The 129,538-nt window shown below is 47.7% G+C and overlaps 30 protein-coding genes; 17 read left to right on the top strand and 13 right to left on the bottom strand.

Annotated features, from left to right (window-relative positions):
• The first annotated feature begins 19,954 nt into the window (after nucleotides 1–19,954).
• On the top strand, nucleotides 19,955–21,373 carry GSTUM_00008777001 (uncharacterized protein). XM_002840273.2 has 6 exons: nucleotides 19,955–20,093; nucleotides 20,155–20,174; nucleotides 20,335–20,385; nucleotides 20,464–20,813; nucleotides 20,879–21,028; nucleotides 21,101–21,373. The coding sequence occupies exons 1-6, from the start codon at nucleotides 20,050–20,052 to the stop codon at nucleotides 21,254–21,256; spliced, it is 771 nt and encodes a 256-aa protein (XP_002840319.1). The 5' UTR covers nucleotides 19,955–20,049; the 3' UTR covers nucleotides 21,257–21,373.
• Nucleotides 21,374–22,545: 1,172 nt separating this feature from the next.
• Nucleotides 22,546–23,564, bottom strand: GSTUM_00008776001 (uncharacterized protein; the record flags this gene model as incomplete). The annotated part of the gene is made up of 3 exons (XM_002840272.1): nucleotides 22,546–22,950; nucleotides 23,004–23,495; nucleotides 23,550–23,564. 3 exons carry the CDS (start codon nucleotides 23,562–23,564, stop codon nucleotides 22,546–22,548), a joined length of 912 nt encoding a protein of 303 aa, XP_002840318.1.
• A 4,661-nt stretch (nucleotides 23,565–28,225) lies between these two features.
• Nucleotides 28,226–30,912, top strand: GSTUM_00008775001 (uncharacterized protein; the record flags this gene model as incomplete). The annotated part of the gene is made up of 4 exons (XM_002840271.1): nucleotides 28,226–28,371; nucleotides 28,442–28,731; nucleotides 28,788–29,212; nucleotides 29,269–30,912. The coding sequence occupies 4 exons, from the start codon at nucleotides 28,226–28,228 to the stop codon at nucleotides 30,910–30,912; spliced, it is 2,505 nt and encodes an 834-aa protein (XP_002840317.1).
• Nucleotides 30,913–31,342: 430 nt separating this feature from the next.
• On the bottom strand, nucleotides 31,343–31,739 carry GSTUM_00008774001 (uncharacterized protein; the record flags this gene model as incomplete). XM_002840270.2 has 1 exon in its annotated part: nucleotides 31,343–31,739. The coding sequence occupies exon 1, from the start codon at nucleotides 31,475–31,477 to the stop codon at nucleotides 31,343–31,345; it is 135 nt and encodes a 44-aa protein (XP_002840316.1). The 5' UTR covers nucleotides 31,478–31,739.
• Nucleotides 31,740–32,156: 417 nt separating this feature from the next.
• Nucleotides 32,157–33,777, top strand: GSTUM_00008773001 (uncharacterized protein; the record flags this gene model as incomplete). XM_002840269.2 has 2 exons in its annotated part: nucleotides 32,157–32,190; nucleotides 32,285–33,777. The coding sequence occupies 2 exons, from the start codon at nucleotides 32,157–32,159 to the stop codon at nucleotides 32,464–32,466; spliced, it is 216 nt and encodes a 71-aa protein (XP_002840315.1). The 3' UTR covers nucleotides 32,467–33,777.
• Nucleotides 33,778–34,390: 613 nt separating this feature from the next.
• GSTUM_00008772001 (uncharacterized protein) lies at nucleotides 34,391–37,070 on the bottom strand. XM_002840268.2 has 5 exons: nucleotides 36,722–37,070; nucleotides 36,196–36,658; nucleotides 36,057–36,147; nucleotides 35,505–36,006; nucleotides 34,391–35,447 (listed from the first exon to the last, which is right to left on the bottom strand). The coding sequence occupies exons 1-5, from the start codon at nucleotides 36,968–36,970 to the stop codon at nucleotides 34,539–34,541; spliced, it is 2,214 nt and encodes a 737-aa protein (XP_002840314.1). The 5' UTR covers nucleotides 36,971–37,070; the 3' UTR covers nucleotides 34,391–34,538.
• A 78-nt stretch (nucleotides 37,071–37,148) lies between these two features.
• On the top strand, nucleotides 37,149–39,430 carry GSTUM_00008771001 (uncharacterized protein; the record flags this gene model as incomplete). XM_002840267.2 has 6 exons in its annotated part: nucleotides 37,149–37,285; nucleotides 37,366–38,077; nucleotides 38,140–38,344; nucleotides 38,399–38,686; nucleotides 38,804–38,811; nucleotides 38,944–39,430. The coding sequence occupies exons 1-6, from the start codon at nucleotides 37,228–37,230 to the stop codon at nucleotides 39,428–39,430; spliced, it is 1,758 nt and encodes a 585-aa protein (XP_002840313.1). The 5' UTR covers nucleotides 37,149–37,227.
• A 519-nt stretch (nucleotides 39,431–39,949) lies between these two features.
• On the top strand, nucleotides 39,950–42,961 carry GSTUM_00008770001 (uncharacterized protein). XM_002840266.2 has 3 exons: nucleotides 39,950–41,326; nucleotides 41,473–42,274; nucleotides 42,339–42,961. Exons 1-3 carry the CDS (start codon nucleotides 40,321–40,323, stop codon nucleotides 42,619–42,621), a joined length of 2,091 nt encoding a protein of 696 aa, XP_002840312.1. The 5' UTR covers nucleotides 39,950–40,320; the 3' UTR covers nucleotides 42,622–42,961.
• Nucleotides 42,962–43,206: 245 nt separating this feature from the next.
• On the top strand, nucleotides 43,207–43,794 carry GSTUM_00008769001 (uncharacterized protein; the record flags this gene model as incomplete). The annotated part of the gene is made up of 1 exon (XM_002840265.1): nucleotides 43,207–43,794. The coding sequence occupies one exon, from the start codon at nucleotides 43,207–43,209 to the stop codon at nucleotides 43,792–43,794; it is 588 nt and encodes a 195-aa protein (XP_002840311.1).
• Nucleotides 43,795–44,382: 588 nt separating this feature from the next.
• Nucleotides 44,383–47,206, bottom strand: GSTUM_00008768001 (uncharacterized protein; the record flags this gene model as incomplete). XM_002840264.2 has 8 exons in its annotated part: nucleotides 44,383–44,785; nucleotides 44,853–45,100; nucleotides 45,150–45,947; nucleotides 45,996–46,409; nucleotides 46,463–46,697; nucleotides 46,749–46,822; nucleotides 46,876–47,088; nucleotides 47,147–47,206. The coding sequence occupies 8 exons, from the start codon at nucleotides 47,204–47,206 to the stop codon at nucleotides 44,680–44,682; spliced, it is 2,148 nt and encodes a 715-aa protein (XP_002840310.1). The 3' UTR covers nucleotides 44,383–44,679.
• Nucleotides 47,207–47,549: 343 nt separating this feature from the next.
• GSTUM_00008767001 (uncharacterized protein) lies at nucleotides 47,550–48,676 on the top strand. XM_002840263.2 has 4 exons: nucleotides 47,550–47,652; nucleotides 47,703–47,886; nucleotides 47,959–48,346; nucleotides 48,413–48,676. The coding sequence occupies exons 1-4, from the start codon at nucleotides 47,626–47,628 to the stop codon at nucleotides 48,645–48,647; spliced, it is 834 nt and encodes a 277-aa protein (XP_002840309.1). The 5' UTR covers nucleotides 47,550–47,625; the 3' UTR covers nucleotides 48,648–48,676.
• A 491-nt stretch (nucleotides 48,677–49,167) lies between these two features.
• On the top strand, nucleotides 49,168–50,775 carry GSTUM_00008766001 (uncharacterized protein; the record flags this gene model as incomplete). XM_002840262.2 has 3 exons in its annotated part: nucleotides 49,168–49,506; nucleotides 49,577–49,712; nucleotides 49,772–50,775. Exons 1-3 carry the CDS (start codon nucleotides 49,270–49,272, stop codon nucleotides 50,773–50,775), a joined length of 1,377 nt encoding a protein of 458 aa, XP_002840308.1. The 5' UTR covers nucleotides 49,168–49,269.
• An 84-nt stretch (nucleotides 50,776–50,859) lies between these two features.
• Nucleotides 50,860–52,464, bottom strand: GSTUM_00008765001 (uncharacterized protein). XM_002840261.2 has 1 exon: nucleotides 50,860–52,464. The coding sequence occupies exon 1, from the start codon at nucleotides 52,424–52,426 to the stop codon at nucleotides 51,272–51,274; it is 1,155 nt and encodes a 384-aa protein (XP_002840307.1). The 5' UTR covers nucleotides 52,427–52,464; the 3' UTR covers nucleotides 50,860–51,271.
• A 235-nt stretch (nucleotides 52,465–52,699) lies between these two features.
• Nucleotides 52,700–53,540, bottom strand: GSTUM_00008764001 (uncharacterized protein; the record flags this gene model as incomplete). Its single annotated transcript, XM_002840260.1, has 3 exons — nucleotides 52,700–53,085; nucleotides 53,165–53,456; nucleotides 53,526–53,540. The coding sequence occupies 3 exons, from the start codon at nucleotides 53,538–53,540 to the stop codon at nucleotides 52,700–52,702; spliced, it is 693 nt and encodes a 230-aa protein (XP_002840306.1).
• A 337-nt stretch (nucleotides 53,541–53,877) lies between these two features.
• GSTUM_00008763001 (uncharacterized protein) lies at nucleotides 53,878–56,408 on the bottom strand (the record flags this gene model as incomplete). XM_002840259.2 has 10 exons in its annotated part: nucleotides 53,878–54,332; nucleotides 54,395–54,459; nucleotides 54,519–55,085; nucleotides 55,142–55,500; nucleotides 55,582–55,634; nucleotides 55,688–55,703; nucleotides 55,835–55,910; nucleotides 56,059–56,148; nucleotides 56,214–56,239; nucleotides 56,264–56,408. 10 exons carry the CDS (start codon nucleotides 56,406–56,408, stop codon nucleotides 54,311–54,313), a joined length of 1,419 nt encoding a protein of 472 aa, XP_002840305.1. The 3' UTR covers nucleotides 53,878–54,310.
• A 6,652-nt stretch (nucleotides 56,409–63,060) lies between these two features.
• GSTUM_00008761001 (uncharacterized protein) lies at nucleotides 63,061–65,523 on the top strand (the record flags this gene model as incomplete). XM_002840258.2 has 2 exons in its annotated part: nucleotides 63,061–65,043; nucleotides 65,100–65,523. One exon carries the CDS (start codon nucleotides 63,061–63,063, stop codon nucleotides 64,987–64,989), a length of 1,929 nt encoding a protein of 642 aa, XP_002840304.1. The 3' UTR covers nucleotides 64,990–65,043; nucleotides 65,100–65,523.
• A 214-nt stretch (nucleotides 65,524–65,737) lies between these two features.
• GSTUM_00008760001 (uncharacterized protein) lies at nucleotides 65,738–66,910 on the bottom strand (the record flags this gene model as incomplete). XM_002840257.2 has 5 exons in its annotated part: nucleotides 65,738–66,222; nucleotides 66,284–66,427; nucleotides 66,525–66,692; nucleotides 66,774–66,795; nucleotides 66,872–66,910. The coding sequence occupies 5 exons, from the start codon at nucleotides 66,908–66,910 to the stop codon at nucleotides 66,134–66,136; spliced, it is 462 nt and encodes a 153-aa protein (XP_002840303.1). The 3' UTR covers nucleotides 65,738–66,133.
• A 2,522-nt stretch (nucleotides 66,911–69,432) lies between these two features.
• Nucleotides 69,433–71,521, top strand: GSTUM_00008759001 (uncharacterized protein). XM_002840256.2 has 7 exons: nucleotides 69,433–69,791; nucleotides 69,964–70,015; nucleotides 70,078–70,105; nucleotides 70,176–70,355; nucleotides 70,429–70,585; nucleotides 70,642–71,027; nucleotides 71,099–71,521. The coding sequence occupies exons 1-7, from the start codon at nucleotides 69,785–69,787 to the stop codon at nucleotides 71,474–71,476; spliced, it is 1,188 nt and encodes a 395-aa protein (XP_002840302.1). The 5' UTR covers nucleotides 69,433–69,784; the 3' UTR covers nucleotides 71,477–71,521.
• Nucleotides 71,522–75,302: 3,781 nt separating this feature from the next.
• Nucleotides 75,303–77,037, top strand: GSTUM_00008757001 (uncharacterized protein; the record flags this gene model as incomplete). Its single annotated transcript, XM_002840255.1, has 5 exons — nucleotides 75,303–75,642; nucleotides 75,700–76,190; nucleotides 76,245–76,558; nucleotides 76,626–76,741; nucleotides 76,835–77,037. The coding sequence occupies 5 exons, from the start codon at nucleotides 75,303–75,305 to the stop codon at nucleotides 77,035–77,037; spliced, it is 1,464 nt and encodes a 487-aa protein (XP_002840301.1).
• Nucleotides 77,038–77,686: 649 nt separating this feature from the next.
• Nucleotides 77,687–78,398, bottom strand: GSTUM_00008756001 (uncharacterized protein). XM_002840254.2 has 1 exon: nucleotides 77,687–78,398. The coding sequence occupies exon 1, from the start codon at nucleotides 78,373–78,375 to the stop codon at nucleotides 77,926–77,928; it is 450 nt and encodes a 149-aa protein (XP_002840300.1). The 5' UTR covers nucleotides 78,376–78,398; the 3' UTR covers nucleotides 77,687–77,925.
• Nucleotides 78,399–80,972: 2,574 nt separating this feature from the next.
• Nucleotides 80,973–82,167, top strand: GSTUM_00008755001 (uncharacterized protein). XM_002840253.2 has 4 exons: nucleotides 80,973–81,076; nucleotides 81,182–81,289; nucleotides 81,409–81,688; nucleotides 81,775–82,167. Exons 1-4 carry the CDS (start codon nucleotides 81,022–81,024, stop codon nucleotides 82,106–82,108), a joined length of 777 nt encoding a protein of 258 aa, XP_002840299.1. The 5' UTR covers nucleotides 80,973–81,021; the 3' UTR covers nucleotides 82,109–82,167.
• Nucleotides 82,168–83,031: 864 nt separating this feature from the next.
• On the top strand, nucleotides 83,032–83,825 carry GSTUM_00008754001 (uncharacterized protein; the record flags this gene model as incomplete). XM_002840252.2 has 2 exons in its annotated part: nucleotides 83,032–83,187; nucleotides 83,245–83,825. Exon 2 carries the CDS (start codon nucleotides 83,436–83,438, stop codon nucleotides 83,823–83,825), a length of 390 nt encoding a protein of 129 aa, XP_002840298.1. The 5' UTR covers nucleotides 83,032–83,187; nucleotides 83,245–83,435.
• A 23,038-nt stretch (nucleotides 83,826–106,863) lies between these two features.
• GSTUM_00008751001 (uncharacterized protein) lies at nucleotides 106,864–107,808 on the bottom strand (the record flags this gene model as incomplete). XM_002840251.2 has 1 exon in its annotated part: nucleotides 106,864–107,808. The coding sequence occupies one exon, from the start codon at nucleotides 107,806–107,808 to the stop codon at nucleotides 107,539–107,541; it is 270 nt and encodes an 89-aa protein (XP_002840297.1). The 3' UTR covers nucleotides 106,864–107,538.
• A 4,056-nt stretch (nucleotides 107,809–111,864) lies between these two features.
• On the top strand, nucleotides 111,865–114,362 carry GSTUM_00008750001 (uncharacterized protein; the record flags this gene model as incomplete). XM_002840250.2 has 2 exons in its annotated part: nucleotides 111,865–112,906; nucleotides 113,003–114,362. 2 exons carry the CDS (start codon nucleotides 111,865–111,867, stop codon nucleotides 113,095–113,097), a joined length of 1,137 nt encoding a protein of 378 aa, XP_002840296.1. The 3' UTR covers nucleotides 113,098–114,362.
• A 1,002-nt stretch (nucleotides 114,363–115,364) lies between these two features.
• Nucleotides 115,365–116,938, top strand: GSTUM_00008749001 (uncharacterized protein; the record flags this gene model as incomplete). XM_002840249.2 has 4 exons in its annotated part: nucleotides 115,365–115,683; nucleotides 115,859–116,139; nucleotides 116,195–116,312; nucleotides 116,380–116,938. The coding sequence occupies exons 1-4, from the start codon at nucleotides 115,634–115,636 to the stop codon at nucleotides 116,936–116,938; spliced, it is 1,008 nt and encodes a 335-aa protein (XP_002840295.1). The 5' UTR covers nucleotides 115,365–115,633.
• Nucleotides 116,939–119,963: 3,025 nt separating this feature from the next.
• GSTUM_00008747001 (uncharacterized protein) lies at nucleotides 119,964–125,159 on the bottom strand. XM_002840248.2 has 7 exons: nucleotides 122,712–125,159; nucleotides 122,562–122,660; nucleotides 122,185–122,378; nucleotides 121,820–122,140; nucleotides 121,498–121,755; nucleotides 120,992–121,374; nucleotides 119,964–120,934 (listed from the first exon to the last, which is right to left on the bottom strand). The coding sequence occupies exons 1-7, from the start codon at nucleotides 124,699–124,701 to the stop codon at nucleotides 120,715–120,717; spliced, it is 3,465 nt and encodes a 1,154-aa protein (XP_002840294.1). The 5' UTR covers nucleotides 124,702–125,159; the 3' UTR covers nucleotides 119,964–120,714.
• Nucleotides 125,160–125,427: 268 nt separating this feature from the next.
• GSTUM_00008746001 (uncharacterized protein) lies at nucleotides 125,428–125,869 on the top strand (the record flags this gene model as incomplete). The annotated part of the gene is made up of 3 exons (XM_002840247.1): nucleotides 125,428–125,546; nucleotides 125,610–125,701; nucleotides 125,748–125,869. The coding sequence occupies 3 exons, from the start codon at nucleotides 125,428–125,430 to the stop codon at nucleotides 125,867–125,869; spliced, it is 333 nt and encodes a 110-aa protein (XP_002840293.1).
• A 484-nt stretch (nucleotides 125,870–126,353) lies between these two features.
• Nucleotides 126,354–128,399, top strand: GSTUM_00008745001 (carboxylesterase-mitochondrial 37S ribosomal protein YmS2). XM_002840246.2 has 4 exons: nucleotides 126,354–126,878; nucleotides 126,975–127,535; nucleotides 127,599–127,950; nucleotides 128,045–128,399. Exons 1-4 carry the CDS (start codon nucleotides 126,646–126,648, stop codon nucleotides 128,117–128,119), a joined length of 1,221 nt encoding a protein of 406 aa, XP_002840292.1. The 5' UTR covers nucleotides 126,354–126,645; the 3' UTR covers nucleotides 128,120–128,399.
• Nucleotides 128,400–128,412: 13 nt separating this feature from the next.
• Nucleotides 128,413–128,688, bottom strand: GSTUM_00008744001 (uncharacterized protein; the record flags this gene model as incomplete). Its single annotated transcript, XM_002840245.1, has 1 exon — nucleotides 128,413–128,688. One exon carries the CDS (start codon nucleotides 128,686–128,688, stop codon nucleotides 128,413–128,415), a length of 276 nt encoding a protein of 91 aa, XP_002840291.1.
• Nucleotides 128,689–128,781: 93 nt separating this feature from the next.
• GSTUM_00008743001 (uncharacterized protein) overlaps nucleotides 128,782–129,538 on the bottom strand; it is a 780-nt gene continuing 23 nt past the window's right edge. The window contains exons 1-3 of the mRNA XM_002840244.2: nucleotides 129,454–129,538; nucleotides 129,288–129,385; nucleotides 128,782–129,232 (exon numbers count right to left, since the gene is read on the bottom strand). The exon at nucleotides 129,454–129,538 is cut by the window's right edge and continues 23 nt beyond it. Of these exons, the coding sequence (XP_002840290.1) occupies nucleotides 128,990–129,232; nucleotides 129,288–129,385; nucleotides 129,454–129,487 (375 nt within the window). The 5' untranslated portion in view covers nucleotides 129,488–129,538 and the 3' untranslated portion in view covers nucleotides 128,782–128,989.

Genomic DNA, 129,538 nt, shown 5'->3' with positions numbered 1-129,538 from the left:
CTGGTCCAAAAACTTTCTTGTGACGGATCTGGTCAAGGATATCTCTTACCTTGAGATAGAAAACATATGTAACTAGGTGTGATCGGTCAGCTGCTATCTGGTAAGGTAGCAACTTGTATGTAATCTCTTCCCACTGAGGGTTGTAACCAGTATGGGTACTCAGCTAATAGTTTTATTTTATGTTTTGTTTTAAGTATCACTTTGATACTTAGTTTTGTTTTATGTTTTGTTTTAAGTATTATTTGATACTTAGTTTTATTTTATATTTTGTTTTAAGTATTTCTTTGATACTGGGTTTGTTTGAATTATCGTTTGAAACTTAGTTTTGTTTTATGTTTTGTTTTAAATATCGTTTCAATACATAAGTTGTTTTATCAAAGTATATCATTTGATATCTTTGAATAGTTTCCTTCATGCTAGATATGAAAGATTTCTATATTCAAAGACCTCCTGATTCCACAATGGAAACAGCAGGCTTTGACAAACAGTATTTCAATATACTTGGTTGAATGGTTAGCTCTTTGTTTCTTACTACACTCTCACAGACTTTTTTAGTTCTCAGCTCTTCCCTCCTCTCTGGTAGAGCAGGCCACCTGCCAACTATCATACCTATTACCGATAATGTGGATAGCACCTTGTAAAAACATTATTATTTTTAACCGCAGCAAGTGGTTAAGAACCTGTCACCAGATTTAGGCTTAATCAACATATTGACATGCACCTCAGAATGCTAGCGGAGAGAAGTGGCAGAATCACAGTCTATTCGGCTTCATCTTAACACCAATATAGAGTCATTAACAACTAGAAGTGGGAAGCAAATTCTACGAAAAGATCTTGCAGGAAAGAAAGATCCTTAACACTCTGCTAAAGATTCTGATAAGCAGGCGAATACAGAAGCCCACAACCTCCAGGAGAGTACCCCCCTATACCAGTAAAGAAACCTACCTTTGATCTCCCAAATGACTTCAAGTCTAGTAGTGAATCAGATAGAGCTAGTATAGGAGGAGAACCTTCAGGAGGTAGAAAATCAACAGCAAGACTAGAAGAAGAAGAATATTTTGAAATACCCACCATGTCAGGACTCTTATTCCACCTACTGTCCTAATTTACAGAAGAAGGGAAAGATCTTAAACCAGAAGCATTTGATCCATGGGTAATAACACTTTCTTTCTTACAACTTCCTCTTGAAGAAAGTAGATGTGGAAAAACCTGTATCTGGACTTTACTTAGTACTATTTTGCGAAGGAAAGACAACAGACACCTACCACCAGTGCTACAAGAAATATGGTAGAAACCCAAAGTTAAGAGCAATAATAGTACTCGAATACTTCAAAGACTGTTTCCAATTCTCCATCACAAACGACCTGTTATACAGGAAATTCAAGAAACTTCAGTAAGTTAATGGAATAGATGTCAAAAGAATTATGGAAGTAGTCACAGACCTCTTAATGTATAGAGACCGGATGAAGAAAGACAGCATCTCTAGTTATATCCTAAAGCGACGATTCTACAACACCATGCACCCTACCCTCTGAAGAGATGTAGAACCACTAGAAGAAGAAGGCGATGACATAGGAACAATAATTAAAAAGGCTGAAAAAAAGGATCCTATACTCCACAAAACTAAGGCATACAAAACCCAGTCATTCTCTAACAGTAATAGAAAACCATGACATAAAACTACCAACAACCTTCAAGAAGAAACACCTTGAGTTTGGAAGAAGAGAAAATCCACCAACGAATCAAGATGCCAGAAGGGTGAATGCTTTGAATGTGGAAGAACTAGACATATGGCAAACAACTACCCCACCAATAAAGGAAAAATAAAAGCTATCAAACAAGAGGTATTGGCTAACTACATCGAAAGCTATAGTAATGATGCCCAATCTAGTGAATATGAGGAAATTCACATTGGATATATCGATATAGAATGTAACAGTGTCCAACCACCTGCTACCTGCAAAACCCACACTACCCTTGGAGGTACTATCCTAACTAATATACAAAAAGAATGTGTTTTGTTCGATACTAGCGCAATTGGAAGAGACATGATCAGCAATGCTTTTGTCTCTTTCCATGGACTCCCAATCAGAGATCTTAGCCAACTCATACCACTCAATGTGGCAGGAAATGGATCACGATCCTCAAGCCATAAGACTTGCAGTGCTACTATCTGACTTAGTTCCACTACCCTACTCCTTCAAGAGATGCTGGTAGGAAACCTAGCCAAATCTGATACCCTGATTGGGATGTCATTCCTAAATCACTACAAGGCTTTAATCAGATATAGAGAATCTACTATCAATTTCCCTGATGAAAAGGTTAAAGTCTCATGCAAACCAATAAATGGAGAATACCATCTGTAGTCAGTGAGACAACTACCTAGTACTGATTGGATGAATACTTTAATATTTTCCCTGATCAGATCCCAGAAGAACTACCACCTCTGAGAGAAGTGAACCACCATATCCTCCTACAGGACCTTTCTTATCTCAAGAATCAACCAACATACTGTATCCCCAATGTATATAGAAACCAGATACAGGATGGGATAAACCAAAACTAAAGAAGAGGAATCATCTACTGAGTGGACACACCAGGTGCCGCATTAATATTTGTCTAACTCAAAGTAGACGGCAAAAGAATCTGCCTCCTGGTCAATGTGAAACAATGGAATAATAATACGGTTATGAACAGTTCCACTATCCTAGACTAGACTCAGATCCTGAATGTAGTAGGACAGGCTAGATTCCAAAGTAAGATTGACTTAAGCAATGCCTATTTCCAGACAACAATAGATCCAAAAAGATAATACTGTAACAGTTTCAAAACACCATTCAGAAGTTTTATTAGCCGAGTCATGTTACAAGGTAAGATGAATGCGCCCACCACCTTCATGCGAATTATAAAGAACCGGCTAAGCAAATATCTCTACCATTTTGCATAGGTATACATCGATGATATCATGATTTTCTCAAGCTCCAAAGCAGAACATGCATATCATAAAGGTTTAGTATGTACCAAGCTAAGGGAAGCTAAATTCTATGCTAACTGAAACAAATCAATTCTGTTTGCCAACAGGCTCGATATTATAGGATATGTACAGTACCTGGTCAGAAGTGTTCGTGATCTGAGACATGTTTAATTGCGGCTGTGCCATGGAACAGTGGGGTGGGTTTGACAACGACGCTCATACTCATATACGTGCAAGTATACGATCAACCCTCAACTACCACCTCTCAACAATCAATGGTTAATGATCAATGATCTGCTATGTATATTTTAGAGTAAAATAATAATAAATAAGGCTGACTAATAGTTTGTATAATCTCTGCTTGCTTTCAATACTGCAGCTACTCTACTAGGCATTGATTTCCACAACTTTTCAAAAAACTTCTCAAGAATTGTCTCCCAAACCAAAGGTAATACTTGTGCAAGCCTCTTCTCAACAGCTTCTTTTCCTCCTGGAATATCTCCAATCCTTGGATACTGCTGGTGTAATCGCTTTTTAAGCTCAGCCCATACATGCTCAATAGGATTTAAATTAGGGGAGTAAGCGGGGTATTCCACTAATTCAATAGAATTCCTTTCAAACCATTCCATAATTCGACAAGCCTTGTGAACAGAAGCATTGTCTTGCTGAAAAAGAATATCTTCAAGTTGCATACCAAAGGAAATCATTTGATGAATTACAGGAAAAAGATGTCTTCTTAAGAGTCTAACATACCTGGTCTTGCTGATATTTTGGGTAATAAAAACCAAGGACCTTTTCTCTTACCCCAAAAGCACCCCCATTCCATAAGCAAAATACCCTTATCCTTTTCCTTTGGGTGAATACAGTCTGCAAGCCACTGCTCTCCAGATTCTCTGAAAACCCACTGCTACCTTGGATCCCTCGATTTCTCCACACTGCACTCATCTGTGTGCAGATGACTCTCTCAAAATTCTCAGCTGTCTAATTTCTAGGAGCTATAGCCTATCTTAGTCTCTTAGCTATATGGACAGCTTTGAGCTTGGGTTTTAACTTGGCTAGCCATTTCTTGATATTGGCATCTCTGAGTACTCTATCCACTATAAATTTGTTAGAGAATCATGTTCTATCACTCAGGCTCAGATGGGTACCAACCAGTAGAAAGAGAAACACCTAGCGCATATTTATCCTTGAAATCTGATCTGGTCATTTTCCGGTTGGATTTGGCAGCCTGGATGATTGTGCGATGCTATTACTGGTTGAGAACGTGTATACGACAGGGACGAGGAATATTATCTAAGGATAGATGCTCACATGTACAAGTAAGGAAGCTTTTAATAGTTGACTATGGTTGGCCAGTAATTTAAGCAACCAGAGCAATATTCCGGAAGTAGTGGAAAAATCCGATAATTATGCCTTTTTCCTCATTGGTCATTTCAGTTCAAGTGGTCTTTGGGTTTCATTTTTTTGGCTTTGATTTATATCTAGATCAGTTAATAATTGGAAATTCAGAGGAAATTAAAATTAAAGAATTATTTGAATAGAGGATCATGGTATCATGTTGTATATATTGTATGGGGCAGGTATCATATAGTCACTATATGGACAACTTCGCAGTTACTGTTACCTCCAACTCCTACAGGAGGAATGTCCAACGCCTCCAACATCTAGTCAAGATGTTGACTCAAAGGGGTAGGCATCTTGGGGTCTTTTTCTCTGTACCCAAAACTGAACTCATGTACTGGAGGACGCTCAGACAAAGAGACCTCACTTCCGCTCTCCCAATCGTTTTTGATGAACTCCTGTTCTGCCCCTCCAGGCTGGTCCGTTTCCTCGACCACTGGTTTGAGCCGGCCTCTTATTCTCTCCGGTGGGCTACCAGCACTCACTTCTCGAAACGTTTGGCACTTGCCCAGGGTACCTTCTCCACGCTTAAGAGGCTATCGGGTCCTGGGAAGGGGCTCACACCCTTCCTCTGCCACATGCTAGCGTCCTCCCTCCTCGCACCCATACTCCTCTTTGGAGCAGATCTTTTCTCACCTTCTGCAACAATGACCGACCAGCTTGCTGTCTTTTGGAGACAGGTTCAGCGTTGGATCACTAACAGCTTCTCCGAAACCCCTACCGGCATCCCCCCCTGCGAGTCGGCCCTTCCACCGATACAATGTCTTATTGAACACCGTCAACGCCTTGCGGCGCTGAGGATGGTGTGACTCCCCCCAAAAAGAAATCCAGTAACTGCACGACTGCACTGCTCCTTCCCTACAACCTCTTGCTACCGCTCCCCAGAGGACCACCGTGCCTTGACGGTGAGGCTTACGCCAGGCTACAGGCTCCTGAATTGTAGAACCCCCGAACCATCCCTTCTGGTAAGGAGGCACCTTCCACTTGACGCAATAGCCCACCGTGTGGGTATGCTGGTTGGTCATCTTTCTCAGGTCCCGCCAGCATCGCCTGCCCTCCTCCCTGAGCCCTTGCCCCCTGCGGCCCCTGGCAACCATCCATTTCCAGCCCTCAAGAAAGGCTGTCATCAGTTCCTCCTAAACACTTGGTCCAAACAATACCCACCTCCACCTCGATACGTCTACTCCTCCACTCTGTCGCCTCACCCCTTCATGGGCTTGGGGAAATTCATAGCAGGCAGGATCCCTCCAATGAGGCCAGGAAAGAGCTACCTGGCCGGCCACTGCTTGTAACCGGTACGGGTACTTGGTTATTGGTTTTGTTTTATGTTTTGTTTTAAGTATCGCTTTGATACTTGGTTAGTTTTAAGTATCGTTTGATACTTGGTTTTGTTTTATGTTTTGTTTTAAGTATCGCTTTGATACTTAAGGAGTTTTACCAAGGTGTATCGATTGATACCTTCGATTAGTTTCGTTCATGTTAAGACATGAACAGATTTGTGTATTTAAAGACCACCTGTTTCTATGATAGAAAGGGCAGACTTCGACAGACAGTATTTCAATATACTTGGTTGAACGGTTACTTCTTTGTTTCTCAGTACACTCTCGAAGCCTCCTTTAGTTCTCAGCTCTCGCCTCCTCTCCGGAAGAGTAGGCCACCTGCCAACTATCGTATTCCTTACCGATAACATGATTAGCACCTTGCGAACACGTTACACTGCTCATGGAGAGACCCGGATGTCCCCGACATGTGCCCTTACTGCGAAGAGGTGCCTGAGTCCTTCCACCACGCCATTCTTGAATGCCCCTCGCATAAAAGAGCCAGAGACACTCACCTCCCGGGAGTTGAGTGTCTTGACGAAGGGGAACCCATCTAGACATCGCCACAAATACTCCACGGCCTATCCACCTACAAAGCCACCACCTCGGTTAGCTTCCCCCCAGAAATGCCTGCACTTAGTTCTCCCCCCTCCCGGGCTCCATGCCAGTCGAGTACCCTACTTCCTTACTCAGTTCCTCGCCATCGGCCTAGGCCATTGGTGAGAGCATGCTCCTTTGGTTTCCTTGCTTGTAGACTTCCTTTATATTTAGTTTGAATGTTTCCCTTTATAATTAGCTGTTTATGCGCTTTGCGATATGGGTTTTTCGCACTTATTGGAGGCAATAGTTTGGTTTCCTTTGTTTTGTTTGTTTTGGGATTAAGGTTTTGTTTACGCCATAGCTACCACTGCATGCGAGTTCTTGTACCTAAACAATAAATACATGATTATAAAACAAAAAAAGTATCATATAGTCACGTGATCACCAAAGTGGCATTTCGCGAGGTGGTATTTTTGGTGAGGTTGCTTAGTAAGATGATCACAAACACTTCTGACGAGGCACTGTAATATTTAATGAAAGAATACATGCTGTCAAGGGGAAGATATCCTACTAAACAGAATAGACAACTTTATGAAACCAAAAAAAACTTATGCGATTCCTAGCACTTGTCAACTACATCTCCCAATTCCTACCACACTATGTCACTGTAACTGTGCTCCTCGCGGACTTTACCAGCAATCCAGAATTTGTTTGGAGCTACACTCATAACCAAGCCTTTACCAACATTAAAGAATTCATCAAGAACGCCAATGTTATATAGCCTATCAACTACAACAATCCAGAATCAATCTGATTAATTACTAATGTATCAGATGTGAGAGTTGGCACTTGGGTTGGTCAAGGACCTTTGCATAAAATGGCAAGACCAGCAGTATTGCACAGCAGAAAGTTTACTAATTGATAGATGAACCATAGAACTACAGAAAAATAAGCACTTGCAGTAATTGATACCCTTGCCGCTTTCAACCACAACTTGATGGGCAACATCTTCATTATTGTCACCAACTACCAACCCCTTACTAATCTGAAAACAGACAAGATCTCTGGCTGGAGAAGAACACGATAGATAGGAGATATCAGTAAATACAATGCAAAAATCATCTATACCCCTGGAATAACAAACTATTTACCTGACGCTCTTTTCCGTATTTATGAAAACTAAGTACTCTCGGACCCCCCTCTTGTTCATGACTATACAAGACAAAGTGAAGATAGCCTCAATGACACCTCCTATGAACAAGAACCAATATTGGCTACTGCTAATGCTGTCTCTCTCTCTGCTCCTTTCTCTTATACTAAGTGTAGAGTAACTAGAACAGAACTTGGAAAAGAAATCATTGATGAATGGAAAGACAATTGCATCCACCACAGTACACCTCGTCATGAGCTTGAACAAAGCACATTCCACTGGTCCTACTGTTATCTCTATACCTGTCCCTTTCATTAGACTGAAATTAAATTAAGCAATAAATACCAGCGATCATACTATACTTCTGCTGAGGACTCCAAAGAAACCAGGTATAGTACTGTTGAAGAGAAAGAAGAAGAACAAATAATGTACGATACTGATGATGGGTTGATCCAATTACTCCTCACCCTGAATCCTGCTCCAAGACAAAAATAAGGTTTTAAGCAACTCAAAGCAGCAGCATCCTACCTGGAAGCAGTATCCTACATGCACCTTATACAACCAGAGTCTGTATCACCACCTCCCATAATAGATTAACAACCAATATTCAGCAGACCCTTGCAAGAATACAATAACGAAACTATCATCTATGTCATGCTATCCATGATTTCTGAATATTGCTGATGACTCTATGAAATCTTTGAAGAAGAAGACCCTATCGAATAGACAAGAAAATCCTACATTGAAAATGAATGAGATATTAGATCAACTACAGAGAAATTGACTTCATCCTTCTGAAGCCAGATGATAGCAGGATACCACCATGACCCAATCAATTTTAAAGCTATAAACAGCTCCAGACATGGAGATCTCGCCCTCTACAATATATTTAACAGAATTGTCTATACCTGCACTCACTATGGTGAACATTGTTTATACATCTCAAAGGGCCATATGTTTAATGGAATAGCTATTAGAGAATAAGTCATTACTGAAATCCACAACAGAAGCACACTACAGTGCCAACTACAACCTCCAATATACTTCAGAATATGTTTACTAGCCTGAAATGTGAAAGGATTTCCACGACTTCGTCAAACAATATAATCTCTGCCAGGCAAATAAGAAATAAGTACAACTACTCGAAGGGAAAGCCCAGACCTTTCAGTTGCCTTGCGAAATATTCATATTCTTTGATGTTGATTTCACAGGACTATTTAACAAGTCTGTCAGTTATGACACTATCTTGGTAACTGTCAATCAATTTCCCAGATACACATGGCATATAACAATAAAAGTTACCGACTTCTCTAAAGATATCTGGAATGATCTCCAGCTATACCTATTTACTCCTCATAGATACCCACTGTCCATTGTTAGTAATGCTAATTCCCATTTCACAACCAGATTCTGGAAATAAACCTTAACTTCTCTTAGAAGCAACCGCACTATGGCTGCTCCTACACATCACGAAACTAATAGCCTAACTGAACGAAATATTCGTGAAGTTAAGACTAAAATTCAGAATATGATCAATTAACAACTGACCAACTGGAAACTAGCCCTCACCGAGCTTGCTGCATATCTCAATGCAGGATATTTGGACCCTCTAGGAATGACTCCATGCAAGGCAATCTTCAGCCGCCAATATTCTCTCCTACTAACAATCCTATTCAAGAGCTCTTCTATTCCCAGCTCTGATGACCACTTAAACTGCCATCACGCTATCTACAATGATGGTTTCCAAGCTGTCAAAGCCACACAATTCTGGAGTACCACTACTGCTGTCACGAATATGGCTTGGCGAGGAAAAGGTTTTCATGTGACATATGGTTATAAGTTACAGGTATGTTATTGTTTCACACATATGACTCATTTGAGTTATATGATTTGTTATGTGTGGGATTTGTAATGCTTTTGCATATGGCTCAAAATATGACTCATAGGACATGTGCCTAACAAGTATGCCTTGCAAGTGTGCCTTGCGGGTAGGCCTTGCACATATGATTCACGTTTCGCACATGACCTCATTATAAGGTCATGGGTTTCACACATATGACTCAGTCGAGTCATATGACTTGTTTATTGTGTTATGATTGGTTTATGAGTTTTTGCACATGACCTCACTATGAGGTCATGGGTTTTGAGCATGTGACCACTTTGGTCACATGACTGGTTTGTTATGATTTGTTTTCGCACATGTGACCACTTTGTGTCACATGACTACAGGCGGGAAGAACACTATATAAGGAGGCTGATGTAGCTGAGGAGGATAGGTTCTTCACGCTTTGTTCTAAGTACTTTTTCTCGTCCTTGCCGTCGCTTCGCCCCGAGCGATTCTTTCATATCCACGATGAGACTTGATGCCTTGGATTCTGGGGGAGATATCTGAGTTCACTCAGTTGTTCCTGGGGCCTTTGGTGTTGAGGTCTGTTAGGCATTACGTGGCAGATTGCTTGTTTGCTTCTCATTTCGTCGCCTACTGGTTATTCCACGAAGCTGGTACTTTGAGCTATTCATCACTGTCTCTTACGAGCCCCTTTCAGTAAAATGTCTTCGGCTTCCTGTCTATCATCTACTCGCAGGTTTCGCGTTCAATTGGGGGGGATTCAACATTGTATTTGGGGAGATCACCTGTGTCGTTCTCTGGGCCAGCTCATGTTTCTTGTTGGGTTTTAAAAGGTCCTTAGTTCTCGCGATACAAAATGCCCTTGGGTTAGACTGATGACCTTTTCGAGTATCAACTCATCATACTAGCCACATCATTCCTCCGGTGGCAGGGCGGTACCCACCCAGCCCCTCCTCGTTACATTATGTTTCTACAGTCGGAATCCTCTAATGTTGTTTATCGCCATTCCGCTGGCATTTTTATTCTTGTGGCATTTACAGTGATTCAGTCAGGTGTCTCCCCCCTGTCTTGGTAGGGATGGCTTTGACCTTGAAAAATCTTACCCCCTGGTGTGGTATTCTGTTACTGCCTGGGGTAGTGTGGGATGATTAGTTACCAGGTACTCGCATTGTCTTTGTGGTTAGGTGGTTCGGTTGTGGATTGTAGTTGGCGGCTTCATCCATTGCAAGTGGGACCTACCTTCTGTTTGTTTGCTTCTGTTTGTTTGCCCTCTTCCTTCTTGACATGTCAGTTGGGGATGCCTCTTACCCGTCGTTCAGTCCATGCATATTGCCGGACCTGTGGGGTTGGCTTTAGCTAGCTCTGCTTACTCTTTCCCGACTCAGTCGGACTTCGGTTCAGCTGAATTGATAGTGTGGCTGGTGCCGGTGCCTTCGGGTATACGTACTACCTTCTTTATGGCTCCAGGCTGTGGCTGGTTGGCTCCCCTCTGCTATACGATGTTGAGGATTGGGGCTCCATTGGTGTGGCTAAGACCAGTGGCTGCCTGATGGGGCTAGGTATAGGCTGGCCTGTGGCAATCAGATGGCTGAGCTATCTGAGGGGCTGGAGGGGCTGGATGGGCTCTATGACGTCTGGTGTGTGGGGCTTGGGGGGGGCTAATTGGGGGGGAAGAGGCACCTGCGAGCACCGATCGGGCCTGCATTAGGTTGGGTAGGTCTAATTAAGTGTTTCCAGTCTGGCTTGGGCTCTTGGGTGAAGATGCTGAGTGCTGTAAGGCTCCCCGACGGACTGGTTGGCTGATGGCCACCTGTGCAGATAGTGGATTACGACTGTCTGGTTGGACTTGTTTGGGTCTTACGCATTGGATTTTGTGGAGTTTGTTTGGTTTCTTTGGTTTGGCAACGGGTTGGGCAGGAGGGGGCATGGCACCATGGGTGGGAGATAGGCCCCACTAACCTTTTTGATCTATCACCACCTCTATGTATTTCTTACAGTAAAGGTCTCATCTCCTATTAATGTTTGCAAAAATCCTCTCAAATGTCACGGTACCCTCAAATACCACAGGAATATATTTTGTAAGTTCTACTATGTAAATAAAATACAAATTAGGTTTCTGATTATAAATTATTTACTTAGTCTTGGCAGTTGTAATAGGGAATTGGCAGAATATGAGAAGAAATATTTTCTACTTCACCATTTTTTTTTCTCCCACTCAACTTAGTTTTTCCCTACAAACTTCCTCCCCTTCCGCTACTTCATCTTTTCAGCCAATCTACATCCGCCCTTATTCCCCACTCTTGCTCCTACTGCCACATCTCTCTCTCTGCTCCATCTGGTTTTTTTGCTGCTCAGTCTTCACTCCACCCTTGGCTTTCAGCTTTTTCTGGTCTTTTAGTATTCAGTTTTGCTGGCTTTGGGTGCTGTGCTCTTCCTGGCCTTGGACGCCGTACTCTGCCCTCTGCTCTGCGCTCTTGAGTCTCCTCTTGTCACTCTCGTTCCTTTGCTCTCCTCTTCTTGCTGTCCAGTCTTTATTCGTCAGTCTTCCCTCTTTGCTCCTTACTCTCCCACCTCCAGTATTCGCTCACAGATACTTCCTCTCTGGAGGTTTTCCTCCGTTCTCAGCTCGACAATCTTCACTTCTTTCGCTTTTCCTTTAGCTCTTTTCCGGTTGTTCTGGCATTTTGCTCTTTCTTCTTCCTCTCCTGAGACTCTTTGCTCTTCCTGGTCTTTGTCCTGTACTCCGTCCGTTCCTCTTCAGGCTTCACTCTCTGCTCATCGCTCGCCTCTCTTTGCTCACCTCTCTTTGCTCGCCTCTCTTTGCCCGTCTCTCTCTGCTCCTAGCTCTTCCCTTCTGGCTCTAGCTTTCCCACCTTGAGTTTTTGCTTTGCTCTCTTCACTCACTAGTCTTCTCTCTCTCTGGTCTTTGTTCTCCGGCCTTTGGTATTCCCTCTCAGAGCTTCCCTCTCTGGACATCTCCTTCAGCTATCTGCTCTGTGTCCTTCCCTCTTTTTGAGTCTCTCTTGGCTTTTCCTAGCTTGTTCAGGCATTTTGTTCTTCGCTCTTCCTGTCCTTGGGCTCTCTGCTCTTTCTAGCCTTTGGCTCTCTGCTTCGTTCTCTCTACATCTATTGGCTCTCCAGCTCTTCACTCTCCGGCTCCTCACACTCCAGCTCTTAGCTCTCCGACTCCTCAAGCTCCGGCTCCTAGCTCTCCAACTCCTCGTGCTCCAGCTCCTCTCTCTCTGGCTCCTTGCTCTCTGGCTCCTTGCTCTCTGGCTCCTTGCTCTCTGGCGCTACACTCTTTGACTCCTCACTCTTTGGTGCCTTGCTCTCTGGCTCCTCGCTCTCTAGCTCCTTGCTCTCTAACTTCTGGCTTTCTGGCTTCTGGCTCTCTGGCTTCTCGGTCTCCACTCTTATTGGCTGGTCTTTCTTTAATTCTATTTCTGAGACTAGAATCTTATCTATTATGTCTGCATTCTCTCAACTCCCTGGTGCACTGGCACTGGGACAACCTTTTTCCAACTTTACCAAAGTATGAGAAGCCATTGAGGATTGGTCTGTTAAAGAAAAGTTCAGCTTTAGAGTTCTTGATCGTGATAGTACAAGAGCTATCTATGTTTGTACTACTGAAGGCTGCCAGTGGTGAGTGAGAGCACACTATACAAACTAAGAGGATGTTAAAATTGGCGTTCTAGTGACTGAGCATACATGTCTTCCAGGCAATCGTGAAAAAAGAACTTGTGTATCTGGTACCCAAGCCTGACTGCAACGCCATATACCTAGATATATAAATGTTACACAAGCCACTAAGTCTAGGGAAATTATCAAATATTTGCATATCCAGTTTTGAGAGACCTTGTTATACAAAGCAGCGTCCAGATTAAAGAGTCATCTACTAGATGATACACTCGAAGGTTAATGAGAGGGATTCCGTCAGCTTTCTCAATATGTTAACTCTGTCTTACAAGTAAATCCAAATACATATATCCGCCTATCATCAGAGGATACCACTCATCGATTTCGGAGAATCTTTATATGTCTTTTCCAGTCTCAGAACTCTTATCGCTTATGCCGTTGCTTTATTGTTATAGATGGAACCTTCTTAAAAACGAAGTTTGTGCAAACTCTCCTACTTGCCGTAACAGTTGATACAAATGGAAAAACATTACTGCTTGCTTGGTCAATTGTAGAAAGTGAGAATACTTCCTCTTAGGAGTATTTTCTGTCAAATCTCCTACCGGCAATTCCAGAAATGAGTAGTGAGGAAGTGACACTCATGAGTGACCGTGATAAAGGTTTGGTGAGGGCCTCCAAGAACCTGCCAGCTACCATTATCCGAGCTTATTGCTGCCAGCACCTCAAGGAGAACCTTGTAACTGCCTATGGAAGAGGCTTATCCAACCTCTTTTGGGTGGTTGCAAGGGCACCAAGTATTGAATTATTTGAAGCAGCAATGGTGAAGGTCTAGGAAGTCAAGCCGACGGCTGAGCAGTACTTACGCAATGCTAATCCAACACTTTGGGCAAAGGCTTTCTTTCCATGGAAGCGGTATGGCCACGATACTTCCAATATTATCGAGTCAATTAACAGTACTCTGAAGCTTGATCGTGAGCTATCTATTGTAGAGTTACTAAATGCAATTTGGCATAAGCTTATGGGTCAACGCTTTGAACGATATAGAGAGACCACTGCGACTAGTTCTACCATATTGTATACTAAATTTTATACTCAACTGGTAGGTCAAAGCAGGGTGTGGGCAAGACAAAATATTGCTCTGATGGCAGATGAATGTCACAGACATGTTACCCAGCCAAATGGAGCTGTGAAACTTGTGGACCTTAACCATGGGACTTGCTCTTGTTCTAACTATCAGGAGAATGGCATTTCATGTGGACATGCTTTAACTTGTATCTTGACTATCGACCAGGTTTGTCTTGTACTTTCATACTTTATCTTGTTATCACTGACATCATGGTAGCCTGTCCAAAACTACCTTCCTAATAGCTTTTCCATCGCTACCTGGAAATTGATTTACGAGGACAACTTCCTTCCTGTCGATATTACGAATAATGAAGGAAATGGAATACCAGCTGTACCCCACGAGGGAATCATTCCTATTGCTCCACATATGGAGCCACCTATTACTCAGAAGCCCTGTGGAAGACCCAGAAAAGAGCGCATTTGAGTTGGTGAAGTTCAGTAAAGACAACTGATTGCCAATCAATTAGGTATTTTACCGGATGAGCCTGTACGTCCTAGACAAAAATGCTCAACATGTGAGAGAATTGGACACAATTCAGTTACTTGTTGCCGCTCACATGGCTAGTAAATTTCTTCTTGCTAATTTAATTCTCAATTCTGTACTTACATTTTTTGTTCTCTGAATTATATACAATATAAAAATTTTCTTTACATTAAAATTTTAAAAATTAATTAACCATTAAAAAAATTTACATAATATATTCCCATGGCATTTGAGGGTACTGTCGTATTTGAGGGGATTTTTGCAAACATTAATGGGAGATGAGACCTTTACCGTTTTTTTTGTTATATAAAGGAGTTTATCTCTCTCTACTCTGCTTTCCTTACACAACCTGGTATTTTCCAACCTACATGTGTACTTATGAACTACAATACTCTTTTGTCTTGACCTCACCCGAACCTCTGAAATAACTTACAAACACATCTTGTTTGTGCACCTGTACTTGTCCCTTACCTAGTCTCCTGTGGTGTACTTTGGACTATCTGCATTCCAACCCAGCACCAATCTTCCCTGTTACAGGTATCAAGCGATACACTTTGATAAAACAACTTAAGTATCAAAACAATACTTCAAATAAAACACAAAACAAAACTAAGTATCAAATGATGCTTAAAACAAACCAAGTATCACAGCGATGCTTAAAACATAAAACAAAATCCTTAAACAAGTACCCGTACTGGTTACATCCACTAGGTTGGGGAGTCCATTCTGGTTGGAGGGGAATCACCCTTCCACAGAGGGCAGGCCAGGCGAAGGTGGGCTGTGTGAGGATGAGGCGGTGTACGATACGAGGGGGTAAATTCGAGTATCATACCGCTTGCTGTCAATTCCATAATACATTATAGGAGTGCCATGAATGAGTTTTTTGATAGGAGACCTGAAATTACGATTACTGTTTTTTTTGTCCAGTCAACCCATGCGACGAGACACTAAGCCTGTGGATCGAAACCAGCCCCTTGTGGGGCGTAGGGTCCCCTGACTCTTCAGATCCCCCCTAACCTATCTCTTTCATCCCGCCAAGGATCTCCTTCATCTCTCCCCTGTCTTGCTTCTAAATCATCGAAAGTAACCTTCCAAACCCCTTCTCCCTATCTCCTTTTTTTCTTTGTGTCGTGGTAGAAAATCTTGGCGCAGAACTATAAAAATTTTAATACAAAGAGGTTGAGGAAAGGATTTCTCTGTGGCATGCTGAGAAAACAACGGCGCCCATTACGAACAGGAGCCGTATTTTTTTGCCTCCATCCTAGCTCGCTTTATTTCGTTCTTCTGCTCTTTCCTAGCTACCTCCGTTTTGTGATTCATCTCTTTTCTGGTTTCTTTAATCTCTACACTCAACTCCTGAATCCCACTTAGTAGGTCAGTTTGTCCTTTGCCCATGACGTGCTTGTAGATGCCCTCTAGAACACCAATACGCTGGTTATGGATTAGTTTAGCTTTATTCACATTATGGTTGAGGATAAAGGTAACCTGCTTTATGTTATCATTATAGGAAAGTGCGCGGAGAAATAATATTAAGGTTTGAGAAAGTTGTGAGAGAAGAAATGGTGGTTAAATGTTTTGCTAGGAAACTAATTGGGGTTAGCAGACTTCCTTATCTGGCTCGTAACTGCTGTCAATGGCGAGTTAAAAGGGTTCCATTGCTAGAGCATAGTTTGGCTGGGGTTAGGGAGCCGCTCAACTTTCATTACCTGCTAAATCTCCCTATTCCTGACTTCCCGGACGTTCCCTCGCCTGCAGAAGTCTCCAAATGTCATCATGAGGAGGTGTAGGATTTCCTACACCGAGCCACAAAGTGGAATAGAGCCACAAAGTGACATTGGACTGCCATGTTACATTGGGCTTTTCAGGTGCTCAGTGAACTATCAGTGCTCACGTTTGCAAGCAAGCGAGGATTCAGGAGTTGTGACGTCCAGTCGCAACCTTGACACGTGCACCGTTTGTGTTCTTGTGGTGTTGTTGATGGAGAGAGTGGTGGAGGACGAAGCACGGAGGCACTCCCCCACTTAGACTCGCGGCGGGGACTATGTCGGTTGGGGATTATGTCGGGGACGCAGATACCCAGGGGAAGTAATTTATACTTCAGTACCCGGTACAGACTCGAATATAGGGTGCAAAGGGTCTAAATGCGGGTCCTCCCAGTGATCCCAAGCGGCCAGTCCGTCCGGCTTTGGGTACGGCCGGACTGACCCACCACCTTTTAATGGATGGCCTGACCGGACTGTGGGAAAGCGGCTTTCCAGAAAAAAAACCTGGCCTGGCTTGGGCATTTGACGGTTTTATCTGGGCATCTGGCGGCTTTACCTGGGCATCTAGCGGCTTTGCCTAGACATTTGACAGCTTTACCTAGGCATTTGATGGCATTGCCTGGGCATCTGGCGACTTTACCTGGGCATTTGACGGCTTTGCCTGGGCATCTGGCGGCTTTACCTGGGCATTTGACGGCTTTGCCTGGGCATCTGGCGGCTTTACCTAGGCATTTGATGGCATTGCCTGGGCATTTGACGGCTTTACCTAGGCATTTGACGGCTTTGCCTGGGCATCTGGCGGCTTTACCTGGGCATTTGACGGCTTTACCTGGGCATCTAGCGGCTTTACCTGGGCATCTGGCAGCTTTGACCCCTACTGCCAAGCCCCACATCCGGGCGGTTGTCTGGGTGCCTGCAGGTTTTGGCGGCCGGACAAAATTCAAGCCGGACTGACCCAGGCTCTTCGAAATCTTGGCCGGACTGGCCGGACTGTCGACCTGCAGGCCAAACCGTAGGTCGGCCTAGCCGCTCGGGATCACCGGGTCCTCCGATGGAACAAGAATTCCGTTGCAAACGGATCTAAATTGTGGATGACACTACAAACTGGGAGCAAAAATACCATTGTATACCGGTACTGTACGAGTTATATCTTATGATACATAATTTTGTCTCCCCTACCCACCCTCCACAGTTTCTTTCAGCATGGCTCTTAGTGGATTGCGAGCGCGCGGAGCATCCGGGAGTTGTGGCTACTAGCCACAACCCTGGCACAACTGGTCTCTTTTGTCGCTAATATCGCACTATTAAGTGGGAGTCCTTCATGCACAGTGGATAGGACCGGAGGCTAAGTAAGCCACTAGAATGTGTTGTGCCATCATTACCTAGTATCATAGTTATATGTATCATATCATAGATTCAATAATGGATTGTACTGAATGTGGGAGACTTCGGGGGAGAGAGACCTAAGAACTTGATTGTCAATGGGAGGGAGGGGGTCAAGCGGACTCACTACTTGACGCAGTGAAATAGCAACATACTATAGCAATAGAAAAAGAGCTCAAGACACAGTGCGGAAGACAGGAGAAGACTGAAGTGAGAACAGCATTGCATATTTTATCAGTGCATCGAAAAATGACAAGTTGAACGGGTTAATTAGGCTCTGACAGTTGTAAACCGTGATGAAAGAAAACACATAGAAGAAAGTATTATTTCGGCACAATGGTATGTTATGGTGGGGTTTCCTTCGTGAACTTTTGTCAACTGAGCACTTAGTGTGATCCTTCAAGATTTGCTGGATATATTGAAACTCCTTAGTCAACCATTCAGAGATTCGATCGTGTCGTCCGTGGATGGCCTGGATTACTACATTAGGCCGTGGCTTTCTTATCCCTATTTCCCAAACCACAAAACTTGCCCACCAGCACTGTGCCAAGTTACCGGATGAACTTGATAGGAGAACGCTGTCTGAGAGTGTCAGGTTTTTATACTGTGGTGGTGGTACTATAAAACATACAGTAGTAAGATGAGACAGGGCGTGACTCGAGTAACTGGAAAGGTTTCGGAGTCCTGAGACACAAGCCTCTCACTACTCAATCCAGTACCGTTCGTTCATGAACTTTCAAGGAAGCAAGAAGGCTCCTGATACCCTGACTGTGAGCTGAGGAGAAAAATGATTTCCGCATTATTGAAGGCTTGGGTCGTTGTGATTATTTTTTGCTATCATAGCGGACAGCCCAGGACTTTCTTGAGGGCAAAAGAGCCTCAATAAATCTAATTTTTCAAGTTGCTGTTCAGAACGGCGAAACTCCTATTTGATGGATATACGATTGTGTCTCTCAGCTTGCCAGTGGAGCAAGCGTAATTCAGATCTTAGCCCAAGAAATTCCATAGGATATTTGGTTTCTATGGCGAGAGACAATTCCCTTTATTATTAAATGCTATTGGCACGTACCTGACTCCCAGGTGAGGTCAATTGGGGCATGAGGTCCTGCCATCCCAGTCCTTTAGCTGATCCAATTCAAACTTGAAAAGAAGCTCAAGGCAGTTTGGTGTTTTTCAAAATACCTCTCTGAACCTCTCTGAAAGTTTGTTTATAAGTTGGTGGTTGTCCGTCTTCTTGTCCCAATTGCCACAACTATTTGCTACAACTCCAACTAAGACTAAAGCCATGGATTCAGCGTACACACTATCTCAAATGAAAACCGTTTCGGACCACTCTTCCCTTAGCGCTATGGTGGGTAGGAATCAGGAGAGCTATAATGTCTGGACAACTAACAAATTCGAAATATGCTGGGCTGTTTGCAGAAATAATTTGGGGGGACTATTCGACGACGCATTGATGCTTCTCAAGAAACAGTCTTCTCTGGGATGGGAACCCCTAGGTCCAGCATTCGGAGCCGATGTTCTCGGGATTATGGACGGAGGCACTGAGATTGGAGTCCCCGAAATGAACCAACTGTACCGGAACCGGGACTTGGTCGACCTCTGGCGCAGAGAATTTGTCGGGAACTGTCTGGAGTACAAAGAGCGCTATGGTCGTGATTTGGCCATCAATTTTTCTTCCTATCAATTGGACGGGGATGAACTCTTCCGGATCGATCGAGCGTTTTATAGATACTCCGTTCTGGTACTCGCTTATACGGAGGGGGTCGATTTGGGCACTTGTCCGTATGGAAAGTTTCAAGGGTTGGGGGATGAGCTGGAGGAGATTTTTCAGGTGTGCAAGTTTACGAGGAGTGAGGAAGGGTCGGGAGTACTTCTGGCGGAGGGGGTCGCAGCATTTTTAAAGACCGTTGCGGCCGAGATGGGGATTCCGTTGGGGTGGTATGATTCTTTATAGGACCCTAGATGAGATGGGGGATTGTTCAGGAAAGGGATTTTGGATATAAAGTAATTTTGGGATATTCTCTAAAGCTGCAACAAGCTCATCTTGCGGAATTTGGGGGGAGTGAAGAATGTTTGAAGCCGGGAAAAGCTGCGGGACTGATGCTAGAGCAATGGGTTTTGGATGATAATAATTATCGGGGGAGTTTTGAAGTTCATAATTTATAGGGAAGCACCTGGTAGGGGACCCCGTTGCGCTATCTATGCTATGATATCTTAATGGATGACAAAAAGTCAGAAAGTCGAGTGATAACCGATGTTTGACAGGGTAACCTCTTCGTGGGGTAATTTATTGACCCTACTCAGTACACCTCTTAAGCTACCCCCAACTTCACAAAAGCTCCATAATCACCTCCATCCATACTCATCTCTTCTGATTTCATCCTTCTTGGCTTGTACTTGATACACCCGATATACATTAATTATGGCCGATAGATATTCGTTCTCCCTAACTACATTCTCCCCTAGGTACGGGGCCCCACTATACTTCCAGGCGCTGAGTTCTTTGCTAACAGGTGAATGCGCGTAGCGGAAAACTCGTTCAGATTGGTAAGCCTCTATAAAACCCCTTTGGGTTGGACTACGGTTCGATGGAGTCGGGAGATTGACGGTGGATTTTGGAGATGGCGAGGAGATTTTGAGATGGATGTGGGGTAGAAAATGGTAGTGTGGGTCAATTTCGGGGGCTAATTCGGCGAGGTTTATCTAGAATATGCACTCAACGCAGTTAACCAAGGAGTAACCAGTCTCGGAATCAAAGGTACACACAATGCTACTTCCAGCGCCCTTTGGCTTTTGTTTAGTGATTCTTGTCTAATCAGCTATTCCTATCAAACAGCTACCAATGGTGTCGTTCTTGCAACCGAAAAGAAGTCTTCAACGCCTCTTATGAATTCATCCTCCCTTGAGAAGATATCGTGTATAACACCCAACATTGGGATGATTTACTCGGGTATGGGACCGGACTATAGAGTCCTGACGGACAAGGCTAGAAAGGTCTCTCATAGTGACTACAAGAGAATCTACAACGAATATCCCCCCACAAGGATACTGGTTCAGGACGTTGCCAAGGTTATGCAGGAGGCTACCCAGAGTGGCGGTGTGAGGCCCTTCGGTGTTAGTTTGCTCGTGGCCGGGTGGGACGATAAGCCAGCGGGTACTGGAAAGGGTGGCCCAGCGCTATACCAGGTATGATATAATTAATCATTCAAGCTTGCCCAGAGAGAAGCTAAGATGGGACACCTTCTCGCTAGGTTGATCCATCTGGCTCTTATTTCCCATGGAAGGCGACTGCCATTGGGAAGAGTGCTACTTCTGCGAAAACCTTCCTTGAGAAGCGATATGCCGAGGGATTAGAGTTGGAAGATGCTATCCACATTGCCCTGTTGACCTTAAAAGAGACTGTGAGTTTCCCTGCTGCCTGCTATATGATGCCTTTTGTGAGCAGCCATCTGATATAGATCGGGTGGGTATAGATCGAGGGTGAGATGTCTGGAGACACTGTCGAGATCGGGATTGTGGGGCCCCCAGCAGATCATCTGCTGGGCTACGAAGGAGTTGCCCATGCTCAGGGCCCTAGATTCAGGAAACTGAGCCCCCAAGAAATCGAGGACTACTTGACAAATTTGTAAAGATGGCTGTCCAGTTGTGGTTGAATTAATGCGCATCTTATATATCATGTCTGCTGCGGCGCCTGTGGGCAAGTTCTGCAAATTGGATAGAACAGTAGAGAACAACTATTCTTGCTGCTGCTGTGCCTCTCTGTAGGTTGTGAGTTGCCGGTGACTTGGGATTTTTCTATGCTCTTGAAAGATGACCAGGAGTCCCAGTTTTTTCCATTTCTAGCGGTAGTAGAAAAATCCCAATCTAGCCCACCCCCCCACCGTCCTGGCCTCGCTGAAATCGTAGGAGATTTCCCCCCATGGCCACCAAACCATAGGAATCATAGGATGTCTAGAAACATGTGTTGGAGCGTATTTCGGCAATCACCCCAACGGAGTAGTGGTTATGTCACAGGGTGGGCTCTTTGCTTCCCGAGTGGTGGGAAAGAAAGGAAATGAAAAGCAGCAAACAGATAACATCCTATACGCTCCAAGTTAGACTATGATATGATTCCTTATTTTTCACCATCCTCCTCCTTTCCCTTTCCTTCCTACTATCATAAGTCTTGCTAGCTGTGCCCTCCTCTCGGTGTAAAGTTTCCGCACCGCCCGACGTATAGCCCTTCCCCGAGGCTACTGTTCACAGGGCTAGGCTAGGCCAAATCAAGCCTTTCAATCACAGCCCCCCCCGTTGAATCCGAGATCTGTGCACTAACCAGCGCAGTAGCCCAGCAACGTACGATACGTTGTGGTCGGATCATCATTTTGGCGGACCGCAGCCGGGGGGGAGGGTTCCTAGCATCAGCACTTCAGAGAGCTTTCGAGATTACGGATTGGTGGGGGAGAGAAAGCGTTTTTTTTTTCTTATTCTTATTCTTATTCAGATCGTTGGGATTTGTTTGGATTTTTGCGGAATTCAAGGTGTTTTTTAGTTGAGTTTGCTATCATACCTAGCTTAGAGATACATGAATGTGCTATACCCCCATCTTAGTAGCGCAAGTAATTGCGCGGAATGCCAGCCTCCACATCCCTCTCGAAATCCACAATAGTGAGTGAGTAGGAAGCTCAGAGTGCGCTCTCGTACGTTAACTCACAGGATTATTTCTCAACAGGATTGGTTATAAAGGGAGGAGTTTTGGGCGAGTGAGAATTTGTGATGAGTTCTTACTTTGCTTGACTCGGGCTGCCGGTATTGCTCGTATATTGGTTGTATAGTCGCGATGGGGGGAAGTGGGAGTGAGAATTGAAGTGAATTATCTCTTGAAAACTGGACATTACAAATTCTACATTATAATCCTCCCTGTCGTGGATCCATCCTCCTAGCAGTGAGCCTTCTCCGGAAAATTACAGCTGTCCCAGAAGGGATTCCCGCAAGAAGCTCCATTCCACCCCTGCAACCTGTTCGCCAAGTCAGAGACATAAGAACCCGTAGCACCCTTAGGATCGGATAGGTCTGCGAAATTTATTTGCCCAGAGTTGTACCCTCGCGCAGCCTGGTAAACGTTGCCCTCGGTGTCGCCCGCGTACTCGGTCTGGATGTTCTGGCTGATCCACTGCACGTAGCCGGGCCCTTGTGCCGTCCCCTGGGTGCCGTCACGGACCATCTGCAGAATGGAGGCGACCATGTTGTTCGGGTCGTAGGAGACCGAGCCTGTGAAGGCTTGCATAAGACCGCAATTTTCGATACCGTTGTTTGTGCACGGAACACGGACATTGCCGGAGGACTGCGGGCGGCTGTTAGCGCTGCGCAGTGGAAACGGGGAGAAGGGGAGGGCACCTCTTGCATTATGACAGCGAGGATGAGTCTAGCATCGACTTTAGCCTCCTGCGAGACCTGGACGATGGCATCATAGATAGCGCCTTGCTCCGGACCGGTATCGAAGTGCACCAGGGTTGTATTTTGGTTCAAATTGAACATGTCGTGGAAGTTCATCCAGTTAACGATGGGCGGGAAGTTCTCCTTGATGCCGCTGAAGCAGAAGTAGAATGATGGGTCCTCGTAACCTCTGTTCCCCGCGGTGAAGGACGGGTTGTACCATGCTAACCCTTTCCCGGTGACTTCGGAACCAATCCCGCTAATGGGTGCGAAGAACCTTCCTACCCCGGGTCCGGAGAGGAGGGCATGGGCGCCTTGGTTGGGCTTTGTGCCTTCGGTGGTTATGATGTAGTTGTTGTTCTCGGGGAAGGTGGGTGGGGAGGGAAGTGATGTTTCTTGGAGAATTGGTATTTGGGTGCCGACTGCGAGAGCCAACAAGGGGGCTATTACGAACTAGGTAAATAGTTAGTGCTCTGTGAAGAAGCTGTGTTTTATGGAGAGACATACAGCCCTGGTCAACATATCAGGTCGTAGGGGATTGCCCGATGGATAGATATAGGGACTCTTAAAGGTTGTAGGTATGTCTAAAGCCTGAAGGGATGTATAAAAACAGCGCCAGATCGATGAAGGAAGGAATCCATGGACTATCGTTGTCCCTTATATACGCATTCAACCTCCATTTACACTTCTCCTATTTCCGCGGGTAATAGTGTGCGAGAGGTATGATATCAATATATCGTTATCAGTGAACCACACCGTGGCCGGCTCACCAATCAAGATATTCTTCACCAAGGGCATTCACATTTCTTGCTGGAGACTTGTAGCCCAGTGTCAGCCGCCCCGCACGACGTAACCACTACTCCGATGATTGGTGTTCACACGGGGTTAGCAGTCTATCCTCGGATGACCTGAAGCTGCCACTGAGAGTAAGATTCATAGTCCTGGTATACGCCCTATTTCGCTCAATCGGGTTGTCAAATTTCTCAAATTGGAATCACAACTTCACAACTAGGTTTGGATAGGGTGAGTAGTAGAGGAGGGAAGATAGTGCAAAATCCTGAAGTTGGAGGTATATTTCTGGCGGCAGTCCTAAGTGCTATAGAGCTTTCCGATATCTCACGGGCCGGGTCTTGCAGTATTACACTGCAGCATTCAACGCCTATCCTAGGAACCACCCATCTAGAAACTCAAATGACAAATTTACCTGTACGAACTCCGCGAATGGGGTTGGTACTTGCTTGTTCTTTCCACTACCCATTTTGGACAACCTTTCTTGCGCTCGGGGTGGCGGTCAGGGGGGGGGGTGAGTCCAATCATTCTTTCGTTTGAGTAATGGTGGAAATCCACGAGTGCTAGATAATTTGGGGGAATTAAGATATTCTCCTTCGAGCCGTCGCAGCCTAATACTCGGCGATATCCTACTAGGAAACCCTTTATTCCTTGTGGGACAATAGAGACGCTTAATGTAACACCGGCAGTGAGGGTGCAATAATAATATTATAATATCCCAGAGGGGCATAATCCAAACCAACTAATCGTGTAATAGGGAATCGTTTTTGTCCTGTGCTTGCAGCTGAAACCAATCATGTTTTTACCCACGTGGGTGTGGCTATCGGTTTCGGGGTGGGGAAGTGGAGACCTTCTGCAGGTTACCGGGTGTCGAAGTTGTTTAGTAATGAGTCCAGCCGTGGTGACTGTGGTTGCTGGTAATTGCGGGGGAGGTATTGTAAGCAATGTTTCATTTCAAGAGGGATTCGGGCAAAGTTCATGCTTTGTGTTTCTAGAGATCGTATATGTTTTAGTGGGTGTGTAGAGGCGGGTATTTGTGAATACCACTATAGGTTGTGTTGCATGGTATGATGTCACTAGGGTTGGAAATGATTACTAGCGAGGAAAGAGAACCACGATGAGTTCATTAATATGTAGGAATTGGTGGACTATGTACCTATACCGGTATGTCGAACGGGTCCTGGATAACACCCTACGAGTAAGGCATTTCGATATTGCATACTAATAACATTGAATAAATATCTAGGGCTAAGGCTTGGTGGTGCAGTCGGATACTATGATACTAATATGATACTAGACACTAGCAGATCGTGGGAGTTCTGCTCGATTATGATTCCACGGAGAGGACCCCATGATTGAATGATGAATGAAGTTAGCAGACCCTCATCAAGTGATCGATCATGGTCACTGCTCGAGCATGGTCAAGTATAATCGATTACCGGTATCATCGATTTTTCTCGTGCGTAATTGCTTTTCGCATGTCAAAAAGTCAGTGCCCAGGCTAATACATGATATCACAGCCGTGTCCATGACTGTTGGACACCATACCAATACAAGCTATTACCCCACAGTATAAGTATGACTGATTCAAGGTCAGCTGATGGTTACAGGTTCAAAAGTTAGGGACAAATACCCGTACAGCTGATGCTGACAGAAGCGCAAATTTTTTAGAACGGGACATACAACGACAGTTAACCGTACCAACTGGTCTGGGTGGTAGAGTATTTTCCTCAGTACTGTATTATACTTGGCACCCTGGCATGGAAGATGTTTCGGGTCCCACCGTTGGTAATTCGTCTCTTCGTTATGACTCGATCTCTCGGACATGCTCCTAAAGGACATGGGAGCATATGGTGGCTCAGAAGCACGATCGACCCCTTCTCAATTGAACAGTTTCCTTCAGTCGCTAGAGAGAGTGTGTGTGGAGCGGAATAACTCCACAACCCGAGAGCCTAATCTGAAAGCGCAAGTTACAAGTAAGTTGTATGATAAAAGAGCAAGGATTGAGGTCCTCTGGTGAGGGAAGGAAAGGCTTGGGTAAGAAAAGGTAAATTTTAGCAGGATACGATAGCGATATTGCTAGGACGCTGGTCTTAGCATCCACATAGTCCCAAACAACCAGAAAGCTTGAACGTGATCAGCGCTCGTATGCTGCTCGTATGATACTGCCAACTTTTGAGGAGATTACTGTGTTTATTTTCTGCAGGTTTAGCTACTGTACTGTGCATTGCGCCGCTGTTGTAATTACCCCCCCCCCCCCCCGGTGAGAAGCGCTTAGTGATCTATACTTATATAGACTATCTCCGTTCAAGTAATCACCAAGGCAGCGCCAGTAATTAATGAAAAAAGTGGAACCTGGGATGCCCTGGGGACCCTCAAGCCGCACCGAACGTTGGAGTTGCCTTTTCGAGGTATTAATAGTAAATGTTCGAGCTAACATTTTTCTGGACTTGATTCTATCCCTTCTTCTGTACCCTATTTTTTTGCTTTCTAGTTCCATCCAGTACTCGTAGAATATTTCGAGATTACAGTATCATACTCGAGTAGGAACGGTTCGAGTGTGGCAATCTCGTAAATGCTTTGTACTGGTGAGGTCACAGCAGGAGCTGCCCGACCATAGGCTACTTATCGTACTACCTTTGGTAAAGATACACACAGATTAGGGGATGATGATTAACTTGAACTGCTAGTTAGTAACTATGATAGTCTAAGTTAAATCTTGGCTGTACGGTACAGTAAAGTACAGTACTCGGTACCGAGGCTACAAACTATTTAACGTCTTGATCTACCCACCAAAGTGCGACCGCTCGGATTGGGGGATCAGTCACAGCAGATGATGGATCCTCAAGGCCACCCAAGTTACTACTACCTGTCACCTTTGTCTCTCTTCTGGCTTTAGGAACGATGAGGGGTAAAAACTTCTGCTGGCGCAGTACCGTTGGAGGGCACTACTAATGCCTAAAGAGGCTGAGATTCCCTCTCAGGGGAACCTTCCGGTATTCCCCCTAATATGTCCCAAGGGGTTTGTTAGGGGAAAAAGCGAAGAATAGTATCCCCCATTCGTCCCCAAGAAGAGGGGAGATTAAGTCTCTAGGATCAAACAGCTCTCTATTGTCCTTCACAGATGATACAGTATCTACCCGATAAGCTGATCAGATGGGACCGCCACGAAGGCGCAGTCAGCTTTAGCATCAAGAACCCCTCCTGGCGCAATACCGGTACTGGATAACAGGCATTGAATCGGAACCCTCGCCTAGAGCCGCGTTATCCACTGTGGCTGAGGAAGGCTGGTAGTTACAAGTATGGGTGATCTAAAAGCCAACTGTATGATACTGTACGAGTAGTTGCCGAAGTTTTCTCTTCAAGGGGGCAATCTTGTCACCGTCATGTCAGCAGCGGGGCTGCGACACAACACCCTTTACATATCATTGGTAATAGTTGTTATGCGCCAGGTGAACTGTTCGAATATATTGGCCCTACGGAGTCAGATGCTCTTTTGGAGCATCTTAATATCAGAGTCCTATCGGAGTGCCGGTATGTAGACCTTGATTTTGTACTGTACTACGCTGCTGGCCATTCATATCATTCAAAACTTCCCGAGAGGAGTCCCCTACCGGCAACAGTCTCCCCATCGGCACCGCATACCATTCGTCTAGAGGGTAAGATAAGCTTGTGGCCGGATCAACTCGGGATTACTGATGGAGCAGTTATTGCCTCATAGACTACCGTACTACAGTACGAGATTTCGCAGGTTATACTTGGATTGGTACGGTACTGTACCGGTACTCAGCATGGACTCATGAACATAGCTTTTGCCTGCCAGCCTCGGGTCGAGTAACGGATCATACTCATAGAAGGGGTGTTCAACGGAAGAATGTCGACGGGTATTGTACCTTAACCGGATTGGCGGGTCACCCCCCGCGAGTTTAGATTAATTGGGAGCCTTCACGGATTGCTCGCCTTGAACACGGCTCAGCTATGCATGATAGTGAATTCCAGGAGTGGTGAAAACAAGCAACATCCCCCCCGCTCTTTGCTTACACACAGCAAACATGGATTATGCCTCAGCACACCCGCTCACCCAGAGAGATGACTACGGGCGCCTAGAGAATACCTTATTGGCTCTACTAATCAGACGGCTACCAGGGGGTGGTGGAAATCGTCCTGTCGCAAGTCACGGTTGGGCTGGAGCACAACGTTGAATGGTGAGCACGGGGACAGGAGCGTTATGAACGCTTTATTGGTAGAACCATGCAGACATTGAATCGCTCTAAGACTTGAAAAAAATTCTCTATTTCATCTCGCCGTTTCGGTCACTATGAAATGCCCCACTTGCGGTTCTTGACTGCAGTGATTCTATCTCTTGTTTTCTCTCTTTCCACCATTCACTCATTATGAGAGGTCTTTTCTCCTTGGCCGCGATCTTGGGAACTGTTGCTGCACAGTACCTTGAACCTGCACCCACTTCAGCTGTTAAGCCTATCTTGAATGGAACGGCAGAGTTCGAGAATTTGTTCAATTATGCCCCTAAAGAACCCTCGTAAGTTCCACCTTACATTCCAATCGTAAATCCATTGCCGGGCTGTTGTTGAGCGAACATCTGTTCACAGAGTTGTCCCATATCCCGGGAACACAAACACGACTGAGAAGAACCCTCCTATCCCAGCCCCTGACACGAACATTACCGTGGGTGATGCGGCCAACCAGTTTTTCATCCAAGCTGCCTGTACCCTCACACCCAACAACCCAACAAAGTTTTGGCGAGAGACAGTAAACCTCAATGGCGCATCGCCGTTCAATTCGGACCCCACATATCAGGTCTACAGAAATGTGAGGATTTATGGAGCAAAGGGTGATGGAGTCACTGATGACTCTGGCGCATTTCAATTCGCCATTGATGGTAAATCTCTGAGCTCCCGTGAAATCGGGATCAATGAAAGCTCACATCTACGATAGCATGGAGCCGGTCCAGCAATTTCCAGCAGACAGCTGCGCCAGCTCTCATCTACGTTCCGAGTGGGACCTACAAGATCTCAAACAGCATCAGGATGCTTGTCGGCACTATGATGATTGGAGACCCGCTTAATAAACCGGTGCTCAAGGCAGATGCGAACCTTGGCTCCAACCCGATTATAAATGGTTTCGACTCAAGCAGATTCCTTGTTTCTACTACAAATTTCTTCATAGGAATTAAGAACATCAAACTCGATACCACTGCCATCGGTGTCAATACTCCTGCTCTTGCACTGAACTGGCCCGTTTCGCAGGCTACCCAATTATACAATGTGGACTTCAGTATGCCGAACTTCTCCCAACATGTTGGTATCACTATGGATGGTGGGAGCACGGGCGGTGGATCTGGGACCATTTTGAGTGATTTAGTACGTTCTCCTCTATTTGGTGTGGGAATGTGGTTGATCACTGACCGCTTGACCAGTCTTTCACCGGTGGCGCAATCGGCATTAGACTCAACAATCAACAATACATGTTCAAGAGTCTGAAATTCAATGGTTGTAATACCGCTATTGCTATTTCCCATGTCTTCTTCCTTACTGTGCAAGATGCCTCTTTCACGAACTGCGGTACCGGTATCGACATGGGTGGGAACGGAGTTGCAGGTTCCGTCTCTCTCATTGACTCCTCAGCGAGCTCAGTCGGCGTCGTGGTGAACGCATTCAAGACGGGCAACGGCGCAGGATCATTGGTGGTTGAAAATTTCGTAAGCACCAACTCCGGTGCCACTGTCGCTCAGAGTAATGGCGGTCAGACTCTGGTTTCTGGTAGTGTATCAAACACCTGGGTCATGGGAAATGCCAACCCCGGAGATTACCAAGGTGGAACTTACTACACTACTCCACGTTCGCCATCCCTCTTAGCTCCGAACGGAAAGTACTTCCTCATGCCCCAACCTCAATATCAGCAATACGGAAATGACCAGTTTGTGAACGTTAAGGATCAAGGCGCCAAGGGAGACGGTGTGACCGATGACACTGCTACTATTAACGCAATCCTGCTCGCCAACGCTGGATGCAAGATCGTCTACTTCCCTCAGGGAACCTATCTCGTCCACGACACAATCTACATTCCCCCGGGAACAAGGATTGTGGGCGATGTCTGGTCGACGATCAGTGCCGTTGGTAGCAAGTTCTGGGACGCGAACAATCCCCACGTTGTGGTACGAGTTGGAAACGCAGGCGAAGTTGGTGTAGCTCAAATCACAGACATGATCATCACAACAGCCGATGTCCTCAATGGCGCAATCCTCATGGAGGTCAACATGGCCGGAAACTCCCCCGGTGACGTCGGTTTCTGGAACACGCATTTCCGTATCGGAGGAACCGTGGATACAAAGGTCAACACTAACTGTGCCGGCCCTGATGCAAGTGCTTGTAAAGCCACCTTCCTCATGCTGCACATTACTACCACCGGCTCTCCTTACATTGAGAACATGTGGGGCTGGACAGCCGATCACTCTCTCGACGGCGGTCCACCACAGGTCATTTCTACTGGCCGTGGAGCCCTAATCAGAAGTACGAAAGCAACCTGGATGATCGGCACAGCCTTCGAGCACAACACCCTCTACCAATACAACATTGTGGACGCCCAGAATCTCCTCATTAGTTTCCAGCAAACCGAAACCGCATACTGGCAAGGCCCCGGTGCGCCCATATCCGCCCCAACTCCATGGGCCGTCAACAGCGCATACTCAGACCCCAACTTTTCCGGTTGCGGTGGCGGCGATGCACAATGCAGAATGGGGTGGGCACAGCGCATTAGCGGTGGCTCAAACATCTACATATATGGCTCCGGCTTTTGGGTCTTCTTCAATGGGCTCACATTTGCTGATGGACATGGGTACGGCGGCAGTGGTGGATGTGAGGCGAGCTGTTGCCAGAGCAGTGTTTGTCAGGCGAATGCCGCGGAGGTTGTCAGCGGGACGAAGAGCCTTTATTGGTATAACGTCAACACGCATTTGTTCACGAATCTGATCGTTGATGGTGGAAACATCGTTAAGCAGTTCAACAACCCTGGGAGTTGGGGTGGCGTTGCCGCAGCCTTCTTGGCTCATGCGGGTGCTTAGATGCCGGGGGATAGCGGGAAGGTCGTTAGGTTGGGTGCGGGATGTATGGTAAATAGATGAAAGATGGATAAAATCGAGCCAAATAATGAGAAATTTAATACCCAAAGAGCAAGAAGAAACAGACATTCCAGCACAAAAAGGACATACTGACAGCACTGCACTTAATTTTCCTCGTGATGATACGCATATTTGTTCCGGAATTCGAACCATTTCGGTGCTGGGGGGTGCTTGAAGGTGATGCTTGCACGAGTGTTGAAGAGTGGAGTTGAGAGCATAGGGCCTAACTTATGGAGATGGTAGTAGAAGATACTGCGGCATGGTAATGACATCAGTGGGAAAGCTCTGGAGAGCGGGAGTCTTGATTTGATCTTTTTTTTCTGTTATCGAGGATTTCGGAGAATGTCCTCTCCCCTTATTGTGTGTTAAAACGCTATGGGAAATCAGAGGGTCCTATGGAGAACAAGAGGTGGTTTGGGAATTTCTTATGCTTCGATATAATTACTTCTGTCTTTCCTGATATACAGAGGGAGAATAAAACGAGGCTACAAGCAACCATGATTATCATTATTCTCTCATTTGAACAAAGTTATTTCATTTAGATCACCTTCGTCCACTGCGCACACTCGAGAACACTGACGTTCAGGACAAAGTGTCCCTAAAACACTGCTCCTATCATACACGCCTGCTCAAAAAATTCCGTCGGAAAACATCTCAGAACCCCCCACTTGCCCTCTAATCCACCCAGCCTACCATGGCACCCTTATCCACCTCCCTATCTAATATCACTCTCTTCCACCTTCCCCCGAGTCGAGACAATCGCCGATCCCTGGCTCGATGAGTTGTTGTAGCGAGTAAGTGAACAGGATCAACCATGGTCATGGGACGAGCCTCTGGCTCGCTGAGTGTTGTAGGAAGTAGACTAAATGGTTGACCAGCTTTACTTAGTCTACCTGCTACAACACCCAGAGAGCCAGAGGTCAGCAAGTGCACCATCCCATGACTGTGGTTGATCCTGTTCACTTACTCGCTATAACACTCATCAAGCCGGAGGTTGGCAAGTGTCTCGTTCCACAACTGTGGCCGATCCCGTTCACTTTGTGACAACACCTCCCCGCCACTCCGGCACCAACCCGACCGTTGCCAAGCCATTCGCCACTCCGAAATTTTTCAACTACGAGTACTGAACTAAACCTTTCTAAACCCAAACCAACCACCCGATCTTCCCCCTCCCACTACCACCCGCAATGCATCCACACTTGAACAGAACCGACAGCGAGGGTCCTTCCCCTATCCCTTTTACTCGCGTTCGAAGGGACAACTGTTGGCTAACTTGGGAAAAAAGGCAATTGCGCCGAGGTGACGAGAATACTAGAGGAATGCCACGCCCGCGGATTCATGTGGAAGGCCATTGGGATGTGCAATGGGGCAAAACATAATTTGAATATGTGTTTGCGGGCTGAGAGGCTTGAGCGGACCAAGAAGAATAGGGAGGCGGCAAAGGATAAGAAGAAAGAGATTGTGCAGAAGTGGGCTGAGATTGAGGCGAATTCATGATGGTGGGGGGCATTACAGTGGGAAGGGAGTTGAGTTGGAGTTGGAGTTTTTTTCCATGCGAGAATGTAGCTGCATCGCATACTATCGCAAACGGCAATGGGGGGTATCTGTTCTCCCTCCTCATTATATATCGGTATGAACTTATATTTCCTCTTCATCCTATAGAAAAAGACAATACCGAAAGAAAAAAGAACTCTCTCTAAATCCGCCTGTGTAATCCCCTCCTCTCCCTCATCCACCCCTCGCCCGATCCTCTTCTAGATCCTCTCAGGAGGAGCCTCACCAACTCTATCAAACAACACCAAATACCCCAACCCCCGGTCGAGCAACAGCCTCCCGCATACCTCCCCAACGAGCGCCTCCGCATAGCTGTTCTACCTTCGTCTAAGCACAACTAATACTTCCCCTCCTAGTCGGCCCGTCCCAGATAACATCTAGCGACGGGCCGATCCTAATAGCATAAGCCCCCACATCCCCACGGGAAGCCATCACGCGAATCCTCTCAACACAGCACCCAACCCCAAGCTCATTCGCGTGCGCCTCTATGTGAGAATCCCGGAATATCCCCGCAAGAACTTCCAGCCACCTTTCATTCCGGGGGAAAACCACCTACCTACGTGATTTCGTGTCCAGCAGGTAATATCCCTTCCGCCCCTCCCTCGCTCGGTCGGACAAGGTATCTTCCGTAATGGCCGATCCGTAAATCGTCTTAAAAGACCCATCATTCCTTCTCGAGGCTAGCCCCCTCACGAGTGGTTGTGAGCCACACATCCCCGCCAAAGAACCCCCATCCTTAGTCGCGTTGGATTTTGTCAGGCGTCCCCAGGATGCGGGGCCCCGCAGTCATGTGTGGATCCTTGATATCGCAGGGTGGAGAATATTTTTATGGAGCGCCGGGTGGGGACCTTGTCACCGCGAGGCAGAACATGCTTGCGGTGGCATCGTTAATGGATGAGATCCTCGCTGGTACTGCCCGGAATGGGCGATTGGGGGGAGGGGGGGGGGTGGGTGAGTTGTAGAGGGGGTAGATTCCTAGACTAACGGGAGCATGAACAGAGTTTCAAGTAGGAGGGTAAAAGTATGATACGCACTAGCATGCTACTGTGATTTTACCATTATAAGACACATCTTCTATGGTATAAGATAGATCTATGCCCTGGAGAAAGTACTAAACTCTACCGAAGGGACTTCCTCGTATTTATGATTTTAAACCCCCCCCTACGAGATCCCCATACAACTACCCAACCACAACAGTATTCACAAATCCCCTCCCAGAAATAAGCACAAAAATTCATACATAAGTCCCACCCACCCAGCCACTCCAAAAGAGCGAGCCCACTCCCCATCAACATACAAACAAACCGCCCCCCCCCCCATGATATATACTCGCGAACGAACTGAAAATCCCCACTATCCGTCCTTGCCCCACGACAAAGAATCCACATTTCACACGCCATCACTCGATCTCAGTAGCTGGCAGTGGGCACTGTACCCTGCGGCGATACAAATATCATAAATTTTAAGTCCCTTTTGTGAGAAAATTGATTGGCGTCTTGCTCCCGTGTGGGCACCGTTGTCGCTAACTAGTTTGTTGACTCCAGAATGATAAAAGGCAAGAATAGATATGTAGCTCTGATGGCCAAGTTGGTAAGGCGCGTCACTAGTAATGACGAGATCAACGGTTCAAATCCGTTTCAGAGCATCGATAAAGCTTGAATTTTCTTTTTCTTTTTTCTCTTGTTTGTTTTGTATGGGGGTTGAGTTGGGCTGGGCTTGGGTTTTTACCAGTACAACCCCGTGCGGAAGGTGGGGGTTTGGCCGCGGGGAGGGCTTAAGCGTTCGTTCATACTTGTAGCTACGGTAGCGAAATTACGGCGTAATTTTATCAAAACGGGACTGAGCGTAAACTGGCTACTGAGATATGTTAGGCACTATTAGTATAGATATCTACTATGGTAGGGAGAACAACAACGAACAAAGGGGACGACGAACAACAGACCAAAGCTTTGATGGCAAACGCCAAATTTGGTTTAGTCTACTATTCGTTGTCCCCCTCCCACTATGTTACAAACTCAAGCATCACTGTCATTGGAGTCGTCTGCACCCTCATCTTCGTCTTCTACATCCTCCATATCCTCATCTTCAGACTGCTCCTCCTCAACCGAAAGATGCCCCTCCTCATCCCCACTCTCACTGTCACCATCCCCACCTCTCCTCCTCGCCCTCTCCTGCCTAAGACTCTCCTCAACAATCTTCCTCTTCTCCTCCCTCACCTTCCTCTGCGAGAGTACGTACGCCCCAAACGGGGTCTTCTCCCACGCAACATCGTCAAGAAATTTATCTACCATGTCAGTCTTGTTGGGCGCGAACTCGACCTTATTCCTCCTCTCCTGCACCCACTTTGAATTCGCCTCTAGTTTCCCGGCGAGCACGCTGAGCGCGTTGTTTAGGCTGACTACGGAGGACTTTTTAATCCAGCGCTTGGCATGGACAATGGCTGGTATGGCCAGCTCGGGGAAAGCGATGGATTTGGCGTGCAGGACAAAGAACTCCGAGAGGAGTTCTACGACTTGCTCGCCAACGCCATCTTGGTAGGTTTTTGTTGGCAGGTAGGATTTTGGCGCGCGGATGGTTGTGCTGAAGTCTAGGGGGCGGAGGGTCGATGGCTTAGGCTTCCTCTTGAAGATGGTTGAGGAGAGGACCTCAAAGAGGAGGGAGGCTAGGGGGATGTAGACTCCTGTTGCTCTTGAGAGACGGAGGAGGGAGCGAAGGAGGTAGAAGCGCAGGGGGAAGTATTGAGCCGTTGGGATGAGTTTGATGGCGCCGAGGGTTACCTGGATCAATGGGTAGATCAACGGCCGCAAGGGGGACTCTCTGCCCGCTTCAGCTTCTTTGAATCCGTCGCAGTGAGCTGAAAGGGCACGGGACCAAAAGTCGAGGGAGTGGACGTATTGCCAGTTGTAGACAGTCTTGTAAGAGTCCTGGGTTTTGTGGGTCAGCAGATGGTAATGTGTGGTTAGTAAGTTACCGTTACAAACCTTTGAGTTATTGGTAATACTGTTTCTCAGATGTATCGCCAATTGTCTGATATATCCAAACCCAGCAGAATACCCGACTTTGTCCATACTATTCAGTCCAAGAACTTCACGGGCAGAGTTCTTCATCAAGTTAATTCCCTGCATAGTATATCCACTTGTTTGTCTGCTAGCACGAACAAATCCGGCGTAAAGCGCCTTAAGACACATCTCCTTCAACCCGTCATCTCCAATCACAGTAGCTCTGCGGACAACCAAGAACGCTGTGATTCTTGTAGATTCATCTGAGCTGTTTGCAGCCCAGATATCAACGACAGCCTTGATGTACGCCTTGAGGAATTTTCGGAAGGATAGGAAATATGGGACTAAAGGAACTGTAGAGTTTAGGAGTAGCTTTTGAGTCGGAGCGTCGGTAAGGGTAGGAAGGAGGTGAAGCAAGGATGCCGAGTGAGACTTGAGTAGTGGGCTCATTGAGCGGTATTTTTTGGTGTCGCTGGCAATACGACTGTAGCACGATCAGCCACGCTCATCTCAAAACACAAAATATGTGCTTACATCTTCCCCGATGCGCTCTCCTTCACTGGTAGATGATGGTTGAGTACATCAGGAACATGTTTTAGCGCCAAAACCAAGAGTTCATGATAAACTGTCCTAATTAGCATCACAAAGACCAAACTAAATAATGACAACATACTATTGGCATCAGTAATGGTGTACTTGCACCCACTATCATTGTCACCAACGTCGCTAACATGCACCGCAGCCCTAAATGCCAAAACCACCTTCTTGAGACTACGTAGACTCTTTTCCTCCACAAGTGCCCTCTTCCAAGTTTCCACATCTCTCAATGTAACTTCGATACTCGAACCTGCAATGTCGTTCTGAGCTAGCTCTTTACCTTCACTCTTCTTAGGCTTCTTTTTCTTTTTCTTCTTGGGCGCTTCGTCTTCGCTCTCGCCTTCAGACATAATGTCAATGCCAGAACGACCATCCTGTTCTGCCGCCGTGAAGTCCAGCAATTCGGAATCGTTCTCCTGAAGATATTTGAAAAACTCTGGGTCTTTTTCCGCAAGCGCAGATAAATCTGCCCTGTGAGTTTCCAACTCATCATTACTCTCCCCCTTCTCTTCCACCTCACCATTATCCTTCTCCTCTGCCTCGCCCCTCTTCCTCTTCAATTCCTTCCTCTTCCTCTTCTTTTCCTTCTCAGTCTCGGGAACTTCGAATCCACCCTGGAAGAATTGCTCGACGCTCATATCCTCGAATAGCTCCACATCGTCATCTTTTCTCTTAGACTTCTTTATTTCCTTCTCCTCCGCATCTTTGTCGGCGTTTCCGTCCACTCGCTTCTTGCGCTTCTCAGCGAGTTGGTGTCGTTGTTTTACCTTTACGTGAGCCTTTCTATCTTCGAGTGTTTTTTTCAGATGCTTCGCTTCGAACTTGCGAGTTGATTTCTTTATGCGGCCCATTGTTGCAGGTTATCAAAGAATTGACGTTGGTAAGGGTGTTGTAATAGCGGAATGTAATTTCGGGGAAGGGAAAAAAATATTTTATGACACGGAATCGGAGTGCGATGTGAAATGCTTGGCATGGTTGCAGGTCTTCAGGTGCCGGCAACAGATAGGAAAAAAAAAAAACCTTCCTCATCACAACTTAAATTGAAGGTCTCCCCACAATAACATTCCCTGCAAGTCCGATTATCGCCAATTGATTTTTTCAAACTTAGATGGCTAAAGACAAACATCGGAAGAAGTTCTCTGATGAGCCAAAAGTTCCTGTGACAAGTTTGTTCCCTCCTAGTTCTCTCTCAACCTCAAGAGTGGGTCTTTTTTAGAGTTGAATTCCATAACTAAACTATCAATAGCCGACGAGCGATTCATCTCAGTCCATAATGACCCCCGCTTCGCCCTCCCCCGCCGCAAAGATGCAAAACTCAAGATCGACAAGCGCTTCGAGCGCATGTACAAGGATAGGTCGTTTGCGGAGAAAGCAAGCGTAGACAGATATGGTCGCAATATTGGAAAAGACGCAGGGAAGGAGGAAATCAAACGGTACTACCACATCTCCGACGAGGAAGATGAGGATGAAGAGCAAGCACGAGTATACGACCCAGCAAGAGGCGAAGGTGTAATTTCCACTTCGGAAGAATCTAGTGATGAGGAAGACGAAGAAGTCGGAGAGGCGGAAGAGGAAGCGGCAAGAGCTCAGGTGGAATGTCAGAGGGAGATCCCCATGGGAGAGGTTAGCAAGAGGTTTGCGGCCGTGAATTTAGACTGGGATAATGTTCAGGCAGTGGATCTTTTAAAGACCTTCTCGAGCTTTGTTACCGGGGGTGGAAGGATTGTTAGTGTTACAGTTTATCCAAGTGAGTTTGGTAAAGAGCGAATGGAAAGAGAGGAGATGGAGGGGCCACCTACAGAGATTTTCAAACCAAAGGGTAAAGCCAGGGTTATTAGTAGTGATGATGAGGACAGCAATTTAGACGAGGAGGTCGACGAGAAAACCATTATTAAAGAGGATAAGGGAGAGGAGTTCGATAGCAGCAAGTTGAGGAATTACCAGTTGGAGAGATTAAGGTTTGTTTTAATGATATCGTCTAAATTGTGGAAGTTATGAATAAGCTAATTGGGTGTAATAGGTATTTCTATGCAGTAGTAGAATGCGATTCCCTGGAGACTGCGAGATACATTTATGAGCAGTGCGATGGCGCAGAATATGAAGCTACTGCAAATTTCTTTGACCTCCGATTTATCCCAGATGAAACATCTTTTGAAGACGATAAGCCCCAAGACAGGTGTGTCGAAGTTCCGGCAAACTACAAGCCTGTTGATTTTTCCACAGACGTACGTCTTCGACATCATGATATCATGCATAGCCACTAATGCCTATATTTCCAGGCACTCCAACATTCTAAAGTCAAACTAACCTGGGATGAAGACGATCAACAGCGAAAACTTGCTACCAAGCGTGCTTTCTCCCAGAGGGATTTAGAAGACATGGACCTAAAGGACTATCTAGCCTCCAGCGACAGCGAATCTGAGTCTGGAGCTCGTGAGGCAGCAAAGGATAAATACCGAGCCCTGCTATCCGCGACTGGTTTCGGAAAAAAGGACAAAGCCGAACTAGTAGGCGACATGGAAGTGACGTTTACATCAGGGCTAAGCGAAAAGGCCAAAGACCGAAAAGTCATTGAGGAAGATGAAGAAGAGGAAACCACAATAACCAAATACGCCCGAAAAGAGAAAGAACGAAGGCGACGCCGGAAGGAAGGGCTGAAAGCCACGCGGGAAGGGGATGGCAAGGGCGACAAGTTCGAAAACAAAAATGCAGAGGATATAATAGAAAAGAAAGAAGCTGGAGATATAATCACAAACCTAGGCTTCGATGACCCCTTCTTCGACGACGCCCCGGCTTCAAAATCTGCTGAGAAAAAGGAAAAGAGGCGCAAGGACCGAGAAGCAAAATCTGCTGAAGCTGCCAAAAACGCATCCAAACGCGCGGAACTAGAGCTTCTAATGACGGGCGAAGACGTGGACACCGATGGCAAGAAGCTCTACCACTTCGACATGAAGCAGATTGTCAAAGCTGAGAAAAAGAAGGGCAAGAAGGGCAGGCGTAGAAAGGCAGAGTTCGAGCCCGAGGGAATACAAGACGGGTTCGAAATCGATGTTAAGGATCCCAGATTCGCGGCTGTTTATGAGAAGCATGAGTTTGCAATTGATCCAACAAATCCAAGGTTTGTGAAGACAAAGGCTATGAGTAAACTTTTAGAGGAGAGGAGGAATAGGACGCAGAAGAGGAATGATGACAGGGAGGAGGGTGAGGGTGAGAGGAAGAGGCGGAAGGTGGACAAGGCGGATAAGGGCGGAAAGGGTGAGGATGAGCTCAAGAGGCTGGTGCATTCTTTGAAAAGCAGGGCTAAAAAATAATGGATGTTAGAGACGTATAGTAGTTCTTAGGTGTAGATGTCACAGTTGTAGACGGCTGTATAATAGCCAAAAGTTTTCTATCTGATACCCTACCTCTACTCTCGTGCTATATTCCTAAGAGTACTATATGTACGTGCAAGAAAAAAAACATCTGCGACAGCAGAGTACCGTATTGTGCAAGCGGTCTCACTCACCGGGGTTGCGTGGTTGCTCCAAGCACAAAATACCACTCATGAACCAATAGAGGTCAGCTTCTCAACTTTCGTTGCTGATATCTCAAAAAGTGATACAGTCTATGAAGAAGAAAATTGCAGAACATCGAATTACAAGCACTCGAGTATGATACTCGTATCGTAGATGTTGGAGTGGGTCAAGAAGTGAGTCCGGACCCGTATTGTGGGTTGCGGGGCGGACCGGCGAGGAACCGTGTTGCTGCCAAGCAAATGGACAGGCTTGCAGGCGTAACTAGCTTATGGTAGGGCTGCTTGCTTCCACCTTCCATCCTTCTACAAGTATGACACTGTATCCATCTTCCTCATCTATGCAACCCTCCCCTCCTTCACCCACTAAACCATCTTTACCTTGGTCTCCACAACGCCTTCGACATTCTATGGTGAGATACGGCCGAAAATAGAAATCTTTGAGGGGCTTTTATTTACTTGCCCTTTCTTCCCACGAAAACCCCCATTGGCTCTCTTTTTCAGCCGCCCCCTTCCTTCAGCTGGCTCCCGCATTCCTCCTTAACTCTCCCCCACCAACACCCACACCGACACCAACACCTGAAAATTTCTACACCTTGCTACCTCACGACTCTCTTTCCCTCAAGCATTTTTAGTAACTTTCAACTTCGCTTCTACCTTTCCTCCAATTCCACTCTCATCTCGGCTACAATGCCTCTAACTCGCAAATCCACCGGAATCAAGCCATCAACCACCTCCACGTACTCCGCTGGAGGTGAAAAAAGTCTCAAACGCCCGAGGATCACCAAGCCTATCTTTATGGAAGTTGGTCCGAAGTTCGGCGGAGGAAGGGGTAAACGTCAAACTTACATGATACCTGGCGACGAGGATGGGGAGGGTGGCACCCCGGCCGGAATTCGTGCAAACTCTCAGTTTTCCAGCGCCTACGCCATTAGATCGCCACCTCATTCACCACTCCATGTTACCTCCGTTAACACTGGCACGGTAATAAGTACGGAATCCCCTCAATCTGATGATCCATTGTCGAATTTAAATGCGCCAACTATTGCCGAAACACGATCTGCGAGACGCACCTTAACCAGAAAATCCGTTTCAGTTCTCTCCACAAATACTAATGAGAATGGTTCTGTAGCCCCACGCTTCTTTGTTCCCTACGGCCCTGGCGATGAGCATAAGAAGAAGAGACGTCTCGACTACACACAAACCGCAGACTCATTGGATTACCATGATAGCGCTCAGGGCATGTTGGCCGAGAGGCTCTCTAGGAGTAGATCGAGGTCTCTTGGAAGGGATCTTGAACCCCCTAATAATAGTGTTGTCGGCGAAGAAAAGACCTCTATTTCTCTCTCGGGGGACACCATATCGTCCTCATCGTCTCCGCTGTCGCCTTTGCCGTCGTCGAGCAGGTCTTCCCCTATTTTGATCGATGGCGATTCTCCCCAGAAAGCCGATCCTTCAAACGATAATGGATCCAACACGCCGTCGCTAGTTAACACTGACCCCACTAACGGCGATGATAGCCTTTGCGGGCCTACCGGAGGGAAGGCTAAGGCACCCCCCGTCCCCAGTTGGAAGACTGGAGAAGAAAAGAGAGGAGGAAAGCGCCCGGTAACTTTCAAGAAGGCAACTTATGGTACAAACGGAAAGGGTGGATATAGCACTATCCCGTATGCTAAAGAGCTTATGAAATCTCATCGTATGCCTTTCCCCAAAGCCCCCAGAAGAATCATTCTAACTGAAATGTAGCCCCGTTCAAGTTAAAGCCAAGGTTGTCGCAGAGGGAGTGTAATATAGATATGCCCTCCCTTTATTGTTTGGATAATTATTGACGAGATATCGCAGCCTTCGCACGTGCGTTGTCCCGGGCCGAGAAACGCCAACAGGAACTTCAAGAGGAGTCAGAAACGGTGACTACGCCTACAGCTGCCCCGCGTGTGGGAAAACGTAAGGATAAGACTTCAAAGAGATCTAGCCGCCTACTCCTTGCAACACATAAGCGTGATGGCGACCTATCTCTAGAGGGGGACGAAGAGGCTGTGGCGGAATCCTCATTCATCAATCCCCGTGAGAAGTTTGGTAAGAAATCGTGTTTTACATCCGCCTTGAGATTTGCTATTGACTTGGGCATAGGTTTCGGTGTTATGAGGGAAGTCAGTCTTAAGAGACTTTCGGATGATGATCTTGATGGAGATGATGATCTTTCGAGCAAGTCACCGGGACCGGCAATTGAGGGACGCAATCTTGCGCAATCGCCCCCGCCGGGTGCTGAGAAGGGTGTATGCCAGGGATGTAACGAACCTCTACCTACCGGTTTCCTCGATACCTGGAAAAACGGGAATTTCAGCGAAGGCCATATACCGATGCTCGAGTGGATGGACATTTGTACTGAGCATAAAGCGGTGTCTTTGAGAGAGGAATGGATGGAAAGGGGTTACCCTGAAATCGATTGGAAGGGAATGAAAAAGAGGATCGAAACCCACTACAAGCCTATCAAAGCCATTGTACACGGAGAAACTGAATCCCCATTCATGGCCATCTTCAAGCAGCAAGAGAAGGATGTCAGAGGCAATCCCATTCTCCTCATTCAAAAAGATCATCGCTTGCAATATCCTGGATACTACGGCCCTCGCGGGGCCAACATCATGTAAGCTTTGTCGGAACTATTCTTTGGCATATATCTTGGATATATTTGCTAACAAGCTAAATAGGCTACACTGGTTGCTTCGCCGTTTTGGCAATGAAATCACCACGCGCAATAATGAAACATCTAACCTGGCTCATAGTAGCGCTGCGGCATTCGTTCAGGCTGTTCTCGTCCCTGAGATGGCCGTCCGCCTTATCATGGAGGACATGAAAATCACTGAAAAAAGGGCCCGCGAAGTTCTCGAGGAGAGTCGCAGCATCGGCGAAATCCTGAATCTCCAGGATTACCAGGAAGATATCTACGGTACCGGTGGAAATTGGGTTGACGTGAATAATATCAAAAATTAAACCACATCTGCTATGCCATTCAAAAGGGGGATGAGTAACTCTCGTTCCCATATCCAAAGCAGCATGGTCGGTCTTGTTTGCTTTGTTTCACATTCCTAGCCTCAGGCTCTCATGAGGTTTGGTGAATTTTCCTTGTTTAGCGGCGGCGGACTCATTGTTTTATACATGTCTTATGTTTGGGCGGTAATTATGCTTTCTCTTTAAATCTGTTATTACTAGAAGCCTTCAAATGTGTTATAGCCCACCTCATGTATCTTGTACTTTAAGTCTATGTACCGCCTATTCACGACTGCAATGCCAGTCATAGTACTTTTAACAAAATAAAAAAAAGTTGAGAAAACTGGGCTTTTAACGTCATTGAATACTTTGAATCTGCCACCTTATCGATAAGCATATTCCACGTGGGTTATGCACGCCAAGATCCGCCAAACTTTATCTCAACCTCGGGACAGGGTCTGGTATCATCTGATAGTGTAAATTTAGTTCGCTATCTTTATTCATTTCTCCTTCCATCCCCACCTCACCCGTTCTAGCAAGCAAGCAGTCGGGCGGCGCGACACCACCACCGGCAACCACAAGAAAAAAATGTCATTAAACACCCTCCTCTCATCCGCCTACTCCCCAGCCATCACCTCAGAAGTCCACTCTTCGATAACTTACAAACCCCTGCATCTCCACCCAAATACCCTCCCTCCCCCTCCTCCCGCGCCGCCATCAAAACCCCTAACAGCAACCCAAAAACGCGCTCAAAAAATCCACCAAATTCCCAAATCCGTCCCACCCACTACGCTCCGCGCTCTCCACGCCCTCTGGAGCGACTACGCCACCGATCTCCTCCGCTCCACCTCCTCCTCAGCTGCGGCGGCGCAGCTCATGGCTAGCGCGGAATTCGTTGGCGCGAGGGTCGAGGTTGTCCGGAGTGCTTGTCCAAGCCTTGTGGGTATTGTGGGGGTTTGTGTGATTGAGAGGAGGGGGGTTGTGTATATTGCTTGTGAAGAGAGCGGGAGGGTTAGGGGGGCTGGGAAGGGGGTTTGCGTGTTCCGGATCGAGGTTGGGGGAGGGAAAGAGGGACAGGGAAGGAGGGTGTTCGAGGTGCACGGGAGGAGGTTTTTGGTTAGGCCCGGGGAGAGGGGTGGGAAGAAGTTCAAGGGGAGGGGAATGTTGGAGTTATAGATTGTGTATGGGCAGCATAATGGTTCTCCGGGGGGCTGTATCATCTGGCTTTATACACATCCTCACAAACCTTCCCATATTCTTTTTTTACCATAAGCCCGCCAGTCAGACCGGTGACTCCCTCACCTCTATATATCATATCTATTAGCGAACAACCCGAATCACACGCCGGTCCACCCCACACCAGATACACTCCCACAGCTATCCCAAATATAAACAGAAAATTACCACAGCAAGCCAGGTACGATACTATCCATTCAACCCCGCACCCCCGAAGAAGAAAAAAAGAAGAAAAAGAAGCTGTATACCGTAGCAACCCATGATGCCGGTATTCCCAAGTAGTTGGGCAGTAAAGTTAGGCCCGGGATCCGCTGTAAGGGGCGGCGACTCATTGTGCTGGTGCCTCTTTTGCATAACCTATGCTCGGGGCTACTGTACTACTGTAGAAAGGAAGGAAGGAAGCGTGATTGATGGCGTAGGCGGAATTAGCAGTTAGTGCTGTGCAATAACATCTTGATTCGCCGGGAGAGGATAAAGCGCTGGTACATGTTCACCACATAATAATAATAATAATAATAATAATATAATTGATTCAACACTCAACCATATATGTAGGCGAGCACAATAACCTCCCGAGATTCTACTACCGGTATTGCCGTGTCGTGACACTACTGGCACCAGCCCAATTTCAGTACACAAAATTCAACTTAAGAATTGATAAAGGCATCCCAATCTATCCAACCATCCAGAATAACAAATGGGTAATTTTAATCCGAGAATGAGAAAAGTGGAGAGTGGAAAATGGAAACCGAAAAGATGAGCGAATGAAAATAAATGAAAAAGGAAAGTCAGAGCACAGAAACATAATTAAGGGAAAGAGTAAGGTCAAATTCCCTTCCAAGCCAACTTCGCGATGTGATCCGTCTTCTTCTTCGTATGCTTCACAAAGCCCAAGAAGCGCATTTCCGCGAGTGATCTGTAGAACAGTGCCCTTCATGCCAACGTTAGTTACCAGACCTAAAGCGGAGCAGAAGCAGAAGCAGAATTGGGGGGAATACTGAGCAGTCGGAACGTCAAATTCCTCTTCTTCGCCGGCAATAACGGAGTAAAAAGCGCTCCAGAGATCGTATATGTTGATCAGCGCGCCGGACTCCAGGTATAATCGGTATATGATGCTGGCGGGGGGTTGAGTTCCCCTGATACCGACTTCATCCCCGTCGGCGGAGGTGCAACACGAACAAGCGAGGTAGTCCTGCGGTTGGGACAACCCGCGCTCAATCGTGGAGCGGGGTTTTGGTGCAAAGACCTGCCTACTGTCAGCATCTATCTATAAACATAGGTGAAGGAGGGCTAACAGCACTATGCGGAGACCTCAAGTCGTAAAAGAAGACCTCGTGCAGGAGTACATTTTGCAAGCCGTGTTGACTAGAGTTGAAATTAGTCGTGAGGTATGATTCGGCGATGGTATAGACCTGCTGGACTAATGCCGAATACTCAGTATCCTGCTTGGTCAACGAAGACTTTTGCTCGCCGAGTCGGACTTTCTTCGAGACGGCAGTCCCTCGTAAGGTATTATTCGTGATGTCAAACTCGCTAATTAAGTTCTTTTTTCCTCCAGAGGCTTCTGCTTCCTCGACTAGCTTTTTTATCTTCTCCTGCAAAGGTCTTAGAGGCTCAGTGATAGCTGGTGTTTGGATCTCCTGCATGACCTTTTCAAGGAGATTGAGTAAAGTGGTGGAATTCATTCGCTTCAAAGACATTAGAAATTCCCTGACGGAAGGACTGGTTTGAAGCTCTCCGGAAAGAGCTTTCGAATACAGTTCATAACGTGGGGCATTGTTCTGGATTAATGTACAGCTGCGCCCAATCTCCAAGAATGTCAATGCCTGGCCTAGCTCGATACCGTAATTTCGCGACTCCGGAATTCTTTCGGCAATGGCGCGACGAACATAATTGTCATCGGTAAGTAGCTTGCGGACCTCACCGACTTCCTTTGCGGCCATCTTGCCTTCTACATATCTCCTAAAAGACGGAACGTTTCTGATTGCCTCCACATGCTCAGTAGATAATACCTCTCCAAGACCATCGGTGTTATCAATAAATCCAAGAATAATGCTTAGAGGATTGGCGTAGAAGTGTGACATGTAGGCATACTTTTAACTGTTAACAAGTTTCTATTGTGCATTCCAGAGGAGAATTACCTTCAATGCCGCCACAAAGGCTTGTATGCTCTGAGTGTGATCCCTGTACCGTTCAAGGAGGAAATCACAGACAGACGCCCCAAGCCTGAGAACAGCTTCATCGCTTGTCATAGAGTCGTTAAATATCTGGGCAAGGCACTCCTCAGCCCGTTCGACATCAAACTTATTTCCCCTCATGAGACGAATCGTCGATTTCGGAAGCTTATCGTGAAATATCTCCACTGAGGTCGCAATACCAATCAGAAGTACAAATGGTATGCGATCCAAATATGAAATAAAAAGCGATATTAAATCAGAAAGAATACCGCTGTCAAAGGCTTCAGAATCTTGCACCGCAACGGTGACCTTCTGACCCTTGTGTAATTCACACCAAATCTGCAAGATCTGTAGATCGTAGTTGAGTAATTTCGTGCTCTGCGATTGGGTTAGAGAGAAATCCATCTAGGGACCCCATCCACCCTACCAACCTTGCGAACAATATCCTCTTCTTCGTCATCTACGCCTTCATCTTGTTGTGTAGCGTCCCTGATCAATTTCCTGAGAATGGTCTTTAAGTTGGTAGCATCTTTAGAGGTCAGGACCACAACTGGTCCAGTCCTATCCTGACTCCGTATCCGTTGAGCTAGCTGTTCGAATAGCAGCTCGTGCGACGCAATGTTTGGACCGGCGAGAACAAGCGCTGTGGGGATCTTCCCTTCGTACCTGTTGGACTGTAAATATGCGGTTCTCAAAAAAAAAGGTAGTTCCAATTACTTCTCTGGCGTAGCATCCTTTACAAAAGTTGAAACGTCATCCAGAGTCTTGCTATTGAAAGAATCCAGAATAGCCTATATCTCTATCAGCGCAGGTGGCCGAGGATTGCTGTCCATCATAACCTCACCTTCGTTCTCTTTTCTTGCGCCTCCCAAAGTTTACAATACGTCCGGTATCTGAGCTTTATGGTACTCTCTGTCTCCTTACCATCTAATAGCACAGGGAAAGGACATTTCTCTTCCTCTACAACTGCTTTCTCCGTAGCACGTTGCTTGCCTTTAGTCTTCCGGTGCTTTGTCGGCCTATCCTCTTCGCCGTCCAGAGTGAAAATGTAACATCCCTAACACACAACCTATGAGTTAGATGGGTGCCAATAGCAGCACATCAAGCGGAAATACCTGGTGCTCCTTGGGGTCGAATTCATCAACGTAAACTTCTTCTGGCGGAGTTGACTCCATGATTTGTCGCGTGGATTGTTGAGGTTTGGGCGCAAAGTTCGGGCAGACGCGTCGGAAATCCAGACAAACTTGAGCCTCACCTTTGGCATCTCAACCGCCAACCCATAGAAAATGTAGGAGAATAGCCCAATCAATCCTAAGAAATAGCGTTCTTAACATGAGAGCCATTTGATTAAATTAAATTATTTTTGTCATACTTTCAGATCTCTCCAAACTTGCACCTGTCGGGTACCACATGACACCGGCATCGCACCACGCGAGTTCAGGCATCAGTTCAGGCAATGCCCGTTTCTCTACCATTCCGACTGCTAAGCTCCAATAGCGATAACGATACCACTAGACCACAACACCCATACCAGAAGTCCCCGAATTACAACAAAGTCACAGTATAATCAAAGCCTAGCTGCAATATATATAAAATGTCACCATTATCACCCACCTCAACAGTACTTTGCTCCAAGCTCCGACAAAGACTCCCAACTAACTCATCCCCCAGAAAGCTCTCGAACGGCTACGGGCGTATGTCCCCCCGCCAACTATATATTCGTCCCTTCCCATGTGCCGGCGGGCAGCAGTGCTATTACTGTTATTTGCGGACAGGGCTGGCGAACTATGCATAGTCTTGACGGTTCGTAGTGCATCGCTGCGTACATTCGCGGGCCAAGTTGCCTTACCTGGAGGTATTGTAGGCGCAGTCATACAGCTACCCCCATCCTTATGCTTCTAAAAATTATTACTAATCGAACTTATAGGAAGAGCCGACCGCCCGGACGAGACACCAGTGCAAACTGCCCGGAGAGAAGCTTATGAGGAGGTCGGCCTCCCGCTAGACTCTCATCCGTTCCCTTCGCAGGTCTCTGTGGAACATTTGACAGAGCTACCGCTGTTCCAGGCGGGCACAAATATCGGCGTGAGGCCGTGCGTAGCATATATGCGTGACATTACCAAGGGTCTGGCAGCGGATGTCGATGATAGCCTTATACCAAAACTCGATCCTCAGGAGGTCGCCAGCGCTTTTACCGTTCCACTGGAACGCTTTCTAATGAATGACTACGATGATGATGATGGTGCAATGCAAGGATTGGACGGCGTTCCATGGTATAACGGGAATTGGTTTAGTTGGGGCGGGAGGAAGTGGAAGTAAGTTTACATCCCAACATCCATTCGCTACAGCGAGACATTTATTTTCCGGGTACTACAAAATAGGAATCATGAATTCCAAGCACCAGTATGGAACGGAACCAAGCTTCTGCGATACAAGGTCTGGGGGATGACGGCGAGGATTCTGGTTGACGCCGCGAGAATTGCATACGGGAGGGACCCAGATTTCCCTTCCCCGAAATTTATTGGGGATGAAGACTTTATTGCGTCCTCTTTTGCTGCAGGAGAAATGGATGATGTAAGATCTGGAGGATCAGGGAAAGGACAAGAGAATCTTTAGATTAGATGTCGAAATTTTGAACTTTGCTTCTGAGATTCCTGCCCAGCTGTATTGTGGAAACTGGAGCCACAGCTAGCTGAAGTGCGTCTGGCGGATTGTGCGTATTATCCCCCCGTGGGTGTAATACCAGCGCCTACTTATGAACATCGTGATATGGGATAGCTACCCCAATTATGCCCTAAGCATAAAGTTTCACTGGTAGAATAGGTAGACCATACGAGTGCGGGATGGGAAGTTTATTCGTAAGATGGTGCATAATATTGTGAGCACGATATTGTACTTTGAATCCCCAAAACATTCACCCCAGTTATGACTTGGAACTTGGGCCGCTCATCTGCTAACATAAGCGGAGCTCTTGCTTATTCAAAAGCCGCTCCAGAAAGCTCAAATTGCAAAATCCTCTCCTCAACTTCGGAATTCCCGAGTGACCCCTCATGTGCCAAGCCACGACAAAGCGTCATCATCCACCCCGCCACAGTCCCACCAATCCTCATTTCAACACCCTCACCTTACCTTATGAGCCTCACCCAAAGTGAAATTTATCACATCTTCGCCCTTGGTTACGAACACCCTCCCACCACCGTCGAGCATACATAACGGATCCATCACAGGCTTTGAAACCATGGATTCCTTCAACTCGATCCAATGGCGAACCACCTTCGACGACGAAGAAGAGCCCTCCCCCCCCCCAAGCACATCTGGCTTCCCCAACGGAGAGGAACCGCAGGCAGGCCGTAACACGGACAAAATAGACATGACTGGAGTGGGCAATGGAACCCTGGAGACCAAAGTTTCAGATCCGCAAACGGAGAATGAAGGGACGAAGGATGCATTTGTTTCATACTTGGTTACCACAAACGTAATAGGGCAAATTTTTGAGTTTCTGTTGCGAGGCAATGGCTGATGAATGAACCTCCGGACGCTTGTAGACAGACTTTCCATCGTTTCAGAAACCACTGGTATCAGTGCGAAGGAGATTTACGGATTTCGTGTTTATCTGGACGATGCTGACGAGGGAGTTTCCTGCTTGTGCGGTTCCACCACTGCCGGGGAAGCATAAGATGGGTGATTATCCCATATAGGACCTTCAGATTCTACGAGTCTAAGCTAAATAAGCTATATAGAATATGTACGAGGGGACCGCTTCGGTCCGGATTTCACAAATCGCCGTGCCAATTCCCTCAGCCGCTTCCTCAACAGACTAACACTTCACCCTGTCCTCCGCCGAACAAGCCTCCTAATGGTGTTTCTCGAATCCCCCGACTGGAATGCCCACATGCGCTACAGACCCGCCCGAGGAGCGCCCAACAGCCAAGGTGAAACCGGCGGGGTATTCGAGGGCCTGACGGACACCTTCCTCAACGCCTTCAGCAAAGTTCACAAACCCGACAGGCGCTTCATAGAAGTCCGTGATCGGGCAGACAAGCTGGACGACGACCTCATGCACGTGGCAGCCATAATCACAAAGGTGGTCCGACGAGAAGCGGACCTCGAGGCAGACTACTCCGACCTCTCCAAAGAATTCCTCAAACTCCTAGATTTAGAACCGGAGCTCATGGGGCCGGTGAGCAGCTTTGCTGCCGGCGTCCAAAGCACCAGCAGCGGCCTCCGGAAGCTAAAGGAGCACACAGACCAAGACTACCTCGGCAGCCTTAGGGACTTACAGAGCTACATCGGCGCTCTAAAAACACTCCTGAAAGCTCGCGAACAGAAGCAACTCGACTTTGAGGCACTAACAGACTATCTCAACCGCGCCACTACAGAACGGGACCAGATCGCCTCCGCACCCGCCGGCACAACGGGCCTTGGGGGTCCCACCGGCTTCCTGCGCAGCAAGATCGAAGACGTGCGCGGCGTCGACCACGAACAGTCCCGCCGCGACCGCGTCCGAAAACTAGAGCTGCGAATAAAAGAGCTCACGCGTGAGTCGGAGAATGCGAGGCAGGTCAGCGAGGCCTTCGACGAGGAGGTCATCCGTGAAGTCACCGACTTCGAGCGCATCAAGAGCTGCGAGATGAAGGATACCCTAGGCGGCCTCGCTGCTGCTAATGTTGAGTTTTATAAGGGCATGATTGAGAACTGGGAGAAGATGTTGAAGGAGGTGGAGGATGGGGAGCGGGAGCGATAGGTAGATGGATAGATGGAGAATGGATGGGTGGTAACTTAATGAAGGTATGGATGGGAGTAATTGGGGAAATGGGAGGGTCATGGTTTTTTTTTCTTCACGGACTTATCATAGCTTTGAATTGTGTTCCGGCCTTGGCTAACGGACGAGTGGAACGAAAAACAAAAAAAATTGGGCTTTTCTTTTTCCGCGTGATTGCTCATGGGTGGATGGGTTGGGGTGAATACTCACCGTATGATACTGTAGCACACTGTAGTTACTCTATGATACAACAAACGAAGTATTTTTATGATACGATACACTTTTGATCGCTGTAAACTAGGCTAGTGAGTAAATTGCTTGCAATAATACATCTATTAAGCCCCAGCAATCCCATTCTAATGTGCTGCTGTTGGGGCGGGGGAAAAAGTCTTAGGAAACTCATCCACCATACTTGTATCATTGGAGAAACCCCCCCCCCCGAAAACCCGGCAAAACAACCTGAAGGAGATAATGAATCTCATACCTCCCGCTCCTCCAGCGCAGCAGCTTCCTCTTCCTCCTCCTTCCTTATCCTAGCCTCAATCTTCGCCTTCTCCGCAGCCCTCATGCGCATGAGCGTAATACTCTCGTAATCCGGACTCTGCGCGATGGCACTCCTGTTAGACGGAGATCCTCTCGGTGTCCCGGAGAAGCTAGCAAAGGAGGGAACCCTATTGAGTTTAGGATCCTTGGTAGTGGTAGTGGTGGGTCTTGCTAGGGTGGGTGGTTTTGGGGGGTCTTTTGGAGTTTGTTGTTTCGGCTTGGGCGGCGGTGGTGTGTGGGGTTCGGGGGTGGGGTGGTAGTGGTGGTGGTTGTGAGAGATGTCTGGTTCTTTGCCGCTTGCCCAGACGAGGTCTTTGAGCCGTGAGTCGAGGGGGTCGTGAAATGCGGCGTGGGCGGCCACGATGGAGGTGAAGACTATCAATGCGGACTTAAGCTTCTTTTCCTTCTCCGATTTTGTAGGCGGGACAACGCAGTCCTGTATCGCACCGTATTTTGAGAATATGCTGCGGAGGTGTTGCTCGTCGAAGTGTTCGTTTCCCTTGAGCTTCCAGCGGACTCTCAATGTGCGATCGATTTCTGAGAATCTACTCCCGCCATTGCTTCCCCCATCCCCATCGGCCATGGCCTCTCCTTCCTCCTCCCCTCCCTTCTCCTCCTCCTCCACCGCAGCCCTCATCGCCCCCTCCCTCTTCCTCCTTAACTCTGCTCCTTCAGCCCTCAATTTTTCCAACTGCCGGCGAAACCGCTCCTCCGCATCCTCACCGTCAGTTCTAGCCTTCTTAGCCCCTCTTTCCCGACTCTCCAGTTCCTCCTGCATCCGCTTGCGATTCACATCGAATGCCTCATTCCTTCGTTTTCGCGCTAACCGCGCATTGCGTGCGTTGTCGTATACTGCTCGCGTCGCCGGGTCTGAGAGGACATCGTAGGCTATTGATAGGAGGTAGAATATCTCTGCGGCCTCGGGGGAGGGGTTCTTGTCTGGATGCCATTTTAGGGAGGCCTTGCGGTAGGATTTTCGGAGGAGGGAGGGGGTCAAGGGGGTGTTGGAGGAGGGGAGCTCGAGGAGCTCGTAGAAGTCGGTTTCGCTGGTGGCGGCGTAAGACGCTGCATCGGATTCTGTGGAAGGCATGATTGTGGTAGTTGAGTGGGAGGCGGTTGAGGTGATGGGGAAGGAAATAATGTGTCAGAGGAGGATGAGGAGGATAACTTTATCATACCGGTAGTCCATGACTTGTGCGTACTGTAATTGGGCTTGGCAGGGCATGATTGATTCAGATTGGGGCCTCGGACAAAAAAGTGGCTTGGGTATGGTACAGTATGATAACATTTAGACTACTTCGAGATTGAAGGGCTCCTAGACTACTCCCATGCTTCTACTGTATACAATATCGGGTGTATCTCGTCATAGCCTAGAATACCCCCCAACCCTCTCCTCAACTTTAACTTCAATCCTCCCATCCTCAAGCTCAACTCCATCAACACTAACCCCCGCAGTAATAACGTCTCCAGGCACAACATTTCCCACTCCTTTCGGTGTTCCCGTAAGCACAAGGTCATCCTCCTCGAGTGCAAATACCCCACTAACATGCTGCAGAATTTTCGGAATATTAAATAGCATCAGACCCGTATTATCATCCTGCTGGATCTTCCCATTAACCTCCAAATGCAAACGAACATTGTGCGGATCCGGGATCTTATTCTTAGGAATGAAGTGTGATACCGGCAGGAAGGTCTTGAAGCCCTTGGATAGTGACCATGGAAGACCTTTTCCACGTGCTGCTTGTTGCCCTGGGGTCGCCTATCCATTAATATAAAAAAAACTCGTGCTACAGAATGGGAATAACTAAGTGGGTAATAAGTGAAATACAATTCCGGGCAGTCATATCTATCCCCACACAATACCCCTTGACAGCATCCAATGCCTCCAGGGGCTGAACCTCGTCAGCTGTTCTCCCAATTATCACCGCCAGCTCGACTTCGTAGTGAAGATCCGCCCCGCGCGGAGCAAGGATCGGCCCCTGCCCCGGATGCAGGATGCTCGTTGCTGGCTTGAGGAAGTAGAATGGTTCCTTTGGACGCTCATTGCTGAGCTCCTTTATGTGATCCGCAAAATTGCGGCCGATGCAGGCTATCGAGCGGGGTTTGGAAATTAAGGGGAGCTGTTGGATCAGTGAGAATTAGTAGGATTTTAACTGAGTACTGTGAGGGAATCGAGTAATACGACTTACCCTTGTGAGTGGCATTTTCGGTGCGCGCTATGGGGAGGAGGACGGGATTGAGGATGTGATGCTGTGATGGGTTCACTTGCCGGTATAATGTGGAGGGAGTCGTGATGTTTATTAGGAGGAAGTTGGGATGGTGTGGATATGATAGGATATTGACATCCGCTGTGTATGTCCGGAGAGAGTATATGCCCTTCCCCAACCACCTTAATGTTACTTGTACTCCAGGAGCATGGTGTTCGCACAGCAACTAGTCTAATTGTAGAGGCATAATCTATCCAAGTATGGTTCCACTCACCATAAGTCTACAACCAATAAAATATCGTTTCAAGATACACGCAATTCCATAAGCCTGAGGTATTGGAAAATATAAATTTTAGCTTAATACTATTAACTAAGCCCTCCCCCGGCAGCCTGCTCCACCATAATTCTACGCAATCCGCATATAAAGAGACCAGCAAAGCTAATGATGTGAAGGAAAGCATGCAAGCAAAGAAAAAAATTGGTGTCTTCGTCAAAGGTCATGAAATGTTGTCATCGTCGTCATATGATTTTCCATTCAGGTATTCGAAAACTGCCCCTTTAGGGAGAAAATGAAAACACAGTCCTGTCCCGATGTGATAGCCGATTCCCAACCCAGATGAAGAACGCATACAGAAAGAATCAGGAAGGACTAAGACAAAAAAAGAAAAGGAAATCATAAACCCGGAACGGGAGAAGGTCATAGGAAACCAGGTAAAAAAAAAAGAAAAAGAAAAAAACTTTTATTTAGTTGAAATTATGAAAATTGTTTAGATGAGATCAGCAACATTCCTAAGGGTATCTTTGTTAGCAAAGCCGGGCGCAGGAGCAACGAAACTTTTGGGGATACAAACATTGGCATCTCTTCGATTTGGGTAGAATAGAATTGCTCAATCTCACGCATCATACGGACGTCGTCCTAAAAATCGCACATGGTTAGCTTATCGCAATCGTAAATGGGTATGATTGGAAGCATACAGCTGTAACAAAGTTGATCGCAACACCCTTGCGGCCGAAACGACCACCACGACCAATACGATGGATGTAGTTCTCCCTATTTGCAGGCAAGTCGTAGTTAATGACGAGAGAGACTTGTTGAACATCGATACCACGGGCCAAGAGGTCAGTAGCAATCAACACACGGGAAGAACCAGATCGGAACTCCTTCATAATGAGATCTCGCTGGTGCTGATCCATATCTCCATGCATAGCGGAAACGGTGAAGTCACGGGCAGTAAGCTTCTCAGTGAGCCAGTCAACCTTTCTACGGGTGTTGCAGAAAATAACGGCCTGGGTGATTGTAACCGTCTCGTAGAGATCGGAAAGTGTGTCGAGTTTCCAGTCTTCTTTCTCAACAGCAATGTAGAATTGCTTGATACCTTCGAGCGTCAATTCGGCCTTCTTGACCAAGATGCGGACAGGATCACGCATGAATTTAGTGGTGACCTCAAGAACATCCTGAGGCATGGTGGCAGAGAGCAAAACGACTTGGGTGGATTGGGGAAGCAATTGGAAGATATCGTAAATTTGCTCGGTGAAACCACGCTAGAAGAAATATCAGTACCTGGGGGCGGTGGGCTCTGAAGTTAAGAGTTACAAACCGATAACATTTCGTCAGCCTCGTCAAGGACGAATAGCTTGATAGCATCAGTCTTCAAAGCGCGGCGCTGGATCACGTCATGGACACGACCAGGAGTACCGACAACGACGTGCACGCCGTCTTGAAGAATCTTCATGTCCTCGCGGACGACAGTTCCCCCGATACAGGCATGGCACTCAACATTCATGAAATCTCCAATAGCAACAACAACCTTCTGAATCTGTTGAGCGAGCTCACGGGTAGGGGCTAGGATCAAAGCCTGGCATTGCTTGACAGACAAATCGATCTTCTGAAGAACAGAAATCGAGAAAGTCGCGGTCTTTCCAGTTCCAGACTGGGCCTGGGCGATAACATCACGGTCTATTCAAAATTAGATTTTTAATAAAATAATCATAGAAGAGGTGACAAGGAAAAAAAATAGAAAAGAGGGGTAGAACACACTATTAATGACAGGGAGGATGGCACGCTGTTGGATGGCAGAGGGACGCTCAAAACTAGAAAAATATTAGCAGAACGCCCCGCGCTAATGGCCGAGCTGATTCTGTACCCATATGCGTAGATGCCTGTGAGAGAACGAAGTTAGGTCATGAACATCAAACAAATAGATAAAGGTAGGGAAAGAAACTGCTCGGCAGTTTCTGTGGATGCACAGCACAGTGAATACTACGATGCAGGGAAGGCCCAATCTGCTTACCTCTGAGAAGCTCAGGTTTCAGATCCATACTATCAAAGTTGTCGACAGTCTCATCGTAGTTGGACTCAATTTGTCCCTGCATAAGAGAATTGTGAGTGTCAAGTTCATGTGCAGCGGTTGCCCCGCAGTCAGCGCCCCGCAGCGCCGCATGGCAGAAAAAGCGAAGACAACTATGGTATGCCACAAAGGTAGGGGGAGGATGTGATTCAAACAGGATTTCCTACTTCAACATCCTTAAGTCCTTCTGTAGCCATGCTGGGCAAGGTGTAATAGAGGAGTGGAGAGGTTTTTCGAGCGGTAGATGGTAGTATTTGCTGCTTGTACGGGTAGAGTCCGTTAGCGATGGTGGAATGAGGTAATAGAAGAGGAGTGTGTCTACCAGTAAAAGGTATCTGTAGTAGTCCCCTTATAAGAAGGAATGAGTACTACGGATGGTGGTTATTTTTTCTTGATGCGTTGTGAAAATTTGTGGTTGATGGTGGGGGAGAGAAGAGAAGGACGAGACGAGAGGGGCAAAATATGTAGGCTGCGAGGGGTGCAATTTTTTCCCTCGCTCTCTCACACTTTGAGCCATCCGCCACTTTGTCTGTGTAGTGGCGCTAGTCCCATAAGGACCAATGTGAGTTCCCCACAAAAGGCATCTCAGCAAACAGTCACCCATGACCTAAATTTCGTCAAAGTCTCCCACCACCATCATGCTACTGTACCGCACTCTACTCATGGTCTCATACGGTACTGCATCGCACGATAGATCAGGACTGGCGTCTCACAGCGCCATAAACTTTGACGGGCAGCTACCAGTGGGCAATGATTCTTAAGAAAAGGCTCCATAATACTGTATGTATATCAATAATTATATATCCTTTGAAATCACGACCTGGATATAGTGAACCTTCCCAACGCAATTCGTACGAAAAAAATAATAGTTGTGAGTATACGAGTACCGAATATTAGTTAACTGACTCACACACTCTAGTGCACGCCAAACACTAATTAATAGTCCCCTAATCAGACTCGATAAGGATCACACAGCCACTGTCCTCCAACCCAGTCATACAGGAAACGCACTTTGGTTGATACAACCCAGCCTCTCTATCCCTATGCAAGATCTGGTTGCCTCTCGCTGCGTGAAGCAGGGCGACTCGTAGAAACCTTAGGGAGATCACCCGCAGGCCCAGAACAACCCACCGCCTTCAGAAGGGCGAACAAAATACTCGACAATAACCTGACCCTTCCTCATATTCGGCCCCCCCCCCATGACCCCCAGACCCCCACGACCCAGAGAGCCAGAATCTAGAGCCAGAATCTGAAGGCGCACCATATCTCCAGGTCTTAACCTCGCACTCAGCCTCAGCGCCTGTCTTGATCGTTACACTATATCATATCAATCTATCGCTCACTCATGTCTTACGCAAAGAGATATGGCATACCTTTCTTAACCTGCACTCGGAATTGAATAACCAACGTATCAGCATCTTTGCGTCCGAAGTTCGCATGTCCACTCATTACGGTTTCTTCGGCGGCAGCAGCGGCCGGCTGGTACACGGGGGAGTCACCATTCGTGGAATGCCCGCCTTGGTAATGTGATGGATGACTTTTTCCCACCGGGGAATGTCCGCCATGGCCGTGGGAGAGCGAGTTTGAGATGCGGGATTCAAGATTGTATGCCCGATTGCGTCCATCCTCCTCCTCTATATCTGCGCCGTTGCATGACTGTCTATCCTCACCCTCGCGATTTGAGCGGCGGCGCGAAGTACACCTCCAAGAAGCAGAAGAAGGATGCTCACAAGTGCAGGTTGACCTACGAAAATGCTAGTTCAATTGGAGGCTCGCGGGATGGTGGTTGATTTTCTTCTTCCTCTTCTTCAGAGTCGTACCTATAGCGAAATATCTCAGCCCGGAAACCGCCCTGGCGCTTCTCCCCTGGTTTAACCAGTTCGCGATATATCCTCTGCACGCCTTTTGCAAAAAGTGATAGCACCTTCAGCTCGTGAGCGATGGTGGTGGTGATCCCGTGAGCGAAGAAGCGGAAGGAGAAGGTGGAGAAATGGAGAGCCAAGCTAGACGATGATATAGGGGAAGAAAGCCGTGTTGGAATGATCACTGATATATACACTCTTCTGTTTTTCAGAATAATAGTAACCCGTACAGATTAAGACTGAACCCTTGGGCATTCTATGTGCGGCGATAAATGAGCAGTGATGTGGTACAGTACACTGCACTCTGAGATGTGAGCACCAGTGATTCAAAAGTGACACGTAAAGGTGATCGAGTGAGAGTGTATGAGGCACCGTTCTATGGTTTTGTAACTTTGCAGTTAAGGATGCTGATGTCGCAGCGGGTGTCCTGGGGGTCGGCTAGCCGTTATATCGGTAGTGTTGGGACCAGCCGCCCGCGCCCCGCCGTCCAGGCCCGAGCTGCGAGGAGTTAATTTACGATAGGATGCAAGTCAGCACCATACCACCAAAAGTGTTTGTGAAATGTCACAGTTTTTCCACCCACCTTCGGTCACTAAATCACGGACAATACCAATGCTCACGCAAATTTGTATGCGGAATCGTAACTCCCGCCGTTTGCAAACCGGTAGCGCATAAATCCTCCTACCCCAGACCGAAAATTTGTGGGATATATTGGTTCGTGAGTTGCATAGCTGAAATCCAGCGTATTTTTTTTTTTTTCCCGGTCATTGAATATTTTGCCGGGGGGTTGCAGCATCATACGGAGTCTGGCGAATTATCATATTTGGGCAGATTGGGGGGGGGTTTACCCAACTCTATATCAACACATGTCATCACGCTACGAATTAACTATTCGGATCATCCCGATTCCCAGTATCGACAACTGTGATAGTCCTTCCGTCCCTCCCACAGTTACAGCAGGGCATACTCCAGACTACTCGAGTATAATACTGCAATGCAAACTTTACTCGTACTCTCTACACTCGAATCCCAAGATGGGCTGGTTGGAATCAGCACGGCAACCCACCACTTACCGCACCGTGGGGTACTCAATCAAGCGCCCATGCTGCAACTACAGGAGAAGATCCGAAGATCCAGCTTTTCCAAATACCCCCCCGGTTTGGCCTTCTCCGAATCCCACCTTGAGAATCCGTTGGTGGGGGGAGTAAGTAAGCAAGCACGACTTGGTAACTTCACGTTTCATGCACACTGCGGAATAATCCACTTATTATACTGGTATATATGACATCAGAACGTCTAGGTGCAGCCGCTGGATTCCAGGGTCAGAAGGAAAGACCTTCCCGGTTCCTTTTGCATTTTCCATAACCGGCCGTTATTCTTGGGACCTGTCTGAATCTGATATGCTTCCCTTCCGCTAGCCATACAAGTTACATCCGTGTGTGCGTTGGGGGGGGGTTCACGAAAAGCTTCTCGCATTCCGCCATCCCGCGTCACGCCATGTCGTGCCATGTCATGTAGTTTACTACCGCATGCCACTCGGGTGCAGCATTGGATCTCCGGTAATGTAGTCTACGAGTACTGTGCATGCTGGCAGGGCGGTAAAGTTGTTGTACTCGAGTACATTGTACTGTACTGCCAGGATGCGGATACATTACACAGATGGATGGATGGATGGATAGGGAAGGGGTAATGGCGTTGCCGGTTCAAATATGGTGCCGTATGATACACAAAGACAGTGGGAAGATATAACCTATATCCGGACCAATTTTTTTCATCACCGCTACAGCAGCCCAGATACCCTACCATACCGGTACCCTATCCACCTCCCCCCCACCCGGTGTTTCCTCAACAAGCCCTACATAAATTACCTGACCTCCCTTGCCACAGATTCCGCCGTCAGTGACTCCACTCCGCTCCCTTTCGGAACTCCCTCCGGCATCCTCCTTGTCTCCCACATCCCGATGCATGCACCACTAACAATACCGAGTGATCCCCCATGCCCCTATAGGGTTCCACTCAGATTCAGCGGGACGAACGCCGATACACGGGTCAATCAAGCGAGCAAGGAAGGGAGCACATATTATATATACGCAAGCTATTCCGGCCCAACCGGTGCCTTACCGCATAGCATGGCATGTATGCATGTGTGATACAAACAACATGATACGATGTGCTAGATAGGTGTTGACTTGACTTATGCAAACTCCCGAAGTGAAGAGGGAATCAAGGAAAGAAAAGAAGGAAAGGAAAAAAAAGAAACAAAGAGAAGAAAGAAAAAAAGTGCACTTGGAGACTGGGGGGGGAGAAAGGCACGACGGCAGATGATGGTTCAACCGTTTAATTGGTTAGGTAAGGCAATAAAACATTACCCAGGGGTATATGGCTTAACAGCATCACTCCAGGCGAGTGGATGGATGGATACGAGTAGATGGATGGGTGGATAGAGTTAGGCATTAACTTGGTCGATTAATGAAAAGATACGGTAGATGATTCAACAGCATTCGTCTCGAAAACGTCGCTGGAACTGGTGGGGTGCATAGGACAGCATACCGTATGCAGAGCGGAGAGAGAGGAACAGGAAGAGGGGGAAGAAAGAAAGAAAGAAAATTGAGGGGGGGGTTTAATTGATTGATTAATTAATCAGGCATTGGCTGGTTGGTTGTCATTACCCTGGAGATTCTCGAGCTTGAGTGAGGCTCACGGCGCGTGCGCCTGAATCGCATACAGCACTCGCAGCTCGTAGATGTGATGTAATGTCTGCCAGGAGCTGAGGGTGCCATACACACGAGCGAAATCGAGCGGGGAGTGGTGGGGGGAGGAGGGACCCCTTGCGATCTTCGCACCCTTTTGTCTTGTCAGGCTCTGTGCGAGGGAGGACATCGGAGATAGATTGATTGATTAATTGAGAGATTCGCTGTTTACCTTTACCAAAATTTTGGCGCCTTGGCCGGAAGAGGTGGAGGAGGCTCCCATTTATTATTTCATTGATTCAGGCTTTGGTTCATTCCTTCCTTCCCTCCCACCGGGGCAACTTACTCACCACCCCGCTATGCCATGGCATGGATCTTTTTGCCCGGCGGTGATCGTGGAATTATTCCACTGTAGTGTGGTGACGATAAACTCACGAGAGGGGAAAAGTGAAAAGGTATCATAGATACGGGGGGGCGGTTTTGATCTCCTTCCAGCCAATTTAATCGATCAATCAATCAAATCAACCGTTCACCCCACGGTTAGAACAATGGAATAGATGGCAGATGGATGGGTAGATAGTCAGGTTTGTTTGCGATTAATGATTTTGCGCACTTGGGGGGGAAAAATCCTTGGGGAAAAAAGTGGAATACTCGATTGGAAGATGGTTGCTGAGATCAGGCTTTCCGACGGGAGAGGGTGTAGTCTACATATGGTATCCCCACGAACGGAAGGGGAGGAGGGTAAGAAGGGAGGAAAGGGGGCGTTTTAGGTGGGGTTTGTGTTCGGGGAAATAAAATGGAGCTAGTCTAACATGTTGTGTTGCTTTGCTTCGCTCCGCTAGGTGGTAGGCGACGCATCGAGATGTTTGGAGACTCCGGCGTTTGCGGTGTTTGCCCCCGGCGAATGGCTGAAGTGCAGGAACGAGGGAAAAAGGGTTATCATGGCGTAGAATGGAGTGAGAGGGGAAGGGAAAGGTAGCTGAATAACGGGATCGGGTGAGGAGGAGGAGGCAGCGGAGCGGAGGAGGAGAAAAGGGTTATCAATACTGGCACTACGAGTACAAGTACCATACAGAGAACCACAAAGGGGAGAACCAGTTTTTGTATCTGCGGTGGAAGGTTGTATCATGATTGACGTTGCTCACAGCTCGTTTCTGGTGTTGGCACGGTACTTTGCGGGATTCCGATGGTGTATCAGTACCGATAAATTTATGGGGGTCTGGCTAACACTGTGCCATGATTACCCTACGAGCTTCGAACTCGACCTGCTCCACTCGTGAAGGCTTGCTTGAAACGCAAAGGGAAGAGGAGATCGGTGCAAGTTGTTAGCAAAGATGAGGGAAAGAGAGACGACTACCACCTTCTATGATAGTATCATGCTATCACGCCGTATCTTATCCTACCCTACCCTATCGTAAATAACGAGACTAGGAGATTTTTCATCTTATTCACAATTTCTAATATTTCTTCCGCCCCCTCTCCGCCGCCTTCTAATACCCGAACACTATCATCAAATTTCTTCCCCTGCGGTGCTCCTGTCTGTATTCTTCGGCTGCGAACAGAAGGTCCTCGCAGGAGATACACAAAGCGGGTCGAGTGTCTCTCCTCCTTCTCTCCTCCCTCTCCCTTGTCCTTTGCCAGACTGGCTTCACTACAGGCCACAAATCGATCATCTCCCCTTCCCTCTCTACCGCATTTTATTCTCGCCGAGGAGGTTGTGTTCTATACACGGTATCCGGACATACGAGTAGGTTAGCACTCAACTCTTGCGAACCATTCTTGGTTCACCGATCCCCCTCTCCCCCCTCCTTCATTACCTCACACTTTACCTTCTCTTTCCCTCCCCCTCCCCCTCTCGCTACCTTTCTCTGGTTTAACTCTCTTCCTCTCTCCCTTTCTCTCGTCCTACTCACTCTCGTTCACCTCGGGTTGCCCTGTCAGCTGTGAGTGGGATATATCGTAGTTCCGGTACCATTAATCCCTTGCTTGCCTGCTCACTTGCCCGTCTGCCCGCCTACCTGCTCGATTTATTCCTTTTGTTCATTTATTTATTTATTTTGTGGTCATCTCCGCCCCGAGTTTCCTGTTCTAATCGTGTGCACAGCTCTTGCCGCTTATCTCCTTGTCTCCTTCTTGTCCCCCCCCCCCACACCATCCCCTACACTTCTTGTCGCTCCCTCAAGCCGTGTTTCTGATTTCGCGGTTGTTGTCGCTTCACAACCAATCGCTGCTGTACACCTATTCCACCTTAGCTGTTGACATCGTGCCTATGGCTGAGTGCGCGATACAAAAACAGCCAAAACAGCAATCCATTAGTCGAACACCTGAGAAATCCTTGATCTGATAAATCCTCCACAAAAAGGAAAAGAAATCGCGAGAAAAACAAACAAGGATCCGATTTTGCGGGTGGGAAAAGAAATAAAGAAAGAAAGAAAGAAAGAAAGAAAGAAAATAAACACAAAGGGAAGTGCCTAAACCAGAGATAAAAAAAAGGGCTCTTCCTCCATTCTTATCTACATCATCTCTTTTTGGGGAAAAAAAAAAACCTTTTTTCCTGAAACGCTTTGTTTTGTCATATCTGCCTATCTTCCCCCATCATCATTGCACCAAAATAGCTATGTCTAGTCACGAATTCCATTCTGGCCATCATAATCCCGAAGATGGGGCTGCGGCAGGTTTGTTAAACGACATTTCTTCTTATACCTTTCAAACGTTACTTCATGGCCCTTCGAGTTATCGTACCTCATCTACTTCCTCACATGTGTTCTATAATGCACCAGCTCGACCATATGCCCCACTCCCGACCCATCCCCACGCCCCGCTGTCGACGACATACGGAACTCCAATAAGATCGCAGGTTATGCGGCAATCATTCGTCGCCTACGATGACGTTTCATTCCAAGATTACGAAATCCCACCAACGAGACCTTTTGTGCGAGGGAGGAACTTCTACGCCTCCCCAGGGAGCTGGCAATCGGAAGAGCCGCCTGTTAACCCACGAGCCTCATCACCACCCAGGATGGTGCTCCCTAAGCGGAAGCGACATGCTTCGGAGAAGGCCCTTGCCGAGTTGAAGCCGCTGGCTTTAAGGGAGCTAAAGGAGGATGAGACGGCCTGTATCATTTGTATGGAGGATTATGTTGATGTCCCCGATTCTACGGATGAGTTGAAGACCGAGCACGCACTGCAGATGGGCTGCGGGCATCACTTTGGTTCTTATTGCCTGAAGATTTGGTTGAAGGGGCATAGCACTTGTCCAACCTGTCGAAGGGAGGTGGACTTTGTTGAGGAGGAGGAAGGGAGGTCAATGGCAATGAGCAGAAGATGGCAATCGCACCAGGAAATGAGGAGGCAGGGTGCACATGCAGCTGCAGCGGCAAGGGAAAGAAACGGTCCGGATTCAACCCGCCATCACCACGCAATGGGCCACCGGAGACGCATATCCACGCAATCGGTGGATATTACCGCAAGGAGGGTGTCACCACAGAGTCCGTCTTGGCTGGAAAGAGATCAAAGTAATCATCCTGGAATCCGCTCGGATGCGAATCCCCCGGAGGATTCACGTGTATCTCAGGCGCCACGACTTCAACCAGTAGATCAACAGGGAAATGGAAATGGAAGTGGACAGGTACCATACCGAGAAGCGCCGGTGCCCCATATCCCAACAGGCATATCACCAATAAGATTCGGCGACACACCATTATTCACTGCGAACATGGATATGGCGCTGTGCATGGCTTCACCTTTCCTCAGACACGCTCCCATCATAAACGCTCTTCCGCCCCGACATCCTGTTCATACGCCAATGACTCAACGGCCCCAATCGATGCATCCGCAAGCCCACCAGAGCTTATACTCCAACTTGGATATGGGAATCAATCGAGCGCCAGCGCCCCAACCCGAGCGATTGCCACCCGGCATTCCCGTCACGCGAGGTGGGCCCCACCACCAACCATATCGACATATCCCGGCTAGTCCCCCACCAACACCCATGGCACCAACCCACCAGGCCCCACCGAACTACTCCATCCAGCCATGCGTCCAGCACAACGATTACAGCAACAACGAACCCCAGCAAATGCAATACCCGGAGTACCGTGATCAGCACTGGCAAGCTCATCAACACCAAATGAGCACCATGCTTCCACCCCCAAACACCACCCTCAATAGCAACGCCAACATCAACAGTATCAACAACAGCAACACCAATAGCACCACCGCTCCCACCACTACCACCACCTCAGAAGATGATCTCCAACAGCATGAACAACATCAGCACCAGCAAACCCAGTGCAACCTTACAGAAATCGGCTTCTGCATCGAACCCTTCTACACCGGTCGAACGCAGGGGAACCTCCCGGCGATACTAGGCCTCGATTGCGGTCACTCATACCACGTCATCTGCCTTGTGTCGATTACCAAATCACGTCCCCAGCAGCCGGTGAATAGAAGGCTCGCTTGGTGCCAGAGATGTAACCGTTTTGAAATGCTGGTGGGTGGGGAGTTGCCAGATTTCACTTGGGAGGAAGTGGAGAGTTTCCTTTAAGTGTAGGGGTGTTATATTGTTTATTTGTCCACTCCCGATTTATTCGGTATTTGGGTGCGTATATGTGTATGTGTCTGTGGGGGGAGGATTTACTTTATATTATTTTCTAGGGATTTCTGTGGATTGCTTCATGGTATTTTACTTGTTTATCTATTTACTTGGGTTTTCGTGTCCCCCACTTTTCATGGGTCTTTTCTTGAAGACCCCGAACCGGCCGTCTTCGTCATAATCTTAGTCGTCATAGTGCTCGTGTGTGGGCTACGTTCAGTGGATGGTCATATCTATCCCCTGCTTCTCATTCTCCCTGACCTTTTTCTCCTTCACCCTTACCATCTTCATCACACGGCGGAATGTCGTTCCCATAGCCTCCTTCTATCATCATGATTCTTGTCTCGTTTGGGTTTTTTCATAACCTCTTATTTCCCTACCGCGATAATCTGGGTTAGCCCCCTGTTTATTTGCCTGTTTGTTTGGTTAGCCGTTTATTTAGTGTCGTGTCATACGCGTTTGCGGTAATCGAGGTTGCGGTATGCATATTGTGGTTCCCCGGTGTCGTGAGTGTGGGGGCTGAGGCGAAACGACTATCCCCGTGTATTGTCTGGCTAGCTGGTTTGGCTCGGGTTGGCTATTGGATGAGGTTGAGTTGGGCCTGGTTAGGGCGATGGGTGTTTGCTGCCCAAGGTAACCCGCGATGTTTTTACAGGTTACGCTCATGCATGTTCACCATCACGATGGGAAATGTACACTATGGGTGAAAAATGTTTTCACAAAGAGGTCTTCCATTTCAAAAAGGCTCAAAAGAAGGAGAAAACGATAAGAGGTTTAAGTTAAGCAATTCCCTTTACATATATGCCGAGTGATGGTTCATGATCAACAGTCCGAGGAGAAAAAAGCGGTGTAAAGATAGCTAAGTTGTAGGTAAAAGTCAAGGAAAAAAGGGGAAAAAAAAGGTATGCGCCCACTCGCCCGTTTTCTCTGCGATCCTAAACCATTTCCCTGGTACGCTCCCTGTATCATGTACGATTCGCGGCCCATTGCTTAAAGTATTCCGGAACGCCTTTGAGTACATGGTAGGTAGGTTTAGGGAGAGGGGGAAAGAAAGGGGAAGAGAAAAGGAAGCAAAAAGAAGAAGAAAGAAGAAAAGCTAGACAGTATTGTCATCGTAGACGAAGCGGATGTTACGAAGGGAGGTGCTTGTGCGGAGGACGAACTGGTCATCACCGTCTGGCCGCTCTGCGTTGATTCTCATTTGTTAGAACGGGTATCATAGAACAGGGTGGGATGGGGAGGTTACCGTTCTTCGTGTTCCCAGTAAGCATACTCTGGATACTCATGCACACGCTCTCAACGCTCTGGACGGGGCTCCATCCGTTTCCGCTGCTGAGGAGATCCAGACAGATTACGCCATTAGAGTAGATGTGTGGGTGCATTGGGATGTCTTTTTGTTCACAAGGTTAGCGAGGGTTGTCCATGTATGAAGGTATCGTAGCTTGTTATTGCTGTTTGAGAGGGTAATGGGTTAGAAAATAATTTACCTCTGTCGGTAGCTCTAATAAACATGACCTCGGGGGCCTCGATAGGGTAGTTATTACTGAATTTGAATTTGAGCCTGTAAGTCTTTCCGTAGTACAGTGGGTTCTCGTCTAGAACTTGGATGTCCATCTGCCATTCTTGAAAGTCATTCGCCGCGACGAGGTGGATTCCTGTCCATCCCAGTGTTTGTTCAGTGTTTGCTTGGCTAGAAGGCGTTGGAGAGTGGATCAGTGGGTGAGCAAGCTACGTACCTGGCGGAAGACCTTGGTGGATCTGTGTTTGTTTCACCCCTCTTGTTAGTTTGTTTCCTTGTCTCAACTATACCACTTCGAGCAGAGGGGTAGGATACCTTGATAAGCTCCTTTTGGAGGCGTTTGGCGTGAAACATCGTGACCTGTGAGAGTGGTTGTGGTGATGGTAGGAATAGTTGTTGTGCCTGCTAGATGCTTGCCCGAACGTGGGGCTGCAGGTGGGCGAAGGGGCTTGGCGGTCAACTTGTTGCACGTGATCTGTGTCTGTGTCTATCGTACCCTACTCGAGTACCCAGCTTGCGGCAAGACTCTTCTCAAGGTGTAGATCGGATCGCGGGTGAAATGGGATTGCTTCCCTTAACCCTTCTTCCTTTCGTTCGTTTTTTCCGCCAAGACACTTGTGATAAGTTACTCACTTTGTGAGGGCTTTCTTTTGGTAAATTTAGGATGGTGGTGTGTATGATAGCGATAGTACGAGTAGTTTATGGAGAACAATTTTCCTTTTCCTTTCGCTATGATACCGTACGGGATTTATTCCGGATGGTTTGGCTATCGGTTGGGTTTTAGATTTGATCGGGTTTTATAAGGGAGGGGATCGGTAGTTTTCTATTCATCATTTGGTGCTGCGGAGGCCCATTTCGCAATTCTACTGCCTACGACTCTAGTAAGGTGGGTTTGATGCTCTCTTGAATGGGGTATGATAGCTTGGCTTTTACGAGTGAGCTTTTGTGAGGATAACGAGAGACTTTCGCCCTTTGTCGTAGTCTAGTCTGTTGCCTCGCTTAGTCTGCCACTCTGTTCCACGGGTGATGGTGTGGATTTGACGAAGGTCAGGTTCTTTGTTGTGGCGGTCATTTCATGATGTTTGAGATAAGTACGGTACGGTAGGCCAACCCTACTACGAGTACCGGTGCTCTAGCATACCTTGGTGAAGTGGCGGGTATAATAAGGCACATTATGAATGATTCTTACACTGGCTTAAAGAGACAGAAAAAAAAAAGATGAAAGTTTTCGCAGTTAATTCAGGTTAACCCGCAAAATGATCCCCGTCTTGAACGAAAACATCTATCCTATGTCTTGTAAGGCGGAATTTTGATTTATTATAATGTCATTTCGGTTCATTTTGTGAATTTGCCATTTCCCACGGCCTGATGTGGGGCCTGAGACATTGGTTGTTGATGTGAAACTGCTGCATCTTGCGATACTTGGACTGCTTACAAGTACTGTACTGTGCTTATATTGCGTTTTTTAAGGTTGCGGTTTTTGGTACGCTACCGTACAAGTAATGTGAGATCTCGTACCCGCCAGGAAGGCGTTTATGATTGTGGGGAGCCTTGGCTGTAAAATGGTAGTAATTTAACTGTGAGAAAGCAAGGATATCAACCTGGGATCACAGAAGCGCACGTGTGTAGGGGGGTCCAGAGAAGGAGCGAGAGGATACCAGTAGCTCTTGGGCACAGTTACCGTACTGTATTTGTTCCTGGGTTGAGTGCGTGTGTTCGCCTCGCCCTACCCGCTCCTAGTAAATTGCTTACCCGATATGTTTCATGAGCAGCGGTAGGTTCCAAGACTGGGGGAGGTGATGCTAGGAATTTGCCCCAGGATGTGACTGTGGGACCTGTACTCGAGTACCAGTGATGAAGCTCGGTGGGTTATGCAACGTACCAGAGGGCATATAGAAAGATATGATGCAAGGAAAAGTGGAAGGTTTGGTGGGGATGCTGCGGAGAATTATAGACAGTGGGGGATTTACCGTCGGGTACGCTGCGGTAGGTATGGAGGATGTTGTTTTAAAGTGTACAATCGTGCTTATACGGAGTTACCACTGCAGCTTGCGGTACTGTATCATGGTTCACCTGGCCTTCTGTTTGGGGATAATTGTCTATGCCGAAACCCTTGGAGCTATGGCAGGTGATGTTTTTTTGGATGCTGCGGCTGCCGTGCTGTGGAGTCGAGGCAGGGCTTGGGTACGGTACGGTACAGAGTATCATATTGTGCTTCGCCGTGCATGTACAGTGTTTGAGAAGGCTTCATTGAGCAGGAACTGCGGTTAGGCAGCTCGCTGTGCCCGTATGATACTCATGATCCTTCCTGGTGTGTATTGAGGGCTGGCCTTGTGTTTCATGCTCTGTACAGTACAAGACCTGTTTCCGCCCCGATGGTGTGCCTGATTGATACCGTGGAATAGGGTGCTTACGAGGACGGTTTTGCGCTCGCGAACCAGGCAGACTTCGAGGTCAGTGCTGCGGTGGCTTTGCTCTTCCTGCCCCCTAATATCTTTGCCCTCACTGAATAATTGGCTGCGAGAGTGCAATAAGATCTGTGCTCGAGTACCGGTATCTTGAAAGAATCAACATTGGAATGATAACTTGAATCGGAAAGAAGGGATTTGTGCGCTATTGGGAGAAGGGTGCGGCTGAGGCTGTTGGCCGGGGTTGGTCGTTGCGATACTCCATTCGGCTTCCATTTTGTTAATTCTGAGGGTTGTTGTCAGTTGGGGAGGTATGTTCCGCTTGTGTGTTATCTATGGTCTTGCCAAGGGAAAACCCCACCACACTTAACTGAACGAGCTTCAAGTAGCAACAAAAAGCCAAAACAGCAGACGGACAAGCAAGCAGTCGCTAGCACCACTATTTTTTTTTTCTTCTTTCTGACCTCTCCGCACCCTAACACCCCCTCTCTCCTTTTTTTACACCACTTACGATACGGTGTGGTCCATCTATCGAAACCAACTCTTTCCTTGAAAGAGAAGAACAACAACCCCACCTCCTTCTGCAAGTTTGTAAACATCGAATAGCAGACACCTTCTCTGCGTCTCATACCCTCCTATCTGCTGTGCCATCAATCTATTTGTGTCTCTTCCCCATTTGCGCCCCGCTGCCCGCAGATCCCTGAACCTCAACTATCAAAGCCACTGGGCAGACGGACAAATCCCTTCCTCCCAGCTCCCCGCATCACCCATTCACCCCTGACCTATTTACATATCTATAAACGAGAGGAACGTCGGAACTATGAGTTGTAAGCTAAAAAGATACCCCCGAGTCCACCTAACCATTTCATTTTTCCCCCCTGGCCCTTACGTTTCTTCGTTCTCAAACGTACATTTATCGCCCCGGGCCCCTTTTTTAAAACCGTCCCACGAAATCTCTGCCCTGCATGGTGCTCAGGTTCTTACGGAATAATTTGTCAGTTTCTTCGGTGCTCAATAAACTGCACGGGCAGCCACCTACCTATGACAAGAAGTGAGCATTGATGATATGTTGGGATTGATTGGGATACGAACTGACGATCATGGGGTAATCAGGTCACAGTACAAGATGGGCCGCACCTTAGTATGTTTTTTTTTCCTCTTTCGAAATGGGGAAGGTGATGCCCGTCGCTAATATCCTTTACCGGCATTAGGGTGCAGGTACCTATGGAATTGTTCGCGAAGCAGACGGACCCACCGGAAAAGTCGCTGTGAAAATCATTCTCAAGAAGAATGTCAAGGGTAACGAGCAGATGGTATACGATGAACTGGCGTTGCTGCAGAGACTCAAGCATCCGCACATTGTTTCGTTTAGGGATTGGTTTGAATCGAGAGTGAGTGACCCTCGTGGGGCCGCCGGGGCGGGAGGATACACTATGAATGCTAACGCGGGGAATCACTTGGCAGGACAAATACTACATTGTCACTCAACTAGCGACCGGCGGAGAGCTTTTCGATCGCATTTGTGAGTATGGGAAATTTACCGAGAAGGATGCTTCTCAAGTCGTGCGTGAGGTCCTGGATGCAGTGAATTACCTGCATAATAACAACATTGTGCACAGAGGTGTGTTTTACGAGTTACGCAATTATTGAGACCTGATGCTAACCTTACGGGGATAGATTTGAAACCCGAGAATCTTCTATACCTCACTCCTGATGCCAAATCTTCCCTAGTTCTGGCAGATTTCGGTATTGCCAAAATGCTGGATTCGAGTGATGAGATGCTAAACACCATGGCTGGATCTTTTGGATACGCTGCACCTGAAGTTATGCTAAAGAAGGGCCATGGAAAGGCTGTTGATATGTGGTCTTTGGGAGTTATCACTTATACTCTCCTCTGTGGATACTCCCCGTTCCGTAGCGAGAGTCTCCCTGATCTCATCGATGAATGTAGCAAAGGAGGTGTTATCTTCCACGAGCGTTATTGGAAGGAGGTCAGCAAGGACGCGAAGCGCTTTATTGGCGGGCTTCTCCAACCTAGGCCCGAAGACCGCCCCACCAGTCAGGTAGAGTGCCCTTTGAGTTTGGTCTTCAGCGTGAAAAGGACCTTTTTTTTCTAATTTGTGTGGCTCTACAGGAGGCGCTTAGACACACCTGGCTCATTGGCGAAACTGCCACCGACTACGATGTCCTTCCGGAAATCAAGTCTTATATTGCAAAAGCTCGCCTCAGGCGTGGAATCGAAATGGTTAAGCTTGCGAATCGTATTGAAGCACTCAAAATGAGGGCCGATGACCCCGAAGAGGATTTGCCCACTGATACTGGGAAGGCGGCAACTGAAGGTGTTTCTTCCGCTAGCCAAAATACATCGACATCAGGCGGTGCAAGAAGGCTCTCCAGGGCTGCTAGATCGGCTATTTTCCGGGAAGTCGTCCTCGCTAAGGTTAGGGAATTGAAGGCGGAGGAGGCCAAGCAGATGGCAGAGAGGACGTTGACCGAGAGAAGCAAAAAGTAGATCACGGGTTAGGCTGTAGCTCGGCGAATTGAAGCGATTGAACTGTGTTTTGATTCCATCTCATGTTTCCAATTTTTTGCCCCCAGCGTGCTTTTAGTTGTTTATTGTCAATGGGTGTTGAATACCGATGTTGATCGATTTATGATTACTATACTGCGAGTGATGATGTGATTCGGGGGAAGCCGTATTGTTGGCTTGACGTTCAAAGTTAATCCGCTCCGATTGTCCAATCCCTTGAGTCGCCTAAACTAGTCAAGTTTGCCACCAGGCACGCTAAACCTGTCCTGGGGTTATTTGAGCTTTGTGATTTGCTAGGAATGGTTAATCTCACCAAAGGTGCTGAGTCAGTTGAACGCTTAAGAGGCTGAAAATCTGATTTTCTGGGCAAGTTCAGCTAACTTTTGTCAGGTTTGGCCCAGCGTGCCTGGCGACGAATTTGACTATTTCGGACCGCCCAAGATATGCACTGGTCAAGTCATTTGCATAGATATAAAGTGGCTGTTAAACTTTCTCAATCACTGCTTAGGCTCGCAAGCTAGGAACATTCCAAAGGAGTGCCGGACATCTCAACGACAATTTCATGCTCAATGAACACGTACATTGTCTACCAATGTATAAGATAACATGTTTTCGCTACACCATGGTCGAATTATGCTAGCCGCAAGTATGGATGGGTGGAGAGAGGTTGATATCCTACTACGACAGTTTGGAGCGTAGAATTCAGGCAGTATTTTGGATTGGGTTCTGAGTGATAAAAGAGTTTGTAATAATTCAGACAGCCAGCCTTGTGACCAATATAATTTTAACGAAGCTGGCTTCCAAATTGGGATTGGGAGAGATCAATGGGTTATCTCCTGGGCAGTCAAGACGGTGGGAAAATTGGTCTCATGCATTAGTGTCAGTAAACTAGCTGTAAATGGGTAAGTGTAACTTGGCATAAAATCTCTCATCAACGTAAAGCTATCATCAGTATGTTCTAAAGTGACTGTGAAGGAAGATTTTGACTACGTGATGTCTTCTAAAGGCTCTCGAAAGACCTTATCCAAAAAATGCAGCATATACCTTTGAAGAAGCCAAAAGTTATGGCTAGTATAGGTTCAGAAAACTGTATTGGACCAGAAGGTTTCGAATCTTTAGAGCATGCTGCATCAGAGCATGCAGCTCAAGCTGTACTACCGTCCAATATCGAATTATTACCAATCGTCTTTTTTTCTCTCTTTTGGACCCCGGCAATTTTAGAACCAATTGTGAAGGCAACCAATATCTACACAGAGCAAAAGCGGTTAGCATCTGCTGGGCAGAAAGGCACACGGTCATGGAGACCAGTTACTGCTTCTGGGCTTCAAAAGTTTCTTAGTATCTCTATCTTTAGAGGTATTAATAGACTGCCGAGTTTATCGAGTCAGTAGAAGTATGGTTGGAGTATGCTACCCAAGGGAGCGAACGGCCTAGTAAGATACATGTAGATTAATCGTTATTTGCATATCTCGATTCCACCTTGCAGTAGTTAATCACCAAAGCTATCCTGGAAAGACTGGTTGAAGAAATTGGAATCTCTTTCTTCTTATTTTCAATATCGATGCCAGGAGCTTTATCTGCCTAGCACCAATGTCGCTGTTGATGAGATAATGGTCAACTTTACAGAGTGAAGTACACACACTATTCGGCTACCTGGAAAACCAATTCCAGTTGGCTATAAGGAACTTGCAATTTGTGATTCTGGCTATACCCTCAATTGGCTATTCACATCTCAGGTTAACTCAATTGCCTGTCTTGAGAAGCACTCAAATCTCTCACCTCTAGGCTCGGCAGTCCTGCAGCTTTGTTGTATCCTCAATCCAGAAAAGCGACATGTCGTCTATATGGATAATGCATTTTCAACAGTTCCTTTATTCAGAGAACTTAGGAAGATGTCTATAGGAGCTGTTAGTACTACTAGGATTAATAGTGCTGAGCTTTCAGATTTGTTAAGACAAGACGATGACTGCCTGGAATTCCTTAGCAGGGTGTATTGCTACAACTTCTGAGATTATTTGTAGAGAATTTCAGTCTTGAGAGGACGTTCTCTGTCTACTGTGGGAACATAACAATATCGTTCGACTTTTGACCACAATTCACTATTGGAATGAATACACTCTAAGTGAACGACGGAAGCCTCGAACTACTAGTACAAATGCTGCTCTTGCCCGGCAGGTTTTCAGTAATCAAGAACGGAAAACCCTACCAATCCTAAGGGTAGTAAATGACTACAACCACCATATAAATAGTGTTGATCTAGCTGATCAACATTGTGCTGGCTATACCACATATATTAGAGCATGTAGAAATTGGCTTTGTTTATTGTATTTTTTACTAGATATATCACTTGTTAATTCTCATATCTTGTATGTACATGCGCGAGCAGAGGCATTTAATAGGAAACTGGACAGGGGGGAGATACAGCAGGATCAGATTTTACTCCATCAACTTGCTTGGCCATACCCAGCAGAACTCTTTCGACGGCAGCTAGTTAAGCAGTTAGCCTTAACTACAGTGATTGGAAAGCCAAAACGAGTTCGGATACATCAGACATAAGAAAAGAAATCTAACCGATTATACTTGGAAAAGTATAATCGGACTACTAAGTCTCACACTACTCCTATGGCCGAAGTCCTCCCCCACCAGCTACAAAAAATCAATTCTCATTGCTCCTGTTCTATGTGCAGGTTAGACTACAGGTGTGGAGAAACCAGAGGTCGACAGCGACCAAAGCTTACCTCCTTCGAGTGCCGAATTTGTTCTCCTCCAATTGCACTCTGTGGACCGGACGATAGTTCTTGTTTTATTAGATAGCATACCTCTAATAGTTAGTACTAATGTAAGGCATAGAAGAATACACTCTGCGCTTTTGATATCCATTGGCATATTAGTAATCTGAATCAACACTAATTTGACGCTAATGCATGAGACCAATTTTCCCACTGTCTTGACGGCCCAGGAGATAATCCATGATCCTAGCCGAAAGGCCTATCGAGACGGCTCTGCGAATCATGAACTCGTTATCATACTCGTACTACTCGTACTGGTAGTATGTAAACCTATCTGTGCAGTTAGTCATGCTTTATCATTAGTGATAATTATAATTATTGTTCTGGTGTAAATTTGTTATTAATATAGAGACTAACATACTAGTGCCTAAAGAATACTAAAATGATATCATACCGGGTGCTCCAATAATGGACACCCTAATGACTATTTATGTAACTGTAAAGCTAGCTAGCTTGTTTTGGGTGGCTTTTAACCTGATAACAATCTGCTGTCAATTGATTACTTCTCCCTAATACTGGTAGTTATATCTCATAATGCCCTAAAGAGTTCGTTGAATATGATACTCTGACAACTTTGGAATTAACTTTATTCCTTTTGCTTGTAAACGCATTTAAGGCCCTGTTCAACACGCCATTCTTTCAGCATGAAAGTAATTTTTTCGGTATAAATTGTTATAACTTTATGTGTAGGAGATCCAGAAGGAAGGACAGAGGCGATACCTTGCTGAGTAAATTATCAGGGTATTCTTGAGCTTGGAGTTTATTGTTAAGCATGAAATTAACGTTGAGATTTTGGGCACTCTTCTGGAGCGCTCTCGGTTTGCGAGCCTGCGAGGGGCCGGTGGTGGACGCCACCACCTTGACACGGTTAGAGGTGTTGTGTGAGAGACCCGATTCTGCCCAATTGAGGTCACGTGCGTCTCGCGTCTGTTGCATAACGTCGCCCCCCCACACTTTAAAACCACTCCGCTCCGACGAACAGTACTCGAGTACTGTACCGGTACTAGAGTACAACGAAAATGAGCCCAATTTGGTGTTTAAGATCACGGGCGGCGGTACCTCACTTAAGAAGCTTAACCTCCCAACCCCAATTCATAGCCTTTCGACACTCTTCGGTACCAAGAACCTACGCCACAACAAATATTCCAGAAAACCTATATGATGTAGTGATTGTTGGAGGTGGCCCAGCTGGATTATCTCTCGCCACATCACTGAGATCCTCGAGTGTCACCTCACGCTTGAGGGTGGCACTGATTGAGGGGTTGGATTTGGATGCCGGAAGGAAATGGAAGCCTTCTAGCGAGAATTATTCCAACCGAGTCAGTTCATTGACACCGTGTTCTGTCGGGTTTCTGACTGGTAAGTCAGTTCCTTTCCCTGAGCTGATAGGTTTAAATTGGATACTGATAGGGGTAGATATTGGGGTGTGGAAACATGTCCAAAGGAATAGAGTACAGGATTATCACGGAATGCAAGTATGGGATGGTGTTTCTGGTTCTCGGATCGTGTTTGACTGGGGCGCCGAAAATTCATCTACAATTGCCTACATGACCGAGAACGTTAACCTTGTTCATGGCCTTTTGTCTCGGCTTGGGGAGCTCGGCGGGGCTCAGCTTATCGACAAGACTCGGGTAGAGGGGATATACTTCGGGGGGGATCACGGCACTCTTGATTTGAGGACCTGGCCCATTGTCCAAATCACTGGAGGAAGGGAGCTGGCCGCCAGACTGTTGGTGGGAGCCGACGGTGCGAATTCACCCGTAAGAGCATTCGCTGGGATTGAGAGTCGTGGCTGGGATTATGGGAGACATGGAGTCGTAGCTACGGTGAAAATTGAAGATATGCCCGATGTCGAGAGAACTGCTTACCAGAGGTTCTTGCCGACCGGGCCTGTAGCATTACTACCAGTAAGTGGTGTACTCGGGCCCGGGAGGCCAGTGTGCTAATCTTATGCGCGACAGCTTCCGGGGAATTTTGCAACATTAGTATGGTCCACTACTCCTGAAATAGCAGCACGACTCAAAAAACTATCACCAGTAGATTTCGTCGCTATGGTTAACAGTGCCTTTCGACTGAGTCATGTTGATATCGCATACATGGCCAAAATGGACGGAGGCATTTTAGAGGAGTACCAGTGGAGGCAGTCTGTAACACCCTCGGACAAAGCGGAGGTTCCAAGCAAAATTTTGGAGGTGCAAGAAAACTCGATTGCTTCATTCCCGCTTAAGATGAGACATGTAGATTCTTACATTTCGGAGAGAGTGGCATTAGTAGGGTATGCATTTGACCCTCCACCTAACGTTATTTTTAATCTTGGGCGTGAGTTCACGATGTTTCATTAGGGATGCTGCTCATACGATCCACCCGCTCGCAGGGCAAGGACTAAATCAGGGCATTGGGGATGCTCAGTTTCTAATTAAGGCTCTAGAGACTGCGGTGCAGAACGGGCAAGACATCGGTATGATATTCTTCCCGTCCATAGCAGACCGCTTCCTGTCTCGCAAGGCTAGATTCAGTCTGATCTAGTCTAATCTTGCCAAAAAACCCACAGGTTCCACACTATCCCTCGAGCCATACTGCTCAGACCAGTACTTCAAAAACAACCTGATGATTGGGATAGTTGATAAGCTCCACAAGTTGTACGGGACCGCATTCCCACCTGTCGTCGCTGTTCGCTCGTTAGGCTTGAGGGCAGTTAATGCCATGGAGAGGTTAAAATCCATGATCATGAAACAGGCAGCTGGGGAGAGATAGATCGATGGGGATCGTCATTGTTGAGGAAGTATATATACAAAGTAGCGGCTGCACAGGTGTTCAAGAGAGCCCTCCAATTCCATAATAGCCTAGCGGGAATATATGCGGGGGGGTCAACCAGAGGCGGGAGATAGGGAGTCATTATATCACCTTACCACTGTCCGGGGCTTTAACTTAGCATTTTGTACAGTTTTGTGCCATGATTATTCCCTTCTCAATAACAATTACTGAACCAAGAGAGTGCGCCCCGCCCTCGTTTTTCGCACCTCGTGAAACTAAAATTACGTGGCAAATGACTGCTCTGGCACATCCCCCTTTTCCTGTTGAATTAGCCCACTGTTGTTGATTCCGGGCCATCGTGCTATGTAGCTGTGCTCATGAGCGTAGCCTTGGACGGAGGCAGCATGTGCCGCCATGAACACAGCCGCCATTGGGGAGTGTTTGCCCCCAGTGAGACTGGCCTCGGGGTTAAAGTGTTATTGCAATGGAAAAATAGATTAGCAAATTACTGGAGCGCTATATCAGGTTTACTCGGGATGCGCTATGATATCACTTGTGTAAATATCATAGGATTGGTGTCTAGACAAAGGGTGGGACAGATGAAGAGTGCATCATGGATCATCACTCGTGCCAAGGTTTCGGGCATTGACATGTTTAACTCTAACGTTAGCCCTGAGGCATGGTAGATGCGAGATTTTTTTATTGAAATCAGAAATGGAAGGGGCAGGAAGATCTAGTCTAAGATAGCTCATATGCGAAAAGGCAAAGTAAAGTAAGGTAAGCAGCGAGATTAACAGAAACAAACAAAAAACATGAAAATAAAAAAGCTGAACGCTATGATAGGGGAGGGGACGAGGAAGGGAGTCAAGAGAAAAGAAAGCCCGGCCCTCACTCCCTCTCCCTCTTCGGCACATAAACCCTCAAAATCCCATTGCCCAGACTAGCATCGACACCCTCCACCTCGACCCCCTCCTCGAACCAGAACCTGCGCTGGAAGACGCCGACGCTGCGCTCCATGACGAGGTAATTCCCGCGCTCCGCTTCCGCCGCCGGCTCCGTCACCGCGCGCTCCAGGCGGCCGTGAATGAGCAGGGTGCTCCGGTCCGTGAACTCGATGCACAGGCTGCTGGTGTCGTCGATGCCCGGGAACTCGCCTTCCAGGATGTAGGCGCTGGGGAGTTCGCGCACGTCGAACTTTGGCGTCGTGGTGGGGGGAGCGAGGGCGGGGAGGTGGGAAGGGGAGGAGGCGCGGGTCAGGAGTCGCTCCAGTGGCGCCTGTGCGGTATTGGCGCGGGTGGTTAGGCTGAAAGTGTTGAAACTTGTTAGAAAGAAGGGCATTTTTTTATATTGGCCGTCTTGCGGTGGAGGTTGATTTCGCTTTCTTGTATGATATGGTTTTGATAATAGGAGTTTGGTCGACTGGTGGTCGATTGTTGGTTCTTGTATATCGTGAGAGATATCACGGATCGTTTTGGGATTGATCGGGGTGAGGTGAGGTGAGGTGAGGTGGTGGGTGGGGCTCCTGGCCTTTAATATGTTTCTTCGTTTTTCCCTCTCTTGCTGTCGTATCTTGCTCGTATCGCTTTTCAACCTCGATCCTTCGCTATTTTGCTGGTCCGGGTTCTTCGAGTGATATAGGAATGTTCTATTTTTGATGTTGCTTCTTCCGGCACTGTGGGTGTAACTATTGAATTATTTGTCTGTATTTTGTCTTCAATAATTATCATATTATAATATATATATGTGTGTGTGATATATATTTAACTCTCTCTCCACCAAACAACAGCATGACATAGAACAAAGGCCAAACCCACCATCGTACATCCTCAGTACCGAGTACCTTCCAGCGACCCCCGCCCCCCAATACTGTGGATGTGGATATTACCCACTGCTCCGCCCACAGTCCTAAAATAAAGAGATAGGACCATAACTACTCTGCACAAATTCCGGAGGGGACGAGCGAAGCAATCAAGCACGATATCTAGACCGACCGACTCAACTCGTAAGCCATCGTAAACCACGGTACCGCCCACGGCGCGCGGACCGCCAGCATCCACGCGGACCGTTACACCCGGGGCGAAAATGCTAGAAAAGTGCACCTTACCGCACCGTCAGTCTCATGGCCGCGCGCAAAAGGTTAAGAATACCATTTTACCGCACAGTCTTCGTTTTTTCGAGAAGACGGATTCGTGGGATGTACCTTACAGCAGAGCCTCGTGGTGTTGCATTATTATTATTTGTCCGCTGAAGGGGGGGGGTCCGGTATTGGCTTTCCGGGGAGTGGTTGGTTGGTTGGATTCTGATGGGTTGAAGAGAGTGGGAGAGGTTGGATTAGGATTTTTCGGAAATTAATTTGTACCGCCAACTTTTCTCTCCCGTTTACACTGCCCGGAACCGGGGGGGCGGTATGGCGAAAAAGGAAGGGGTACAAGTATTGGCGGTAGTATCGTAAAGTTGGTAAGTTACTACTGTAAGTAGGAGTTTGGGAATAGCAATAGCGGACGGAACTGTAGCGTAAGGCTACATGATACTGCAAGGCACATCCTAGACTTTCTGGGGGCAATGCTTTTGAGGTCTTGTTTTTTTTTCTATGATAGTAGAGGTTTTTTGCGGGGGGGTGCTGAGGTGTTACAAGTGCTGGGTGTTATGATGGTAGCTTCCTGCTACGGTAGACTATAGGTTGTATAGTAGGGCTACTACAAGTACGATAGTAGTCAAATATGGTAACTCAACGCTCCGGGAAACAACACGACACCAATAGTACAGTCCTCGAGTAGTGGATAGTAACGGACCTCATCGCTTTCCAGTAAACGGGATAGAAACTGACCAACAAAAACACAACAAAAAGAGCTTCAAGATACGAGAGGCCAGTGTTGTGGAACACGCATACGATACGAACAGTTTCTTCCAAAACTCACTCACTCTGAATCTTCCCTACTCTCACCCTTCCCTTTCCCGCTCAATACCCGACGAATCCACGATACGACCTATCTCACCAGTTATGCCCCCAATGCCACAAAACTCGATCCGATTCGCGAGCGCTTATGTGGTACCGGTACTGTACTGTACTGTACACAAAACGGAAATTAACCCGCACCCTCTCCCATCCTTCGAAAAGGACAAGCGAGGTAGGGTAAGAAGGAAATCGATCACCATACGGAGGTATAAGACCGATAGATACTTCGGACGAGGCAGAATTTTTTTTTCTTTCCCATTATCAAAATTTTAGGCACCTTCTGTCCGGAGGGAAGGAAGGAACAATTACCTCGCCACCCCCCCCCCCTCCCCCATAAACATCGGATCACCCGGTATTTGGCCGCTTAAAAAATACTCCTTCCGAAATCTTGGGTAAATGGGCTGAGTCGATCGACCAATAAGGTGAGGTGACAACCTCTGAAGTGAGATCCTCCAAAATGAGGCAATTTGGTAAGTACCCCGTACAACACTGTAGGGGTAAAGAACATCGGAAAGAGAGCCAGTTATGATCTGGCGGGCGGGCGCATGTTTTGTCAGTGAGTCATCAATTTCCCGGTACAGTATGGAGGAAGTATTGGATTAGTAAGAAAGCTTGTATCATGGGTACTGGTTCGCTCGGAGTCCTTCCTTCAGCGGGTGGGCTATGATACAGTAGGTTTTGGGGGTGGGACAATGGAGGCTCAATTTGCAGTATGATACCGATACCAGTATGATAAATTTATGATATTCGAAGATGCAGAGCCATTAAAGTTAGTCTTGGTCTTGGTCTTTGGAAATAATGCCTTAACAGCGTTACCCGGCCGCCAAGAATTGAGGCTCAACCAGGTTGATTCATTTTTTGAAAGAAAAAAAAACTTCTCCCCCACACCATCATCTCACTCATCGGACGAGGCGAGATCTCTTAATAAGAGGACAAAAACGCCCGGCCGAATTACCTCACGACGCAACCTCGCATACATTCGCCGCCCAACTTTTGTGTATCACGTAAAAATACCATAACATCACATCATGACCGAAACAAAGCTTCAGAAAACACTGTTCGTAAAGCAGCTCGCTGCGAATGGTAATCCCTATACCCCCCCCCCTCCTCTTCCATTCCTTGCGTTACATGTCCAATTGGTCAGGTTGTTTGCAAAATTACTGATGGAGAAAGTATGATATCGAACAGATCGACCCACCCGTGATCGAGCAGTCGCATCATTACGGACATACCTATCCTCCCGTCGAAGCTTCACCAAGATTGAGTTCCTAAAGCTTTGGAAAGGGCTATTCTACTGTCGGTCACTGCCTCTCCTTCTTTCTTTAAACATGAGGAGCCCCTTCCCCGTTAGTAATTATATGATAGGTATTTTTTAAAATTGACCCGCATACTTACCATCGTGGTCATGAGCACAGGCATGTGGTTGTCAGATAGACCGAGGACCCAGCAACGCCTTGTGCTAGACCTGGCGGGATTACTGGACTCCATGGAAACCAAGAATGCGGGTCTATTCCTGGAAGCTTTCTGGAATACCATTGCCAGGGAATGGAATGGCGTGGATGTTCTTCGTATGGATAAGTTCCTCCTCCTGGTGAGGGGCTATCTTGCCTCGAGCTTTAGATATCTACATGCAAGAGGGTGGGAGAAAGATCTCGTGGGACGGTTCACGAATCTGCTTAGGGAGACTCCACTTAGGTTTGTTTTCATTCTTACTTTTAGTTTTTTTCCCCTTCGCCCACTCTGCTAGGCCATTCCCGCTGACGATATGGCGATGACGATAGCCCTAAAGACATGAAAGTTCCCAATGGACTGCGCTACCACTTGATAGACATATACGTGGACGAGCTGGAGAAACTGAAGCCGGAAGAGATGAAGATTCCCTTTCCAATTGCTACATTGCTATCCCCATTTGAGGAGCTGACGCTTGCTTCGCCGACTAAACTTGTACGCACCAAGTCCAAGGAACTGTTATGTGATGGGCGATTGGCGGATTGGGGATACGATAAGGCTATAGGCGCCATCAAGTCCCGGCGAAAAGAAGTAGAGGAGGAGGATTGCGGCGACGATGAAGAGATGGGTGATGAAGGGGAGGAGTGGTATGGCATCGATGATTAGGCGCTGTTCTGTAGTGCTATTGTATAATATTAATAAACCTTATGAGGTCTTGTTCCGGGTATTACCCGAGACTGTTACTCCAGGTGAAATAATATTATGTATTTTCTTTTTGTGTAGAGTGAGGCTTTTGAGGTGTTGTCGGGAAGTTTCCGGCGCGGAGAAGTTCCGATTGGACGTTTAATCATGGTACATCACTCGTCATCCCTTTTAAAGGGCTGGTTTCACCGCGCTTATACCGAAGTCCGCCGCCTGATCTATTCAGCCTCCAGTTCCCCTAACCCCCACACCGGGTTCCATTGAAAGGACTCCCCGCTAAATTATCCGGCTCTGGGGCTTCGGAACGTGTACTACTTGTATCGCTGCTGAGACGTAGTGGTTTTGTGTGTTTTTGCCCTTTCATACAAGTATTATACATTACTATGCTACAGCTATGGCAACATCGGGGCACCGCGGGGCGGCTGTGTCTGGCACTGGAGTGCTGGAGCTACGATACTTCACAAGTTCCCGGGCACAGACCGCAGATCGAAGAGCTCATGGATTCGGGTTCCCGGATGGCACCGAGGAAGTCTCTTGCTCTTCTCTGGACCAAACGAAGAGCAAAGCATGCTCCCCACGGTCTGTTCCTGTAAGATGGCGACATGGTGAAGCTTTGGGGGGGGGGGGGGGTTGGCTTGGTTGGAGTTTTTATTATTTTTATTTCCTTGTCCCCTGAGGCATACTGCTATAATATAATACCGGGGCTAAGCGGACGACATCTAGGCTTGTTGCGAGTCTTGGCGAATAATGCTACTAAGCACCCCCCCCCCGATCTCCAAAATACCTCTCAGACTTACGGGGTAAGCTTTTTGGGGCCACAAGGTTGGGGATGTCGGTTCGGGCTCGATTCACGGGAACAGTAGCCGGATATTTTGGGCCCTCAGTATACGGTACACCATAGCTTTTGAACGCGGGGTGTCGAACGATCCACGTCGAGTAGATCTGAACCGAATACGCATGAACCTGTTATGGAGTCGCGCGAGTGGACGAGCACGGGCGCTGTCGTGGATGCCACCCCAGTATGTTGTAACTACGTTCGGGGGGTACTGTATCATACCCAGTGTGAGCCGAGTACCATAGGGCCACTGACTACTTTCAAGGATGGTCATTGGTATGGTGGTCCGGGGGTTGGGCGGTTTGGGGGTTGAATTCACCATTCGTGTTCGGAGGGTCAATAGTGTGTGTTCACAATCTCGTGCGTTCCTGTCATGGAATTCTAGTTCTCGGCTGTCATCTTATTACAGGTGGCATCCGGACAATCCCATCCCTACCCGCCGTGTGCAGCGCCGGGATGTGGATATCCAGGAGTAGCCCGACGGTATCCACCCAGGAGTGTTTAGCGGAAGCCCATTGGAGCGGGAGACCGACCGACCGGGCGCGGGGAGACGAGGATGGAGCGGGTGCTAGCGCAGCGATGCACCATGTACACGGATACGCAATATTTGGAATGCCCCAGCAGGGCTTGGAGCGACCTCGAGATTTCCGGTTCCCGGCAGCGGTACTGAGTCCTGTTGTGTTCCCGCGTGGATCTGCTCTGTGCAACGTTTGGGTTGAATATCACCAGTACCGTACTGTACGGTACCGTTTCTGCTCCATTACCGGTTGTGATGGCCAGGGCTGCTCACAGGGGCATCCAGGTTCCGAGCAACCTCAGCTGCCTGAGGACTGTGGCACACAATGACTGCTAAAAAACCGGTCCTTCTCTAGGTATGATACTATTATCCAAAAAAGAAAAAGAAAAAGAAAAGAACATTTTGATAGTGGACGAGCTGGATAAATTACCATATTTAGGCTATTCGGCCCACACATCTAGTGCATTCACCCCCTAGACCAATCGCTGATCGACAGCTTCCTTTTAAACGTAGAAATCCGCATGAGGTATCACTCGATTGTTGAGATAAGGTTAGGGAGTTAAAGGTGGCTTTCTCTCTTTTTTTTTTTTTGCTAAATCTGAAGAGCATTGGTCCGCATGACGTTAGCCGAAGTCTAAGCAAGGACAGCTCTAACGCACACGGGGACCCCGGACGGTCCAAGAGCGACTATTTACGTACATACCTTATCTGTAAATGCCCCCATACTAGGAGAGAGTTTGGATAACTGAGAAACAACACTCGAGAGGTTCCTAGAGAAGATATAGGCCCGTATTTCGTTAGCAGAAGTCTAAGCAAGGACAACTCTAACGCACACGGGGACCCCGGGCGGTCCAGAAGCAACTATTTACGTACATACCTTATCTGTAAATGTCTCCATGTTAGGAGAGAGCTTGGGTAGCTGAACAACAACACTCAAGAAGTTCTTAGAGAAGATATATAGGTCCGCATGTCGTTAGCAGAAGTCTAAGCAAGGACAACTCTAACGCACACGGGGACCCCGGACGGTCCAAAAGCAGCTATTTACGTACATACCTTATGAACATCTCCATACCAAGAGAGAGCTTGGGTAGCTGAAAAACAACACTTGAGAGGTCCCTAGAGAAGATATATAGGCTCGCATGTCGTTAGCAGAAGTCTAAGCAAGGACAGCTCTAACGCACACGATGACCCCGGACGATCTAGAAGCAACTATTTACGTACATACCTTGTTAAGAGTATTTATTCGGTGGTAATCTGATGTTAGAAGAAGGAAGGGGAGAGCGACCTGGGGGCCGGACGCAAGCTGTGTTTGGTTGCAGAAGCGGTGGTGGATGTGGAGTGTTGTGGTTGTGGATGTGGGAAAGAGAACGAGGGATGGAGGAGAAAAGCTCCAAGGAGACCTTTTATAGTGGAATCCTCTGCCAACAGACCCCGAAATTGAGATGGGGTTATGTCTATAGGGTAGTCGAAAATATGGTATGAGGGTTCAAGAGTTGAGCCGTTGATATGATAGTTTTGAAAAGATGATAACCCCAACCAGATACCCCATACCCCAGGTCTACACCAAAGGGGAAGCTTAGGCAGCGGGATCTATTAGAAAGCCTACTAGTTTTCAATAACTCAAAGGGGATATATGGATTTTTGGGAAACACGCAAATGAGTATCCCTGGTGTGTTGAGAAATGCGATAACGTCTGCACCACCTTCATGCGTTATCACTCGACAAGAAATTTCAACAGCAGGAGTTTGAATACCAAAAAGCCATCTCTTCCACATCAGGTATGATAGGAGACGGATCAACAAGCTGTGGGAGTGATGGAGGTCCAAGAAAACCGGGCCTACCGACAACTTAATGTAACGGCATGATTGCGCAGACATTCCCCGCCGCACCAACATAGCCGGAACAGCCACAAACAGCCTACCGGTACAGCACCATATATGCTTCCCGGACCCCGTACTCTGTGCTTCAGGCTAACCCAGAGGATTTGTGTAGACGTGCAGAGGGATGCTCATTTAAAGCTCTTGCATAGTGGAGCAATATTACTATTCTAATATTTCGCTAGTGAGCCCGTAGAGCGTGAACTTCACAAGTCTCGACAGTTCTTCCCCAGACATCTAGAACGCTTTGGGGAACATGATATTGCATTTTGTGGCGATGTGCGGTACTGGTGTTGTATCATAGCATCTGTTACCCCGCCTAGGCCTAACTAATCCTGGCGGGGCATTTGGAAGGCTTGGCTTTCAGCCCTTTGTTGAACCTCGAAGGTATAAACAAACGCAGCCCATGACACCACACCCGACCAGAAACTCCCATGTCACCAATCCCTCCCGGGAGAACGAAATTCACAGGCTCCTCCCAGAATGTCATTCCTCCATCTACCGAACGAGATCGTCCTCCTAATCGCCAGGGAGCTAGAGCACGTATCTGACCTAAATTCATTACTCCGAACAAACCGCTACTTCGCTGCCTTCCTATCCTCCGTTCTCATCGATGTTGTATTCCGTACTCGATCTCAGAAATACGGCAGAAGAATGCTATACTCCCTTGCAGAGCGTGGAGACGTAGCGGGGGTCAAGGCGCTGTTGGACAGAGGAATCGATCAAGTCATCAACGGTGAATTCGACCCCAAACACAGATCCATAGGTCTGCTGTGCGAAGCGGTAAGCGAGCACGAAGTGGCCGCCGTTCGCACACTGATGCTCGTTGGCATCGACCAGAACGCCCTTGATGTCCGCGACCAAACACCACTACGCCTCGCGGCAGCTTCAGGCAAAGTGGCTACAGTTCGTGCTCTGTTGGAGGATCCTGTGGCAGACGTCGAACTCTGCTGCCCGGGCGGTCTGAAACCACTTCATGCAGCAGCTTTTGCGGGGCATGTGGAGGTGGTACGGGTTCTACTGAGTGACCCGAGAGTTGACGTCAATTCGCGGGCACGCCAGTACGACACAACTGCGCTGCATGAGGCTGTGTATGGATCTCGGGCGGAGGTCGTAAGGGTGCTTCTGGCGAGCGAAGGAATCGATCCCAATTTAACAACTGGCCCCCGCACCTCACGAAACCCGATGGCCAGGAATCACCCTTGCACGCCCCTACATCTCGCCGCAGCTAGGGGTAGGCAGGAGATTGTGGGAATTCTCGTCAACGACAGCAGAGTAAACATCAGCCCGACCGACTCACAGCATCGCACACCACTACATCTCGCCATCGAGAGGGGGCACACAGCGATTGCGCAATTCCTAGACTCACTATCACCATATGGTGTTCGCCGTTCAGGCTTCGGTAATCGGCAACCGTGCAAATATAATCTTCGTGGGGCGGCTTTCCCAAAGTCCCGTTAAAAGGCTTAGCCACGGCGCGACATCACAGCTCATCGTCACCCGCGCACCTTCAGAGCACAACCTATTCTTCAATTATCGCAAAACCTTGTAAATAAAAATATTCATTCATTGCGAAAAACGTACCAAATCTCTGGCGAATTCCTACAGACCCGGGTTATGTATGAATACCTGAAACCAGCAATTTTCGCATTCAGTACATTCCCCCATAGACACCCATCCGACGACTTTTTTTTTTGGAATTTACACTGTAATATACAGGTCCTCCACACAGAATCACCTACAGCATGATATAAGAGCCAAAGTCCAAGAACCTGTTTAGCACGCCACAAAAATGAAAAAAATTTACCAGTTTTCTGGTCAGATGGAATTTTAACATTGCTCTTCCTCCATTAAGTTAACCTCAACTCGCAGATCCAGTATGATAATCGTTTCCCATTTCCACTATCATAGAATCATTAACAGTTCGGCTGCTATCTGGCTACCATACGCTTTACCTCTCGCTCCTTGGTCAAAGCGATTCAAGTCCTGGTAAAGATCATCCTCTTGTCTACGTTATCCTAAGCCCCATGGATACCACATATCAGAATAAAACTTCCCATGATGCAACTCCCCCACCCACCTCCCGAGCCCGCCCTGTGGCAGCTACAAAGCTATCGGTAGACCTGAGTGCCTCTTCTCGGAACGAGTCGCAGTTCCGCAACCCTTCCCCCAACAACACCCATAGACCGTCCAGCACCCGTTCCAGCAAGCATAACACATGAGCTCCATACCATGCGGCAGACCGTGGAAGTGGAATTGTTAACCTATCGAAAGTGGGTAAGCTACCCAACAACACACAAGCCACCCAGTTTGTGGATTCCATCGGCACGCCGATAAATTTCGGCATCCAACAAGACACGAGACCTCGGTGACCAAGCTCCACTCTTCCTTGCAGGAGAAAATGGCCTCGTCGAAATCGTTCGATTGCCATTGGAAGTGAAGATGGATATCGGTGCCAGAGACCACCCCCGCAAATGATCCTCCATCCATCTGCAGAACACGGGCACAAGTATATCATGCGGCCGTTGCCCCCCCCATGGAGGTAAACCCCGCAGAGGCCTACCACAGAACTCCCCTCACCCTGCCGTCGAAAGAGACCCCGTGGCGGAAAATCGGTTTCTGACGAACACCTTGAAGATGATTCCTGGCCCAGCGGACAACGGGGGGCTTCAACTTCTTGCAAATAGCTTATCACGGACAAGCCATCCAGTACTAGATGCATCTGCGCCAGTTCATATCCTAGAACCCCAGAGAGAGAGATGACCACATACAACCAAGGCCAGTAGGAGGAACTCCCCGAATCGGTTGAGCCTTGCCGCAAGGAAATCGTTCACGTACAGCTTCAATGCGGGAGAATAGGTGTGCACGGAGCCCATCACCAACCAACGATTCAGCACTACACGCAACCGCAGAAACCGGGTCCGCACCTATCGTGTGCACCCCCCCGGGCTATCTGAGAGTCGAGGTCGACGATAGAATCGGTTCCAATTCCCGAGGCTCCATGGGGCGCACGTTATTTCACCACGCGGCGGTTCTAGAAGACGAAGACCTTGCGGGGTTGCTTCCTGTCAATGGGAGGGTGAACTTTAATACTTACAGGTTCGAGGGGGATTAGAGGACGGATATGGAAAGGCCGTCGGATAGAGATATGCCGCTAGCGCGACTTATCTTTCCTACGTATGGATCTTGGAAGTGTCCCCTGCAAAGGAAGATTTGGACGATAAGTCGATACGTAAGGAAGACGTAGCGTTAGCGAGTCGATCAATGGCAACGGTATTCCCCAGTTGTCAGAAAGATCACTGATGATGAGGTACAGGCTAGGAGGAGGAGGAGGAGGAGGAGGAGGAGGAGAATGTGCGGGATGAAGCAGATATCCAGTGTAACCTAGGGGTGTGTATATAGAGCCACCGCATCAAGTCCAGGAAAGTTCAACAAAACTACAGTACCAGACCCTTTGATAACAAGCCACGAGGAGATCGGAAACCTTACTTCCCTGAACAAAGTGAAGGTTATGTATTACTCCTAGCCACTGGCAGCAAAATCTTCCGAAATCGCCCCCCCAATACGGCCTCACATGACACTATTCAAAATCCCGAAACTGGGGGGGGGGGGTAAATGCCACTGATCGTTGAACAAAGTTTTCAACGTCACCAAGAGATGGATGGAAAAGTTCAACCGTATCCAGGATGAGCATAGAAAGAAGTCTTTGCTCCCGGAGGCTCCTTAATTCAGCGCCACTACTCATTGGGAACTTGTGTGCGTTCATGTGCAGGTACAATACCTCAACTGACAAACCTGAATAGATTAATCAAGAGATTGACCCATGTTGAGTTACCAGCTTACCAGCTACCTCAAAGCCACTCAGGGAATTTGCCCAGAGACCGACATGGCCCGTGGGAGACAAGATATCTGGTGGGTGGGTGGGTAAGTCCTCGATACCACGCACGCTAACCAGCTCCACAAGACTAACGATATACAGCAGCAATAGTAGCAATTCTATAGCACTCAAAGATCATCTATACTCCGGTGAATGAGGGGGGGGGTGGGAGCACACTCAAGAAACGAATCCATAAATATTGTCCTCCATTCACTACTTGCTAGAACTACCCTCCCGGAACACGCCTGGGAGGTCAGAATAGCCACACTAGCGATGAGAGGTGATTATTGTTTTTTTCTCCTTTCCCCCCCTATTTCGGATTGCGGATCAAGGAATTAACGCAGGTCATTACCGATTCAGCGCAAGGATGCGACTCGCCAGAGACAATGACACGAGTGATCTCCTGTGATGACAGACCTGACAGTCCGATAAAAAGTGGGTTCTAGTTGATGCTTGCTAATAATACAATACTGTCATGTACGGTATCCCTTTTGCGTATTGCGTAAATGCCGTGTGAAGGAATTCGAAAGGGTTATAACTGGAATGTAATCTCATCTTAATCACTTCCCCTTCGATGGCCTTCATGGAGCCAACTGCAGCAATATATTATGTTTAACATGCTACGGTCTTGGTGGTTCAATAGCCTAAGGATTTATCTAACTGTTATCGTGCTCGCGGGATCCGTATGATATTATAACGAAAATACCAGGGATAGGAATTCCCACGATCGTCTACCCCCAAGCGCACAGACACCACTCCACCTCCATCACCAACACTATGGCGCCATCCCAAAAGACACATTCCCAGACATGTCCTAGGAGAAGATTGAGCAGTGCTGCGGGTATCGCAGTACCAGAAAGAGCTTACATATTCACCGGTAGTAAACCGTTCATACCTAACATCCCCGAGAAAACACAGCAAACCTACCATGAGACCAATGTTGAAAGGTAGTTTGATGGCAAACAGCCAATCTCACAGACCGATCCAGTCACCTTCTACTAGAGAGCCGGTACAGCATCCAGGACCCCCAGTCTCCCATTTCGCTATCATGAAAATGCAAAAAAATTCTTGCCCGACATGATACCCCCCGCCGATCGTGAATCACCCCTCTAATTTTCTGGTCCAGACTCGGAATCTATCATACCATACCACCACATAGCAGCCCCAGTTTGCCCTACAGTCCCCCCAATCTCCCAGTCCCCATAGTGCAGGATCTGCCGTTTCTCCCGCCCTAACATGACGGATCGTCCAGTAACAGCTCATTCATTCCTCAGGGGGAGGAATTGAACCCCAGAGCTCCTGCCAATTGCGTATTGGTCCTTGACATATTATCCACCAGGTATTCCACATAATGAATGATATTCACCTTCGGAACGAATACTTGCTTTTGCCGGGAGGTGAACCGTGATCACTTTTATTTCCTTCCCGGCCCAAAATTCAATTATTAAACACCGAATGCATTACCAAAGCACCAAAGAGATTATAAACAACCGATCACTACAACACGACAGAATTGTGGTAGACTACAGATGCCCGGCCGAAGGGCGCCAGGCACGACTATATTGGTATGACAAGCGCACTGCGCGACAAAAGAGAGGTATATAATACAATTTTCACGACATCTGATTATCCCCTTCGGAGCAATCGAGAGCGAACTTTCAAGTTGGGAATCAAGAGTATGATCGCCACCACGCAAGGACTCCGAACCCAATTCACAACCCGTCAACCACCTGTAAAAACCTCTCTCGAGGGAATAACGGCGGTTCTAGCTTTTTTCCGCAGTGATTCAAATTGTACGGGAATATAATACTCCCCTTCCTCTCCATTGTAGAAGGTTATCGAGATAGTAATATGCTTCTCCTGAACGTCTACCTTTCCCGCACAAGCCCAACCAAATCACATACATACAAATAACGATACTCCCCTTACGTAGAGAGGGAGAGTTACAATACAAGCCTGCATACTGTTCAGAAACCCACTTGAGCCATGATAGCAGGCGGCGGGATCGATATGACAAGTGGTATTGCACGAAAGCAGCCACATATTGTAGGAACGTCTCGGTCAGCCGAGCCAGGCCGCGCCCCCTTCTCCGCCGGGCAGGAAGGGACCTAAGCATATGGCCGCCCCACGTCTAGGTATGGCACGAACTCGACGAAAGGGGATGGAGACAGCTATAAGTCAATCCACCCTCTTAACCATCCCCCCCCCCCCCAGCATCATATACAAAAAAAAACCCTCCACCCGCCGACCTGCTGACCTGCCAGCCCACCACCATCACACTTGGATACGATACCGCACAATTCATTCATCGACCGAACCCACGCCAAACCGATTTCCAACCCCCAAAGCACATCAATCCATCCATCCATCCATCAATCATGCGGACACAGTACCATACATGTCACAATTCCCAACACTTTTCCCACGAAGCGTAGATAACGTGCTAGCGTCCCGGGAAATTCCCTTCATCGATTAAGAATTCTTGGAACCTAATCCCAGAGGTGCCCCGAACGTACATATCAATTGCTCAATCTAATTCACCGCCCCCTTTCCCCCCTCGCTCGCCTCAAGAAAACAAACAAAAAACAAAAACTCTCACCCCACGATATCACAAATGATCACTCGGCCAACAAAAACGCTACTGGGATAGTAAACCTGGGAGAAAGGTGTTCTTTTAGCTAGCTGCCTACAAGGGAGATTCCCCCCCCCCGCGCCCCCGCGCTACGCTACACTGTACAGTACTAGCAGTGCGGGTGGAATTTCCATTGATTGATTGAGCAGGGACAAGGGAGGGAATAGGATGCGCACGTTGTAGAGAACCTTGTATGATACTCCAGTCTTCTCGTGGGGAGGGAGAGGTTGGCGATTAATGGGAGGGGCAAGGGCGTGGCTTCATCTATCGCTCCAAGAGAAAAGAAAAAAAGGCCACCCCGCGAGTGGGAGAGGGTCGGATGGGGCAAGAATGGTCTAGGGGGAAGATGGTGGTGGTGATAACCAGTGTTATGATATTACGTTTCGCTCCAGGTAAAAAGGTATGGTACTCGCTAGTCCAGCTATGGCAGGCTGCCGCTGCCGGGCTGGCTCTAGAGAGGATATGATGATACATGAAAACCTCGGAAAATTGATATCAAGACTTGCCCCAGGTCAACATATACGCAACACTCTACATCGCGCACATATTCGTTTCTCCTATTTCTCGACCTTCCCTTCCACGACTCTACGGGTAGACCAATACTCAAGAAAACCCGCCCCGCAAGACGAATTCTCAGCCGTTTCGCCTGGGTTTTGCTTGCCACCCAATTTAAAAAAATAAAAAATAAAAATGGCAGACCGCACAATCCCCCCTTCCTACCAAACAATCTCCAGGCATCAGCCCAAAAGGAGTCGGAAAATATATACATATTACCGTTTGACAAATCCTTCCATTATTTAGGGATGCAATTTGTATATACAGAATTGCTGGGTCGGACACAAAAACCAAAATATATACACACGCCCATCCTCGTCAGCGAGATATCCCCTTGACAAAACATCCCACGTTGTAGCTAGGATATCCCAGCGATCGAGCAAAACTTTAAACTACCCCGGTGACCAAGTTGTTAAAAAAAGGAAAGAAGAAAAAGAAAAAGAAATTCGACTTGTCAAGCGCGCTTTTTAACTGCTTGTTCCCCATAAGTCAATTTGCTGCTCCCTCCCATGAACCTCCATACATAGTTCCACTGATAACGCCCCCCCTTCCTATCCTGAGACAATCTTCGGGGTTGAGGGCGGGCCAATTCTCTAAAAACGTTGATGAGAGAGTGACTTACTCGGTCAATGGGATATCCCCTTGACCAAGTAAGCTACTTCAGGACCAGGATGGAACATGTATATATATACGCCAAGCGTTTCACAAACTCAGTTCACTCCCTCCGCGCGAGCAGGAAAACATGCCTGGATGATCCTTGACGTGATATAGCGGCATGGTAAGGCTTGACATAAACTGCGAGCACGTACTAGGCTGTACCGCCCTTGTAGCCGCCTTCACAAGCCGTTAGATATCCGCTTGCCCATAGCTGGGGTATGTTATTGCAGAGTATGATACAAGTACTCTGCAGTAGAATACTATGGAACCATGAACCAGACAGACTGTATGCAAGCAACATCCCGGTTCGGGTGGAGTAAGTGTGTCAAGTGGCCAATGTACGATACTCGAGTAAGGCGGGTATGAATGTCAGTTAGTCCAGACAAACAACCACACAATCCCAAGAATGGATACATAATATACCGACATCACGCTTCTCAAGGCGGGATAGTACTGTACAGGACAATACCTTAATCCCGCAATCCCGGTACTATATATACCGGTACAAGGACTCAACGGCGCGATATACAACCCCACACCCCCACCCCGCCTCATCCAGCCATGCCTGTCAGTCGGTTCGAAAATCACGCCATAGCTCCCCACCCATCCACTCATCCACCCGCCCCAAGAGGGCGAACCAGCGAGCATACGACTCAACCGCAATCTCCAAAATCCTCACCACACTATACCATACCATTCTTGTTCACAGCCCCCCAATACATCACGAACCCCGGGTCATACTTTGGTGTCCTGCCGCCTTAGGCGGAGTAACTCGATACCCGATACCGGCGGCAAAAAAAAAAAGAGAGAAGCCCCGTGTGGCGCACTGCACAAGCCTGATACGAGCACCCCCAAGACCGACTGGCCCCCCGCTCACCAGAGTAACTCATGCCCCAGCATAAACTAGCCAAGCCGCCCGGCATCCTGGCTTGAAAACACACCTTCACAAATTCTCACTCTGCTAATTCACGTGAAACAGCTCACGCCTCGGCCCCTGCCTTGCAGACGCGTGTGCCGCAGCGCACGTGAAAGTGGGAAGAAAAGGATTTGGAGTGGATGGGTGCGCTTTTGGAGTCTTTTGTATTGCGATATCGCCAAGTTATGGATCCAAGGAAATGGTCTCGAACAGGAGGGTTTTTGTTGGGTAAGGTGGCGTAGAGTATGTGCGAGAGGCAGGCAGGCAGGCAGGCAGGCAGGCAGGTAGGCAGGCTTGGAGGTTGGTCTAGCCCTGCACCCAAGCGTTTAGTGTCAAAACCATACTGGTATGATACTCGTAGGAATATCATAACGCGGGCATATCGCGAGACACGATTCCACCCAAAAAGCTCAATTCGTCAGGCCTCCTGCCTTCCGGCACCCGGTGCGCTCAGCACCGCCAGTACAGCAGCGACACCAGCCGCGAAAACCATACTGTGACAACTTTCTCAGTGTAAACTTAAAATCCAAGAATAAAGGGGGAAAATACCCTTCCAAGTAAACCCCTGGATAATGGCTCCCAAGCTCCACCCCACCACCACCATCATCATCACCCTCACAATTACAGACAAAAAATGAAGGCAAAACCCCCCCTAGGATTATACGGAACAACACCCAATCCATCCGTCACGCGTGACACCAACCAAGCACATGCCGACTCCCCAACTCGGTACCGCACCGCACCACACGGTACAGTACTCGTACACTCCGACTCAACCCAACACCGTTTAAACCCTCTCACAAACTCACAAACTCACATACCGATAGAGCAATCCCTCCGCACAGTGTGCAAGCGGTGAGATGAGATGAGAAGCATGAGGGTGCGAGGCGGGCCATAAGGGGGTGGGGGTGGGGAAGGGAGTCTCCAGAAAGAAGAAAATGAATCAAAAAAAAAAAAAAACTCTAAATTGGCTGCGGGTAGTGGTACTGGTATACGAGGAGTTGAGAGGGAGGTGGGAGGTTATGCAATGGGAGGTGTTTATGGTATCATACCGTAATGCGATTTTTTTTCTTAGAGACTTTGCTACTGTATATCGAGTGCAGCATGATAATACGATAGAGGGGGTAAGCGGGGAGGCCAAAGAGGGACTTACTGTTCTGTACTCGTACACTAGGGTGCCCGCACGGTACGAAATAAGCACGTTTCAGGTTCCCCGGATAAATGGGTTCTTTCTCCCCTCTTCGATTCTTCAATCGTGTATAGATTAGCCTTTTCCCCTACCCCCCCCCCCCCAAAAAAAAAAAAAAAAAAAAACACCCCTCTTGCTTGGCAGCCCCATAAAATTATCATACCCCCCAAAAAAAAAAACCCCCCTGCCCTTGGGTTGGGCCCATTGGGGGGGGCTTGGTACCTGCCAAAAAGTATGGTACAATACCGGTAGTGTCGATGAGCTGATTCCCGCATGTCCCCGTAGGAAGGATGAAGGGCTGCTAATATCGTACGGCCTGGCCAGGCGGGCCCGTGGGGCGTACGAAAGCTTACGGTGCCCTGCTCAATATCTCGGCAACCATGCTTCTCTCACCTTGGCCACCTTTGTGCAGTGATGCCCCTTCCTCCTGCTGTTCACACCCCGCAGAGCCAATGTTCTTCCGCTCAATATAGTGACAAACACGGGAGTATATACTTAGCCAAACTTACTGTTCTGTGCCACACAGGAGAAGAAGAAATTGAGGTTCAGACTGAGCCGTGCAAAAGCAGACATGTGCAAGTTGAACGAGTCTTAGGGTTTCGGCCCGAATCGAGGCTCGAAAGGTATAGTATCAAGGGTGTATTTTTTTTTTCTAAAAAAAAAAAAAAAAAAAAATGTACCCACCACCCGATCCAGTACTCGAGTAAAGGGATGTTGTTGGCATGTCTTGGAATGCCTTCCGCTGTGGTTGCGCATGCGGTTGTGGTTGCGAGCTCCAAGTTAATATCTAGGGACCATAAGCTAGGCGTGCTCCCCCCATGGTGCAGCACTATGCACTGTGTGCAGTACGAGATCTCAGATGCCTAGCTATGTATGGTGCTCACCTACCTACCGGTACTGTATTTGCCTAACCTAACCTGACGATATACCCACAAGTGCTGTAAAGTAGAATGTCACAGAGTAGTACACTGTACAAGTACGAGTGCTGTACTCAATTGTCCACATACCTGTACAGTACCCTTTTCCTCCCCCTCAATCATCCAAGCCAATTGGCACTCCTCGTGATACTGGCCTAGAGTCAGCGCAGCAGATTCCCTATCATGCCATAGCCTAACCCTGCCCCACCTTCTCTGTTCCTTTCGTCCTACAGCACCGCTCACCTAAACCACCTGAAAATTTCCCTCGATTTATCCCTCATGTCACCCAAAACACGAAAAAATCAAAGAAAGAAAGAAGAAAAAGAAAAAAACAAACTCATTTCGCCCAATTGCCCCCTCTCCTCCCTCTCCCAACATGATACTGCATATTCAATCCTTCAAACTTAGCCAACCGATGATTCCTCTCCCACTCGCTAGCACCCACACAGCCAAGCAAGTTACCAGCCAACCAACTATTGCAACCCCATACGGCACTCGAGCTCTTGGACAACTTCAACCCACCTGCGTGGAACAAATGCCAAGACCTTGAAAGTACCAAAGTTCTCCACTTCAGTATAGAGCATCGTACAGTACCTATACGACGTGGTAGACCCAGAACAGAACAGCCCCATTGCCCGGTCTACTGTAGCATAAACACAGCTACGGCAGCTAGCTAGCTAAGCTTAAATTGTACTGGCAGAAGAAACTTTTTTAAAAAAAAAAAACCTCACCGCCGTGAACTTGATTCATCGTTCAAAGCGAGGGGATACGGTAGGTGAGAATTTTGCTTTTTCTTCTTCTCCCCTTTGCCTTACCGATAACGGTGCTGTCAAGATGGCGGTTGAACTGGTGGAATTGTTGACGGACGGGTAGACTATATCGACGGTTGGTTGGTTTGACCTGGCTGGAATGCCCGTTACCGCGCCGTCACTCTTTGCGATATCGATATCGTGAAAGAGTGGGGAATACAGTTCGTGCAGTACAGTACTGTACAGCGCTGTGTGGGAGGAGAGGTGAGCATGAATGATGATGATTTCTTCAACACCTCCACAATTTCTCGGTTGTTTTTGTTTTCTGTTTGTTTTTTCTTGCATCATATAATTATGTGAAAAAAAGGCCATTATCTCAACCGAAGGTGAGAACTCTGTTGATATCCCATTCGCGCACACAATACTCGTACTGTAGCAGAGGGAGCAGTAAGTAGTAGGTTAGTCAGAGACAGCAACAGCCAGGCAGAAACCACAAAAGCAATAATGTTACAAACCAATAACGATAACGATAATAACGCCATCTCGAATGAACCAGCCACCGATATCAAAAAAAAAAAAAAAAAAAAAAAAAAAAGAGAGAGACAATCTCTCTATCCACTAAACACGAGTAAGTAAGCCAAAACTCGGGTCTCAGGAGCAAATCCAAAATTCCAACCCTTGGTAAATTCGGCAAATTATCAGCGTACTGGACAAGAGGTAGCCGGTTCTCCAACTCCAGAACGACCCATCGACCAGCAGCAACATTCCGGACGGTCCGTCATATCATATCATACCCATACCATACAAGGGTAGTAGGCTAACTAACCCAGGGGCTCTTCCATTCTCGTCCAGTCGCTCTGACTGAAAAGCTCGTAGCGCTTTACGGCCCTGGCTCTTGTATCAGATTATACCCGAACATAGCGACGACGAAAAAATTGCATTCTGCCCTAGCGGGCACGATATAGCACAAAGTTGTTTTCCGTCCGTCAAGTATGGTGGGGGGGTGGGGTCTAACCCCTTCGGAGGAAAACATCCATATGCCGCAAAAGCCAAGTTCTCCAACGGTTCCCCGGATACGGTAGTTAGGCCTTTGTACTCGTCACACCCCCCCCCCTTCCTCCTCCTATGTTCGGTTCTAAATGCCGGGGACTTGTACAGTACTCGAGTAGTACTCGAGTAGAAGGGAAGGAATGTCAACTACCGAGATTTTGAAGGGGAGGGAAAAATGTAGTGTTGAGGAGCAAAAATTGGCTGCAAGGGTTGGTTGGCTGGTTGATTGGTTTCTTGCGAGGGGGTATATGATTCAGGTAATAGCGCGGGGTTTCCGTTAGTATTAATCAATGTACCGACCGGTGGAGAGGCACTGACTGCTCTGTAATACTCATCATCCCGATATCGAAATTCTGGATAGTTTAATCGATCAGGTTAGCAGGAATGAGTTGGTATCGTGGATATTCTATGAGTGCTCGAGTGCGGTATTGGCGGTATTAAAAAGGTGGAAAAATCGCTTTGCTCTCAAGGGTATCATATCACAGGTGAACTATTATCCCGGTATCATAATTATCATACTTACTTAGTAGCCAACTAGCCTTTGTCATTTATATGGATAGATGGATAAGATGTGCCGATAGAAAGGACTACTGTTCTTTCTAAATTCCAGCCTTTGCTCCCTTTTAGTGTTCTGCCTCCGTTCACTTAAGGTTCCCCATTCCGGAACCGTGCCTTAATTATAAGCATGGTATCATAATAGCAGAATCCCCTATAATAGCTCACTGTCAAGTCATATACAGCCCCGGTAACCCTACCCACCTACGGGTACTATACTCAAGTATGATGCCCACCTACATACTTGAGTACTGTATGGTGCCCCACCCAAACAATCGGAATAGTAGAAACCTACAGCACTTCCACACATCATCACCACCATCACCACCACCACCACCACCACCACCAAGCAGTTGAATTCAAAACCAAGCGGAATCAATCGAACAATCATCGATTGCCTCCGTTCAACCCCGGGACAGGAAGAAAACACAAAGTCAAGTTACACACATAAATCATCTATGATAACCAAACCTAACCAGCAAGTCGAAGCCCTCCTTCCGCCTATCCGATCAAGCAACCAACTGCACAAAGAATCATAATCATAATCATCACTGCCGTCTAAGGGATAAAGCCTTGCATCGCGATCCCCTTCTAAACTGTCAAAAAATTGAAAATAACTCCCCAACCCCCCAATTGCCGGCATATAGTCATTCCGTAACGAGAGCGGGAAATGAAGGAAAGGAATTCAATGTGCTGCAAGTCGTTATGCAGTACACCCGCGGCAAGCCAGTGACTTGACGGGGTGGTACTTAATTCTGCGGTGGAAGCGCAGATCACACGTAGATAATTCTCCTCTCGCCCGGTTATTACCTGGTCACAACTGTGCTAGCACGATAGCGCAAGCAAGGCAAGCCATCCAAACCCCAGGACAGTGCCAAAGCCTAACAATTGCCAACCGGGAAACCAAGAAGGAACCGCAGATGACCGTTCAACATCCCACCCATCCACCCCATCTTGGAAGGGCCAGGGGGAAAGGAAAACGGATATAGAACCCTGGCACTGTACTCGAGTACACAATGAACAATAATCAGATGATTCGCGGGCTGCATGCACCTCCCACCTACTCATGCCATCCATCCATACCTTCCATGTTATGCCATGCATTGCAATCAGGACAAAGAATCGTTCTCAAAATCCTACAAGGAGAAAGCGTTTTGTAGATCCGTCATATTTCGCCCAGGACCGGATCCCGTGTATGTACTGTACTCGAGTATGTTATCGCAGGGTGGATGTGTGGGTAGGTAGGTAAATAGGTGAGTATGCATGCGTGCATAATGTCTGGGGCCCGGGTAAGAAGTTTGTGGCTTGGCGAGGGTCTTCCTAAGCACTTGTACAGGACGTGCGGTGCATACCAAAGTGTTCTTTTGTTTGGGGCGGTCATGGGATGGAATTCCAGTGATGCCAATGTACTAAGCACGGTATATACCGGTGCTGAGGAGGGGTGGTGAACGTGGTTTATTTACGGGGACTTTGGCAATCCTTGCTTGTACGAGTACAGTACTTGTAACCTCGGGCGGAACTTGAGCGTTAGATTGCTCACCAACTCTTCGTTTCCTGAGGAGAGTGGGAGCAGTGGAACAAAGGAGAGTAGAATAAGCTTTGGTTATACCGGGGACTCTAAAGCGGCTGAGACAGCGTGTCCCTTTCGCTCGGTAGTTTGATTATGACATCCATCTCGAATGGTAAAGGTGTGGAAATGATACCAAGTCGTAGGTATGATACAGTATATCACCGATGGGTTATCGCGGCAATCAAATAATCAATCAATCCCTACCCTACCCTATCATCCGGAACTCCAGTGCCACAGCGTACGTACCGGTAGACTACTATGCTCGAGTACAGTACTCTGCCTAACCTATCGTACTATCACAATCACAGGCATCCCTACTCCCCCCCCCATATCGCGAGTCTAATACAGTGCTACATACGGTAGCAAAATCTCAGTAAGTCGCCCAACACATGTACCACACCGTAGACAAAAGTGTACCGCGGTACAAAAAGGGTCCCCCACCTGCCCACATTACCCTCCCCCCCCTCCTCCGCAGGGCTTCTCCGCATGGATTCATCCACCCTAACCTAAAAAGCCAGGGACCGAGGTTGCGTTTCTATCCCCACACCTACTCGTACAAGCATCATCCACCACCACCACCACCACCGCCACTTGCCGTGCTTCCACTTTCCACTCGCCTCCAGCCCCCAATGACGGCAGTTCCGACACTCGGTATCATACCGTTCACCACCCGACCTACCCTACACATCAGCTCCAGGTATCATGTACTAGTACTCGAGTACTCGTACATGATCGCCCACGCAACTCCCACGCGTAAGATTGGGCTAAGCTCGGGTAGACTCGTCGAGTTTGTTGCGCCGGTACTTGATATATGATAGGGTGTCGAGATCTATAGGTACAGTATTGTATGGCAGTGGAGCGATGCCAGGGCCCGTGGTTTTGCGCGGGGGCGGGAGGGGGGTAAACCCTTTCTTTGTCGTCTTTTTGCCGTTTTCTATTGGCGAGTGAGAATGGACGATAAAGGATGAGGTAACTGCATCCTACCCGAGTACAGGGTTTTGTGCTTGCGCTTGTGCTCCCTCTTTTTACTCATCATATGTTAGTGTGGCGGCGCATCTGTGAAAGTCTCGCCCTGTATGATACCCGGGCGTAGTGGGCCGTTCGGCCCGCCGTATAAGCAGATTAAGCAGTTCATCTCAAAAAGCGCTTACTAACAACATGAGCCTTTTTAGAGGCGTTTTCAAGAATGACGAGCCAAACACTCGTACCACCATATCAAAGTGCCCTTTGAGATGACATAAAACTGCTCAGCCAACGGCGAATCAAACGGTCCGTAAATTACAGGTATCATACCCAACTACCATACCAGCACGCATGCTATCATACTATTCTAAAACTTTTCAACGGTCGTACCAGGGTAGACAAAAATAGTGCGTCACCAAAGAGGGCAAAGCCAGCGGCAGACTGATAGCCGCGTGATATTTGATCACTGAGCTTTTGTATAGATACCGCAAGAACCAGAATAATTGAATCTCACGCTAGGGCGTTGGGGGCTGCCTCCCCCAGCAAGGCCCAGTTAAGGTCCCTCTATCCGAAGAGGGGAATTCTAGAACCCTTAACGTGAGGTTCGATTGTTCCAGTTCTTACGCTATGCCCTGCAAGGGTGTTGTACAATTATTGTCCACTCCCTAATACTACTACTTGTAGTACAGAAAGTCAAAGAGAAAATATCGCAAGCGCAATTCGGGTGCCAGAAGCACTGCAGCAATTAACGACCGGACAGCAATCCGCAATGGGTCAACGAAGCACACAAATTCTGCCCATTATGACCTTCACATACGCAGCCGCAGCGCAACAACCTGTCGCTACAATACTAGTTCTGCAAGCAACAACTCCACCGGAACTCGGAAACGCATCGTTCCTTTTGACCCCCCGGACAACGAACTCAACCTACTCGAGTGAACCCAAGTACTACTCTCATACAGCACACCCAATACACTAATCCAGCCTTGGCGGGTATGCTTCGATGGCAATGGCGGACGGAATGGGTTCTCCGTTATGTGCGATATGGTGGAGTGCCGGGTACTGCGCTGTACTCGAGTATAAGTACTTCCATGTAAGTAAGCTGGGCAAACACACCGGGTTAGTAGTAAGGCGGTCCAAGTATGATACCTCAAAAACACTTGAAATCCGCCCATCCCCGCCAGCCAGCTGTAATCCCAGGAGCCAGAGACAGAAAGCTCCTGAAACGGCACAATACAGGATCGACGCACCAGAAATGCTGCATCTCATAACCGCTATTCGCAATCCTGTTACCCGTAACCTGTCAAGCTGGGCCTATAGTGGGCCGACACACCGATCTGCGCTGATCTGAGGCTGTAGTGGATCTCAAGACTTTGTACTCGTACTTGTACAGTACGATACCGGGAGCTAGGGTATCATACAGTAAAGGTCATCCTAGGCTAAACCTGCGGGAGATAAGGCGGATTACAGTACCCGAAACTCGACATGCGGATAGGCTAAGGTCCGTCGAAAATTTGAACAGATGCGGTAAATCACCCCCGGCCGGTTCAATGAGCCATGATATGAGAATGAGACCCACCCAGCCAACGTAGTAAGGGTAACAGACGAAAACATAACCAGGTTTCTGGTCGAAAATAACCAAATATCAGTGCAGCAATACGGTAGTCTGGGAGTTGTGCCGTAATCTGGAATAAGAAAACGCCAAGCCAAGCCATTCCCTACAACTTACTAGTCATGAAAAATCGTGCCAAGAAAAACGCAACCATTCCTCTCTTAACAATTTCCCGCCCACTCGAGGCACAGGGCTGTCAAGGGTTGAAAAATGAAATCCAGGAATCATCCCACGTATATATTGAATTCAGTGTGGATTGATTCACCGAACCAGTCGCTGGAAGGCCATGAACATGGCTACTTGGATTGGTAGGAGCCCTTACACTACTCATCTTTTGGATGCCAGCCTCGCGCGTTGGAGTTGCCACCGCTAGCAAAGACTCTTCGTATTTTTCCTTTCTATCTTCCTAAGCCTGGGGGGGCAGAAAGACAGTCAATTATTTCTGGTTCTTGCGGTTGCGAGGACGAGGAGGAAAGGTACCGTAAGTGGTCGAATCCGCTCTGTATCATACTCGAATGGTTTGAAGCAGTTCAAATTCATTGCCGGACGCGCTAAGTCTAGGTTTGGCAACAGTTAGCCGAACCCAGTATGAATATCCGATTTTCAGCCCTCAAATGACTCAGCAGGTTGAGTGAGTTTAGATACACCCCCCGCACAAACCCCAGAGCTCGGATCACCCCTGGACTGATTTAATGTCCCTGGTTACCAATTTGACTGTTTCAGACTGACCAGGTTACCAATACGTCCGTGTTACAGTACTTAAAATCCTTGGTCGCAAGACATCCAGCTCAGTGGAGGAAGAAGGAAGGATTGACCCACTGTGATACCATCGTGCCGGCGTTGAACAAGGCCTACGTACGAGTAGTTCCATAGCCCACCATCCTCTACCTCAAACACAGTACCATACATTAAGACCCAAACGAAAACCCTCTGGCATCAAGGCATTTCATCCAGCAAGCAAAGGTATTATTGTAGGGCCTTGTTGTAAAGTTTCCTAAAGGTTAAATTAAATTATTATCCTGGGCTGGAAAGGGAGCCCAAAGCTCCTCGAATTTGTTTCCATCCCCCCCCCATTCTTCCCCCTCGTCCAGACCTTGACCGCGCAACAACCGTACTCAAAGTTTCCCTCCGGATTCGCAACCTTTAGGGAATCCACTGTACTAGGGTACAATATCGTGCTTGATAAGTTAGCCTTAGAGAGTAGATCATCGGCGTTGTCAAACCCCCGTCAATCCGGACGCCGGATTCGGAACGACTTCTCGTGAGAGGGTTTTTTTCCATTCATAACACCTCATCATACCATACGGTGTTATATGGCGCCCCAGAATATGGTAGGTATGATAGGCCATAGTGCCGTATCATGCGTGTGAGCGCGCAGTTAAACCGAATTAAACCGAAACAAAACGAACTTCAGTAGGTATCAGCCCGGTGGACTGCACCGCCTGCCTGTCTCTTGGTTCGTTCTCTCAGAGGAGGTAAATGATATGATACGATCTGCGATGGGTGCTATGTCCGCCCGGTTAGGCACCCCGAGGCTAAAGCTCATCCTAGAAGAGAGAAAACAACGAGTCTTGGAATTGTCGACGGTGATAATGTACAGTACGAGTAGCTTACAGAAATGCCCTTTTCACGACGTCGGAAATTGCTCTCAGATGCCGTCTCCGATGATGGGTCGGAGTTAATTTTGGCCCTCCACCAGGCTTTGCCCCTATCCCATTGCGTGCGCGCGCGCGCGTAATGATAGGTTTCGTCTTGATTTCTCCCGTCGTTAGCGAGAGGAAGGGGAGTGATGATTCGTGAAAAAGGAGCCAAGTGTCGATTATGATGATGTGTAAGTTGTGCTATAGCCTTTCCAACTTCATGTCGAAATGATAAAGAAGGCTCAAACACCTACCGTACCGGTAACTTAACCACGAGATAGGACCCCGAATAGAGTGTCCATGAGCAGGGAGGAAGGCAAACATGAAGGCAAAACACCTTCATCGCCACCACCGCTCATCTGAAGGAAGAATATGACTCTACGAAGCAAAGCCTTCCCTTTCAAATGTTACAATATCGCGATAATTCATGTCGCGGTTTTGAGGCTTCCCTTTCTGGAGGACGGTGTGGGCTTGTAGGTGTCGTATGGTGCCACAGCACCGGTTACCCAGAACGGGAAAATAAACACAGGGAATCCATACAGTACAGTATCTTGTTTGTTCTGTTTCATTGTGATTTACGACGAGGAAGGGAAAGAAAGAAAAGAATGGGGGGGGATACTCTGGAATGTAAGTCAACACGGTCAATGTGATCCTGGTACTGATTGATTGATTGACAGGAGCGAGCGATGTCCACGATCATGCAAAGATTGTCGCAAAAGACCAGGAGGGTTCTCCCCGTCGGGGCGGAGGATTCCTTTCGATGGATACGGGTAATGTACAGTACTCGTACTACGGTAGTACTCCAGTACTTTTCGCTTGCTCGTACCCTTAAAGTCCCTGCGGCACTTTAGTTTCTCTAAATGAATGACACCCGCCTGTTGAACTCAGGTATCGTCAATCTACCGGAGGAGAATACCGGTATGATCAATAAAAAAGAGGGAGAAAGAAAAGAAAAAAAGACTAAAGATGAGCGATGCGCGATGAGAAGCCCAAAGGATCAATAGTAAGGGTATGATACTTGTTACAATGAGGAAAAAAATCAACTGCCGAAGTTCAATATCACAGTTTGAGCTGAATCTCGACTTACCCAGACAGCCGTCCATCCCATCGTCACTAAGCCTCCTTTCCCCCCCATTCCCCGAACCGGGATGCAGGCAGGTAATCGGGAACTTCCCTTTCTTTTTTCACTTCGCCTGGTGTGCCCATCATCGCTGGAAAAACCTTAAAGCCCGGGAGTTGGACGGTGGTGTAAAGCGATAGTGGGCTTGCTCATCCAATGTGGGAAGTTTTGGTCCGGTTCGGGGCGAGGGGATCCGGCTCAAAAATACATAATATATTCTGCTTTTTTTTTTTTTTTTAATGTTTGGTTGACGGGGCTTTGGTTCGGGACGGATGCGCGCGAGATCTTGTACCTCGTTGGTAAATTACAGTAGACTATTTTTTCTTCTCACCTCTCTGCAATTGCAGTGAGTTTCCATCCAACTGCCGGATGGTCGACGGTGCTACGAGCGTGTGTTGGGAGTTTTCCTTTCCTTTTTCTCGTTCGTACAATTCCAGTAGTGGGGCTCACGTATGATGCGGCATCATAACTAAGATCTTGCTCTCTCTTCTGCTGGATGTATATTTGGTATATTCGGACCAACAGTTTGAGGGAGCGGTAGGGGCAAAAGGTTAAGGCATCATGAATGTGGTTGAAGCGAGATTGTGTGGGTGCGTTTACTCGAATATGCAGGTGTGGATGTATGTAAGTTATGATATGTATGTACAAGTAACTCGAGTACGGTACTCGTATGGGTGGTGGTGTGTATTTCTCTCGCACAATTGATATCCATGTCTCTGTCTTCCCTAACAACAGCGTGTGTTCACGACGGCTGAAGTTCGTTCATGGGGGAGTTTTATATGATCGAGTACCGTGTGTGCAGAGTATGGTAGTAGTTTTTTGTATCACCGTTGGACGATGGGTTTTTACAAAGGGAAACACTGCATATGTAGAGAATTGAATAAGGATTATGTATGAGTACAGGTACTTATACACGAGTACCGTATGCTACATACCAATAGGCGGAAATGATTGCCATGTCTTTGCCAAGAATACCCGCAAGCCGAATAATTGGTGAGGACTCCCGCAAAATATCGGCTGGCGGAGATGCGTGAGTGCGATCCCGTAAAATCTCTGTGAAAATCCACGGATTCTGAGTCAAGAGCTTCTGAGAAGGATTAGCGTTTTCCCGACACAGTATAAGATCAGCTTTCAACAGGTGTTGAATCTGGTTAACTGGTATTTCGCAATTCTGTTAACTTAGTACCGAATATATAATATTAAAAGTTAACTTGTCAACCTAAACCTATCCTGGGCTGACGGAGATAGTGGATTTCACCGGGTATTCCGCTGAAAAGGCTTAAGAATGGTCTGCCGCGCCGGGAAAAGCGCCCCCTACCTTTTTCTGAAAACAAGAAAAAAGGTTAAAAAGATGGGGGGGGACGCCACAAAAAGCCATCCACTCCCCAAGACATCACCCGCGATCCAGTTCCGGAGCCCTGAGTTGTCTTAGTCATTAGGCAGCGGTCTTTTGCTCCGCACCATTGACATCCATCCATCCCCACCACTAAAAAGTAAATAAAAAAGTGGATTCAAAAATAAGGAAGACAACCGTGACAACCTCCTAAATCCTGTCTCTTCTCAGAAAGAAAAAAGAAAAAGAAAAAAAAACACACACACACAAAAAAAAAAAAAAGGAAAAAAAAAGAGATAATGGGCTAGAATACCGGTATCATAATTCTGTAAAGGGTCCTTGTTCCGTAGCTTTATCTCTCATTAATTTCCAAAACGGACAGATACACCACAAATCAGAGCCTTCTTCCAACAGCCTCGATCCTAACGGGAAATAGAAGGACCCTGACGCTATGCTCTTTATATATAATGATCTTCGCATCACAACCCAAAATTTTTTTGGGTGACCTCGCATCCTCGACATCCTCTATCTCTGTCATAGGTACGGTGCGGTACGCTTACGGCACTCCCTTCTGCAAAGGTCTCTTTTTATTTTATTCACGGATGCAAGGAATCGTAAAACATCGGATATGATGTTAGATTTCGGAATATGCCTTTTTTCATAAACATGCGCGCCCCCTACGCTCGGGCATGTCATGTCAAAAACGATAGTTGTCCGTGAGCTGAACGGTATGAGTGAGTCTGAGCTTATGGTTTGGTAAAGGGGAGAAAAAAAGAAAGAAGGTATTCGTACTGTACTAGTACGAGTACCGGTATCCCCTACCGTCAGGTTTAGCTAACTAGGAGGGAGTGGAGAAGGGGAGCGGTGGAAGGGGAGGGCGGGTGTGGAGATGCGGAGTGGAGGTCCAAGAGGGGGGGGGCATATGGTGTCAAGTATCCGGTAGGGTTAGATTGGAAAGCTGCGGTCGACAGAAACATGGAATAGCGCCATCGGTAATTAACTTGTTTTCGTTCAAACGGGGCTTGATCCGAACCGAATATTTCTTTTGCGGTTTGTGGATATTGGTTTCTATTCAGGGAATCTGGGATCCATTTTTTCATCCGGCCTATCAGAATACCGGTAATTCGAAAGGGCGAACCAGGACGCTTCTACTAGAACTCTTCCTTTCCTCCTGGTTGCACAAAAGTGTTGTTGAAAAGAGGAAGCAAAAACCTTTTGTGGTTTGCAGTCTCCTTCTGGCAGACTAGGTTCGCATCCAGCGGAATAGCAATGCGTCTGGGAGAAGGGGGAAGAAGGAATGGGAGAAAAGAGGGAAAAGGGGGAAAGGCGGCGAAGGGTGGAAAATATAATAATAATAGGTGAGAAAAGCACGGCCTACCCTGATGCGCTATGACGTGAGAAGTGTTTCAAGTCCGTTTCAACACGGATTCTCGAAGCTCTCGAACAGGCATGAGGCCCGACGCAGGGCAAAGAATAGGCAACAGTTCTATTGACTTTTTTAGACTAGGCAGGACAAAAAGGAAGGATCGACAATGGCGAAGTTAGGCTCACCGGGGTACTCTTTTTAGCAATATTCGAGGACCAATACGGATTCATTCATAACAAATCTGAAAAGTTAAATGCCAAGAACACCTCTCCGGGTGGTATTGGTTGGTCGACAATAATGTTATAATTATTATCATTATTATGGAATTTACTCGAGTACTGTAGAGAGGGAAGGCTTTCGGGAAAAGTGCCGGTCCTGGGATAAACCTTGTTGACATGATGTCATGTTCTGCGAATGACGATTTGATCGGTGGCAAAGAAAGCTTTTTGCCCTCCCAAAACTCACGCATAAGATTTGCGATATTTTGTTACCTTTCAACTTCTCCACTGTTTTCATTTTTCATTTTTTTCATTTTTTTTTTCGCCCGATCCTTTCACTCTTCATCCATTACTGCTATCAAGATGGGGCTCCGTCGAGGATTGTTGATGGGTGGTGGGTGGGTGTGTGGGTGTGTGAGGGGGGGCTTCATGCAGTGTTGATATCTAATAAAATTACGGGGCTTGTCATAGGCGATTGGGACGGTAATAGCGCAAAAGTTGCGTCCACGGTCAACAGTGGGTGATATGTTGCGTACCGGTACCATGAGTACTTGTGATATGAGCTAGGAGCAAGCGGTTGCGGACTGAAAAAGCGGCGGCGGTGTTCTTTCTGTGGTTACAGTACAATCAACGCGGTGGTGGTGTGGGCGTGTGGGCGAGAAAATAAGTGAGCGTGTGTGTGAGGTGGGAGAGAGTGTGTGCGCTGGGAATAATTTTATAGGTGATATTGTGAATGAATGAAATGTCTGAATGTGGTGTGTGTGTGCGAATGGGAAAAATAATTGAAGGGGAATGAAGGAATGAAGAAAATGTATGCAGCCCCTTGGCGGCCTTGGCGTTAGCACTCGCACAGAGCGGCTAGCCTGCCGGGGGCTTGCAGTCGGCTCCACCCTTTCACTGCGCCCGCATTTATTGATCCTCCATCCCGCCCGCGTCGTCATAGGGTCTCACACCCTCGGGGGACCCCCTGCTTCTGAGATAGTGCCTGTCGCACCCATCGTCATTTGCAGCCCTGTCAACCTCCGCCCTCTCACCCTTCACTTGGATGCCGCATGCTTGGTTTGACCAAAATTAGCACAGATGCTGGGCAAAGAACTGGCCAAAAACTTGGAGATGAGGAAATCTTCGGTCGCCCCAAACACTTCCATACCAATACTGTGATTGCATCACGCGTCTGACCTGTCTCCTTTGTCGCAAATGCTCAAAACTTGCTTCGAGTACTGGTAAATTATAGTAGGTATGGCAGGTAGGGTAGAAGGAGGGATGATGGATGATGGGGTAATGCAATGTGAGTGAGGGGGACTATGATAGGGTCGGCAAGGTCATAAATGTTGTCTTTCGGCAGAGTCTCGGTGAGTGTTCATTGTTAGGGTTCGTTCAACGGGAAAAGTTGTAAGAAGGGAGGAAGGAAAAAAAATCAAGACTTGGAAAATCGAGAAGAGTGGAGGAAGGAGATCCTCAGGGTTTTCTATTTTCAAATTCCCCTCCTGTCCCTCTCTTCTCTTGTCAATCTTTCTCAAGAGATCGTCTTTGGCGGACGTATGAACCTTGCCCAAGAGTGTCCATCGTTTCAGCATTTCAGAGAAGCGGCTTCCAATCCTATGGGGCATCGTCGTTCCATCTGTCCATCGGCACGGGCACATTCAGCATCTAAAATCTGTCATCAGCTGCGGTATCGGGTACCGTATCATTAGAAGGGTTAACATCTCCGGTATCAAACAACATCCTTGACCTTACAGCACGGTTCCAATATTGAAGGAAAGCTTCTCAGGGAGAACTAACAAGTACGGTATCACACCAAGATACCGGCGTCTACCATAATAATAATAATAATACAGTTCGGAAACCGTATCTTGAACGGCGACTCTCTTTCTCGGTCTTTCTTCTTCCTCCGTTCTCTTCTTTCCCTCTTGTCCTTGTCAGGAAACAGATAGGTGCCGAGAGCGAAATTTCGGCGGTGTCTCCTTGCGTCGCAGCCCCCAATGATTGGACCAGTTTAAAATTAACTAGGTAAATTCCCTGTTTGTGCTCGTGTTTACCCCTTTCAAAAATGCTTTCCAAATTTCATACCTACACTCTACTCGAGTAGGAATGTTTGCTATTTGTGGCCTTGATGATTTCCTTCGTTGCCATTGCTTTGTTATGCTTTTGAATTCTACGGTACTTCATTGCTCTGCCTTGCTTTGCTTGTTTCTCCCACTTTTTACATCGTGTTTTTGTTTGCTCTGTTCTACATTACCGGCATTTTTGTTGTTTTACCGTACACATATCCCAGTATTGCTCTCACCGCGTGTCCGTCACGGACGGGGCTCGTTTTTTCAATTATTTTTCTCTCTCTTTTCTTTCCCTTTTGCCTGCCCTCTTGAGCTCCGAGAAATGCTTGCTGAGGGCAAGCCGGAAACTGCCTCCTGTCCGTTGCTCCAGTCTAACGCGCTTGCCCCTTCTCGGTTCCCGGCCAAAGAGCACAGGCATCCCACACACTACTCGAGCACAGCAACAGGCATCACTCCCCATCCCTCCCCTACGTTCCACTCACTCACTCCACCATCCACCCATCACCCCCCTCCACCACCCTCCCCTCAATCCCTGCTCCAGAGGTGGGAGGGGGAAGGGCAACCGTTCGCTGGCGTTGTACCCTACTCTACAGTATCTGCTACTCCTGCGGTAGTTTGCTTGGCTGCCCTCTTCTTGCTGCACTCGAGTACTGATTTCTTTCTTTCTCTTGTTGCTCGGCTACCATACTTTAAGTTCTCTCTTGGTATGATACTTGCCTCTCTTCTAACTTACATGGGCGCATAAGCACGCAGGCAGCCTCCCCGTTTAAAGGGAATAAATTCAGAAAAGAAAAGAAGAAAAAAAAGGAAGAAGCAGGAATATATATATATATTTACTGTTTTTTTTTTTATCCTGAGAGGCGATATCTTTCTCTGTTCCACACCGAAGAGAAAAGGGGAAAAAAAAAGGAAAGATTTTTTTTGTCCAAACCAAACGTTGACAACTGCGTTGTGATCGTCCCTCATCTCTGCCTCTTCTTCCCCTCGTCAATCTTTTTGGACGATCCGCCGAATATCCTTTGGACTGGAGTAGGAAACTTCTCTTCGAAGGTACCGTGCTACTCCTCCTGCTCTTCTTGCTACACTCTACTCCTCTCCCAACGTTCAACCGGGCTTACACACGATAGCTACCAGAGTACATTTTACCCCCGGTGCACATCCGATATCCGCTACCGTGCGACTCTTCGTCTTAATATATCTATCCACCACCCATCGACTGACACCTCGAACTTCCTCTGTCATAAGACACTGTCTTCCCCGTCGTTCACCTGCCCATCCTGCTGCGCAATCACAATCTGATCGGCCTTCCTCCTCACTCATTCACCTGCTACGCTCTACTGCGCTCTGCTGTTGGATGATCTTGAACATCGTTGGGGTCTTTTGCGCAATCCAATCTTTACCCCTCATCTATACATCTGATTGTCGTTGGAGACTATCAGGAGTAACTCAGCTGCTACCTTTCGCCAATCCTTTTCGTCTCTTCCTAGCTACCCACATTCCGTTCGATACGCACTTGCAATGGCTCTTGATAACAGACAACGACACCATTCTCTGCACCATGGTGCCTTTAGCGGCTTCCAGCCTCCGAGTTTAGGATCAGTGCAATTCACAAACCCTTGGACATCCGCCCCTCCCCAAACCCACCTAATTCCATCTTCCATCCCTGACGCTGGTGGCCTGGGTTCGTTAGTAAAACCGGACCTGCGCAGCAGCAGTGTTTCCGCTTCCTATCAAGCCATTCCAACGACTGCCGGCATTCCCACATCTAACCCTAGTCGGAACATGTCTTCTCCTAATCTTCTCCCACACCAAAACGACTTCATGAAGGGCGATATTTTGAGCTTCAGCGCCAACTCCCCCTTCGGAGGAGACATAAGCATGTCCGGTTCCTCGGCACCCTCGCCCACAGCTGTTACTTCGTACAGCGGTGTGAATTCCTTTGCACCTACAATAGACTTCCCCACCCACCACAGCAGAACATCGTATCCATTGAACAACAACGATCGACGTATGTCACAACCGGCCATGTCTAATACTATGTTTTTGGGTTCACCCGTAGAGCCGCCACGACAGCGGCAAAACTCGTTGATGGAATGGACCTCAAGCAGCAGGCCGTTGGCTCAACCGCCTCGAAGCACGGATCACCATCAGTTTTCAGATACACTCGACTCTGCTCGTGGGATGGTTGCCATGAGCCAGGCACCGCGCCGACCTGGAGGACGGACCGATGGTTCTCACGACTTTTATCCTAGCCATTCAACCAATTCATCCATCTCGTCGACCGGATCGTATAACGGATATTACGGTGGCGGATCTGTAGACTCTTCTGCAACAGACTACTCTGACTCTAATGGCTTCACACCAGAAGCTTCACGCTCCACTCTCCCACGACCGGGTCCTGGCATGCATACTGTGCCCGTCCAGGGCGCACTCATGACTACCTTTAGCTCCAAGATCACATCGAGCACACAGAAGAAGCACAAATGCAAGGTTTGTGAGAAGAGGTTTACTAGACCCAGTTCACTACAAACCCACACCTATAGCCACACTGGAGAAAAGCGTAAGCGCCCCGATTTCCCATCGTATATATATATATATATATATTTTCTTTTTCCCCTTTTCACAAGGATTACAAAGCTGACAACGGTCTTTTTAGCATTCGGCTGCGAGGTCGATGGCTGTGGCCGGAAATTTTCCGTCGTATCAAACCTTAGACGACACAAGAAAGTTCATAGCTCCAAAAACCCGTGATTGAGTCATCTCATTCGATTTTTCCTTCCTACGAAAGAATTCGGGAAAAAGTCGGATCACGGCTTATACTGGGAGTGTTTTCTACATTTTTTTATAGTTTCTGCTGATTGGGTTTCGGTTCCATGATCGGTTTTTCATTTTTTTTTATCACCCTTTCTTTCCGACCATGGGAGGAGAAAATTGCTACAGAAAAATCACCTCGGGCCTCCGTAGGTGGCGATACGATAGATGTATTGGCAGATTTGGGTTTTCACACTTTGTTGCTTGATTACCCCTTAAGGATTCCTTTATTTCGCTCGTGTTTGCTTTTTTACATCAAGTGACAGGAGCCTGTTTCGGGTTGTTGGCGCCTGGTGTGCGTGTGTATGATTTTCATTCACGGTTGACCTCTTTATCTTTCTTCTGGGAGCGTGCTCATCATTATTTACTTTTATTTTATATTTGCATGTACACTTTGTGCCTTCTAGGGTTTCTCGTTCCGGTTGGTTTGGGAGTGCATTAGCTCTGTCGTTACCGGGTTTTGGGTGTCTGGTCATTATTTCATTTTTTTTTCCCCTTCCTCATCTGCTCATTAAATCTTGTTATTCCCTTTTTCCGTCTTGCCTTTTGATCGAGTTTGCTTTTTGGATGTGCACTTTTCTTTTCTTTTCCATTTCACTTCATTCTTGTTTTTCCGTTCTGCTAAGTCTATCCAGGAAAGGATGGTCTACAGCATAGGGTTTGTTCTTGGGTAGGAAAAATGGAATCGCGAAAGCGGGCTGTGAATTATTACCGGTATGTATACTAGTTTCTTTTCTTTTATCGTGCTTCTTTACAGTAACTTGCGGACCCTGATAGTGAAAGGGAAAAAGGAAAAAAGAAAAACCCTGTCGTGATACAAGGATGATTATAATGATCGGAATGACTGATTGATTTCTTCTGTCTGCCTGCTTGCCTGTCTTTATTTTATTTTTCTTCTCTTTCTTTCCACTTATTTACATATCATACCATACCCAATTTTGTAATTTGATTAGAGGAGGAGGATGGATGAATGGATGGATGTTACCGCATTTTACCAGTACGGTATGATACCGTAAGTTAGTCCACGAGCACTACTGGTATGATAGCAGAATGCAGAAGGGTTTTTTTTTTTCTTTCCCAGCTCTTCTCCCTCCATGAGGGACTTTAGCCATACAAGTCTTGTAATACGAGTTGTGCAGTGCTATCACTTTTCTCCCCCCTCTCGGGAGAGGCAGAAGGAATGGAATGAGCCCATCACCCACAAAGTTGGGGAAAAAAGGAAAAAAGTGAAATAAATAGGACTGGAATTCAGGGAAGGGAAGTGAAAGGGCTCCATCCATCCAAGCTACGATGCAAGTATTTCAAAATCTTGAAAAAAAGAAAAAAAAGACTAGTCCATTATCCATCATAGCGGTCGAGAATAGTAGGGCAAGATAGCGTATCGTACTCGAGCACACGGAGACTTCCACCATGCCATCGAATCGGGCGGTGAAATAAAAAAAGAAAGGGACTTTCAACAACATGATATAATTTGAAAGAAGACCCGCCGTCATTGCTTTTACCCGCCAAGCAAATACGCCTGCAGCTCCCGCCTCGATCCCCACTGTACGGCCACAGGGGAGTAAGCATCCAAGTATGCACCAGCCTCAGTGGCTATGAATATGATGCATCTATGCCGGGAGGGCGGGGCTTGGTTTTTATCCCCGAAAGGGGTGGTTGGGGTATCATATCACTCAGTTATGCCCGCTTGCTTGCCTACCTGCCCGCGATTGTTCGGTGCGGGGCTTGGGCGGTCGGGGCCATTCTCCCTGGGGATGGTGGGGTAAGTAGTATCGTGTCGTACTACTATTAAGAATCTCACGAGGCTGAACCGGCGCCGGTGGGGCAGGTTATGGACATCCTGCAATGGGATTTTTTGGTAATGGGGGGGAGGTTCACGATGGGTTTCCTTCCTTACTGCCTTCCTTAGTGCCTTGGCCGGTTGGGTTAACTGATCGGGATAGGTTGGAGTGGAATAAAAGAAATAAACTTGCAGGACCCTGTAGATCACCTCCCCGACACAGTCGCTCACTCACATACTCGAGTACGAGTACTGTGCCGGTACTTATCGTGCCACCGCCCGGCACGAGTGGCGACATTCTGCTTACCTACTTACTTAACCTACCGTACCCGGCCCGCCGGGCGATACGATGCGATATCTATCCGTTTGTGGCTTTTTTTCTTTTCTTCTTCTTTTCCTCCCCATTTCTTCCCTTCTCTTCTAGGGTATGATATCGTACACGATTAGCGAGAAACTTGGCCTTTTTTTTTTTTTCCCTCTCCTCCAGCATCAGACCACTTTTTCATTTTATTTTTAAGCCTGCTTACTACCCCGCACCCGTACTCTTGGGTACGGTGCAGTGCTGGAGGTGGGAAAGCGCTGTAACGGTTTTTCTTCTCTGAGTCGTGCAGTTGTGTCTGTCAGCTTCAACAGACAGGGTGATTGCTGCTATTGAGGGTTTTTGGAGCGGTGATCTTTGGAGAAGAAGAGGTGGTCATGATGGAGGATAGGAAGGTTTTGACGATTGCTAGTCATGTATGTGTGGGGTTCTTTCTTTTTTTCTCTCCTCCTCCCTTGGTTCTTCGCTTCTGGGAGCTGATGGAGGTTTTTGTTTTGTTTTGTTTTGTTTAGGTCGTTTCGGGGTGAGTTAGCTGGCGGACATCATCATCACCACCACAACCACTCTCACGATGGGCAGTAAACTGACGATGTCATTCTCAGATACGTCGGTAATTCGGTGACCACCTTTGTTCTCCAGTTGATGGGCCTGGATGTCGCTTCCCTCAACACGGTGCAATTCTCGAACCATGCTGGGTACCGCCGGTTGAAGGGATTTCGGACCACCGCCGGGCAGATATCTGACTTGTATGATGGACTCAAGGGCTGTGGGTTGGATGACTTTGGCATGCTGCTCACGGGCTACATACCCAGTGAGGAGTGTGTCGAAGTGGTGGGGAGGATTGCGGGGGATATGAAGGGGAGGGAGGGGGGTTGCTTTTGGCGTATGTATCTTCCCATGTGTGGGGGAGAAGGAGGAGGAACTGATGGATGGAATAGTGCTCGATCCCGTCATGGGGGATCAGGACCGGCTCTATGTTAGCGAGGGGGTACTGCCGGTTTACAAGTCACTGGTAAGGGTGGCAGACTTGATTGTTCCAAATCAATTCGAGGCCGAGTAAGGCATTCCTTTTCCTGCTTCTTTTCCTCCTTTCCTCGGTTCGTGGAATATTAACGTCCAGCAGGCTGCTATCCGGCGTAAAAGTCGACTCACTCACCTCCCTCTCCCGCGCCATCTCCGAGCTCCACAGAATCTACAACGTCCCGCACGTGATTATCACTTCAGTGACCTTCACCAACGGTGACAAGAAGATGCTCTGCGCCGGCTCCTCCGCGACTTCATCAGGCGTCCCGCGGAAGTTCATGTTCAACGTCGAGATCATCGACGGTTTCTTCTCCGGCACCGGGGACATGTTTGCTGCACTTACACTGGCTAGGTTCCGCGAGGAAGCAGAGAAGGGTGGTTTGGAGGCTGCGCAGAGTTGGAGGTGCGATGACGCGGTCGGGCCCTTGGAATTACCGCTGTGCAAGGCTATCGGGAGGGTTTTGGGAAGTATGCACTTGGTACTTGTCCAGACTCAATTGGCTCGTGATAGAGTTCTGGGGAAGAAGGTGAAGGAGGAGGTTGAGGTTGGGAGTGAGGAATATGTTAGGCTTACAAAGGCCTCAGAGTTACGGCTCGTGCAGTGCCAAAGCGAGTTGAAGGATCCGCAGATTGGGTATGAGGCAGTTGTCCTGAAGTGAGTGCCTTGGGGGAAATGGGAAGTGACCTTAGCACATCTTTTCTTTTTCTTTTGATTCCTTGTCCTCTCGACGCATACGGTAGATATTAATTTTAAGATAGTTCTGGTATTATCGACTGATAGATGGTTCCTGTACGAGTACTGTACTTTGTTGTGTATGGTATGATAGACGATGTATTCTACCGTACCGGTACTTTAATTTACTATAACTCTTTAGACCACTTTACGCGTTGTGTACTCGAGTACCGGAGGGGGTGGTTTTAAAGGGGATATGCTCGTAATTGCTTTTACGTGATGTTGGGGTTTTTGTCGTTACCTGACCTTGCCTTACCCAAAACTGACGCACTAGTTTCTGAGCAAGATGGCGGGTTGATGCGACGCGCCAACGCCCTCCCAATAAATTCTGCGGTCGCGTCTTTCTGTTTCCTCTTTGCAACCACCGCACCCAGGCACCAGAGTAAAATATTCAACCGCACCAACCAATACCACAAACATTCTTTAAAAATTTAAAGAAATTAAATTATCACCATGACTCAGGAAGAACCTGTCCCCGCTCCTATGGCTACTCCCGTCATCGCAAAGGCTCCTGTCATTGACGGTCCCCTCCCAGACACTATTATTACTGCCACTACCACCGCCGCTGCTGCCACTACTTCAGCCATCAGCGCATCCCCACGCGTCCTGAAACGCCCGTCGACCGAAGACCTTCCTCAGTCCCCGAAGAAGCAGAAGACTGCTGACCCTGTTGCTGTTTCCACCCCTACCATCGCAGCAAAAAAGATCCTTACTCCTTTGTCACCGGGGGAGAAGTCAAACGCAAATCTTCGTATCAGGAGGCTTTCTTCCAAGGCTAGGATTCCGAAGAGGGGGTCTGCGCTTGCGGCCGGGTATGACTTGTACAGGTGTGTTTATTGTCCTACGGTTTGTGGGGAGGGAAGGCTGATGGGTGAGTGAATAGTGCGCACGACACTGCAATTATTGCCCGTGGAAAGGCTCTCATCGACACTGATATTCAGATGATGATTCCGGTTGGGACTTGTGTGTCCCCTTCTTCACCTGGGTGGAAATGGGTCACTAATTGTTTGTTTGGTAGATGGGAGAATCGCGCCCAGAAGTGGCCTTGCTTCCAAGAACTGTATCGACGTTGGTGCCGGGGTGATTGATGCTGATGTATATATACCCCCCCCCTTCATTCATTCCACATTTCGAGCGGTAATCTGATTGCGGGGATAGTACCGAGGTCAAGTCAAGGTCCTCCTCTTCAACCACTCCGATGTAGACTTTGTTGTCAAGGAGGGCGACCGTGTCGCGCAGTTGATTCTCGAGAGGGTATCTTTCTTTTTCTTTTCCCCTTCTCCCCACTGATCTTGTAATTAGAGCTAATTCATATCTAGATCGCAACCCCGGAAGTCGTCGAGGTCGATGAGCTCGAGGAAACGGTTAGAGGTGCTAACGGGTTCGGAAGTACCGGTGTTGCCATGGTTTAGAACACGTTTCCTTTTTTCTCTACTTGTAAAAACACTATTTTTATACCCCCTTTGTTCATTCCACCAATTCCCTCATTAGTCATTTCCTTGCGTTTCTCACTTTACATGTCCGCCTGGTGAGGTGGACTGGCTGCATTGGGCTGAAGGTCACCGGCTTTTTAGAGCCTTTCTTTTGTGCCCTCAGGATGGGGATTGTTGTAAATGGTTGTGCATACTGTATTTTACTGTATTATTAGCTTAGTTTTATACTGGTACCGGTTAGAGGGGTGTTGAATTGAATTCAATTGAGTTTTTATTATTTTAATTACTATTTTTTCCTAATTTTTATATTCACTTGTCGAGACGCGTTGTTGATTCCTTGCGGGGTGGTGGCATGGTTTTAACATTGCTGGTTTTTGGCAACAGGGGTCTACTGGTAGTACCGCAGCCTAAATTTACTCGTAAGTTAGTGGTTCCAGCAGTGGTAATGATTATGCAACCATTTATCGATGCAACCCGTCAACGATCGGTTTGTGGAAGGAACATCTGGATGAGTCACCGAAAGAGATGTTTTTTAATTCGTCAATTTTAACACGCCGATCGCTTCCGCAACCTCGTACGTACCGTACCACCGTAGTAAATCAAGAACTTGTTTTCTAAACTGACGTTTTTTTCTTCTTTTTTTCTTTTCTTCTTTTTGCGTTGCACATCGTGTTTATATACCCCCTCATTTCCATACTCGCACATTCCTATCATACCGGGTAAGGGTCCTTCTCAAATTGGTGACTTGTTCCGAACAAAGGTTGCGGTGGTATGATAAACTATCATGTTATCTTTGATATCAGCCCTGGTGGAAAACGGTACTATAACTGTTTATTTTTATTTTATTTTTATCGTTAAAGTCCTAGACACGGTACAGTACAGTACTCGTAATGTCAACTATTTTTCCCAATTTTGTAGTAAGTTATGATATTTCCGAGATTTGTCCAGCGAGGTGGGGTGTGCGCCCCGCGTGTCGTACAGTATATTCGTAGTATCATAACTCGAGTTGCCATTCCCATTCCCATTCCCATTCCGATTCCGAGCTTGCTCATCCTGATCGCGACCTGCACCGGAATCGGTAGCTACGTGCGCTACGCGGTCGGGCTATATCCTATCACTTTGAGAACGGCTTTATAGGGTATGATGTGATAACCGGGTGATTTTTCGTGGTTATCATACACCGGGGAAATCGGGGAATGCTGGGCTGTGAGGTGGTGAGCGGCTGACACGATTTTGTCAGGGGTTATCCGAATTCGCAGCCTTTGCGTGTTGTTCCGTTCCAGCCGTCGCCGAGTGCTGGAGTTTTGTGTTGTGCTTTCATTACTCGAGCTAGTATCATACCGGCTTGAGAGTTGCACGTTGGTGGTCCTCGCCCGAGGAGATGCTTCTCTGACATGGAGTCATCCTCGATGGGGACTTCACACACGCAGTGATATCTCCAACCCCTCGTCATTCAAAGCCTTGTAGATCACAATATCTCACTCACCTACTCACCCATCGAATATTTCAAGGAAATTAAATTTAATTTGATAAGAGCGAAAAAAATTCTCATATCACCCCTTCTCTCTCTCGCTCTCTCTACCTTTGCCGTTTCCCTAATTGGCCAATCTATCATAGCTTACATCTCCCCCTCCCCCTCAAGCACCCCTTATAATCCCATTCTCAACGGAGCAACACAGCTAACTAAACCACACTAAACCAACAAGCAGAAGAAAAGAAAAGATCCCCCCCTTTTTATTCTAATCTACTATACGTGCAAACGAAAATGAAAAAAGCGTAAACAGGAATTGAAAGTAAACGAAATACACCAACGAACCAGACTGTTATACATTCCACCCCTCTCTCGATTACCCACCGCATTGTGTATTCGCTTCACCTTTCGTTGAAGTAAAGGTAGGAGAAAAAGAAATCTAAAACTCAAATCTGGGGACCTGATTGAAAAAAAGAAAAAGAGAGAGAGTCTCTAGATAGGCAGCTATGAAAGTGAAGTACATACTCAGCAATCGCAGAGTAAAGGAAAGCGAAGCAAAAGGGTGGCGAGAGATAAAGGGAGCTAGGCAAAGGAGTCTGGACCGCGGCGGTTCTTGCCTTTCTAATGCGTAGACTTAATGGGAGGGGTGGTTGATGGGGTAGGTCCAAGTAATGTGAAGCAAAATGAACATGAAACGAAAAGCAATAAATCAAACAAAATCGCAGCCATCAATAAAGGTGAGGAAACACCAAAAGGGAGAAGGAGAGAAACGTAAGAGCTTAGTCAGACTATGGCGGGTTACTCCTCGCCACCCTTCTCCTTGCCATCACTAGCCTTTTCTTCACCCTCCCCAACCCCCTTCTCCCTTTCCTCTTCAGCCTTGAGCAACATCTTGGCAACAATCTCCTGAGCCTTTCCTTCAATTGCGCTGTCGTCCTCAGATATGGACTGGTCGAGGGCGAGTTTGGTATTCGCCAGCGCAAGGATTTGCTCTTCGATGGTGCCTTTGGTGACCAGTCTATGCGCACCGTTAGTGACCGAGTGATTAGTAAAAGGGTGGAAAGAGAGAAAGTACCTAATAACCTCAACTTCTCTAGTCTGACCCACACGATGCGCCCGATCCGAAGCCTGCGCATCATCATGCGGGTTGAAACTGCTATCGAATATGATAACCTTATTCGCACAGGCAAGGTTAATGCCGAATCCACCGGCTTTGGTGCTGAGCAAAAATGTCATGATATCCTCCTCCTCATGGTATTGATCGATCATGTCCTGTCTCATATCAACCGGCGTCGATCCGTCAATCCTAAGGAATCCGAATCCATGAGTCGTCATCACAAGTTCCAATAGATCAAGGACTTGGGTGAACTGGCTGAAAATCAAGACCCGGTCACCCTTCTCGCGCATCTCTATAAGTAACTTTGACAACGCCTCAACCTTGCCGGACGCCATCCATTCCTTCCGTTTCAAGGTGTATTTCCCCATTGTCTTTGGATTCTTTATGCAGAGTTTGTTGAGCTCCAGGTCGTTCATGACTTCCATGTCTTCGAAAACAAATTGCTGGTTGCAGTCCGAGTAGACGTCCTCTCCGAGGATTGCGTGGCTCATCTGGAGAATCTTTGCATCTGTATAGTGCTTTCGAAACAACAGCGGGTGGATGGCGGCCTGACGAAGCTGCATCATCACGTTGGCGTTGGATTTGGAGGCCTTTTGACCGGCGGCCCGTGCCGCGATTGCTTCTGCTGCTAGGTCGAGGTAATCTTTGTAAATGGCTTCTTGGGCTTTGTTCATGACACAGTATTCGACGCGGCTCGTCTTCCCTGGCAGGTGTTTGAGAACCTGTATAAATAATTAGCGTAATTGGTAACCAAAAGTGAAAATAGCATATCAAGAATAAACAAACCTGTTGCTTCTTCCTTCGCAGCACAAATGGTGTCATCATCGCACGGGCGCGCTTAATCCTCTGTATAGATAATAGAGCGCTGTTCGACTCCTCGTTGTCTGTGGTTTTGGCCTTGTACTTGAATATACTTGCTAGATCTTCACGCTTCTCATTGAAAACCTCCGGGAGGATGAATGCTAGAAGAGAGGCAAGTTCTTGCAAGTTATTCTGAAGCGGTGTTCCAGTTAGCAATAGCCGGAAAACAGCTGGCAGTCTCATGAGCGCGTCGTAACGATTAGATGAACTATTTTTAAGGAGATGCCCCTCGTCGTAGACACAAACCTTGGAATGTCAGCATACTGTATTTCAGTGGGGTAGGGGCTTACATTAAAGGACTGATCCTTAAGGAACCTCTTGTCTATCCTATCGCCAGTAGCTAGCTGGTATGTGGTAACCAAGACATTCCAATCTTTCCGCTTGCATAGAGAAATACGCATCTCGGCTCGTTCCTTAAGGGATCCGTAGTAAGGTTCTACAACTAATGCCGGACAGAATCTCTTGAACTCGCGAAGCCAATTCTCTATGTGAATAATTATTAGTCGCTGCCACTGCTTGTCCCAGGCCGAAAGTACCCAAAAACAGGTATAAAGAAAGATGGATCCGTGCGTATCTGGGTGCGAATATAAAATATGCCCCGCCTGCTTTCGGGTATTTCTGACCTGGAACAAGTACCGATAATGCTTGAACGTAGGGCTAAACTTACCCAAAGTGGAAGAAGGAACAACCACTAAATGGGGACCTTTAATTCCACCCTCTAGCAATCTCGCAAGAAACGCGATAACCTGGCAAGTCTTTCCAAGGCCTAGCAAGTGTAAACAGATTATACTTGTAACATCCATCGGGGAAAACATACCCATCTCATCAGCTAGGATACAGCTGAGTTTCTTCTCATACAAAAGGTTCAACCAATTAACACCAACAACCTGGTAATCCTTAAGGATGACACCTTCCGCCATGTTCTTGGGCTGCTGCTTGAAGAAGTTGCCAATTTGGTTCTCTCTCCTGGTGCCCTTTATTTCATCACCATCGTCCAAGGAATCAGTGGGTGTGCCAATGGCAGAATCCTTCAACGGCGCAGCTCCAGGATCAGGGTTGACATCTAGAATCTCAAGCTCGCCACTAGATCCGGCGGCACCGAATATATCGACACCCCATTTCTTGATGCTCTCTGCGACAGGCTTCCCAAGTTCTTCAACTTTCGCGATGAGAGAGTCCACAGCATCATACCCCCTCCAAGTCTCCAAGCAAATGTCGATGATCTTATCTCCAATAGCGCGAGTGCGTGCTCCTCTAGACTTTTTACCTTTCACTGGAGCGACATCACTTGTGACAGCGCGGACCTCGTCGAGGGAGCGGAAAGGTCGTTGGGAGATGACAACCTTGACAGTTTCCGCAGCGGTACACGATATGTCGGAAAGCTCTTTTAAGGTACATGTATTAACGTACTTTAAAACCTTGTCCTCGAGAGCTCGTTCCTCGTCCGAGTTGTCATCGGATTGTGCGGCCGAGTCGGTGTCGTCATCATAGTGGGCAGGCGCGGGCGGTGAGGATGATACCTCTCTCGAAGAGCCCTTAACGAGCCGTCTTCTCGGTTTAGGCGCAGGTTCCGGTAAGGCGACCACCTCGGCCTGTGCCTGTGTGGACGACCACTTGTCTCTAATGGTCCCTCTCGGGGCAGCGGCAGCACGATTTGATGTCTTCATTTGAGTGACCTTGCCAGCAGATTTTTCATCACCGGATCCGGTAAGATCAATGGTATCCTCATCGTCCTCGATGAGCATAGCCATTGCATCATCATAATTTCCCTTCTTCTCTATAAGGGCGTTTAAAAGCACTCGAATGGGTTTTAAAGGAAGCACGATTGTCATGCGCCTAACATGGTTTTGGTACTCCTTGTTCTCGATCTCGGAAACTTTGATGTCAATCCCTGAATAACCATTTGTTTGGTTGCGGGGGCGCGAGCCTGCAATGGTAGCGGTTCCAGAGGAATATTTCGTCGTTGGCCTCCTAACAGAGTCAAGTCGGCCCTGAAAAGGGATATGCACGCTTTGAGGCTTAGCCAACGGGTTGTAAGCGAACCTTTGAAGATTGCGTATTGTAACGGGAGACTCCTCAACTCTAGTAGGCGTAGGCCCTTCGGATGCTTTAGCGTTATCTCGGCGGCCACGCATGGCACCGACAGAAGGTATAGCTTTGTTGGCCAGTGCACTCCCCACAAATGTTGGCTTTATATCATGGTCTGATCCCTCATCTGAGGATCCACCAACATAGTGAAGTCCATTATCGGTCAAATCAACATTCCTTGCTCCGTTGGGCTTTGAAGGGTAAAAGTCGAAAGGTCTAACTGAGCCATCTGGTCGAAGAGCGGCAGTAGTTGGTTCCGCCTTGGTGAACAACTTCGCCCTAACTGGCGAAATAAGCTCCTCCCGAAAGGGCGACGACGATGCCGCAACTTGAATAACAGGAGGAGCTGCCTTGGGAGTCCTGTTGGGATCCAGCAGCTGTGTAGGCTGCGTGATGGGCGAGGAGGTGACCAAGAGCGCAGATGGTGGAGGAGTAGTTGCCGTCGCACCGTTCTTCCGCTTGTCAAAGTAGGAAGAATTCAACGGGAGAGTAGCAACTTCACTAGAGGCAGTCTCGCACTCACCCTGGTCAGTGGCTAAGGTCTCGGCGTCAAGCCCATCTATCTTGCGACGCTTTGGGCTGAAGTCACTCCCGGGGCCGAAGGGGAATAGCCTCCCACGTTTTGTGGGGGTAATTGTGATTGCGGGCAAAGTAGCCTCTTCAGGAATAGGCAGCTCGTTAGGAGCAGTAGTTGTAGTATCGTTTGGGATGGAATACATCCTCCTCCTCCTCCTCTTCTTGATGTTAGAGGCGGAAATCCAATTTAGGGCGACTCCGGTTTCTTGGACAACGTGAGAAGGGAAACCGAACGCACCAGTATTAAAGAAAAGAAAACGGTTAAAGTTGAATATGGTGTTTGCCCAAAGTGCGGATGCCGTGGATGGGGGTGGGAGAGGTTGATAGGGAAAGGATAACGATTTCTTGATTTCTGAACTTTTCACTCCTGGCCAGGACGGTGGTGAGTGGGTGGATTGATGGATGGGATAGGTCTGTAATTAAGGGTTATTGATAGAAAGGCAAACAAAAGGCGGTCCCGTAGCTGTGTATCGTGACCTCGAAACCCCAATATCCAATGAATATCTCGAGATCTCTTTGAGAAGGTTTGGGTTGTGAGGAAGTCGCGCCTGGATTTCGACGACAACGCCAGCAGGAAGCAGGAGGTAGAGGATAAGGACCAAGACCGTCAGCAAGACACCAGGCGCAACAGGCGCAACGAGTGAACCTCTGGACGCGACCTCCGCCAAGACCATAAGAAATCCTTGCTGCAATTTACTCCCTAATCTGGTCTAGTCCATACAAGCAGTGTCAATCTTTATTCGACAGCTTCCCATCATAACCCAAGTCACCATTCAAATACTCGAGTACAGCTACAGTATCGGCGATAAACATTTTCACATTGTTCTTTGTCAATTCAATTCAATCACATACATCACCATCTGGAAACAATGGCTACCAGACGAACCTCGAAGGGGGAGGAGAAGATAACCGAGAAGGAGGAGGAAACCGCTGCCATTGTTCCTGTTGTCAGCCCCAAGAATGACACCAAAGGTCCCGCTGTCCCCGGGTGAGCTCTCCATCTCGCGGCCGAGAGGAAGAGGAAGAAGCAAACGTGGCTGACTGAGCACAGATCTGTCATTGCGAAGCTTCTACTATTTACTCTAGCAATGGTTGTCGCTCCTCTGGGTTCCTACTTCTTGACGGTGAACACCGTCTTCAGTGGTACGTCTCGCACGCGAACCCTCCAAAACCCTATTAACCTGTGCAGGAAACACCACGTTTGCTGGGGCTACGGCAGCGGTTGTTGCGAACGTTGTCCTGATCACATATGTCCTAGTGGCTATGGCGGAGGATACTAAGGAGCAGGGGGAAGCGAAGAAATCACAATAGGGTGCCGGTAGAGAGGCCAATGGATATAATAATATAGTCTATTGCTTAATCTTAATTCAAGCATTATCATCAGGCCGAGGAGTTGGAGACTCCGTATTGAGACACCAGGGTCCAGCGTATCAAGACCTGCTGTATCAAAGACCTATAATATCAAAGACCTCTTTACGCTGTAATATCGGGATTAATTCTCCCCCGTGCCCGTGCTGTTGTGCCCTTTTGGATCATCCTCAATACCGGCACAGTGATGGACGGAACAAGTGCTGAAATGTGCGGTAGCATGGCCGCACATATTATACCGCGCACACCCACCGCAGCCGCGTCGGAACGTTGATACTATTCTACCGGTAATGACATTGTTATGATAACGTCGTGCTCAGATGTTTTCCCCGATGCGCACAACGTGATGAAACATGTGCAGCCACGGTATCGGCACCGCTATTCTAGTAGCTTCCTCTCCTTCGTCCCTGAATCTCGATAACCGATAAATTCACCAAATGCTTGATGCAACCTCCCTTCAATCACCCCATAACCGTTATATGAGTGGACCACCCATCTATTCACCCCGTACCAGTGCCATACTCTACGGTATTACCTGCACAACTCGATAAACACATCACCTTCCATAAATCACAATTCACTTCTAATCGTCCCCCCTCCCTTTGTTTGCTATTCGACCTATAATTCTATCCCTTGGCTATCTGACCCCCCCTTCCCCCCAACCCAATCCAGCCAATGCGATAACTCCTCACCTCCACCGAGCGAGCGACCCACTCAAAATGAGTGACCTCCAACGCTCCTTCCAAAAATCCAAGCTTGCAAGGTTTCCCCTCGAACCACCAATGCCTCTGAATTCACACCTGGGTGCGCTCGACGAAGTCGACGATGAAGAGGATCAGGATGGCCTAGGAGGAGAAGAGAACGACGTGGATTCAAGAATGGATACCCCTTCATCTCCGTGCTCATCAGCTTCTTCAACATCTACTATTAGACCGTTGTTCGCACGACCGGAGTATATTTCCCCTCCTCGCTCAATCTTTCCCCACAAATTCTAGTTACCAAGAATGCTAATGATTGAATAAATAAATGAATGAGCGAAGCAATTCAGACCGCGAAAGAAAGCCTCGCTAGAACCTCTCCCTTGGAGCCGATACTTTTCCTCCTCCCTACACCTCCTGCACGAGCCCACATCCGCCATCTTTCATGCCTACCTAACCAGTCCCACCAACAATGGTCCTCTCTTCGTAATGCATCACGGCGCCGGCTCGTCCGGTCTGTCATTTGCCCTGTTAGCCTCCGAGATTCGCAAGATCCTCCCAGCAGCCGGTGCCCTATCCTTCGACTCCCGCGGGCACGGCGAGACCAGGACTCCCAACGACGAGGACCTCAGCTTACCAACACTTTCACAAGACTTTGTCACTGTATTGGAGCTAGTAAAGGAGAAGTGTGGGTGGGGGAAAATGCCGGATTTAGTCCTTGTAGGACACTCCCTCGGCGGAGCAGTAGTAGCGGATGTAGCGATGGGCGGGAAGCTGGGCGGGAGTGTGCTCGGGTATGTGGTTTTGGACGTTGTAGAGGGAAGCGCTATCGACGCTTTGCAGAGTATGCAAACGTACCTTTCTACGAGACCTTCAGGATTTACCTCACTATCACAAGGAATCGAATGGCAGTTCGTCCCCCCCTCCTCCCTTCCTCCTATATACCCCCTCCAGAGGCTAACATCCCACCCCAGCACCCGTTCGAGAACAATCCGAAACCCAACCTCAGCCCGCATCTCTGTTCCTGCTCTCCTTCTCCTCACCGACACAACGCAGCCTGAGTCATCAGACGATTCCTCCCCCCCACGTCCCTGGCGCTGGCGTACCGACCTAGCAAAGACGCAGCCATTCTGGCAAGGCTGGTTTGTGGGACTCAGCAAGAAGTTCCTGGAAGCCCGGGGGGGCAAGTTACTCATTCTTGCGGGGACGGATAGATTGGACCGGGAATTGATCATCGGCCAGATGCAGGGGAAGTACCAACTTGTCGTACTACCAGAGGTGGGCCACTTTTTGCACGAAGATGCGCCGGGGAAGACGGCAGGGAGTGTGAGTTTTTTTTTTTCACCTTCTCTCTGTGGGCGGGGGTGGGGACAGCAAAGGGAGAGGGCTAATGAATGAGGTATGGTGAGGGTGGGAACAGTTGGTAGAGTTTTACAAACGGAATGACCGATCAGCCTTGGTGCTGCCGCCGAAGGTTTCGGACATGTATAAGTAACCGTCGGACCATTACCCTCTACCGCAGCCATATATCCATACTATGAGGCGGTACCGCCAATGCGCTCTCTCAGTCACAAAAAAGCCAACATTGAAGAAAAAGGCTACACCCCTATCACCAGAACAGAGTACTTATAAGGTCCCCAGCCGTGTAAACCAAAAAAAAAAAAAGGAAAAGGAAAACCAAGAAAGTTACTACTCTTACTGCACTACTTGTATTCACCTAGATTACCGAATTGAAACAGCATGTACACGTACTTTACTTTAAGCTTAATCCCATTACTCGTACCACCCCTAAACAAAACTCGGCCTTTCCCACCGCTCGATTTCCTCCTCGCCCGTGTCCAGGCGGCCAACCCCGTGTTCGACGACGAGCCAAGTTTCGGTAACGCCGTGCCATGCCATGCCATGCCATGCCATGCTGCCCAGAGTGACCCTGCCGGTAGCTCCCGAGATAAGGCGGGGGTCACCAATATTGTCGCGTAGCAAGGTTGATATTGATCGAGCTGGCCTCTGCGCTGCGCTGCCTGTGCGATATGGTATTCGGAGAGCGCCTGCATTCCGAGGCATTAACTGTGGCGGGCGCTCGTGATGGTGAATGGGGGGGAACGAAGGACTGGTGATGTTAATGATGAGAAAGGATCAACTTGGTATCGTAACGAGCGTATCAAACTACTAAATAGCATAGCTTAGAAGAGAACAGGGAGAACCAGAAGAAGAAGAAGAAGAAGAAAACAGCAGGCGATCCACTACACTGCAATTCGACAAGATGAAACAGGCAAAAAGAAGGAAAGAAAACTATTCAAAATAACCCATCATTACCCATTAAACCCCCTCTTCCCCACACCATCCACTCTCCCAACACCCCCCGCTACTTCATGAAACCGAAAAGCTTCCTCTTGAACCTCTCTACCAAGCTAATATTCCCCCCTCCCGCTCCCCCCTTCTTTCCCACCCCCTCCGGCAACTGCACATTCCCCTCCCCTCCCCGCCCACTGTGGAACCCCTCACCCTCATGCGCCTCCACCTTTGCCACATTGGGTACTACGTCCGCATCCGTACTGGTTCTCACCGGGAGCTGTCTCGGGCTGCCGATATTGGCGGCGCCACCGCGCTGGTAAAATTTTAGCAAAAGCAAAGGAGGATATGTGTTGAGGGGGGGTATCTACACCCGAGCTGTATGCGCCGCCGGAAGCGGTGGGGTCGCCTTCGCGGCGAATTTCGCCGTCGACGTAGGCTGTATCGTCGGGGACTATGTTGCCCTGGCCTAGAGTTGTTTGGTCGTTTGGTTAGCGCAGCGGAGGGGAAGGGAGGCGGGGTGGGAGGAGAAGTTACCGCCGCGGCCGTGGGAGACAGGTTCTGTGGACATGGTTGTGCGTGCTAGTGTTGGTACAGCAAGAGTATATATATATATATGATA

The sequence above is a fragment of the Tuber melanosporum genome, assembly GCF_000151645.1.
Source record: "Tuber melanosporum whole genome shotgun sequence assembly, scaffold_5, strain Mel28".
Lineage (NCBI taxonomy): Eukaryota > Fungi > Ascomycota > Pezizomycetes > Pezizales > Tuberaceae > Tuber > Tuber melanosporum.
Note: the sequence above shows the minus strand (reverse complement) of the source record. Positions and strands in the feature narration are given on the sequence as shown.

What these genes read in the sequence shown, in the direction of transcription:
- GSTUM_00008755001 (XM_002840253.2), top strand. Translation starts at nt 81,022, where the DNA reads ATGACCGAAACAAAGCTTCAGAAAACACTGTTCGTAAAGCAGCTCGCT. An exon ending in AAAGCAGCTCGCTGCGAATG is followed by an intron (nt 81,077 to 81,181) that starts GTAATCCCTATA and finishes GATATCGAACAG; the next exon opens with ATCGACCCACCCGTGATCGA. An exon ending in TTGGAAAGGGCTATTCTACT is followed by an intron (nt 81,290 to 81,408) that starts GTCGGTCACTGC and finishes TCATGAGCACAG; the next exon opens with GCATGTGGTTGTCAGATAGA.
- GSTUM_00008765001 (XM_002840261.2), bottom strand. Translation starts at nt 52,426, where the DNA reads ATGCCTTCCACAGAATCCGATGCAGCGTCTTACGCCGCCACCAGCGAA.
- GSTUM_00008759001 (XM_002840256.2), top strand. An exon ending in CCACCTACCTATGACAAGAA is followed by an intron (nt 70,016 to 70,077) that starts GTGAGCATTGAT and finishes TGGGGTAATCAG; the next exon opens with GTCACAGTACAAGATGGGCC. An exon ending in TAACAACATTGTGCACAGAG is followed by an intron (nt 70,586 to 70,641) that starts GTGTGTTTTACG and finishes TTACGGGGATAG; the next exon opens with ATTTGAAACCCGAGAATCTT.
- GSTUM_00008745001 (XM_002840246.2), top strand. Translation starts at nt 126,646, where the DNA reads ATGAGTGACCTCCAACGCTCCTTCCAAAAATCCAAGCTTGCAAGGTTT. An exon ending in CCGTTGTTCGCACGACCGGA is followed by an intron (nt 126,879 to 126,974) that starts GTATATTTCCCC and finishes GAAGCAATTCAG; the next exon opens with ACCGCGAAAGAAAGCCTCGC. An exon ending in TCACAAGGAATCGAATGGCA is followed by an intron (nt 127,536 to 127,598) that starts GTTCGTCCCCCC and finishes ATCCCACCCCAG; the next exon opens with CACCCGTTCGAGAACAATCC.
- GSTUM_00008777001 (XM_002840273.2), top strand. Translation starts at nt 20,050, where the DNA reads ATGGCCGATAGATATTCGTTCTCCCTAACTACATTCTCCCCTAG. An exon ending in CTAACTACATTCTCCCCTAG is followed by an intron (nt 20,094 to 20,154) that starts GTACGGGGCCCC and finishes GAATGCGCGTAG; the next exon opens with CGGAAAACTCGTTCAGATTG. An exon ending in AACCAGTCTCGGAATCAAAG is followed by an intron (nt 20,386 to 20,463) that starts GTACACACAATG and finishes CCTATCAAACAG; the next exon opens with CTACCAATGGTGTCGTTCTT.
- GSTUM_00008770001 (XM_002840266.2), top strand. Translation starts at nt 40,321, where the DNA reads ATGCCTCTAACTCGCAAATCCACCGGAATCAAGCCATCAACCACCTCC. An exon ending in AGAGCTTATGAAATCTCATC is followed by an intron (nt 41,327 to 41,472) that starts GTATGCCTTTCC and finishes GAGATATCGCAG; the next exon opens with CCTTCGCACGTGCGTTGTCC. An exon ending in CCTCGCGGGGCCAACATCAT is followed by an intron (nt 42,275 to 42,338) that starts GTAAGCTTTGTC and finishes CAAGCTAAATAG; the next exon opens with GCTACACTGGTTGCTTCGCC.
- GSTUM_00008756001 (XM_002840254.2), bottom strand. Translation starts at nt 78,375, where the DNA reads ATGCCCTTCTTTCTAACAAGTTTCAACACTTTCAGCCTAACCACCCGC.
- GSTUM_00008747001 (XM_002840248.2), bottom strand. Translation starts at nt 124,701, where the DNA reads ATGTATTCCATCCCAAACGATACTACAACTACTGCTCCTAACGAGCTG. An exon ending in TATCCTAGCTGATGAGATGG is followed by an intron (nt 122,661 to 122,711) that starts GTATGTTTTCCC and finishes TACACTTGCTAG; the next exon opens with GCCTTGGAAAGACTTGCCAG. An exon ending in AGAGAAGTTGAGGTTATTAG is followed by an intron (nt 120,935 to 120,991) that starts GTACTTTCTCTC and finishes CGGTGCGCATAG; the next exon opens with ACTGGTCACCAAAGGCACCA.
- GSTUM_00008772001 (XM_002840268.2), bottom strand. Translation starts at nt 36,970, where the DNA reads ATGGGCCGCATAAAGAAATCAACTCGCAAGTTCGAAGCGAAGCATCTG. An exon ending in TCTTCCAGGGTGGATTCGAA is followed by an intron (nt 36,659 to 36,721) that starts GTTCCCGAGACT and finishes AAGAGGGGCGAG; the next exon opens with GCAGAGGAGAAGGATAATGG. An exon ending in GAGAGCGCATCGGGGAAGAT is followed by an intron (nt 36,007 to 36,056) that starts GTAAGCACATAT and finishes ATCGTGCTACAG; the next exon opens with TCGTATTGCCAGCGACACCA.
- GSTUM_00008767001 (XM_002840263.2), top strand. Translation starts at nt 47,626, where the DNA reads ATGTCACCATTATCACCCACCTCAACA. An exon ending in CCAAGTTGCCTTACCTGGAG is followed by an intron (nt 47,887 to 47,958) that starts GTATTGTAGGCG and finishes TCGAACTTATAG; the next exon opens with GAAGAGCCGACCGCCCGGAC. An exon ending in TGGGGCGGGAGGAAGTGGAA is followed by an intron (nt 48,347 to 48,412) that starts GTAAGTTTACAT and finishes ACTACAAAATAG; the next exon opens with GAATCATGAATTCCAAGCAC.